The sequence below is a fragment of the Parus major genome, chromosome 9, assembly GCF_001522545.3.
Source record: "Parus major isolate Abel chromosome 9, Parus_major1.1, whole genome shotgun sequence".
Classification (NCBI taxonomy): domain Eukaryota; kingdom Metazoa; phylum Chordata; class Aves; order Passeriformes; family Paridae; genus Parus; species Parus major.
Genome location: NC_031778.1, coordinates 4,288,654 through 4,418,469, shown reverse-complemented (window position 1 = coordinate 4,418,469; position 129,816 = coordinate 4,288,654). Strand labels below are relative to the sequence as shown.

The 129,816-nt window shown below is 50.4% G+C and overlaps 6 protein-coding genes across 12 annotated transcripts; 2 read left to right on the top strand and 4 right to left on the bottom strand.

Annotated features, from left to right (window-relative positions):
* Positions 1 to 20,554: 20,554 nt before the first annotated feature.
* SLCO2A1 (solute carrier organic anion transporter family member 2A1) lies at positions 20,555 to 42,903 on the top strand. Of its 4 annotated transcripts, none has more exons than XM_015637987.3 (14): positions 20,557 to 21,039; positions 31,579 to 31,716; positions 33,631 to 33,793; positions 34,433 to 34,648; positions 35,685 to 35,783; positions 37,379 to 37,506; positions 38,500 to 38,581; positions 39,472 to 39,636; positions 39,920 to 40,109; positions 41,125 to 41,284; positions 41,621 to 41,784; positions 41,925 to 41,989; positions 42,092 to 42,212; positions 42,288 to 42,903. In XM_015637987.3, exons 1-14 carry the CDS (start codon positions 20,950 to 20,952, stop codon positions 42,451 to 42,453), a joined length of 1,947 nt encoding a protein of 648 aa, XP_015493473.1. In that variant the 5' UTR covers positions 20,557 to 20,949; the 3' UTR covers positions 42,454 to 42,903. The 4 variants fall into 4 exon arrangements, with proteins under 4 accessions (XP_015493475.1, XP_015493473.1, XP_015493472.1 ...); XM_015637988.3 differs by having other exon boundaries at positions 20,950 to 21,039; positions 42,319 to 42,903; XM_015637989.3 differs by lacking the exon at positions 42,092 to 42,212 and having other exon boundaries at positions 20,555 to 21,039; positions 42,213 to 42,903.
* SRPRB (SRP receptor subunit beta) lies at positions 37,725 to 51,826 on the bottom strand. 2 transcript variants are annotated; one of them, XR_004498643.1, is made up of 8 exons: positions 51,689 to 51,826; positions 51,503 to 51,597; positions 50,537 to 50,614; positions 49,319 to 49,401; positions 48,645 to 48,781; positions 47,747 to 47,801; positions 45,044 to 47,008; positions 37,725 to 40,842 (listed from the first exon to the last, which is right to left on the bottom strand). XR_004498643.1 is itself a non-coding variant. In XM_015637990.3 (7 exons), the coding sequence occupies exons 1-7, from the start codon at positions 51,792 to 51,794 to the stop codon at positions 46,792 to 46,794; spliced, it is 771 nt and encodes a 256-aa protein (XP_015493476.1). In that variant the 5' UTR covers positions 51,795 to 51,826; the 3' UTR covers positions 44,947 to 46,791. The 2 variants fall into 2 exon arrangements, 1 of the variants encoding a protein (XP_015493476.1); XM_015637990.3 differs by lacking the exon at positions 37,725 to 40,842 and having other exon boundaries at positions 44,947 to 47,008.
* A 2,051-nt stretch (positions 51,827 to 53,877) lies between these two features.
* TF (transferrin) lies at positions 53,878 to 66,914 on the bottom strand. The gene is made up of 17 exons (XM_015638207.1): positions 66,576 to 66,914; positions 64,313 to 64,476; positions 64,027 to 64,135; positions 62,585 to 62,776; positions 62,254 to 62,389; positions 61,925 to 61,980; positions 60,694 to 60,863; positions 60,387 to 60,573; positions 59,274 to 59,428; positions 59,055 to 59,148; positions 58,388 to 58,417; positions 57,531 to 57,689; positions 56,216 to 56,360; positions 55,653 to 55,717; positions 55,361 to 55,545; positions 54,477 to 54,663; positions 53,878 to 54,116 (listed from the first exon to the last, which is right to left on the bottom strand). The coding sequence occupies exons 1-17, from the start codon at positions 66,616 to 66,618 to the stop codon at positions 54,079 to 54,081; spliced, it is 2,115 nt and encodes a 704-aa protein (XP_015493693.1). The 5' UTR covers positions 66,619 to 66,914; the 3' UTR covers positions 53,878 to 54,078.
* Positions 66,915 to 96,252: 29,338 nt separating this feature from the next.
* LOC107208578 (galactose-3-O-sulfotransferase 2-like) lies at positions 96,253 to 98,377 on the top strand. The gene is made up of 2 exons (XM_015637075.2): positions 96,253 to 96,870; positions 97,509 to 98,377. Exons 1-2 carry the CDS (start codon positions 96,373 to 96,375, stop codon positions 98,349 to 98,351), a joined length of 1,341 nt encoding a protein of 446 aa, XP_015492561.1. The 5' UTR covers positions 96,253 to 96,372; the 3' UTR covers positions 98,352 to 98,377.
* A 1,915-nt stretch (positions 98,378 to 100,292) lies between these two features.
* LOC107208570 (aquaporin-12-like) lies at positions 100,293 to 103,336 on the bottom strand. 2 transcript variants are annotated; one of them, XM_015637065.1, is made up of 4 exons: positions 102,936 to 103,336; positions 102,686 to 102,860; positions 102,140 to 102,256; positions 100,293 to 101,253 (listed from the first exon to the last, which is right to left on the bottom strand). In XM_015637065.1, the coding sequence occupies exons 1-4, from the start codon at positions 103,290 to 103,292 to the stop codon at positions 101,072 to 101,074; spliced, it is 831 nt and encodes a 276-aa protein (XP_015492551.1). In that variant the 5' UTR covers positions 103,293 to 103,336; the 3' UTR covers positions 100,293 to 101,071. The 2 variants fall into 2 exon arrangements, with proteins under 2 accessions (XP_015492551.1, XP_015492550.1); XM_015637064.1 differs by having other exon boundaries at positions 102,686 to 103,336.
* Positions 103,337 to 107,946: 4,610 nt separating this feature from the next.
* PAK2 (p21 (RAC1) activated kinase 2) lies at positions 107,947 to 129,545 on the bottom strand. Of its 2 annotated transcripts, XR_004498691.1 has the most exons (15): positions 129,322 to 129,545; positions 124,126 to 124,226; positions 123,474 to 123,624; positions 122,860 to 122,891; positions 122,392 to 122,499; positions 121,027 to 121,159; positions 120,505 to 120,568; positions 120,020 to 120,068; positions 118,026 to 118,138; positions 117,744 to 117,861; positions 115,767 to 115,866; positions 113,076 to 113,272; positions 112,443 to 112,580; positions 110,936 to 111,522; positions 107,947 to 110,321 (listed from the first exon to the last, which is right to left on the bottom strand). XR_004498691.1 is itself a non-coding variant. In XM_015638135.2 (14 exons), the coding sequence occupies exons 1-14, from the start codon at positions 129,506 to 129,508 to the stop codon at positions 111,436 to 111,438; spliced, it is 1,578 nt and encodes a 525-aa protein (XP_015493621.1). In that variant the 5' UTR covers positions 129,509 to 129,545; the 3' UTR covers positions 107,947 to 111,435. The 2 variants fall into 2 exon arrangements, 1 of the variants encoding a protein (XP_015493621.1); XM_015638135.2 differs by having other exon boundaries at positions 107,947 to 111,522.
* Between the last annotated feature and the right edge of the window lie 271 nt (positions 129,546 to 129,816).

The following is a 129,816-nucleotide window of genomic DNA, read 5'->3' as shown; positions in this document are numbered from 1 at the left end:
TTTGGATGCTTCCAGGGATGGGGCAGCCACAGCTGCTCTGGACAATGTGTGCCAGGGCCTCACCTCACTCACAGGAAACAATTTTTTTCCCACTATCCAATCTAAATCTCTCCTCTTTTAGTTTAAAACCCTTTCACCTTATCCTATGACTATTTTCTTGTGTAAAAATACATTCTCTCTCTTTTGTAAACCCCTGTAAGAACCAAAAGGCTGCAAAAAGGTCTCCCCAAACATTTTCTTCTCCAGGTGAACACCCCCAGCTCTCTCAGACTGTTGGTGGCAGCTGCTTCCCAGTGCTCTGTTCCTCTGCTCTTGTCCCCTCCAGGAATGGGTGTCCAGCAGCCTTGGTGATGTCCCTGCAGTGAGGAAAAGGCCTGGCTCATGTTGGCTCATCTTTAGTCATGGCACTGTTCATCCCTCTTGCCATCCCAGCTCCTGGAGGGAACCTTCTTTGTGGGGGTGAGGTGAACTGTTTAAAGTGTCTTGTCAGCCCTGGGCAGGTGCTCCAGGAAGGTGGGCACGTTGTGGTTGTCTGGGCCTCGTGTTGGAGGTTCCCCCTGGGCCCCTCTGGTCGGAACCTTCTCCCAGGGCCGTTTCCTCCAGCACAGCCCCTCCTGACATGAGCCATGCTGGATGCCCTCACTGGACCAAAATAGAACAATGACTTCCAGGGTTTTCCTTTGAGGGTGTCTTGAGGGAGAACAAATGGGAAGGACTCAAACAGGCCGTGTGCTCCCCTCCCATCCGGCCACGCTGGGCCAGGCCCTTGATAAGGGCAGGTGAAAGGCGAGGTTTGCCTGGGAGGGCTGGTGTGAAGGGGCGTGAGAGGAGGCAGCACAGAGGGGCCCCTTGAATCCCACCACACCAGGGACCACTTGGGAGGAGTTAACAGAGCCCATGAAAAAGTGCTGTCCCTGCCAGCCTGCTGCACCTCCTGCCCTGGGCACCTCTGTCTTCTGCTCTGAGCCCTGGCTGGGCTGTAGAGCAGGGACTCCAGCAAACACAGCTTGGGCTGGGCCTGGACCAGTCCTTGGACCTGGAGAAAGGAAGCCTGGGAGAGGGAACATCTCCTGGTGTCTTGGTTAGAGGCAGGACCTCACCAACAGGTATTCCCATGGGGAGGGTGAGTTACAGGAGCCCTGGTGCAAGGAGATGCCAGGGCCTGGCTCTCCTGTTGGTGCCTGGGGTCTGGTGTGGAGGGAGTGGGCAGGACCTGGACACTGTGTGCTGTGCCCTTGTCCCCTGTCTGTCCCACCTGGGTGAGCCACGTGCTTCCCTCCTGCACCGTGCAAGACCCAGTTTGCTGCTGGGATCCTGCAGCTGGAGGGGGAGGCACACCAAGCTGGGAGACCTTCCCAGAAAGCAGGGCACGAGCCCCACAGGGTTTGTAGCTTGTGCTGGAGCTGTCACACCCTTGTGGGTTCCTATCTCTGGGTGCTGTAGGTCATGTTTCTCTGACCTCAGGTGCCCTCCTGGCTCTGCTTTTCTGGTGAGGAGTGAAGGTTGGGAGGGAGGCTGGTGTCCTGCTGATGGCTCAAGTTCTGCTCTGCTGAAACAAGGAATGTTTGTGTCTCTGCTCTGGCCCCGAGGGCCCCCAGCTCCCTGTTGAGCCCAGCCTGGGAGCTGAGTTACATTGGCAGTGCTGGGTGACCTTGATGTTCGCAGTTCTCCCACCTTTATTTTGGCAAAAGACAGGTCCTGGCATCCCTGCTGGCAGCGGGGTACCTTGTGCCTGCAGCAGGAATGGGAAGGTTGGCATGCAAAGCCAGGACAATGGGATGGTCAAGCATGATGACCGGAAGCAGCTCCCTTCCTGTTTTCCAGGAGTCTTTCCGGCTGCTCCTTCAAGTCAGTGCCAGCCTGGCCATGACCCAGACATTCTGTGTTGCCCAGGCTCTTGCTGTGGGTTGGGACTGAGTGTCCTGAAGATGTTTGTCTGCTCCAGGAAAAACCCCAGGGCTGAGCCTCCCGAGCAGGGAGCGAGGCCTTGGCTGTTCCACTCCTCTGCAAGAGGCAGCACGTCGTGGCTCTCTGTCCCTGTGCTGGGCAGAACAGGGAGGGAGGGCCTGTTCCCGGCACTGCACATCTCCTGGCATGTAGGATAACCCTCCCATGGGCTGGAGCCATGAGCAGCCCCTGCCAGGCCTGTGCCTTCTCCAGCCCTGTGCCCTGGCCATGGTGGGTCCTGCTGGGTGAGCACAGGGACCAGCGAGCCCTGGGGGCTCATGGGCAGGACCCAGCCCCGCGAGGGATCAGGCTGGGGATCAGGCTGGGTCAGGTGTCCAGGTGCAGCAGGTGAGTTGATGCAATGTGCCTGTTCCTGCTCAGCAGGGAATGTTGCTCACCTGCCCGGGGAGGCACACACGCTCCATGGCTTGGCACCGCCTGCCAAGCCTTAATCTCCATTGTTTGACAGCTGGAGCGCTGCTGACGTCAATGCCATGGCTCAGGGGGCTTTGGGGGAAGAATGGGCAAGTCTCCACACACGTGGGCTTAGCAGGAAAATATCACACTGAAACCACAGCGGGAGAGTGAGGAGATGGAGAAGGAGGAGCTGGAGAAAGGACATGGGGTGCAGTGCCAAGGGACGCCGCTCCTCTGCTGACTCACAGCTGGCTCTGCCTGGCTGGGCACCATCACTGATGCAGGAAAACGCTACCCTGTGTGTCCAGCTTGCTAGGAACCACTGCTAGATTCCCTTCCCCACCCATGCTGAGGGTCTGTATGTGCCCTGGAAGCCTCTGGCCTGCCCTCCTGATCCCACAGGGCCAGCTGGGACCACTGCCATAGGAAGCTGGATGTTGTCTGTACTACTGGGTGACAGCTGCTCTCCTCTCATCCTTGTCTCAAGGCTTAGGGAACAGGTGTGGATCTATCTCTCCCTTCACACTATGTCATCAAAGAAGCTGCTCTGGATTGCACCTGCTTTGGGCATTACTGTCCTGCCTCAAGGGAACATTTCAGGATACTCCTTGCAAGCCATGCCCACATCACTTTTGGCTTTGGTCAACTCAGCTCTGCTGCTCTCCTCATGAAGGAAAAGTGTCCTGTGAATAGCTTATGGAAACAAGACCCTGTGTCTCCTATGGGCTGATCCTTCCTCCACTAATCCACGGGTATCCAGGGTGATCCATGTGGTACTCACTGGTCTGGGGAATGCTGAGCATCCATTGTTTCTCCTGGCAGGAACAGTCTAGGTCCAGCTTCCTTGTGTCAGTCTTGCAGAGCCCCACTTATCTTTGGAGCCTGGAAAAAGCTCTCTGGAGAGTCTTGGCATGGAAATCATTGCTGCTTCCACTTGTGACCTTAGCAACACATCCTGATGGCAATTGTTCTCCAAGCTGGAAATCCTGTCTGCTCTGCCACAAGACTCGTGCTCCCCGAGCAGTTCGAGGTCTTTGGCCAAGGCAGTCAACCCTTCCTGCAGGGAAACCACTCTTGTCCTTCTGGCACGGGGCAGCCACCCCTGGCACGGGCTGCTCCACTCCCTGGGCTGGGCTGCTCTGCTTTAACATCCTTAAAAGTATTTTATCTTAATAAATAAAAAAAAAAAAAAAAAAGGCAGCAGCAACTCGGGGAGTGAGGAGACAAAAGAAGAGGAAGTCAGGAGTTACCACAAGTACCTCCAAAGGGATTTTGTTTTTTCCTGGTTTAGAAAGCTACTTGGTGGCAACTCTGCTGAAGCTCAACCTGGGTCATACCTGGGAAGTGGAAAACCCTGGAAGCCATTGCAGGTCCTGAGCTGGAAGCCAGGAGGGTCAAAGAACCCTGTAAATAATCCACTTCTTGAATGTAAGTTGTTTTCTTCTGCCCCACACCCCTGTCAGCACAAAAGAACCTGAGTAACCCTGGAGTAAATTACTCTACATCTTGCCTTAGGGTGCCTTTGGTTATGTTTGCACCACTGGCATGGGGCTGTGCTGCTTCGTGAGCACATATTTTTGAGGCCTTGGAAACTGAAAGTTGGATGATATCCACCAGGCAAGGGTTTTAGCAAAGTGTCTCAGTTTTCAGATCTCTGGGAAAACATCAGCTGTGGCTGGGTCCAGAGAGGGGAAGTAGCCCAAGTTGTGCCTCGGTAAGTTTTTCTGGAGAAAGCTGGATTCCTCGCTGATTAGTCAAATACTGTGATTCAGCCCTCTCTCAGTAAATGAGACATCCAAAAGTATGCAGAGAGTTTCTCTTCCTTGAAATTCTGCTCCAGAGGGTACATTTGGCCTGTATAACTCAAGTTTTCCTTCATAGAGATAAAAATAGCACCTGATTACCCAAAAAGCCTCCTTTGATCACTTTTCTTAAACGAGCACCCTCTGTGTATGACCATGTCTTCTTGTCCACCTTTCCCCAGGGTGCAGTGGCAAATCCCACTATTTTCCAGCTGATATCCCAACAGATATTTTCTGTCTAATATTCCAGCCAAGACTTCACGTGTGCATGTTTCTGTAGCTGGGGGTGTAGGACATGCTCTGCAGCCCAGCCCAAGCTTTGGAAACCCATCATCAGTTCTGACCATGCCAAAGGCAGTTTGAATATCAAAATAATGGATAAATCAGAATAAATTACCAGAAGCTTCCCTAGAAACTCAGCTGGGAAGACTTAGGAGAAGTTTTGTGCATACCTTTAGCAAGATGAGGTTGAGGAGGAGACGTGATGTTTTGGTTAAAGTACCAATAAAAGGTGCTGCTTTCTCCTACAGACCCAACGTACTGCTCCAATGACCACAGCCTTGGCACATACTGTGACTTCAGCCATGACTTACAAAATTTGTGTTCACCTGAAGCATCAGGGAAGCTGAGACAGGGAACTGAACAATTGCATGGAAAAGATGCAGCCTAGTGGCACAAGGGTGAGGGGTCAGAGTGGAGCATGGTCTTCTCTGGAATCCCTGAACCCCTTTGTCCATTAAAAAGTGGGATCTGTGCTTCAGCTTTTCCTTTGGGCTCATCTTTGTAACCCCTGTGAGTGGTGTGGGGGTCAGGTTGCTGCTGGTACAGCTGGGTTTGCAGAGGTTGAGGGGATCCTGGACTGTTCCTCCTCCAAAACACCCCCAGCCGGGGTTTGGGCTGAGCCTACACCTTCCCCAGGAGGGGCTGCCAGCCTTGGCTGTATCATTGTATGGGAGGGAGAGTCACCTAATCACTTCCACGGCTGAATAGCACCATCAGCATCTGGCTTTCTCTCTGAGCCACAGGGGCAGATGCCACCTCCCTGGTGGTCAAGGACCAGGGGTCCTAAACCCCTCTTTGAATCACTGACAGCCCAAAACATTGGCACAGGCTTGGCTCTGCTTCCTAAAGAGCTCCCATTGTTTCACTGGCCCCAGGAGCCAGGGATTGTCTGCCTGAGAGCTGGCTCCTTTGGGCTCTTTCCATTCAAAAATCAAATGTTTTCCTTGGAGGAAAGGTTCTGAAAAACTGAGAATCCAGGAGCTGTGGTTCTGCTGCCTCCCACCTTGGTCACAGGGATCCCTCTGAGCAAAGCCTGGGTCAGGCTGGGTCAGTCTTGGCCATGTCCTTGCAAACTCCAATTGTTTTGCAACAGACAATTCCTTTTTCTTGTTCTTTCAGCTCTGGGAAGAGCACAGCTGATGCTGAGAACTCAGCCCAGCCTTTCTGCTCATGGCTTCCTCCATTTCAGACAGCTCCAGGGCAGGCAGTGTCCCCTCCTGTGCCTGAGCCACCAGCACTGACCCCACCTTGCCACATTTGCCTGTGTGTTGGTAAGGTTCCAGAGGTGGAACACTGAATCCCAGAGGTGGAACAGAATCCCAGACTGGTTTAGCTTGGACAGAACCTTCAAGTTCATCACATTCCACCCCCTGCCACGGGCAGAGGCACCTCGCCCAGGTTGCACCAAGCTCCATCCAACCTGGCCTTAGACATTCCAGGGATGGGGCAGCCACAGCTTCTCTGGGCAGCCCGGGATATGTTTATGGAGAGATCCCCTTGAGTGAATTGCAAAGGGCTCTGGGATAATTCAACTCCCAAGAAATGGAGGGAAGAGACGAAGAAACATCCCAAGGAGGGAGAGTCAGAAGGATTTTCCCATCTTTTGCCGCCTGGACCACCAAGTGTTGTGTGTCCTTGGTGCTCAGATGGGAGCCACAGGGAAACAGAGGCAGACCTGTGTGAGGAGAAAAGTAGCATTTATAAACACCAGACTCTTAGAACCTAGACTTCTTATCCTTTCTAGTAACTAAAATTTAGTTTGGTGCTCATCCATTTCTCCAAACCAGAGGCTGACATTCCCTTGACCATTCACTTCTGAGAAATGGCCTTTCCTGTTCACTGACATCATCATGACCTATGGCTAGTTGTGTGGTTTGGGAGTTTTTGCTAGCAGAGAATGTTTTGGGAGGAATTATCTTACTCTATATAACCTCCTCTTCAGCCCCAAATCCAGCAGCTTTCAGAGAAAAATCAGAAGAGGTGGGAAAGGCTTCCCCCTCACTCTACCCACCTCCCTGTAGATTTCCTAAATCCATGAAACTGGGTGGAGGAGGCTGTTCCTTACTCTCAAAAATGCAAGGCTCAGGTTGGTTGTGCCAGACTCTTGGCCAACCTGGTTTCTGTGAGCATGAAAGACCTCAGTGAGAAGCTCTCCCCACCACATCAACCGATATGAAAACCTGCTTCTGGAAAAGTACTTTCTTCCTGCCTTTTAAAAGCCAACTGCAGGGTGTTCCTGGTGGAGCCGGAATATTTTCCAAGGGCTAAACAATTATGTTTAATTAGTTTTCATTAAGATGATGCCAATCCACCCTTCTCTTTGGAAACTCAGCCTCTGAAAGGCCTTGAAAATAATGAAGCAGGGAAAATATTTTATCTGTACCTCGCTCATTTCCATCTGTCATGGAAAAGTAAAGGACCACCACAGTCCCAAACTCCTAGGGGAAAGAGACCAGCAGATTGCACATTAGATGTCCATCCCTCCCCAGTCATGGGAAACCATGGAATGTCCAGCTGGGGGACACAGGGGTTTCCCCTCTGGCACCTGTGTTGCATTGTCTGCACAGCCAGGTTGGCAGGAAGCCAGCTGTGGCAGAAGGTCCTTGGTCCTTGCTTGGCATACATCTGGGTCACTGGTTTCCATTTCATAAACTTGTCATTCCATCTGGAGCATTAACTCCTGGAATCACAGAATGTTTTGGGTGGGAAAGGACCTGTCCGTTCCATTCCATTCACCTGCCATGGGAAGAGATACTTTCCCACTGTCCCAGGTTCTCCAAGACCTGTCCCACTGGGCCTTGGACACTTCCAAGGATCCAGGGGCAGCCACAGTTTCTTTAGAAACCCATTCCACTGCTTGAATCTATGGTATTTGATCAAAAAATGGTTTCCTCAAGTTCTGCCTCTTATTGGTCTCATTTCTGCTGTTCTCTACTGAGCTCAAGTCCAACACATTCCCATTTAATTAAGGAATTGAATTTGGGAGCAAAACCTCTTTGGATCTGCTTTTTCCTGGGTGCACGCTTCCTTTGGGCTTTTCTCTGCTGAAAAAATTTATTTTCTTCCCGAATCCTTCCCGAGAAGAACCTTTCCTACAAGAGTTTCTTGTACCCATGTAATGGGGGGAGAAAACAAAACCCACCACTCAAATGTCTCCACACCTGCAGCTGTGTTACCAACACAGCCACCTCTTCATCTGGTCCCAACCCAGGCCCCAGCAGTGGCAGGGGAAATTCCCAGTCCAGAGGAAGCCATAGCAGAATTCCAGTCACACCCTCTGTTTGAGTCCATCGAGTGACCTGTTTACCTTTCTTCTTGGACGCTGCAGGAGAACGTCCCGGTATCACCTGGCCCAAGAAAAAGGGAATTATCCTCCAAGGATTGAAAAATCCCCGGTCCTGGCACTTTTCTGAGTTGAAGAGGTGCCAGCAGCCAGGTGAGAATTCCTGGGATGGGGATTGCAAAAGAGGCTAAATAACATTTGAGACTTGGCACAGTGTGGTGGGGATGGCTCTGCCCTAAGGAGCTACAGGTCTGCTTTCCCTCTTTGCACCCCACACCTGCTGGGTTTGCTCTGTGCCACAAGATTCTGCTTCTGTGAACTGTGTTGTCATCCTGTGAGTGGAAAGGGACTGGGTACTGCAGAGGGAAATACTGTCCTGGGAACCCATCAGAGACACCTTGTGCTCCTGGACAGGCTGGCAGGAGCAGGAGAGGGGCTGGATTTCCCTTGGTATGTTGTTGTGCAAAGAATGAGAAATTGCTTCTTAAAGAACCTTGCCATATAAACACAGAGTGTGTTAAATCAAACCCCACATCACGCTCTGGGTCCTGTATCCTCACAATCCCTGTGTGGTTCCCAGGAGTGCTTCCAACACCAAGCTGGCAGTCAAAGCACAGCATCCTGCACACTCCATGTGGATGGGGCTTGGAGCAACCTTGTCTAGTGGAAGGTGTCCCTGCCCATGGCAGGGCTTTGGAATGAGATGGTCCCTTCCAACTCAAACCATCCTGGGAGTCAGTGATTCTATGATCTGCCTGCAGCAACCCCAGGGAGCTGCAGCTGTCCCAAACTCTCCTTATGGAGCACCTTTGGATAGTCCCAAAGGTAGCTGGAACACCCCACACTCCAGTGAGACCTCAACCCAGTCCTATGACCCCAATAAAGTTGTCCCTTCCCCGTGAGAGAGCACTGCCATGCCCTGGTGTGCCCAGGAATGTGTCCACAGTCTCTGGGAGGAGAACCACCCCTGTGGGCACTGGTGGGAGACGTGCAGCCCCACTTTGGCACTGGTGCCTTCCTCAAAACGAGGGGCACAACCTGCTGCCCTCCCCCGGGAATCGGGGTGCTGAAGGTGATGTTTCCGAGGCTGGTCCCTCCAGGAACGATGTTGGCTGTCGTTCAGCACTCCGTCAGTGGCTCTGCCTGTTATCTCTGGGGATGGAGGGCTGTGCTGCAGAACAGGGAGTCCCGGGCTGGTGTCCAGCTGGGGATGCCAACAGCTCTGGACAGGCTGTTCACAGAACGATTGATTCCTCCCGGTTCGATGCTGCCGCACTCTTGTGAAACGTCCTGGCTGCATTGAGGATCAGGGCTGGCTCTGGGCACACGGGCTGGAGGAGGCAGGGAAAGGCTGGTTGCCCAGGGAGCAAAGACAGTGCCAAATCCTGCTCTTTGAACCCCTCTGTGCCCATGACCTGTGAGGAGGATGTCCCATGTCTTACATCAATAGTTATTTTCCCAAGGATCTGTCTCTTTTTGCTGTACCATGGTACAGCACTGCTTTGTGAAAACCCAGAAATTTTGTCCATCTGGATGGCACCAACTGCATCCAAGTGCCAGAGACCTGCTGCCTGTACCCACCAATCTGATGGGTTCTGTCCACACCAGGCTGTGATCTTCCCCCCTAGGTTCCACTTAGCCCCAGGTTTGCATCATATCCTTGGCATCTCTTCTGGGAGTTTTCCTGGCTGACAGGACAGGTTGATGTGCCTTGGGTCTTCCCCAGCATTTTGGAGGGGCAGCAGCAGCTGCTGACAGTGCCAGCACCAGCAACCTCTGCAGGAGTTAATTTTCCTTAATTTGGATGAGTTAGGAACCTGCTTCCTGATGCATGGACAGACCAGGCAAGATCTGCACAGCTGTTTGTGGCAGCAGAGGGGAACTGTCTGAGCCTTAATTTCTCATGGCATCTTCCCATCCCCCTGCTGCTGCTCTGTTTGTGCCCCAGCTGGGTTTGAGTTGACATTGTTCATCTGAGAGCAATGGGGCTGGAAAAGGAGTTGAGCCTGCAGGTGTCTCCAGCACCAGGAGCCCACAGAGAGGGTGGCTTGGATCCCTGGAAGACCCCAAATGCCAGGGCCTCTGGGGATGGGAGGAGGTACAGCCTGAGTCATGTGAGAGAGGAATTGTGCTGTGCTCCACCTATTCCAGTTATGTTCCATCCTCTGCCTCGCTCGCTCTAGCAGGGGAGCAGGCAACAAACGATGAGTCAGGCATTGTCCACAGAGTCTCCACAGGACAAACATCATGCTATCATCTTTCCTTGGCTATCTCCTCAACAACTGCATCCTACAGCTGGCCTGGCTTCTCCTCTTGTTTTGTTTGCTTCCTTCTGGCTGCAGACTGCCGTCGCTGGAAGAAGCGTCGACGGTGCCTCTCAGTCTATTCTACCTAAATTTAAACCACTATTTTTGGCTTCCCAGGCTCATTGTGTTTTAAATTTGGAATAAAAAAGTCAGATGAGGAAAGCTGTTTTCTGATGTTTGGTGCCTTGGTGATAAGACCTTGGGCTGGGACAGCCCAGTGTCACCACCGAGTGTCCTGACTGCCAAAGTTGTGTTTCCTACAGACATTTCCAAAAGGTGCAGGGAGGAGGCAGGGGTGGGATGGGATGTCCCATTTCTCTTCCCAGTTGAGTGTTTCCAGTCAAGAGGCTCCTTCAGTAGCGTGTCAACACAGAGATAACAGAGGTGGGCACATTTCAGGGAGCTGTTCCCAGAAGTGGGTTGACATTTCTCACTGGTGTGACCTGGGCTGAGGGGTGCTTGCAAAAGAAGGAAAAGCAAAGCCAGAGGTCAAAGAACAGGAACAGGCATTGAGGAAATGACCCCTTGCTGAAATTATTGAACTTGTGTAGATAACATGTCTTTGGGTGTGAGTCAGAGCTTTTCCCTTCATGGTGCTGAGGGGAGCACCGGGTTGTGGGGTTTGTGATGTCCCTGGGGTGTCACAGATGCTGGAGTCTGGGCTGAATGGGGTGAGGACTTTGGTGGCAGTGCTTGGGATGGGATGGTTGGGCAGCCCTCACTGAAATCACCCTTCAGGCTGTTGGTGAAGACCTCAACTGGCCCCAAAAAGCATGGTGCTGTCCGTGCAGCTTCCCATTGTTCTGGCTAGAAGGTGCCTACCCCTGCCAGCTGAAGCCAATTCTCCTTAACTCCAGCTCACAAGGAGATCTGAAGAAGGGAGGGAGCTGAAGAATGACTGTGCAACTCCAAATGCCGTCCAAACTTCCCCAGTGGCCTCTAGCATCCCACCCCTAGGGCAGCGGTGTGTGGTCCTCCCTTCAGGTGAATAGCTCAGGGGAGTTTCTTCTCTAAAGAACAGCAATTCCTGTCCCTCTCCTTTTGCTCAGGGTGTGGGGAAACTTTAAAATGCCACTTCCAAGGGAAAACAGGCAGTACCTCCATGAACTGGCAGTTCACTCTTGAAATGATTGATTTTGGGAGAGCTTCAGGGGACCACCACTGACCACATACTTTTCACGCTGGAATGTATCTCCCTTATAGCTGGCATGTCAAAGACAGCTGAGTGGTGTCTCTGTGCAGCCAGCCAGTATGGATCCAGCTGGTGGGATCTCAGCCATGCCTTGTGCTCTGGAATTCAAACCTCATGACAGGTCCTTCATCTGACAGTCAGCTGTCAGGTACAGAGGAACACAATGTTCCTGATTCAAAACAGGTAATTGCAAAGGTAAGTCAAGTCAAGCCCATCAGGCAGATGGTTGGTCAGAGGAGTTCTTCTGGGTGGGAGGACTCCATCATGGCTGTCAGAACAGTTTACTGATTTCCCTGTAAAAATAAACATCTGCCTCATTTTTCAGGGTGAGGCTGAGCAGCCATGGCAGAGGTTGAGAAAGTCAGTCAGTCAGTCAGTCAGTCAGTCAGTCAGTCAGTCAGTCACTCTCTCAGTCACCTGGCAGGGTGGCTTTGAAGTGACTCAGGCGGAGTGTGAAGGTAAAATGTGTGTCATGGGATCTCGCAGCTCCTCACCACACCTGCTCCTTGCTCCAAGCCCACTCCCTTCTTGTGCCACTCAGGTCCTTGCTGTGCTCGGAGCAGCCAGGAGCAGCCAGGCTCCCCTGCTGACACCGCAGGGCTGATACCCCAAGGCAGGGACTGTGTGGGCTGGACTTGGCCCAAGGATGTGCTGCTGAATCGCTCCTTCCACCTGCCCATCCCCAGTACACTCAGGGACAAGAGGTGTGGGGTGTTTGGGAGCCGAAGCATCATCTCCATCAGGATGTTCTTGAAGGGTCATGGAATCACAGAATGATTTGGGTTGGAAGGGACATTAAAGCCCATCCAATCCCACTCCCTGCCATGGGCAGGGACACCTTCCACTGTCCCAGGTTGCTCCAAGCCCTGTCCAATCTGGCCTTGGACGCTGCCAGGGATCCAGGAGCAGCCACAGCTCCTCTGGGCACCCTGTGCCAGGGCCTCAGCACCCTCACAGGGAAGAATTTCTCCCCAGTATCTCATCTAGCCTTGCCCTCTCTCAGTTTCAAGCTGTTCCCCCTTGTTCTGTCCCCTAAAGGAGAAGAGGAAACAAAGGATCCTCTTTCCAACATGTTTGACTGGAATACTCTGATTTTTTTTTCCATTTGTGTCAAAAAGAGGAAGGAACCTCTGTTTCAAGCCCAGAGCTTTTCACAGTCATTTTGAATGGGGGGGGAGGGGGTGAGGGGAGGAAGATGTTTCAGACTTCTCAGCCCATTTTTGAAAGGAAACAGTGGCAGATTATTTTGCTCAGAAATGATTGTTTAGGAATGTGAAGTAATCACCTAGTGCTAAAAAAGCCATGATCTAAAGGAAATGCTTTGAAATTGTGAAAGGGTAACGCTGCAGCCAACCTGAGACTGCAACTTTCTTCTCCTGATGAAGCTTTTCAAGAACAGAGTTTTTGTCTGGGTTGGAGATGGGGAGGGTTGGAAGTTCCTTGAGTTCTCCAGGTACAAGAAACCCAAGACTACAACAAAGCAGGGCTCAGATTTCTCAGTTGTTACCTGTTTTCCTTCGATTTCTTTATGGAAAACTGACAGGGACTTTGGCTTCTCTCCAGTGCTCCTCCAGTGCCCTGGGCATGGGTCCTCAGGGACTTGCTCCCACCCAGTCCATGGAGGAGATGCAGGTAGAAACCAAGAGCTTTAAAAACCATCCCCAGGTTTCCTGTTGACCTCTTCTGTGATATGTTACATTTCAGTACTGCTTTTCTCCTGATTTGTTGGCCTTCCCCCAAGGTCTTAATGGCTCCTCAGTCCAAAACACATCCCACTGGATGACTTGCCCCCTGTTTTCCACATTAAAATAGGTGTTTCCATGAGCTGTGCCTATGGTGAGGGCTTGCATGGCTCTCCATCCCCCTGGATGTGATGGTTGGGTGGCTCTGCACTGCTCTTGCATGTGGCTCCATGGATCCCTCCTGCTGAAGTGGGAAGGGCCAGAGAAGGATGGAAACTGTGATGGGAAAACTCCTGTGTGTATCAGCAAAAATAAATGTCATTTCCACTGGAAAATATTTCAAGGTGTTGCAGCCTTTCAAGGTGACACAAAATCTTCCCTTGCAAAATGTTGATTCCAGCCATTGTTCCAGTTGGACTTGCCTGGTCCAAGGAAAACAAATTTGACTTGCAATGGCCCATGCTGATAGCAGCTCAAAATCAGTTCTTCCCTGCCCACACTCAGAGTTTGGAGAGACTCTTGTGATCCAAAACCTATTCACTATTTTGATTGCAGCTTCTCCAAAGAGAAAGTTTCCAACACTTTTTGTCCGATGGACATTGCAGTTTTCCGTCCTGCTCTGGGCAGCTCCTGCGTTCTCCTCTTGGGATGACAGCCAGGATGGAGCCAGAGCTGCCAGTGCCAAGGTATGGCAAAGCCTCCGCCTGGATTTTGGGGTTTGAGCTGCTAAATCTCAGAGCTGGAGGGAACCCCATGGGAACAAACACCCTCCAAAGGTGTTTTTCGTGTGGGCAAGTAGGGAGTTTGTAGCAGTGTTGTCTCCTAGGAAAACCTCAGAGGAGGTATGAAGAGATGCTTTGAGCATTCAGAAATGGGTCTGTCAAACTTGATTCCCAGCTGAGGAGTTTGCTGAGGAGTTTGCTGGCAAAATCCAGGCTGGCTTATGGAGGGGCTGGACCTTCCTCGGTCACAACCAAACCAAACGGTGATACCCCACAGCATCGCCAAGATCTGCAAGATTTCAAACCAAACAAGGAGTTTTCATGAAACTTCTGAGCAGTTGAAAAACAAAATGGGGGAAAAAAAAGAAAAAAGAGATGATTACACAACTTTGTTGGCACTGCTGTTGCCATCATTGTTAAATAAGTCAATATATAGTATAATAAAAATATTTTGCTGCCTATTAGTGGAGACTGAAACATTTTCCTTGCAAACACATAACTCTCATTCCATATTTAACAATGCCCAGAGCTTCAGGACTTAGAGCAGTGTGAGTGCAGTTAGAGCCAGAGATATTAAGAATGAGATATGCTGAATTCACTCTCACTTATCCTCTTTTTATTGAATTTGACCTTTTTTCCTGAGGGAAGCCTAAAAGCATCCAAAGTTTGTGGTTTTACTGTCCTCAGAATGGTTTCAGGGGGAATCAGATCAGAGCTCAGATCTTTGCACAGTGCTTGGACCAGCTCCTGTCATGTAATGGGGTAAGAGCCATTAAAGCTTTTGGATATTTTGCTTTTTTAAGTTTTATTTCCATTCAGTAGTGGCTGCCAGAGAGACCTGAGGTCTTTTAAAGGAGGCAAAACAGCTAGAGAAAACAATTTCCAAATTTAAAGGTCATAGAAGCTGTGGCTGCCCCATCCCTGCAAGGCCAGGTTGAACGGACCTTGGAGCAACCTGGTGGAGTGAGAGGTGTCCCTGCCCATGGCAGGGGTGGAACTGAATGGGCTTTAAGGTCCCTCCCAACCCATTCTGTGGTTCCATGAGATACCCAACAGGGATCAGGTATTGGAGGAAGTGAAAGTTTCCAGTGGGATGCGACCAGTGTGGGCTGGATTTGGGTGTCCCATGTCCAAAGCCACAGGGACCATCCCACCCCTCCTGGCACTCCCTGGAGTGTCACTGTGCTCAGTCAGGTCCCCGGTGTGTCAGAGAGCAGAGACTCCTCACCCTCTGTGAATTAGAGGGTGTCACATGCCAGGCCTTCCCAAGGGAAGCAGGAGGCTGACACCTGAGCTCTCCATCTTTTCCTGGGATGGCCAGTGCAGCTGGGAGCTGCTGCTGGGACAGGTGATGCTGAGATGTCACCACCTTCTTCCCTGGGCTGGGATGAGGCCTTTGCCAGACCATCCTCGAGCTGCTCAGGGTCTGACGCAGTCCCACACTTCACCCCTCACAGCTCCGTGGGCCTGCAGGGATTTAGGACATTCCTGCAAGCTACAGCAGGTTTTGGTGCTGCTGGATGCACCAGCTTTGTCCTGCAACCCATTTTGAGGCAGAGGAGAGCCTGGAGAAGTCTGTCTCTCCAGGGTGTAAGTGCCTGGAGCTGTGGAGATTAGGGAATTTTACATAAATAGTTGACTCTATCTTTTCAGGCAGCAGAATCCTCGCTTAGGGGCACCGTTCCTGAAATATTTACTAACTGTGCAGTTTATTGGCAGTGGGAAGAAGTAATTTAGATTGTCTCATCGTGATCACTTGAAGCAATTTCAAGAAAATGCAATCCTCCTTTGAATGGCTCTGTCAGATCCTTGTCTGCCTCCTTTAATTGCTTTTCTTACAGGATACTGATGCTTTAGATTGCAAATCCTCCGAGGCAAAGACTCTCTTTGTTCTGGTGTGCAGAACACATCCTGCAGTGAAGGCTGGGGCTCTGGCTTTGCTACAAACATCTGGCTGTTTGAAATACTGTGCTCAGAGAGCTCCAGGAGGGTGTGAGGGCTGGGAGGCTCCTCTGGGTGCTGGGTGACCCCTGGCATTCACAGCACCTGCATTCCATCGAGGGATGTGCGTCATTGTCCGTCCTTCCAGCTGCCCCTGGGTATGGCACAACACAGATGGGCAGGACATGGAATAAATAATCTTAATTCCAATCTGCCACCTCCTCTTCTAACCAGCCAGAAGAGTTTCTCCTCTGGAATGTCCTGAGCTAAAGGCCCCACTCGTGACACCTTGGGGCTGGCATCTCCAAACGCTCTTGGGGAGAAAGGAGAGGTGGGAAAGGTGTCAGTGAGAATGGAGAGCTGGTTCTCCCACCAACATAATCCACCCCTCAGGCCATCTCAAATTTAACTGGAGAGCCTCTGGTGTACCATGGCATTGATTTACCTGAAGATGAAACTCAAGTGTTCTCAGAATAAAGAGTGGCTTGAAACAGAAAAGGCAGAGGAAAAGAAAGTGGCTGTTTGGAGAGATACAAAGCACCACCAGGGCTCATTTAAAAGCATTTCTTCCATTCCCCTGTCAGCTCTTTAAAGTGGAGGAACTCCTGCTTTCCTCTCTGCTCTTCCTAAAGTCTCAGCCTCCCAAAATCAGGGCCTCCCAGTTTCCAGGTTCCACAGGCATCCTGCAGTGACAGCCTGGGAAAACCTGCCTTCCCATTTATTCCTCTAGAATGCAGCTTGCTTCTGCTGCTGCTCTGCAAGAGGTTTGATTGCCTGGGTTTGGATATGGAATGGAGTTGCTTGACATATTTATTAGTCAGCATCATGGGAGAGAAGGTTTAACCCTGACATGCAGCTCTGCCGTCACCTCCCGGAGGAGCTCCCTGCCCTCCATCCCACCTAGACTTCACTCCTAATCCTGGGTGTAGCTCTGGCTGCCCTGCAGGGCTGGCAGTGGCCTCATATGGAGAACAGGCACTGTCACCTCCTGCTCTGGGGCTCTGTTGCTTGTCCCAAAAGCAAATCCCCTGTGGGTCTCTCCACCGAGGGGACAGCAGTGTCCCCTCCCCCGGGGGTGCTGGTGAATCACCTGCCCAGGACAGGCTGTGAGCCAGCCAAGCCTGTTCCTCAGGCTGTGTGCTTCCCCTGAGCAGTATTCCTGCTCCAAATCCGCAGTGCTGGCAGATCAAACCCAGCTCTGTAACTCCCAACCACAGGCACTGGCAGGAACCACTGATGCCACTCCGGTCCTTGTTCCCCTTCCTGTGCCACACCACTAGCCCTGGAGAATAAATGGGGGCTCCAGGTGTGGGGTTGGTGTGCTGCTCTGCACCCCAGGGACCGGCTCTGGTAACACAGAGGGGGTTCTGAATCCACATTCCCAGCACAATGTTTGTACTTGCAATTCTGAGACCCACTGGGAGCCCACAGGCTTCACATTTCCTTCCCCAGCAAATCAGCTTCCATTCAGTGGTGGCTGTCAGAGCACTCTGAGGTCTTCTAGAGGCAGCAGAACAGCTAAAGAAAATAATTTCCAAGTTAAATGTTCAGAGAAGCTGTGGCTGCCCCTGGATCCCTGGAAGTGTCCAAGTCCAGGTTGGATGGGGCTTGGAGCAACCTGGGACAGTGGGAGGTGCCCTTGCCCATGGCAGGAGGTGGAAAAGGATGAGTTTTAAGGTCCTTCCTACCCAAACCTTTCCATGATTTCTCTGCTTTTAAAGCCCAGTTGGAAACAAATAATTGAGCAGGACAGGTTGGAGATACCATGGAGCAAAAGTGAGGTGCTTCAGTCCCTGCCAGGCTGGGGGTGGGTGGAGAAGCAGAGTGAGCCTTGTGCTCAGCCCAGGAAAGCATCAGCCCAGCACTCAGTGGAAAGAATTGAGGAGGAGGATGTGGGAAAAGAGTCTTCTCTTTTCTCGTGGTCATGTTGAAGCTGTTTGACCCAATCACCTCCCCAGCAGAAAGAAAGTGGCTTCTGAGGGTTCTGATGCTCTGTGAGTAAGGTGAGCACCCCAGAGAGAGACTTGTCTCAATTCCTGCACTGCTGCACCACTGAAAGTTTGCTCTGGCCATTGGAAAGGTGCAAGGTGGGCATGTTTCATATGGAGACAAACCATTCCACCATGGTGGCTTGTTCTGGATGGGGGAGAGGACTGGCTTAGAGGGTGAGCTGCTGGAGAGCCTTGCTGACTGAAGTGGCTGATTCCCTCTCACCAGTGGCAGAGGGATTCTCCTTCCCGCTGATTCCTTGGCCAGGGGAGTGTGACCGCTGGAGGAGGAGCTCATTTCAAGGGCTGAGGACGAAGCACAGCCTGAGAACTCTGTAAAAAGAACCAAACCCTGACGATGTGGGATCTCTCCTGCCAGGCACTTTAACATCAACCCTACTGCCCTGACCAAACATGATGAGAAGAATGTGAAACCCAACTCTCCTCCCCTTGTCAGCACCACCCTAAATCATTTCCCTCCTGTGCACTTGTCTTCAGGATGAGCTGCTCCTTGCCGAGAAATGCAGTAGAGGGTCCTCAAAAAGAGGCAAGAGACACTAATTTTCTCATGTGCAGCTCATTCTGTTAACTCCTGTTGCACAATCTGAAACCCAGGATTTAAAAGCAGTGTTGGTGTAAGAAAGCTGGAGATGAATGTGTGTCCAAGGGCTGGAGTTTCTCTTCCAGCAGGATAAGAGCTTGGGAGATGTCAGCAGTGCTCCCCGATGGTCAGAGATTACTGAGCTTTAAATTCAGATTGTCAGCTTTTAGTGTGTTTCTGTGGCTATTTAAGCTGACAAGGCAGCTTAAACAGATGCCATGGACTCCATGGACAAACCCATGGAGGGCCATGCTCCCTGCTCTGGAAAAAGGTTCACTGGGAGCTCTCCCAGGATGTGGTGTGCAGCCCCTGAGGTGTCCCAGTGCAGTCCCTGGCTCATGGCTGGGCATGAACCAGCTGTTTTCTTGCCTTGCCTATTGCAAGAGCTGCACATTGAGAAATACAACGGCAGCGTGGTTTACCAGCATCACTTCTCCCTGCCCTCCAGCAAATCGGCCCTGCTGGGGCAACTCTCCATGTCTGAGACCCAGCAGGGGCTGGCTGGGGGTGGCCAGAGCTGGGGAGGACACTGGTGCCTGGGGGAACAGCTCCTGTGCTGCCAAACACATCTGAGGCTGCTTCAGCCACAGAGTGCAGTGTGGTCAGCTCCCACCGAGGACCTGCATCCATGGAGAGTCTGGAGCACCAGGAGAGGATGAGGGAGCTGGGAAAGGGGCTGAGCCTGGAGAAAAGGAGTCTCAGGGTGGGGGGCTTCTGGCTCTGCACAACTCCCTGACAGGAGGGGACAGCCAGGTGAGGGTTGGGCTCTGCTCCCAGGGAACAGGGACAGCATGAGAGGGAACAGCCTCGAGTTGTTCATGTTGGATATTGGGAAAATTCCTTCCCAGAAGGGATGGTCAGGTTTTGGAAGGGGCTGCTAAGACCACAGCCCCATTCCTGCAGGGATTTACCAGAGGTGTGAATGTGGCACTTGGAGACATGGGCTAGAGCTGAACTTGGCAGTGCTGGGGGAACAGCTGGTCTTAGAGAGCTTTTCCAATCTAAACAATTCCAGTGGGGTAATGACATCCAGCCCCCAGAGGTGTTCACCAGAGGCAGACACAGAGGGTCCCGATTCCCTTTTGGACCACCAGAGCCTTTTGCCTTCCCTTGTGGGGGTGCCCAACCCCTTTCACGGCACGGGGCATCAGAGCAGGGGTGTGTTTCCCTTCTGCCAAGCCGGGCTCAGACTCACCAGGCACCTTCCCTCCTATGTTTTGCTGTATGGAGACAAATCTGTGATGACAAGCTGGAGTCAGTGGCCAGAACAGCTGCTACATGAAAAGGTTGTTATGACAAAGTGAGTGTCACAGCTGCTGCAAAGTGAATGGAGCAGGGAGCACGTCAGGAACGGCCTGAACAATTAGGTCAGTGGCACGCTGGGCTCCTGGGGAGGAGCAGATGTGTTAATTTGCTTCAGCTTTTCTCTTGGTAAGGTTGAAACTTCCACGTCTCGCCATAGAATGCTGGGTAAAAGAGCTTGGCTAACTCTGATGAGGAATAAAGGGTCCCTTCACGCCATGTCCTGGCCCCAGATCTGGCAAATCTGAGGATGGGAGTGAGAAAAGAAAGCTGGCAAACAAAGATGCTTCTTTTGCCACCCCAGAGCCAGTGATACCCACCCGTCCTGGGGTTCAGAAACTGGGAAGCTGACAGCCAAAACGAGCTCTTTTTGTCTTAGCAGCGGTGACTGCCGCACTGCCCAGGGCAGGGTGAGATGCCCAGGGTCCCCAGCTGGTGTCGGGAGGATGGCAGTGCCCGGGCAGCCGCTTCGCACGGGTTCCTGGCACCCTCTCGTGGTGAGCGCCCACGGCCGGGCCCCGGCGGGACCTGGGTGCCTCTGGGAGAGCCTCGGTCCTTGGCACCACCCCAGGGACCCGCCAGCCCCCACAGGGAAAACCATCCCGGGAGCTGGGATTTATTTCTGCAGCCCCAGGAGCGCCCAGGGCGCGCCCCACTGTTTCACGTGGGATCCTTCCGCTCTCCCCACTGCTCCCAGCAGGGAAAGCGATAATGTGCACCGAACACTTGAAGCTGGTTTCTCCTCCGGCTGGATCGACCTGCCCTTCTCCTTCTGACGCGTTTCCCGCTTGCAAAATAAATCAGTGCTTTGCATAAACAAAGCCCCGAGAGGTGCTGGTAAAAAAAAAAAACAAAAACAAAACAGTGCTCAGGAGCTTCACAAATGCAGCTTTTTCTAAACACCGAAGTTTTTCTTCCCTTCAAAACCCCTCAGCCCAGGGAAGGATTTCTCCACCTGGCCACCCAGTTTCCCCCTCCCACCTCCTGGAAGCCGAACCTCAGTTGCTGAATGGTGCCTCCCCTTCCTCTCGCCCCCTCAGGGGACCTTCGAATTAAAATCCCGGTGGTTTTCCCTGCGGGAAAGCTCTGCTGCCAGCTCCGTTTCCTTGTCCTGCAGCCTGGCACACGAGCACAGAGGCGCTGGCTGTCCCCACGGCTGGCTTTAGCATTGTCCCATCACCACAGCCCCGAAAGCCCGGGCTGGCCGAGGCCTCGCCCCCACCTGCTCCAGGCGCGCTGCCTTCGCTTCCTGCGACTTTAAAGTTCCCTCGGTGCACAAAGCAAAAGAGGGAGGAGAAAGCGTTTCATCATCGCTCTCGGGAGCCGACTTATAAGAACTTGACGCTCCCGCTGCCTGGCTCACTCGCAGTCTTGGAAGGATTTCGGCACAGCCCGTGCGCACGGCGGGGCTGCGGGCCGGGCCGGGCAGCGGAGGAAACCCACGAGTAATCCGACAATTCCGGGCTCCCCGGGAAGCCGTGGCGATGGGAGTCCACCCCGAGGTTGGCAAATCCCCCGTTGACATCCCCAAGAGCTCCAGCACCTGCTCCAGGAGTATCTTCTGCAACATCAAAGTAAGGATGGGGCAGGGATGCTGGCGGGGAAGGAGGGGGATTCCTGCCTGGAGAGGGACCCCAGCTCTGCCCGCGCATCCCCGCGTCCCTCGTGCGCACCGCGGGTGAAACGAAGGGTGTTCGATGCTGCAGAACCCGAACATCAGCTCCTGGGGCAGCCCAGGGGAGTCCTGGCCTGCTCGGTGGCAGGGCCGGGGGGCTCTGTGGGTTCCAAGTGATGCCCTGCACGGCACCGTGGGGGTTTCACCCCATGGAGCAGCTCTCCGTGAGCTTCCCCACGGCGTCTGGTACACGGTGTGCTGCTGCCTGGGGAATGATTAACCACATCCTGGTGTGAAAAGAAAACACTGCCCTAGAGTAACACGGGCTTGCTTTAAAAATTTGGGTGAGCAGAGTTTTTTGAGTGACAGAAACAATAGTTCTGTTGACTGAGGTGGGTTTTCCAATGCTGGCTGCCCAGCTCCTCACCTGCTGTCACCTGAGAGCCGGCCCCTGCCTGAGCTCCAGCCTCCTAGATCGCTGCCCGCGTGTGAACACACGGCTCACCCCGGCTGTGTGTCACGTTTCACACCCTGCCAACCATCCCGGCTTTACACCACCCCTCACCTGCCTTTTTCCCCCCGCTCTTTGGCCAGTTTTGGGATGTGCACCGGAGCTGCTCCACGTGCTGGTTCCTGTCCTCGAGACATCCAGCCGGGTGTCCCTGGAAAGGAGGGATTTCCATGCCGCACTCGGCAGCACCTCCACACATCGGCACCTGGAGCGGCCAAGTGCAGATTTTGGGAACAGCAGCTCCGGGGATGAGCCAGGAGCCACCGCGGGCAGGACCCCCCCGTGCCGCTCCTGCCTTTTCCCACCGCTGTTCCTGAATCCCAGCGTGTGTGCTGAGCTGTGTCAGCGCTTCCCAGCCCAGGCTTTTCAGGATGTGCGGCCGTGGATACGGTGTCGTGCTCGGGATGGGATTGGGGTTTGTTTGCCATCGAGCTTCCCTCACCCTGCGTGAAGGACAGCGCTCCCGCTCCTGCCTGGGCTGTGCTGGAGTTCCGTGGGGATGCTGTAGGGTGCCACGGGGCTGTTCCCAAGCGGCTGCTCCTCCGGAGAGCTCCCAGGGCTGGAGGCATCATCCCAGACGATATCTCCCAGTGCCACACCCACGAAGGTCCCCACTGCCCCAGCTGGGCTGTTCCAGCAGGTGATTGATGGCACTTTTTGGCTGTGGGCTCCAGGAGAAAGAGTTTGAGATTACCCTGGGTGATTTGGGGCTGCCTCTGGGCTGCACTGATGTTCCTCTGGACGGGACTGCTAACCTGTCCCCTGTTCTGCTGGAGGTGCAAGATGTGCCCCCAGACCCCTTCAGGCTGCTGCAGTAGCGAGCCTGACTTGGGGTGAGTAAAATCACGCAAAGCCAGAGCCCTTTTTGCAGTTCATGCCCTTTCCTGGAAACTGGAAGCAAGCAAAAACAGCCTGGAGTGAAAAAACATTGCCAAAGCCTCTTGCAAGATGTGAAACTTTCAGATTAAAAACCAAAAGCCCCAACAAATAAATGCTACTCCATTTGTGCACCCCATAGGCAGCCACACGGTGTGGGATGTGGGTGACCCAGAGTCAGGCTGGGTGCTCAGCACCCCACATGCCACAGGGCACTTGGATGGGACCTTTCAGGGGCATCTGGCCAAGGGAAGATCAGTCAGGGGTGTCACTTTACTAGTGGCAGGAAAACCATTGCCTGAAGAAATGTTTTTTAAACTTTTTCTCTTAAAACTTGTAGTTTAAAAATTGTTTCTGGTTCAAAAAGTCGACAGTCTGGCAGTGGCAGTGTGCAAGCACATGAAAGAACAGTTTGAGCTCTATCCAAACATGCTCAGTTTGAGCTCTTCCCAAACATATTGGCATCAGAGGGATGATGTGCCCCATCTGGGATGGAGGGCAGGCAGGACACCCATCCCTCAGAGAAATGTTCTTGCTTTTAAGAGCAAATGTATAAATTGACAGGCAACAGGATCCCCCATCGTTTCCTGACCTATTGAGTCTTCCTGTACTGTGACATTTACACTAAAACCATATAAATTAACAAAATAACAGTATCAGAATCAGACAGCATTAGCCTGTGTGCAGTGGCAGTCTCCTCTGCCCCTAAAAATGAGGAGGATGTCAAAGTGTCACACGGTGGAATTTCCAGGTTTGGGGAATTTTGGAGGGAATGGTCATCTGAGGGCAAGGTGTGGTCAACATCTGGGTTTGAAAGGGTCTGTAGCTCTTATTTGTACAAGAGGCCTCTGGTGCTATGAATGATGGTTTATAAAAATGCCTCATCCAGCCCCAAAGTTTATGGGAATCTGCAGGCATCCCCTTCCCCAAAGCCATCAGACACAGCATCCTTATACAGGCAATGGCAGTTCCTGATGGGTATTTCCAGCACATAAAATTTCCCTACTTTTAACAGGCCTGGAAGGACATGGTTGACACTTGGAAGACTTCATCACAAAGCTCATATTTAATCCCCAAAGCCCATGTGATGGGATCATATGCAGGGTGTCTTTTGCAGGGCTGGGGCCAAAATAACAAATCATTTTTCCATGTAAACCATTTTTCCCTCCTGTGATCCCTGTGACAGGGAGCACCAGCCCCTGCACCAGGCCCCATCTCTCTCAGGGTGTTTTCCAGACCTGGACCCATTGCCTCTGACATTTGGAGGTGTGGGAACACAACGGTGCCAGGGATGTGCATCAGGCAGGGAGAGGTGCTGCTGGAAAGAGGCAGTTTGAGGGATTCTACGGGAGTCTGAAGAGTGGGACGGGGTTGGAGTCATGGGGACGCTGCTCGGGATGCAGAAACAGAGCAGCTGCACTTCAGGAATCAATTCCCTGTGGATGTGGCCGTGGCCTTGGATCCATGCGGTTCCAGCTGCTCCCTCTGGAGCCCGGCTGTGACAGTTCCATGAGGTGCTGTGGGGTCACTCCCAGTCACACGTGGGTATTTAGTGGCTGTGGCAGTAGCACCAAACGGGCTGGCTCTGCACTGATACTGCCGGGCTCCGCCTGGCCCGGCCGCAACCGCGATTGCTGCCGGCCGTGCCTCACACCTGGAATGAGCCCAGCCACGGCTTTCGCTTCCAGTGCAGGGCTGCCGAGCCCTCTGCCCACTGCCTCCACCCTGATCCCCCTGGAAGAGACAAAGCAGAACGCAAAAGGCCTTCAGGTTCTGGGACTGGGAGGTTTTGGGGCTGCTGAGCTCTGAAACCCGGAGCATCCCGATAACCCCATAGCATTGGTGGAGATGGGGGTGATGGTGAGATATTTGGATGGGATACTGAGGAGAAATTCTTCCCTGGGAGGGTTCTGAAGCCCTGGCATAGGGTGCCCAGAGAAGCTGTGGCTGCACCACCCCTGGAAGTGTCTAAGGCCAGGTTGGACAGGGCTTGGAGCACCCTGGGACAGTGGAAGATGTCCCTGGCCATGGCAAGGGGCTTTAAGGGAACAGGATGGACTTTAAGCTCCCTTCCCACACAAAACATTCTGCGGTTCTGTGATTTCTCTGATGAGCAGTGTCATCCCCCCTGCTTGGATGTTCACAGAGCTCCCAGGGTTGTGCTGACTGACACAGGGGTCTGGGGGGCTTGCAGCTGTGCTGCTCAGCAAATGCAGGATGAACCCAACCTTCAGGTGGATGCCAGCACCTGGTGGCCCTGGGGACACCAAGAACCTCGCAGCCTAAAGGACTAAAACAGGTTTAAAAGGTGGAGAAGGTGGTTGGTCCTTTAGATACCCACACATGGCCAAGGACCCTATCAGTGTCCCCCAGTCCAGAGCCCCAACTATGTGATTTAAGCTCATGTTGGGCTTGATGATCTTGGAGGTCTTTTCCAACCTTAATGATGCTATGATTCTATGTCCATTTTCTGCTCCCAGACAAGCACTGGAAAAGGATTGTTTCACAAGAATTCTCTGTTTACAGAGCCTGAGATATTTTGGCTTCTTTGCCTTTACTGTCTCATTCGTGGTTTTGAACTATTTTAATTGATTTTGGGATCCCCAGAAAGATGACAAGGAGAAGAGCTTTATAAATATCTTTTGATTTAGAGGAGCTGGACTGGTTTCAGCTGGAAGCTGGAGAGCACAGAGGAGCAGTGTGAAAGTGTTGCGAGTGCAGGCAGGGGGAGGATTTTTTTTCCATGCTTGCAGACTGCCTGGCATGGAAAAGGAAACAGGAGGACAACAGAGAATTATTCGCACTTATGTCAGCCAGAGGTGATCCAGAGAGAGATTTAAAAGCCCTGGGAAAGGTTTAAATGGGGTGTTGTACTGGGGCAGGGAGAAGGAGGGAATGGAAGAGGGTAGGAGAGGGGACAACAAGGTCAGGAGGAGACTGTGGGCTCTCACAGTGTGAGAAGGCTCGAAAGCATCCCGGGGTAAAGGTGTTGGGAGCACACAGGGAGCAGTGAACAGGAGCAGGGAGCTCTGGCCTCCCTGGGGAGGCTGGATGTCTCCTGCAGAGGAAACAGAGCCTGGCCATAGGGTCTGAGGTCTCAACAGCAGCAGGGCAAGTTTTTGTCCCTTCCTTCCAAGGGACTAAAGGAATTTGCTGAGGAGAGTATTCCAGAAGCCTGGAGATGTACCAGTTGTGCTCTCATATCCTGTTGGAAAAGATTATGAATTGCTTTGTTTAGCCAGAACAGGAGATTCATCAAGTCACAGATCTGGAGGCAGCATGGCTGTAGGTTTGGAGAGGGAAACACAGAAGAGAGAAAGTAGTGGCTGATTAGAGCCATTGATTTAAGCAAGAAAATCAAAGCAATATTGCAATTGCGCAGGCAGGCACGGCGGGTTGGATGAGTGTTTGTGGCAAAGACACAAGGAAGATCCTCAGTGACATGAGAAGGAGCTGCAGGGTCTTCCAGCATTTGTGGTGATGGTGCTGGCACCAGATAGCACAGATTGGGTTTGGATGGTCCAGCACTGGGGTCTTGTGGTGGGATTGAGCTCCAGAAGGGAAGAACCACCTGGTCTTCACCATCAACACCAGCAGTGGAATAAGGAAAAAGATGGGTTGGAAAGTTTAGTGGGATCAAGGTCTGGGAGACCTGAGACAAGGTGATTTTATGAGGGGCGAGGTGGTTGGGTGCCCAAACGCAAGCAAGGAGTGGTCAGCGTAGATAAGATTATCGGGAGCAGGACAGGAGAGGAGTGACGCTGATAGGGAGCACGAGGCACGGCCGGCCGGGCGGGAGGAGTGTTTGCACACACTTCTGGGTCAGGCAAAACCAAGCCAGCCTGGACCTGCCCTCAAGGAAACCCTGACTGGATCCTGATGCCCTGGAACAAAAAGAGGAAAGAATGAAGACCAACCACCCAAACTACCAGAGGGAGAAAAGGCTGAGGGATGCCCAGCATCCTATTTTGAGGGCAGTATTTTCTTGGGAAGCATCCCCCACTGAGGGTCTGTCTCAGCAATCCTCCACAACCAAAAACCTCCATCCTGGGCAAAGCTGGGCTCACATGTGCCTTGCAAAGTCACCGGGATACAGTGCCAGGAAATGCTATGTCTGTGTTTGTTGCAAAAAGAGCAAATATTGTCTTTGCACGTGACAGTTGTGGGGTGTTGTCATGTAAAACATGCATAGCTTGGCAGTAGACAGTCTTCATTCCAGCATGCTTCAGGCAATCCCTGACCAGGTTAATTTTTATATTATTTTATTATTTGCAACAGAAATCCCACTTAAAAGCCAACTTCTGTCATCGGACCAGACTCAGAGGTTCTGTGCTGAAGGATGGGCTCTGTGCAGGGTATTTGGTTTTCCGTCTGTGGAAATGATGTGCTTTTTTCATCTCTCATGGTACCTTTTAATCTACAAATCCAGGCAGCTGCCCATAAGAAAGTGATGCCAAGGAGGGATGTACTTCCCCACGCATCCCTGCACTATCCATATCCAGCTGATATATTTCTTTTGGACTGAGCGACCTCAGCTGTCCTACTGCAGGAGGATCTCCCAGTGTAGTAAGAGTTGATCATACACAAACTATAAAACAAACACTCTGTCTTCTCCCTATCCAAATTTTGGGAATATTCTTCTTATTAATTCCTACAGTTCCCCCCTCCCTTTCCTTTATTTTTTTGGTGTTGCAAGCTCAGGAGATTAAAGAGGAGGGAGTCTCCAGAGGGAGTAATCTTGGAGTCTCCTTCTTTGGGAGGAATGTCCCCTGATTTTGGGAGGAAAGTCTTTTGACTTTCCACTCAGGCCGAACAATTTTGCTTTGGACTCAACTCCAATTATACCCTGCATAGGGAAAGAACTAATGGAGCATCCTTACTCCTAGTCCTTTCCAAAGGTTTACTCCAGCCAGATTAATTTTGCTCTTGGTCACAACCTACTTCGGTGTCATCAGTCATCTGGAAGCACTTGGATATGTTCTGTGTCGGTCTCCAGCCCTCTAAGCAGTCCTTGTGCCCGTCTAATGAACAAAGCTCTGGCTCTGTCCATCCCCACTGCTGTGGGAAGGATGCCAGGCACGGAGATTAGCACAAGTGCCATCAACATTTCCACCCTCTTTATCTCCAGCCAGGGCTGCCAAGGGGAAGACACTGAAAAATGAGGTAAGGGATGACTTTGGACATGAGCTGTGGAAGCAAAGGAAGGAATTAACCCTTAACTCACTCCTCCAGGTGGAGCCATGGCCATGCTGCACATAGCAGGGTCCTCCCAAACCTGCAGGTCCCTGCAGAGCAGAATTAGGCTCCTGCCTGGAAGAGTCTTATCCTGACTCCTGGAGATCCATGGAGGCTCCATAGAAATGGTTCACTCCTATGAAATGCAACCTGAGTATTGGACACATCTCAGAAAGAAGTTTTGGCTTGGATTGACTGAATCCTTGCCAGCTCCCGTTGTCTAGAGCATGGGAGGACCAGTCCTCCCTCTTCCCTGCAATGGGGTGGGCTTCTCTTCCTTTGGAAAAAGCACTGCCCTGGGAGGTGCTGGTCTCCACGAGCTGAGTGGGGGCAGCAGCCTGTCTCCCCCAGGAGTTTGCTTCCCTTCTAAATGCAGCTCTTTTGGAAAGGAGTCAAGTGCCTTGTATAAACAGCCTGGAGTCGGGATTGCTCCGAAAGAAGCGCAGGGATGATTATGAGGGGATTCTGGCAGGGGGAGTCCATGAGGGTGCACACCTTTGTCCTTCCCTTGCCTCTGCCTGTCTGCAATCACTCCTTGTCTGCAGCTCCAAAAATACGCCAGGCTCCCACGGGAGCCTCTGCTCCAGAGGGTCAGTGCTTGGGAGTGCCCCCGGCTCCTCCACCTCCCACCATGCCTTCGCCCTTTGCGTCAGCAAAACCTCCCTGCAAGTCAGCTTGGCTCTTCCTCCAGAACCCCTTCTTGTCGTTGGGGAAGATGGATTACGGCTGCTCCCTCCCCTCCTGGGGCTGCTGGCAGGAGTGTGGGGCAGCACGGCACATCTGGAGTGGCAGGAAGGGCCAGGCCAGGGCTGGGTTCCATGCACCAGCAGGTTGTGGGTGGTCAGCATGAACATATGGGGATGGGAACGCGTGGGAAGAGAGACATGGATGGCAGAGACCCGTGAGGACCTGTGAGGGGACACAGGACAGCGGTGCCTGTCATGTCCTCCAGCCTCAGGGGGTGCATGGACTCCTTTTGGGAGTCCAAGTAAGGCTCTCTCCCAGTTTTCTGCACTCAGAGCCTTCAAGGTTTGGGATGTCTTTATTTTAATTAAAACTGAGTCTGCTGAATGCAGGGAAAGTCTTGAATCAGGCCTCATCTCACCTCCAGACACCTGGAGTGTGTCTGGAAAAGCCACGCTCCAGCTGCACAAGTCCTGGAGCAAAGGCTGTTTTGCCTTTCTCTGGCTGTTTTGGGTGGCAGTTTCTTTCCAGGGAAAAAAAATCACCCCTGCCCTTCCCCTCCCATTCTCTGGGCTCTGCACATCTGAGGGCTGAGGCTGCTGTGTGGTCTCAGGGTGGGATCACATCCCTGGAGAATCTGTCCTGCTCTGCTGCCTTTCCAGTTAATCCTGCAGACGAGAGCTGGATTAGAAGGACCCATGAGCAGGGGGAAGCAGTCACACCCCAAGGTTTTCCTCTCCCTTGGCTGGTGCTCTCCAGCTGCATTTCTCCCGCCTCATCTTCCCTCCTGGCAGGCAGCCCCAGCTTGTTCACAGGCATCTCTGGATCCAGGGCTCCATTTTGGCCATCCCAGGTTATCACCAAGGCATGAACACATCTTGGGCCATCTCCTGGCAGTTCTGCCTTTACCTCCCTGCCCTCTCTACTCATGGCTTGTCCCTCTCCTCTCCTGCTGTGGTTCCTATGGTCCTCCCATGCTTCCAACCCATCTCCTGACAGCCCTAGCATTCTGGAGATCCAGGCTGCCTCTCCTCCTCATCTTCCCTCCGTGCCAGCATCCTCGACACTCCGTCTCCCCATCTGCCCTGGGATCCGGCTGACATTTGCTGCGCTAATTTCGGCCTCAGTGATCCACCCTCTTCCCTCCCTGTTGGTAAACAGCTTTGCTTCTCCGGCTGACGCCTGGCTCTGGGAGAGCTCTGTGTCCAGCTGCTCTGCAGTTTGGGTGTTCCCAGACCGCTGTTGTTCAGCTGCCTCTTCCTTGCTCCAGGGGCTTCAGTAGAGTCTGGCCAGAGCCACACGAGCGAAAATTGATGTTCTCTGACAACAAGATCCCCTCTGCAGTTCCCATCCTCACAGGAGTCACTCCTCTGCTCCAGATCAGCTCACGGTGATTCCAGCTCAGGCCTGGGGAAGGTGGTGGATCCAGCTTCCACCCGCAGGATTTTGTCCTGGGATGGGATTTAGAGTGTGGGAGCTGATAGTGGGAGGGTGGAGAGGTCATTCAGCTTCAAGAGTTTACTGGCAGACATTTCACTTCCACTTTGGCCCTGTCTGGGAGGATTTCCCACATTACACCCCAAATTCCTGTTCTGCAGCTTTTTGTCAGGGCAAAGTCCCAGCGCAGGACTTTGTCCTTTCCTGGTTATTGCAATGGCACTGCCACCTGATGCCAGCCTGTCTGCTCTCAGCTGTCAGATGTGGCTGGGAACTCTGTGATGGCAGCTTGTGCCTGTGATCCTTCTTTCCTCATTTTTTGGGTGTTTGCCTTTCTCCTTTGTTTTCCCTGTGGTCTCCAGGTTTTTCCAAGCCTGCTCTCACATTGCCGTTTTCTCCTTCATCTCCATCCTCCTCTCTTCTGCTGTCTGTCAGCGTCTATCCCACCCCTTATGCTTTTAGATTCCCAGACAGGTCTTTTGGCTGGATCTCTCCTCCCTCGCAGGAGAAGATTCCCAAGAAACCATTTCCCTGCCCATCTTCTACCCAAATTCTGCTACAATTGCTGAGCCTGGCCCTGCACCATCCTCTGCTCCCAAAACACAACTCCACCCACTAATGGAACTTGCATCATCCAAGCTGGATGGACAATTTTGGTCTTTTGTGATTTTTTTAAAAAATCATTTAGTGGGTCAGGGCTACTGGGTGCTACCACCCTTCCAAATAAATACTCATAAGGACTATTGCTGCTCTCCTGGCCAAGGACATCAGGAATTTGTCAGTCCTACAGAACCTTTGATCCCCCATCCATCATCCCACACTTCCTGACGTTATCATTGAGGGACACTCTTCCGGTATTCAGCAAATATTTGATTTCCTGTGAATCTAAATAAAAAGACCTTCCCCCATTTGTTTGGGGTTTTTTTGGTTTTGGGTTGTTTTTTTTGGTTTTTTTTGTGGTTTCTTTAATTGATTTTAAAATACTTTTGGCACCGTGTGGCTGCATGCCATTCCAAGAAAAATAAAGGAAAATTGTTTTGACTAAATATAGATCAAAAGACATTTGTGAGCTGCCTCTTGCATCCCTGGCTGAGAGCGCTGTCCTGTCACAGCCCACCCAGGCTCTTTCAACCAGATTTCTCCCTAAACTCTCTGTATTCCCTCCTCTGCCTCCGCTCATCTTGGCTCCTGGCTCAGCTCACTGCTCGGCTCAAGGGAAGATGCTGGGTTTGGAATCCTATTTCGGAGTCTTCCAGTAGTGAGACCACGCTGTGCTTATTTCATCCTCTCCCTCTGGGGCTTTTAACGCCCTTTTTCGACTTTTTCTAGCAACACCCCTTGGAGCAGGTTCAGTTAATTGACTTTCCAGCTGAGTGGATCCCAGGATGCTCCATGCCAGAGGTGCAGCCATTGGCCAAACCCAGCTGGAATACACTCATGCAGGATGTGGTCGCCAGCAGCTATGCAGCAGCAGGGCACTGAGGTCCCATAAGGCCTCAAAGGGTGCATGGAGAGGCTCACATGGGCTATCAGGAAAATTCTCCACTGAAAGAGTGGATAATCGTTGGAGCAGGCTGCCCAGGGGAGTGGTGGGGTCACCATCTCTGGAAGTTTCAAACAGCAAGTAGATGTGACACTACTCAATATTTAGTGGGCATGGGCGGTACTCAGTCAAAGGTTGGACCTTGGAGGTCTTTTCCAACCTCAATGAGTCTGTGATTCCAACTGGGTCCTCACCTCTTTGTTTGCCCACAGGTGTTTGTGCTGTGCCATGGGCTCCTCCAGCTCTCCCAGCTCCTCTACAGCGCCAACTTCAAGAGCAGCCTCACCACCATTGAGAAGCGCTTTGGGCTCTCCAGCCTCTCCTCGGGTTTCATCTCCAGCTTGCACGAGGTAACTGGGAGAGGAACACCCAAAGGGTGGCCAGGACCTGGAAGGCACCTTCCCAACAGGATCTCAGGCCTGTGCACACTCAGGGCTTCCTCAGCCTCCGTGTGCTGGGAGGAGCAGCTGTGCTGTGTTCTGGGAGACCTCGTCACACCTCATTTGCTCTGCCATGTCCGGGGGGAATGGAGGGTGATCTGTGGTGATGGCCCTTGGACAAGAGAAGACTTCCACTGGATGGAATTCCAGAATGGCTTGGGTTGAAAGGGACTTTAAAGTTCATCCCAACTCATCCCACCCCCTGCCATGGGCAGGGACATGTTCCACTGGCCAGGGTTGCTCCAAGCCCTGTCCATCCTGGCCTTGGACACTTCCAGGGATCCAGGGGCAGCCACAGCTTCTCTGGGGACCCTGTGCCAGGGCCTCACCTCCCTCACAGGGAAGGATTCCTGCCCTATATCCCATCTAACCCTGCCCTCTGGCAGTTTAAGGCATATTGCTGAGCTGGCTGAGGATTTTCTTGCAAACACTTTCTTATCAAGAAATCCCTTGGAATAAGTTTTCTCATTTTCAGGAATTCACATTTTCAGGAATTGTGTCCTTAGTAGCTGTTCAAGGCCTGGAAAAGGACAGGAAAAGATCTGCTGGCTGGCCTTTTACTGGCACTGGATTGCAGCACACTTGTTTGTGAGCTGCCTGGTGAGCACATGGGATGCTCCAACAAGAAGCTGAACACTGAGAATCTTCCTGGACCTTTGGGGAAGTGGCTGCCCCAATTTTACCTCACCCAGCATGAACATTTGGGATTAAGATGTCTCAGAGCCCACTGAGACTTCCTGCTGTCTGTGATTGTCCAGGACAATAATCTCATTGCGTTGGTGCCTACAGCAATTCCAAGAACAAAACCCACAAAGAGACAAACAAGGGAGCCCACGCAAACATAAATACAAAATTTTCTTAGCCATACATAGAATCACAGAATGGTTTGGGCTGGAAGGGACCTTTAAAGGCCATCTTGCCCAAACCTCTGCAATGAGCAGGGACAGCTTCAACATGCCAAAGTTAAATGATGTTTAGCTTGTCCTGAGCTGTCAAAGCCCATGTAATGGGAATTTTGTGGTGTTCCCCCAGTCTCCTGAGTGAGCTGCATGGCTTCATGGCTTTCTAGCTGATGCTATCTGCAGTTGCAAATGTCCAGGGTCATAAATATTTGCAGTGGGCTGGACTTTGTAGCAGGGCTCATGTCTATCTGAGTCACAGGAATGGAGGCAATATGTTTTATTCCTTGCTGGTTTTGGAGGAATTGTCCATTTATGCCACATCAATTGATCTCTTCTCCCAGGGAACAAGGGACAGAACAAGAGGAAATGGCCTCAAGTTGTGCCAGGGGAGGTTTAGTTTGCGTATGAAAGAAAATTTCTTCACTGAAAGGGTCGTCCAGACAAGGCAGTGGTGGAGTCCTCATCTTTGGAGGGGTTTAAGAGATGTGTGGATGTGGCACTTGGGGATGTGGGTCAGTGGTGGCCTTGTCAGTGCTGGGGGAACACTTGGACTTGCTGGTCTTGGAGGGTTTTTCCAACCTAAATGATTCTGTGATGCCTGTGGGGTGAGGGACAGGTGTGGGTGCTGGAGAAGCCCCAGCCAGATCACAGAACACAGGGAGGCTGTGATGTCTTTCTTGCCAACAAGGGATGCCCGGAAGTGGCCGAGGCCATGGAGTGACCTTCTGGCTGGAGATGAGAAGGGAGCACTGACGTGCTGTGAACACGCAGGGCAAGGGGATGCTCCTGCTCCTGTGAGGGTGAAACACCTCCTGATGAGAGAGAGACCTGTCCACACACCCCAACACAGCTGTAGGGTCTGGATGTCCTCTGTGACGTTTTCTCACATTTCTCCCTCCACATTTCTCTGTGCCTTTTCCAGATCGGCAACGTGGTGCTCATCATCTTCGTCAGCTACTTCGGCAGCCGAGTGCACCGCCCGCGCGTGATCGGTGCTGGGGGGCTGCTGCTGGCACTGGGGGCCTTCCTGGTGACCCTGCCCCACTTCCTGTCAGGCCCCTACGAGTACACTGCACTCAGCACTGGTGAGTGCCACCAGCTGTGCCCCCACGGAGCCAGCTGCTCTGGGATGGGCTGCCCAAAAAATGGGGGTGTTTCCAGGGCAGACATGATTTAAACAGTGGTTGAAGGCAGAGCCTTAAGGTGGGCAGTTGCTGATTAAACCTGACGTCATTATGGCTTTGGAACCTCTGCTGAATGCAAAAATTACATGTGGGATTTCTTCTGCCTCTCCTGTACGTTATTCCAGCTGTTGTCACGGAATCATGGAATGGTTTGAGTGTGAAGGGACCTTAAAGAACATCTCATTCCACCCCTTCCATGGGCAGGGACACCTTCCACCCTCCCAGGTTGCTCCAAAGTCTGTCCTTGAACACTTCCAGGGATGGGGTAGCCACAGTTTCTCTGAGAGAGAGACAGTAGCATGAACTCTCTAAAAGTTTGATTAAAATCACAGCCTGTTTGTTTGCTACTCCAACCTCGCTGTTATACTCCAGAGGAAGGGCAGGGCAATGAGAACTGCTGAATAAAATGAGCAATCCATCCAAAATCCAGGTGTTTGTGCCTACTCAGTGAGTCTGGGAGATTCCTGCTACTGGGGGATTTAGCGTGGGAGGAGGCAGGGGATGTACCCAGTGTTGAAATGTTCATTTCTTCCCTTACAGGTAACAAAAGCCAGGGGCAGGTTGAGCTGTGCTATGCAGAGAGTAGATTTGTGTGCCCAAACACCACCCAGGACCCCCAGAAGGAGGCCAGAAGCATGTGGGCCATGATGGTCATCGCCCAGCTGCTGGCTGGGATCGGGACCGTGCCCATCCAGCCCTTCGGGATATCCTATGTGGACGACTTTGCAGATGCCAACAATTCCCCGCTGTATGTTGGTAAGTGGGACCATTGCTGTACATTGGTTTTTTTCCACAGAATTCCAGGATGGTTTGGGTTGGAAGGGACCTTAAAGCTCATCGTGTTCCACCCCCTGCCATGGGCAGGGACACCTTCCACTAGACCAAGCTCCAGCATCCTTGTCTTCCCTCTGCAGTGAGGGATCATTGTTCCAATGACTTGTCCCACTGATCCCTTTGAGTTCCCAAATCTGCAAGGAAAATGAAGGAAAGGTTCTGAAGAGGAAGGAAAGTGGGACCGGTGTGTTGTTTATAATACAGGCGCTCCCTCTAGGGCTGTGGGAATGTCTGTCGGGATGAATAGTTCCAGGGTTGCCTCAGTATAGCAGAAATTCCATCTCCCCAGGTTCTGTTTCATTTTATGTCTCATGCAGCTCAAGCTCACTGGCTCCTTTTACACATCTTGAGAAGATTGTGTAAAGAGTTTCTCTCAAGGAGGGAACTTGGATCCTGCAATTGCAAACAAGTCAAAAGAAAATGTTCTGACCTTACAGGTTATCTGTTTTAGAATGGGAGGGCTCAGCTGCACCCAGGGTAGTCTGGTGGCCTTTTTGCCCTCAGAATCTTTCACCTCTCCTGATGTTTGCACCAAATGTTTTTCCTTGGATCTGAGGATTACAATGTGTTTGTTTCCTTGGCATTATGGAGGGAATGAAGGTCTCCATCACCTGTGTGAGCCTGGGACGTCACTGCCCTGCTGCTTTCTGGGGTTCATGAATATCATGGATATTTATGGTGTAGCTGACAACTTGTGTCAGCAAAGCCTTGATGGCAGCAGAGCAGAGGGACTTTTTCCACAGGCAGCTGCCCTCCCCCTCCTGTTCTTGCCAGATAAAAACCACCTTCAGTGTCAGGCCAGTGGGGACCTTCTCACCATCTGAAGGTCATGAAGGGTGGTATCTCCCCTTTGTGTTTTGTGCCACCATTCCTGCGTCTCCTGGGAAGACAGAAGCCATATCTGCATGGAAACTACCATTCCCTTCTCTCAGGGGCTTTCTCTGCTCACTTTTCCCAGCCATCCTCTTTGCTATTGCTGTGTTCGGCCCTGCCTTTGGATACCTGCTGGGGTCCGTGGTGCTGCGGCTCTTCGTGGATATCGGAAGGGTTGACACTGGTGAGTATTGCTCAGGTAGCAGTGGTGCTAAAGACCCTCTGTGGATCAGAAGGTGACTCTGAGATGAAAGGTGACAGAAGCCACCAGTCCTGTGACCCATAAACCCACTGCCCAACCTGGAAAAGCACCATCAGCATAGTCCTCCACTCTGTCACCCCACAAGGACAGTCCTCCACTCTGTCTGTCCCACAAGGACAGACACGGGTGGTTCTGACACCACCACTGAAGGAGAGCCCTGGGGTAGGGACATTCCAATGCCCAACCCATGGTGCTGCACTGGAGGTCATGGCTGGGGTCTGCCCACAGCCACCACACCGAGGAGGTATCCCAAAACCCCAGCATGGTAGTGGAGAGGAGCAGGGAAAGATGAGGAATCCAGGGATGGGGAAGACAACCACAGAGCAACCACTGCCCTATGGATACACAGAGAACTTGAGTCCACCCATCCTCCTCCCCAGTGCTAGCCACCAGCACCTGCAGAGAGCAGGGCTGAGCTGCCGCCACGGAAGGGATAATTTGCTTTATTCATGGTGTGTGCTTATTATTTCTGGTAACTTAATCACTAAAGAATTCTCCCCAGCTCCATCATTAACGTGGCTTTTCCTGTGTTTCCTTTAGAGAGATCAGAGCCTGCCTGACATTTTTGTCCGGTGCCTGATAAGAATAATAAATTAATGTGGGCAGGAAACGCTAAAAAGCCTTCGCCCACTCCCCATGGCAGCAGACGGATTTAGCAGCCTCTGCCTGGTCGCTCCATGATGACATCCAAACTCCAGAGTGGAGTGGTCCTGTTTGGGGAAGTGGGGTGATTGTTTCAGTGGGGTGTGGGCTCCTCTCCTGTCACACCCTTGCACAGAGCTCCCACCCGGAGCTGGCCGCTGGTCCCTTCCCAGCTGCCACATCCCGGCCACAGGCAGCCGGGTCCCCATGCCAAGCCAGGCAATCTGTCAAACCTGTGAGCATCACTTGGCCCAGCCAAAGGATGTGAGTGCTGGAGACAGAGCGGCTCTCACCTTCTCCTCCTTTTTCCGGAGAAAGCGCCTGGAGTTTGGTCCACTCGGAAACCAGGAGTTTCTGCCAGCACAGGACCTTCCCTCGGTCCCTGTGAGCAGAAAGTGACCAAGCCTGGAACAATGGGAGAGCAACTTTTTCCAGGAAAGCAGTGTGTCCTTTCCCAGTCCTTGTCTTGGCTCAGCATCCCTGGTCCAACCCACTGTGCTCTCCAGGCAGAGGATGGAGTCAGGCCCCCATAATCTCTGCCTGACTGGTTGGCTCAGGGATTAGAGTTGAACCTGTGCCACCAGCGTGCTTCCATGCTGACCAAATCCATCCTGGGAGGCTCGGTACAGCTGGGATGAGTGGTGGTACAGGGCCCTAGCCAGGGAAATCACAGGCCAAACACAACCAGGGCCAGTCTTGCTGCCAACACTGGTAGAAGATCCCACTTCATCCATTTGCTCTTACATGGCAGTGGAGAGACCCTTGGGCTGTGCCCACAGGGACTCTTCATACTCCAGTAGTCTGTATTTTCATGGAGGTTTGTCCCTTTCACCCCTGGAGCTCTTACAGAGTATCTTTGTGTCTTGTAATGCCAGTGGACCTGACACCAGGTGACCAGCGGTGGATCGGAGCATGGTGGCTGGGGCTGCTCATCTCCTCAGGCTGCTTGGTGCTCACTTCCATCCCTTACTTCTTCTTCCCTCGGTACATGGTGAAAGGACAGGTGAGAGCTCATCTCCAGAGGCTGGAGAACGTCCTGGAGTCAGGGATGTGCTCAGGGAGGGAATACCTGTCCCCAGAAGGGAGGGGTGGGAGGGAGGAAGGCAGTCCAGCAACTCTTTCCCATTAAAACAAAATTTAAAATATGGAAAATAATTAACTTGTATCATTTTGGTGTTTTCAAAGCCAAACCCCACTGGTTTTGTTACAAAAATACTTCAGTTCTGTTTTGAAATTGTTTATTCATTGAAATCAAACCCAAAATATTTCACAGTTATGGTTAAAGGACTCCCCAGACTTGTGCTGAACTATCTCTAACTTTAATTTTCAGACTTTTTGAAAAGTTAAGAGAGGTGTTTTGTCAGGATTCAGGGGAGAAAAGAATTACAAGTTCCTAAAAGCTCCCAACAACAAGCTGCTGTCCTGCTGCTCTGCTCAGGGGCTGCAGTGATATTTGAGATAACTCACCCCTTTAATCACAGAATCCTGGAATGGTTTGGGTTGGAAGGACCTTAAAGCTCATCCTGTTCCATCCCTGCCATGGCAGGGACACCTTCCACTAGTCCAGACCACTGCTCCAAGACCCGTCCAACCTTCAGGGTTGGAGCAGCCAAAGCTTCTCTGAGCAGCCTACGCCAGGGCCTCACCTCCTCCAGAATTTGTCCCCAAGATCCCATCTAACCATAGTGGCAGTGGGAAGCCATTCCCCCATGTCCTGGTGCTCCAGGCCCTTGTCCCAAGTCCCTCTCCAGTTCTCTTGGAGCTCCTTTAGGCCCTGGAAGGGGCTCTCCCCAGAGCCTTCTCTTCTCTAGGTGAACACTCCCAGCTCTCCCAGCCTGGAGAGGTGATCAGTGCATGTGGGATGGGGCTTAGCTGTAATTGTCAGGCTTGGCTCGGGGTGAAAGGCCCCTGAGACAGGCCCTGTCCCTCCTGAGCCTCCCTGCACCAGGACAGTGCCACCCCCCTCACCACAGGCTGCTCCTCTCTCCCCTCCCAGGAGCGGAACACGGAGGCCGGCATGCTCAGGAAGATGGAGACAGGGGCTGCTGAAGAGACCTCCCTGCTACAGTTTATAAAAAGTAAACTCCTGGCAGGTCCAGCCGAGGGTGGATGGGGATGCCTGGCCGTACCAGGCCATGCTGGGTGGGTGGGTGGGGGCCATCCCACCAGCAGATTCGCACCAAGGGGTTTACTGGGAGTCCTTGGGAGCCCAGCAGTGTGTGCAGACCAGCTCTGGCACCACAAGGGCATAAGGACCATGGGAAGGTGGGCACAGCCTCCCTCTGGCTACATACCCCTTGAGGCCCCTCTTCTGTGGGGCCTGAACTGTTTCCAAATTTTGCTTTGAGGACCTTGAAATGGTGTGAGTGTGCCGGAAAAGTGTCGCTGGGAGGAGTGGGCATGGGGCCGCTGGCGCCACCAGCTCCTCGACAAGGTCACCCCACTGCAGTTGACACTGTTTATGTGGAGCCAAAACAGGCTTGAGAGGGATGTCACTGCTGAGGGACCAGATTAATGAGTCTTTTAGCTCCAGGAGGATTTCTGCCCATTTAAGGTCCCTCCCTCCTTGCCTCTTCCTGCACTGCAGTCATATCCTGGAGCTGCCAGTTCCCTCTTCTCCTCTCTTTAGGCTTTAATGGATGCTGGCTCTCCATCACTCTCTGCTAATTAGAAAACTCATAAGAGAAGAAATAAACAGAGTTTCTCCCAGGGTCCATCTGCCTCTGTTGATGGGGCCAGAGGACACAGTGTCTCACCAGGAAAACACATCCAGGGTCCTGCCAGCTGCTGGGACACATTAAGGTGTCTCCCCTCCCACTTTCCCATGTCTGCAGACATCCCCAGTAGATCATCAAACCACAGACATCCTTCCTGGGAACAGGCTAAGGGTGGGGGTTTCTTCCCAGTACAAATTACTGGTGTGAGGATCACACAGCTAAAAGATATTTTTCCTATGGTTTCCCTGTAGGATTCCCAAAGATCTTCCTCAGGCTGCTGCTCAACCCCCTCTTCATCCTCCTGGTGCTGGCTCAGTGCAGCTTCTCCTCCGTCATTGCGGGTCTGGCCACCTTCCTCAACAAATTCCTGGAGAAGCAGTACGGTGCTTCCCCCTCACAGGCCAACTTCCTCATAGGTGAGCATGGATGGAGGCAAAAAATACCCATCAGCAGGGAGCCAACTGCCCATATTCCACAGGCTGTTTAAATCACAGAGGAGTCACTGAAAGCTCATTTTTGGATGAGACCTGGGGTTCGCCTTGGGGTAGTTGGTGACTTTCCTGACCTGTGGTCCCCCAGCTGCCTTGGGTTTGGGCTGTCTTGGACAACAGTTGGATCTGTAAGGTCCAGAGAACTGCCCCCTGCCCATGGAGGGGTTCTGGGCAGGCAGGACCCCCTGATGGCTCCATTCCTCTGCAGGAGCTGTCAACCTGCCAGCAGCGGCACTCGGGATGCTGCTGGGAGGGATCATCATGAAGCGCTTCTCCTTCTCCCTGCGTGCCATCCCGCGCTTCGCCGTGGTCGTGCTCGTCTTCTCCATCCTCCTCTGCCTGCCCCTTTTCTTCATGGGCTGCTCCACAGGGCACATCGAGGGCATCTACCACCCCAGGTAATGCAGGTGCTGATCCCAGCTCCTTGTTTCTCCAGCTCTTACCCCTGGGGAGGGATACACGCTGGTGGAGGGGCAGAAGATATCACCATGCTGCTTCTTGCTCCTTGATCCCCAGTGCATGGAGGAGATCCGGATGCTTCACAGCCCAGAGAGCTCAGGAGGACTTTTATCCATGGTCTTCTGGGCCAAACAAGCAGGGTGTAATTTTTCACTCTGGATTTTTAGGGGAAAATTAGGAATATTGTGTCCACATTACTTCATATGCTCCCAGTGTTCTAGCTGGACATCATCTTTCTCCTCACCTCAGTGGATATTTTTGGCTTTTACCACGACTCCTTAGGATAAAAATGACTTTTATATGTGGCCAAGGCTTGATGTCAAGTGCATTGAGCTCATTTCCCAGGGCACTACCAGCAAGAGATTTCTGATGGCATCTTCCCACAGGAGGTGGAGCAGCCCCATCCCACCCTGCCCAAGGGCACCTCCTCAGGGCCACATTCCTGCAGGATTCAGGCTGTGTGACACCAGCAGATGCGCTCCTTTGGGGAGTGAGGGAAGAGAGGGCAGATTTGGGGTTGTCCTCTGAACTTCCACAGTTGTTTGGGAACATGCCCACTTTCAGTTTGTGTCTGTGTGGTGTTTCCAGCTGTGGCTGTTCACACATCTGTTTGTGTAGCTCTGGACAGAGCCCAGATCCATTTCCCCACGCTTTTGGCTGATTAATTTTCAGCTGGGAAAAAAAAAAAAAAAAAAAAAAAAGAAAAAAGAAAAAAATAAGTGTGTGAGTACTTGTTTGTAGACAATAACAAAATTCCTGTGACATTCACTGCACACTTCCAGAGGTACCTGCAGGGATCAGGGGCTGGCAGAAGGCCAGGCTGCTGCTGGCAATGTCCCAGCCCAAACAGGAACAGGAAAACTGCTCAACTAGTAAAAAGGATTTTTTTTTTTTAATTCCTCCTGTCCTATTTCTTAATGTTTTACCAATTTATCCCCCACTCCTTTCTGGCAGTACACCCAATTCCCAGCAGCAGCTCAAGGCACGGGTTGGGTGCCAATGCTCTAAGCAGATCTTCCACCCTGTGTGCCGGAAAAACACCACGGAATACATCTCACCCTGCTTCGCTGGCTGCACCAACAGCACCACCAACCCCTCCAATCCCAAACAGCTGGTGAGTAAAGCAGGTGGTTAGCAAAGCAGCCTTCCTGGGAATAGTGCAGTGATGCTGCAGGAACCCAATAAATGCAATAAGGGGGTGGAACCTTTTCCACACGGTGTGCTGAGCCCTGGGAAGGTACCATGGAGAATTGCTGCAATGCCCTGGGAGCCTGCTTGGAGGAACAGGGATGGTGGCAAATCCCATTACAGGTTGCCATGGCTGTGCTTTAAAACTGGAGCTGGAGCTGTTGTGGGTGTCCTGCGCAGGGATGTGGGATGAGGGGTCACGAGAAGCTTGCTCCTGGCGCTGGGAGTCTGACATCTGTTTTGTTCCAAACATTTCCAACAGATCTACCACAACTGTTCCCTGAATTTGAATGAGCTGTTCTCCACCTACACAGGCTCTTGTCCAGTCAGCTGCTCCCATATACTCCTTCCTGCCATATTCCTCATCTCCTTTGCTGCCCTGGTCGCCTGCCTGTCCCACAACCCCCTGTACATGATGGTGTTACGGTGAGCAGGGGTGGGTGGTCCTGAGTCCCAGAGGGGAGCCAATATGATGGTTGGGATCAAGTCATAAACATGTAGCCAGCCCAAGTCTTGGCCAAATCCAGTGCCAGCAGCTCTGACCTCCCGTGGCTTCTCCCCACCAGGGTGGTGAACCAGGATGAGAAGTCATTCGCCATCGGAGTCCAGTTCTTACTAATGAGACTGCTGGGTAAGTGTTCATCTCTGAATGAGGCTGGGGGTTTGCTGGAGCCAGAGGAGGCACTGAACCTCCTCAGGATCAGCCCCTGACTCCATCCTCTCCTCCCACCAGCCTGGCTGCCAGCCCCGGCCATGTTTGGAGCTCTCATTGACTCCTCCTGCATCTACTGGCAGCAGCAGTGCAGCCAGCGCCGCTTCTGCGCCTACTACAACAACGATTTCCTCCGAAACAGGTACCCTGGGCCCCATCTCCGGGCAGGGGAGGGATCCCAGCCCAGCCTGGGACCAGCTGGAAGCGCCAGCTCCAGATGTGGCATGTCCCTGCTCTTCTCCTGGCAGATACCTGGGGCTGCAGGTGGGCTACAAGGTGGTGGGCACCGTGCTGCTTGCCTTCATCAGCTGGAAGGTGAAGAGGAGCAAGGAGTACAACGTGCAGGAGAAGGCAGCGGGGCTAGTGTAGCCCCCGAGGACTGACTCGTACCCCCACCACCCACCGCCACTACTTTGTCTTGTTTGGGTTTGTTTTACTCCCCACGGGAGCGCCTCTCCCACAGCTCGGAGGGATGCTCCGGGCCAGCCCCATCCTGGGAATAGCAGCTCCCAGGGGCTCCAGCTGCACTTGCCATCACCCTGGGGAGGAGCAGCCCCCGGCCAGCTGGAGCAGGAGGCAGAGGGGGCTGGAACACAGGGACGCTGAGAAGTGCCTGCTGTGCGCCATGGTCCCGCTCCACTGTGACATTCCCGGCTGCGACAGGAGCAGGAGAGGTGGCTGCCAGCCCGGTGTCCCCCACCCACAGCCCCCGCAGAGGGCAGCAGGGAAACCACACAAGTGTTGGGACAAGTCAGCACAAAGGGTTTATTGCAGAATATCTGGGGCTTGTTGCTCTTTTTATTTTTTAAATAAAGGTCACTTTTCCAACTGCTGCACTTTCTTGGTCTCCTCTCCTCCCCACCAACAAGGCCTGGGGAGGCTGCAAGTCACAGCCTGGCCCATGCTGAGCACATTCCAGCTGGGAATGGGGAAGAAATGGTGGCAGAGGGGGACATTCTTCTGCAGCTCCAGCGGTGATGGGAGAGGGCTGGTAGGGGCTACAAAGAACTTGGGGCCCAGCCTGCAGCCCCATGGAGCCCAGCTAGCCCTGCCCTCCATCTCCCTGATGGGCAGGGGCTGCAGGCAGAGAAGGTTCTGACCTGAGCTTCTCATCCTGAATAGGTTTATTGGCACAGATCTGGTATTTGGTTGCTTGAGCAAGTGCCTCAGAGGGAGGGACCATGAACAAAGAAATGCCTGGCAATTAAAAAGTTTCATTCCCCCTCCCTCACACCACAGTCCTGAGCAAGAGCCACAACAGGGCCTGGGGTCCTTCTCACCCTTCACTTGCTGTTTTGGTTGTTTCACACCCCTCAGGTGGGTTTTGGTGGGTTCTGTCAGTCCACACTCTGATGGAACACAGACCACAATCTGTTCCAGCATTTTAAAGTAATATTTTAACTGCAGCTCTACCTATTCTAATTATTATTAATGATCTCCACTATTATTATTATTGATCAGATTGTCAGTTCCAGGTTTCCTTCTGATCCATCCCTGCCTGACACAGCACAGCCTTAGGGTTCACACCAAGTTCAACCCATGGCCTAACAAGTCCAGCTAGTTTTGTCAAGCATTGAGCTACTTTAAAATCTTGTCATTTTTTAATGCAGTGGGCTCTGGGCAGGATACAGTGGATCTGGGGCTTTCTTTCAGGGGTTTTATGGGTTGAATGTATTCAGGCCCTGCTGTCCCTACCCCATGGCTTTTCCCTGTACTCTTGGCCCTGCTGCATCCATGGGAGTGGAGGGAAAGGACAGGAGGGGACTTGCTCTGGATCACCAAAGTCTTACAAAAAAAGAGCTCTCTCCATGTTATCCCTACTCCTGTTCCACCTCCACCTGGCAGATTTTCCCTGAACACCCACCTGACCTTCTGTAAGTTTCTCCACTTCTCTTGCACCAGGGGTAACACCCAAGCAGGACAAGAGTCCCAGGAGGGGCCGGTACAGAGTGCATGAGGTGGCCCAAACGGGGCCAACAGAAGCTCCAGGCCCCAGAGGTGTCAGGGTGGTGGCACAAGGAAGGTCACAGCTGGAACACCTGCTTCAGGGAGCCTTGGAAACCACCCCTTTGGATGCTGATGCCCAGGCACTGCTATCTTGGCTCTTCTTTGCCTTTCAGCAATTTCTCCTTCTCTTTCAGGTTTTCTGCTATCCCAGTTATCACTGTGCTCATCCTTCTCCTCCAAAAACATCTGCCTTTTCCAGGGGAACCATTTGGAGTACAATCCATAGGAAACATATTGACCAAAAGAGCTTTAGCACAGTGAGGGCCTCAGTGCCTGGGAATGTGTGAATGCAGCGAGTTCCCAACTCAGGGTAAGGCAGCTGGAGCAAGAAGGGGCTGAGTTTATCACATCCCACTGTCCTGCCAAAGCCATCCCAACACAGCCCTGCCAAGCTGCAGCCTCAAGAGCAGCACTCCTGGCCAGCAGAGCCACGGGCTGGGAACAAGGTCAGAAGAGCAAAGAACAAAGCACAGAGCTGACTGGGGACTAAAGAAAAACAAGAAAACCACACTCAGAGTTTCCAGTTCTGCTGTTTTCCCTCAGCCACTGAGGAAAAATAGCCCTGAATATTCAAATATTTAAAAAATCATGGAGTGAAGGCTAAAAAATTCCTGGAGTTCTGCTCTGTGCTCCGGCACAAGCGGCTCTGGGCACAGCCCCAGCTCGGCCGTGGCTGTGCAGCCACTCCCCAGCCCAGGAAAGCTGAGGCACCTCATCTTCATCTAGCAAAGCCACAGGGTACCACAGCCACCTCCAGGGCAGAGCAGCACTGCTCTGCCACCACAGCCACCACAGCTGGCTGGAGCTTTCCTGTGCGCATCACCAAAGTACCTTGCAATTATGATTTGTGGGCGGTTTTTCGCTATGTGATTATCAAGTTCTCAATTAGTCAGACCAAGGAGTAAATACAAAACCAAAAAAAAAAAAAAAATAAAAGCAACTACAATATTTTTTGACAACAAACACCTGGCCACAGAGCAGGAAGGTTGATCCCCAGCGCTGTGCTGAGCAGGAGCAGAGCCCCATCCACGTGGATCTGATACTGCTGGGAAGAGCCACGGCAAACACACAGACTGAAGCAAGACTTGAGAACATTTAAGCAAAAAAGAATTTACTTAAGAAGTATTTTTTAAAAGAATAACTTAAAACCCACCATGGCTTCATGGTACTTTCCTCCCCTTAAGCTGAGGCTGGTGCTTGGCCTCTGTGTCTTTGCATGAGCAATCACCCAAAGAAACAACAGTCTTTTTGCCCAAAATCACTTCAGCATTATGGTTTTGAAGCAGGCAGCCCAACACCTCCAACTAAAGGAGTTCAAAGCATGCTAAACATGTTCCAACAGAACTCTGCCTGGAGGAAACAGAATATGCCATGTTTGGTAAATATAACCCTCCCACCTCTGTTATGGATGACTCTCGAGGCTGGAAATGCAAGGACCAGCTTCATCACAGGCATGGGGCTTTGCTGAAGGCTGTTCCTGCTCTTCCCAACACTTGGCAATGGTGCAGGGAGGCAGGAAAAGCCCCAGAGAAGCAAAAGAACACAACAGATGAGTTATGAAAGAAGCATCAAACCACAGGGGAGAGGGGGCTACAAACTACAAAAATGGTCTGCCAGAAGCTAGCCAACCCTAAAACACCAGGTGAAGCCACAAACAAAGGGAAAATGTCACTGCACAAGGGCTCTGCAATGTGCAGTGAGACACAAACTGGGAAAATCTCCCATTTGTTTCCCCTCTTCCTTCAGCATCTCTGCCAGAAGGAGGAATCATACCCACGTGCTGGCAGCTCCTTGACTTTCCCCCTCACTTTGCCACAAGTGCTGTCTAATGACACACAAAGGAAATCCTTCTGCAGCCACTGGAGCAGGAGGCAGCAGGAGACTGACAGCAAATGCCTGGCACAGCAGGACCCAGGTGCAGGTATGGATCTAAAACTCTGCCCATCTCAGTTTGACGCCATGACCCCCTGTAGCTCTGCCACTCTTAGTTTGTTCCTGGCTGTGGGAGGAGCCTGGAAGGAGAAGCAGAATGAAGCTTTCAGGACACAGCCCTCAGCTGAAAAAAAACCTCCCAGGAGCTGATCAAGAGAGGAAATCACTAGATGTGTGCAGAGAGCTGAGCCCAGGGAGTAAGGCTGGGCAGGCAGTCTGGTTTGGGCATTTCACACCCCTCCAGCCCCACAGAAATGGGGCTGCACCAGTTTGGAACGATGGAAAGGCAGACACAAAGAGGAAACCAGCATTTTATACTCTCTCAATGCCTGCCCAACACAGGGACCCTGTGTAGTGCTCCCCACAGCCCCCCACCACAAGGTGGTCAGTGGCTTTGAGAGGGAAGGATCTAAACCATGGCAGGAAGAAATGAGAGGCACACTCCAGTCTCTAAACCTCACCTGCCAGCACATTCCTTCCTAATTTGCTTTGCAACTACCAAATGAAAAGCCTAAAGATTAAGGAAAAAGAAAAGCTCAGAGGTTCAGCAGCAAAGAAGAGGGCAAGGGAAGAGGGGAGAGAATAAAAACATTGCAGCATGAAGGGACAGTCAGAGGGAATCACACCAGCAATTGTCACGTCGCTCCCAAGCCCACGAGCAGCAGAGGAAGACAACACAGTGCTGACTTCCAGCTGAAGTTCCTTCTTTTTACATCAAGATGAGATTTGAGTGCTCCACACCATCTTTTTCCCTTCAGCCCCCCAGCCCTGTTCATCTCTGTTCAGGCCACCTTCACCAGCCACTTCTCAAGGCCCTCCAAGTCAGCTTCTCCCTCCTCTCCCTTGCTGCCTCGAGCACTGCACTCCACAAACTCCACCTTCATGGGCAGCTGGGAGAAGTCAAAGTCTTTGCCCTTCTTTCCCAGCTGGGCAGGGCCCCCTGTGGCTGAGCCATCCAGGCTGGTGGGGGCTGCAGAGCACGTCACCCGCAGGGTATTGCTGCAGGGAGAGAAGAGAAAGGGTCAGGAACTGAGGACCAGGAGAATATCACCTGCAGCACAGCTCTGGGATGTTTGGGATCCAGCTCTGCCAGCAGCATGCCAGCTACACCAAGGACACAAGGCCCAGCACTGCCTGTGAGGCTCAGCCAGGGCCTTAGGCCACTAATAGAAGGCACAAGTGCAGAGGTTCAAAGGAGTGGGAGAGCACCCAAGGAGAGGTGCTCAAACAGGTTTAGTTTTGTAATAAAGGGCAGAAGAAGTTAGATGATGATGATGTCCTTATCCCAATTTGCCCATGGTAAACACTGGAATAACGCTGCCTAACAGGGCACAGTAATTACCTAAAAATCCAACACCTACACACAGGTATTTGGCAAATGCTCACCATAAGAACAAGCAATCCTTATTTTCCTGGAGAATGTGAACATGTGGCAACCAACTCCTCTGCTAAAAACCAGAAGGTTGGGTATTCAGCCTGGAAGAGGCATGGCACGAACATCCCTGCTGCCGTCTGCTGGCCAAAGGGATTATAGATCCAGGGAATCATTTAGCTTGGAAAAGCCCTCTAAGAACATAGAGTCCAACTGTAAACCCTGCACTGCCCCAGACAGAACAGACTGCTCCCAGTTCCACAGGGAACTCAGACACGACTCAAGGGAGCTCACTGAGCACTGAGGTAAGAGTGAAAGGACAAGAGGAAAAGCTCAGAGGGATTGAGATCCCGTTCCATACTTACAGCTCTTTCTCCAACTGTTGCTGGATGAGTTTTGCCGATTTTGCCATTGTGACATCTGGAGAGAAAATAAGGAAATCAGCTCTTTGGTTGTCAGAGTTCAGAACCTGATTCCTCCCCCTAAAGTAAGGCCAGCTCATACTGTGCAGTCACTGGAGTTACCAGGACAAGGACAGCCGTGCCTGCAATAGGATGAAGGATGCTGGAGCTTTGGGATCACAGACATGAATGGGAACAACCCAACAGTCTGATACAATGCAGGGAATTAATTTCTTCTTGCTGGGCAGGAAGATATTTCAGATGATGGGTTTGATGCACCAGCACTCCCTCCTGTCCTGTGCTTTCCACCCGTCGCACATAGAGCCGTGAAGGCCTCAGGCAGCTCCTGAGTTACTGCAGGAAATAACTACAAAAACCAGATCTGGTTTGGTACAGCCCCAAAACATCCAACTGCTACAGAGGGACACAGACTTTCACTGTAGAATTTGTAGGGATCTAAAAATTGATTATTTTCCTGCAGCTGCATGTTCCCATTGCTCCAAACCAGAGAAAATATGGCACCCTGGCAGCTGAAAAACTTGTTTTAACTTTGAAGCTGCAGAGTGTGTAGGGATAGTTCATTATGCTCCAGCTGATCCTATTTCCTGCTGCCTGGAGACACAGCTCTGCACAAAGCAAGCAGAAACAGAAAGCCACACAAAAGCCACCTGCCTTACTTTACACCCACCCAAAGTGCAAATCTCCCAAGCGGTCCTCCAAACACTCCTGCTGAGTAGTCAAAGTTTGAACCTAAATTCCAGCCTTCCTTTTGCTGAAATCCCACCTCCCAAGCTCAGCAGCCATGGCACGAAGCCCTGGCCTGCAGGGCTGGCCAGGCCCAGCCCCAGGGCAGCCAGGGTACCTTGCTTGTTGCATGCGATGAGCAGCGCAGGCGCGTTCCTGAGCACGGTGCTGTCCACCAGCACCTGGTACAGGAACTCTGCCACATCCTTCACCTCCCGCTGGAAGGCCACGCTGTCCACCACAAACACGATGGCTCTGGGACAAGAGGGAAGAACAGGTGCTGGGGATGAAGTTCTGCACTCACCCTCCCCTACAAGTATTCCAGCCTGGGTTGAGATTTCCACACCTGGTCTCACTCAGCCCAAGCACAGGTTCATAGCATGTGCTGGCTGATACCACGAGCATGCTGAAACCGTGGCCAGCTGCAGCAGGAATTCTTCCTCTGTCTACCTGCCCCAGGATGTCCCACACCCCCTAGACCTCCCTGCTGCAGTGGCTTTGCCTCCTGCTGCACTACAAGCACAGGTAAGTAGGAAACTCATCATGTGATTTTGGGATTGTTCTGTGCAGGGTCAGGAGCTGGACTCCATGATCCTTGTGGGTCCCTTCCCACTCAAGGATAGTCTATGAAGGCAAGCAAAAAATTAACCAGCACCACCCCACAGCAGAGCTCTGACTCTTGGGCTTGGGGCACCACCAGCCCAGCTCACAGTACCCCAGTATCATCACTTGGTTTATCCCTTTCCAAAGGACCACCTGCCCCTCCTCCCCTGCTGATCCCCTCCACGTTACCTGGCTGCGGCCTTGAACCTCTCCAAGAACTGCAGCCTCAGACTTTCATGGCCTGGAAGGTCGATCAAGGTCACATTTGTGCTCTGGAACAAAGGCAAGAAGGAATCAACAACATCTGATCCAGGGGTTCCTGTGATCACCGACTGGGGAAAACCAGTCTGACCCTGGATTTGTATCCTGAAGGCACAAACCCCCTGCCCCTGACACAGCATATAAACCTACAGCCTCACCTGTTCACACACACCTCCCTAAAAGGCTCCCTAAATACACCAAAGCTTGCTGGGAATCACACAAAAATGCCTTTGCAAGAGCCTTTTTTAACTGAAAGCTGCAAAGGATTCCCTTCCCAGGAAAGGGAACAGCCAAAGCCAGAACGTGGGAGAGAACAAAGGGCCGAGCAGGGCCACATCACCACTCTCAAGATAAGGCTGCAGGAGCCCCTTCCTGCCCACTGCTCCTGGGTTTTATTGGAAACCTTGGTTATGATTAAAAAAGGGATCAAAAAGCAGCAATCTGGCTTGCAGCCTCCACCCCTTTCCAAATATCTGTCTGCTCAATTAGAGAAACACAAAAATGGGGAAAAAAAATAAATTAAAAACCATGCACATCCTTTTACCAAGTTTGTAACCTTATTAACACTGCTGTTAATAATGACTGGGAAGGCGAAGCCACAAAACCACTCTCTACTTTCACAATTCACCAGCAATTAAAGTGCCAGCATTCTGTTCTCCCTGCCACGTGCATCCAGTGAAAGAAAGAGATTTCCAGAATGAAAGAACTGCCAAAAACTGAAAATAAGCAGGTTTGTGGCAGCCGAAAATATGAAAATAACAAAACCCTTTCTGAGACCATATAAAGTGCAGCTGGAGCCTCTGCTTAAACCTGATAAAGCTTTTAATTTCAGGTTTTCTTGAGAGAAAATTGCCAAGGAAATAAACCAATGCAACAGAACAGTGAAACCCCCCAAATCTCCCTCCTGCTCCAAGCCACAGGTATTGTTTCCAGTCAGAAAAGTTTCATTATTTTACAAGCAAAGAAAAAAAGAACCTGTGGAGCCCAGCAGGCTCTAACACATCCCAGTATTTCCCTGCTTTCTCAGCCTGGAAAAATCCTCAGCTGCACTCAGACCATACTGGGGCCTGAGCAGCAGAAAAACCTCACAGGTTTAGCACAGGGAGGAGGCAAAAGCTGCAGGTAGAGCTGAGGCTGTGCACTCACCTTGTCTGGGCTGACCCTGTAGACGGCAGAGCTGTCAGTGATGGAGGTCTGGGTGTCGCGGTACCGCCCCGACAGCAGCTAGGGGAACAGGCAGAGCTTCAGAACAAATAGCCCCAGAGGCTCCACAGCCTCCCACCAGCACCAGCATCACCTTTCATCTGCTCAGAAACTGAAATGGTCTGACAGGGGTAATGGGCATCCGAGAGCTAATCTGAGTTTCCTGCAGGAAACCAGTGCTGGGGTTACTTTCCCCAATTAATTAAAAAATTAGTCATTAGGAAAATAACTATATACTTGTATTGTGATAATAACAATGATTAATAATAATAATTAACAGTTATTCTCTGCTAAAACAAGAAGGAAAAAAGTGTGTCTGCAAATCCTTCAGTTTTCCAGCTGGGACCACACACGGTCAGCATGGCTGTGCCCCGTTCATTTTCAGACTAAACAGTAACAGAATATCCACGGTTGGAACAGGATCATCAGCCCAACTCCCGGCCCGGCACGGACACCCCAACAATCCCACCCTCTGCATGCCTGAGAGCGTTGTCCAAACCCTCCTGGAGCTCTGGCAGCCCTGGGACTGTGACATTCCCTGGGGATCCTGTTCAGTGCCCCAGCACCCTCCGGGGAAGAACCTTTCCCTGATTTCCAACCTAAACTCCCCTGGCAGAGCTCCAGGCACTCCCTCGGGTGCTGTCCGTGGTCCCACAGAGCAGAGACTGGAGCTGCCCTCGGGAGGAGCTGCAGACTGCGGTGAGGTCAAGTATCCCTAAGCCTTTTACTATGACAAATTCAAACCAAAACGCAATTTCTTTTGACGTGCCGTGGTAGACGAAAATGGGTCTCCATCCCTCCTTACACCTATAGACCCAAACTTTCACGTTTCATTAAAAGTTTAAAAACCGAACTAAAGGGAACTCCTCCACCTCCGTACACGAGGCCCCCGCGCCGCTCCACGCTCACCCGCGCGAAAAGCAGCGTCTTCCCCGCATCGCAGAGCCCCAGCAGCAGCACGGCCTTGCGGCTGCTCCGCCTGCCCTGCACGAACCGCCAGATCACTGCGGGAGAGAACAGGATCAGGAGAAAGGGACGGTGAGCGCTGGCAGCCAGCAGGCCGCGGAGCGGGGGGAGGAGATTCCCGCAACTCACGGAAGGTGACGGTGACGACGATGAGCGCGACGAGCACGGAGAGCACGGCAGGACCGTGCAGCTCCCGCCGCAGCGCCTCCAGGTGCGGCTCCAGCCCGCCCGCCATGGCCCGCACACGTGGCCACGCCACACTTCCGCTTCCGGCCGCGCGGCACGCCGGGAAGGGCGGGGCGCGAGGGCTCATGGGAGCTGTAGTTCTCAGTGAGAGGCTGGGACTCGTTGGGGGAGCCTGGAGAAACATGGAATGGTTGAGGCTGGAAAAGCTGTCTGACCCCAGCGCTGTCAAGGCCACCACTAAGCCATGTCCCGAACTTCCATACACACAGGGCTTTAAAGTCCCAGGCAGATGTGCCAGGGCTGAACAGCTTATTCTGGAAAGAAATTTTCCCAAAAATTTCCAACCTGTCCAAACCTGAACCCTGCCTGGCACAGCTTGAGGTCCTTTCCCTTTGTCCTGTTCCTGTTCCCTGGGAACAGAGCCTGACCCCATCCCAGCTGTCCCCTCCTGTCAGGGAGTTGTGCACACCCAGAAGGGCCCCCTGAGCCTCCTTTTCTCCAGGCTGAGCTCCCCCAGCTCCCTCAGCTGTTCCAGCCCCTTCCCCAGCTGGACACGCTCCAGCCCCTCAATCTTCTGAACTGATGGGCCCAGAACTGTCCTCAGGACTGGAGGTGCCTCACAGGTGCCAGCACAGAGGGACAGTCACTGCCCTGGGCCTGCTGGACACACCATGGCTGGGGCAGCCCAGGGGCCAGTGGCCTCCTGCCCACCTGGGCACACCTGGGCTCATGTCCAGCCGCTGTCACCAACACCTCTATGGCCTTCCCCAGCTCTCCAGCCACTCTTGCCCCACACCCTGAGCATTCCATTGAGCTGTTTTGTCCCAGGAAGATAAGGCTGTTTGTACCAGGCCTCAGGAAGCAGAGCCAGGCTTCCCACAGTGGTGCAGGGTGAGGAGTAACAGGAACATATTGTAACTACACAAGTTCTGAGTGGATATGAGAGAAATGTTCTCCTTTGGGGGCTGCCAGGAGCAGGACAGCCTCAGGGAGGTTGTGGAGTTGTCATCATTGAAGTCAAGCCCTGAGCACCCTGGTTGATCCCTTTCCTTGAGGAGATCGGTCCTTTCCAGCTTGAGTGATCCTCTAGTGAGGTTCCTTTTATCCATGCCTTCTACTTATGGGACAAGGGCTTACACCTGGCATGAAATGCAGATGGTGCAGCTTTCTGGGGGGAAAGTTTTCGAACTGTAGCCATACTGAGTTGTAGAAACAGCCTGTTAGAGGCACTGGTTCTTTCTTTGCTAGTTTTGAAGATTGGGTTTAAAAAACTCCCAGTGTATTCATCCTACATAAATTGAGGAATTACATTTCATCCTTTCCTGTCACACTCTGCATTTCTGCCATCCAGGGGGATTTTCAGCCAGGCTGGTGGACTTCTCACCACACTTACCACATGCATCCAAAAATCATGAAAATATTCAAAGCCAGGCACTTTGTTCTCTCAGCAGCTCCTCCACGCCTGCCTTGACAGCAGGACTGGGACACCCTGGATGAGCCCAGGCTGTTCCTCTGGAGCAGAGAGCTTCAGCAGCCCTTTTTGCCTCACCTTTTTATTTTCACTGTGGCTCAGAATTGGGCAAAACAAACTACATGTTTGTTTTCAGGTCAGCAGCACAAAATCAGACAGACTACCGAAACAAACACAAATCCTATATTTTTCCAGAAAGGAAACCTAAGCCTGAACTCTCCCCATCAATACATGTATGTGCTCAGTGAGTCCTGCCTGGTGGAAGGGACTTGGACCCAGCCAGCTGAGATCTGAGCCACAGCAGTTTCTGTTCACACCTCCCACTGTATTATTTTGGAGTGGTTTTTATTCCTTTTTCGGCCTTCAGCTTCCCTGACACAAACACTCTTCCTGTGTCCCAACCACACTGGGAAACCATCACCTGCCAGAAGGCAATGGGATTATCGGGGCAAAGCAAAATCACAGAGAGTACAGAGCATCTATTAATTAGGCTCCAGGGTATATTCAATCCATTTTGCTTCAGCAAATGGTGCAAGAAATTTCCCTAAGAGGCAGCAGGAAGTGACATCAGCCCTCCTGATATCTGTCACTGTCCTGTGGTGAGAGGCACTGAGGAAGGAATGGGCTTAAGGACCACTTGGAAAAATCTCAGGACACCCACTTGGATTTGAGATTTTATTTTTTGCTGTGCTAGCAGCAGAGAATTGTAAAGTGTCAAAGAGCTACTTTTAGAGTGATGAGGGAGGGCAGAGAAAACGGTGAAGGCAGAGGGCCCTCCGCGGGTCAGTGTTCGGTGCTGAGGGCACGAGAGGAGTCATGGCTTGAGGCTTTCTCCCCCACTTCGAGGATCTTTCCCGTCTCACTACTTGTCCTCAAGGAAGGTGCACACCTGGAGAAGATCTGGAAAGAGAAAGGACGGGGAGAAGTTCAGATCCTGCTTTTAAACCACCAGCACACACCCAGCCATGCCAACAATGTCACAACAATGTTAAAAGAGCTTTAACCACAAATCCCACACTGATGGGTCCAGGGGGGTTCTCTGTGCCATTTCTCAAAGTCCATATTTTCTAAAGGGGAGGAAAAGTCTTTTATTCACTTTGCTGCCAAAGCAGCAGATTTTAAGTCTGTTCTCAGTTCCCCCAAGGAACTTTGAGAAAAGAGTATTGGCATCTTCTTCCTTTAAAGGCATTGAATGGACAGTTCCAGGATAAACTGCTCATGCCTGCAATTCAGGACTTCCTCTGGGGCTGTTCCAGTTACCTGATGGGTTGCAGGTGTTGAGGCTGGCAAGTGAAGCATAGTATTTATCTCCAAGGAATTCCTTGTACGATATTCCATCGCGGAGCTTGATCAGGCACTTTGTCCGGTCTTTAAACAGAAGATCCTTGGATTCATATGCAAACATATTGAAATCCTTATTCCTGGATCCTTTTGCTCCAAACAGCCTCTGAAATAAAGGCATGAAGAGGAGAGAAGTAGAAAGCTGGCCTGCTTCTTGTTCCTGGTTCTTCACCACCAAGCCAGGCTCCAGAAATTTAGGACAGAACCTTCTGTCCGTATGCTTAGAGGAGGGATCACTCACTAACAGGCACATTTTTCCCCCATTTTAACACGTCCCTGATGCTGCCAGCAGGTTCTGTAACTTAACCATGAGCAGAAGCAAAAGGCCCCAAGCACCTCTCACCAGACCCTGATGGTGGAGCTGACATTAATGTTTGCAGGGAGAAACAGAGATGCTTTAGCCTGGCTCTGGTCAGTCCAGTAGCTGTAGGACTGTGTGTGTGCAGGGAGGCTGCTGTTCGGGCTGAGCCTGACCCAGCTGTGGCACAGATCAGGCACCACAAAGGAGTTTCTGAAACACCCCAGCAAGAGCAGAGGCTGGAAAGGAAGTGATAAACTCATGTCACACAAGTATAGTGTGACAGCAGCAACAACTGCAATCCCACTGCTACCTAAAGGTGTGTTTGCAAAGGTGACAGAGGAGAAAGAACACTTGGCAAGGGATGGAGAAAGGAGGATGGAGGAAGGGGAAGGCCAAGGGACAAGGCTGTCACCCCACAGTGAAGTAAAAGCTTCCCCTTATGCTGACTTGGGGAAAATCAGAGCAACCCCACACATTTTCTTCTGCTCTCAGCACTACAAACCTCCTGGTTCTCCAGCATCTCACGGACTTGTTGTGCTTTCTCAGGACGTGTCATCACAGCATGGGTAGGGACTTTGGCCAGGTTGCATCTCCTGTAATCCATTACATTTGCCCGCTGCCCGTCAGTGCACAACAACTCAAATTGGTCCATTTTCAGGTCTTTGGCCCAGCTTTCTGTGTTTCTGCCTTTAAAGAGAATGGGTTTGGAGATTCAGAGATCTTGTGTAGCAGAACATCAGCCTCAATACCACCTACACAATCATGAGATGGGGAAGGCAGCCCTGACCACGTACCATCAGTGTTCTCCTCAACGATGGAATGCTTGATAAAGGCCACATCCCCCTGCTCGACCAGACACCTGGAAAGTAGAAAAAGAGGACAGTGATGTAAGTGTTTGAATCCTGTCCTTTTCTCACAGATTTGATTTAGACTTGAGTCATATTCTGCACAATTAATCTCCAAGGACCTCCAGGTCTAGCAGCCCTGCCACAAACATTTAAATTATATCTGAAACACTTTAGTGTCTTTACACTTATTTATGTTAAGAGGAGCCCTTCTGCCACTGTGGGAGGGCTTGTGCCCCTCTGGGTTTGCCTGGAGGCACCACGACATGAGTTTTACAGAACGTGGATATTTTCCCCAATTATCATTTTTCAGAAATTCACCCATTTTCAGAAAGCAAGGAAAAAGCATGTGGTATATGTACAGTATTACAGAGATACATACTATCTGTGGTGAAATGGAGAAAAAGGATAAGTCAGCAAATCAGTGTTGGCATGAGTCTGTCCTTCACCTGTGCCCTACCCCCTGAGAGCAGCCCCAGGACACTGAGGCACTGGGTGTCCCCAGCACGTACCGTAAAGCTCCGGTGTATCCGTAGTACTGCTCGTGGCTGCTGGCAACGCACTTCTCCGGAGGGACCCCCCCTGAGCCCTTGCACAGCTTGCAGAGGCGGGAGGTGGGAGGAGACCCAGGAGCACAGCCCTGGCTGAAGTATTCATCTGGAGGCAGGAATAGGAGAAATTCACTTTGCCTGCCCTGAGAAGTTAGGGTTTATTTTAATAACATGTTCTCGCCCTGAGTTTGCGTTAGTGCTCACTGGGGAGCTGGAAACGGGCTGGGAGGAGGAGCATGACTTAGGGGGCAGCAGATCATATGCATCCAGCTTTGATCATGGAACGTGGCTCCTGTTATTATTGATAATTATTGTTATTGTGGCCCAGAGAAGCTGTGGCTTCCCCTGGATCCCTGGAAGTGTCCAAGGCCAGGTTGGAGGGGGCCTGGAGCAACCTGGGATAGTGGAAAGTGTCCTGCCATGGCAGGGGCTGGAATGGGATGGGCTTTAAGGTCCCTTTCTACTCAAACCATTCCATGATTCTGTGATGAAACAGGGCCTAAGGCTCAAGTGCAGTTGGCACTATCTTGGTATAAAAAGAAGAATGTTTTCCCTGCAAACCATTTCCAGCTCACACAGAGAGCCCGAGCCTCCACAGCCTTTATGGGTCAGCAGAGGTGCATTTGGCAGCCATGTCAGAGCTCTTGGGGGAGAAACGAGAGTGGGAAGAGAAGGCAGGAGGATAGAGAAGCCAAAAATATAACTTACTAACACTAGTGTCTTCATGTGGTTAGGCATTTCTTTTTAATAATTATATGCTTACTTTGTCTTGGCTGATTACACTGATAACATTGATAACATTTCCAAATTATTTTTGTCGGGCCATAATTCAGTGAATTCTCAGGCAGTCAGATCAGATCCTTTAAGTTTCTTAAAGATCAGCCTCTGTCCCCTGTTCTCAGCCCTTCCCCTCTCTTTGAGTTCCATCCTTTATCCCCAGTCCACACCCTGCACAAGCACCAGGCCCATGTGGGGCAGCCCATATTAGCTTTTTGGGAATACCTCTTGGGCTGCTGCAAAAGGAAGGGGAGAGATGTGAAAAGAAAGCAAAGACCCACAAAGTAGCTGATGTACCGTATCTTTCTATGAAGTAGACACCAAAAGGCTAAATTTTTGCTCAGTGAAACCTTAAATAACAGAGTCTGCTCTGTTATTTATTCTTCCCTCCAGGAGGGAATCTCTGAGGCACAAGAAACTTTGAAAACCTGATGAAGGATGGCAAAACATTTTTTTGTTTTTTCCCAGCTCAAAGAAATGGATGCCAGACTGGACTCACCAAAGTTGCAGTTGCCTGTCCTGTTGTGAATCAGGCCCATGGGGATGTTCCAGCCAGCAGTTCTCCCCACGGCGGTGTGGCATGACTTCTTGCCCTGCAGGTTGTTCCAGTTGATATCCTTGTCAGACTTCTTCACAACAGCCACAGCAAAGTAGGTTGCTTTCAGAAGATAAAATAAAGAATTGAGGCCTGACCCAAGGATCCCACTGTCATCCCGTAGGAGAGAGCACTGGTTTCACTTGAGAAAGGGAACCTATGAACAGCACAGAATTATTTTGTGCTTATAAATAATGGGCCAGGCAGCAACAGTGGAAGAGTTTGTAGATGTGATGCATCTATTTCCACCACACTCCTGGGAAATTATTATCCCTGACATTTCCCTGCCCTCCAAAGCTCTGACATCTGGGTATATGAGAAAGGAAGACACACAAGGATTTTGTATCCACTCCTGATTTCTTATTCTCTCCTTAGTAAAGGAGAGAATTTCTTATTCTCTCCTTAGTAAAGGACAAAACCCTCCCCTCCTCTCCCCCTTTCCATTTCTAGAAAGAATAATTTCCTATTAATTATTATTTAAATTATAATGCTGCAGTCCAGACACTCTTTCTCTGTTCATAGCCCCCCTGACACTGTTATGGTGTGACCACATCAATCTCTGCCACTACCAAATGCTTCACCTCAATCTTATTGCAGGCCCTAACTTTCCCTCTGACTGCTAAACCTATCTCCCAAAATTCTAATATCTACACTGGACACTCTTTGGGTGGAGACTGGCCATTTATTCTCCACTCATGACTCATACCTACTTTTCTACTTATACCTCCCTAGATCCCTGTCCCCCTGTTGGCAGTAATTACCTGGTTCTTCTTCTGAATCACAGTGATTGTCTGTGTGAGGGGAAAAGAAAAAGAAGATGTTAAGTTAAAAACATCTCAAATCCAAAAGAATCGAGCTCACTAATTTCTGGAGAAACTCTGTTGTAGAAGTGACCATTTCAAGTAACACTTTGTGCATCAGCAGAACAAAGCACAGCCTCCAGCTGCTCCTCTGAGCTAAAACAAGCAGTTTTACCAAGACTGGTGCTAAAGGACCAGAACATCCTAATTAAAACAAAGAATAGCTCCTGACTATCCATGCCTGCTCCACCAGGCTGTTCTGCTTTCATGGAAAGACAAGGTGTGTAATGGTGAGCAGAATTGCCTCAGAGCACCGTGTGTTAGGTTGGGTATCAGGAAAAGGTTCCTCCCCGAAAAGGTGGTCAAGCACTGCCCAGGCTCCCCAGGACTGCCAGAGCTCCAGAAGCCTTTGGACAATGTTCCCAGGCACAGGCTGGGATTGTTGGGGTGTCTATGCAGGGCCAGGAATTGGAATGATGATCCTGGTGGGTCCTTTCCAAACCAGGATATTCTGTGATTTCTGCAGGATGCAGAACTGCAGCTGCTTTGTAAGATTCCAGTATAAAACTGGCACTTTGGCACCAGCCTATTCCCCACCACCTGGAGCCTGAGACAGAGCTGTACTTACCCTCATAGCTCTCTGCCATCACTGGCACCAAGCCACACATACCAGCAGTGTAGACAAAGCCTCCATCTAAGCTGATGGCATCTGCTTCACCTTTCTGCAAGGGAAAGGTGCAGAAATGAAACGCTGCTTATCCCCAGGCCAGCACTTTCCAGAGCTCAGATGGTAAAAGAAGCACCTAAGAAATTCACAGTGAGAAGAAAAGGGGGGAAAAAACTGTACCATGATCTTTGTGATGCATTCCTTGGTGTCCTCTGCCACAACACACTCCACATCCCCATTGCTCATCACACTCCAGACATCACACTTCTTCTTCTCATCCCTGCCAATTGCACACCACTGGACCTTGCTGCCTCTGCGGCTGGGGGTCAGGCGATCTGCAAAGGCAGCACAGGGAAAACAGGGATGAACCGTGTGGAGCCACATCCTGGGTACGAGGGACTTGGTCACAAACCACCTGTACACACCAACCTGCTGCTGCTCAGGGCAAGGAGTTCTGATTAATTAAGCCCTGGGCTGGCAAGAATAGAAAAGATGATTCTTGAGCTGAAGTAGACTCAAAAATCAACTTACAGCTCAGAAAGGTGAATTGCTGCATAACACAAGCCATTCAGGCAAATTTCTGTTAGCTAAAACAACACAACCACTGAACACTCCAGTGGTAACAGTACTTGCACTTGCTGCCTGTAATATGTCCCACATTTCTGCACTCCTCATAGCCCAGACAGCCATGAGATTAAGATCAGACTGAGCTCAAAAATTACAACCCAGTTATGTTTCTGTGAAACAGCACTTGAATTATCTGGTTTGATGCTATGTGAAGTCCATTTACCCCCTTCCATAAATGCCACTTAACAGAAGTGAAGTACTTTAAATTGTACTGAATTCATTCTAAGCGGGTTTTAGAGATCATTTGTGGGGTGTTTGACTCTCAGAAAGCTATCAGAAAATGCTTGATGAGTCAAGATGGAAATCAAGGACATTGTCTGAACCTGGTGTCCTGGGATGTTCCTTCTTTTAACATCCTAGGAATGGCTTTTCTAAGAAGCAGTTTTGACCGTTCCCAATCCCTACCACCAGCTGAACAACTGGTGTGGAGTTTGTGTAGATTTTCCATATTTATCAGTGTGATAAATATGGTGATCTGGGTTTGGATACAACAAATTCCTTTAAGTGAAGTTTGTGAAAGTTCTGTGATTTCACAGGAAATATTTTGCAGGTGATACAGTCTATGTCTGAAAAAATCATGTTCCTTTCTCCTGGCTGTATTTGCCAATGCTAACTCTTCCACTCAGCCCATGCTGACATGACATTGGTGTTTAATGTCCTCCCTACCTTTCTGGAGGCTCTGGACAGCACTGTAATACTCAAAGCCCAGGTAGAGCTGGGCATCCATCAGTGACGGGATTTGCTTCAGTTGTACTGCAGAGTCTTTGAAAAGTAAGTCTTTGAGGCCTGGGTCCTTCTTGCCAGGTGGCCCAAAGAGGTGGAAGGAGCTGGTTGTGCCCACGCCAAATCTTTCCTGCCACAAGGGAAAATTAACCAGTAAATAACCACACCAAAACTTTTGGAAAGCTGGAGAAAGCAATCAAAACTAGAGGACAGGGGATGTTAGAGGAAGGAAAGGAGAGCTTGGCGATACCTGTGCTTTGGAGAGGAAGTTCCAGATGTCATTGACCTTGCTGTCATCTCGAGCCACAACGGCGTGAGCAGGAACCCTGGCCCAGTGGCAGGCCTTGTAGTTGTCCACGGGCTGGCGGGTGCCATCCAGACACAGGAGCTCATAGTCATCCTTCTCAGCTGGGGCGTTTTCTGAAGGGAAGGAGGAACCATGAGTTGCATCACCATGAAAATAGACAGAAAGGCCAGTTTGGGAAGCTTTGTAATTAATTTATTTCTGCTGAAGCTCTGGGGGTAATTCTTTGCAGAAGACAGGTTGCAGGCACCCCCCTTGCAGAAGACAGGTTGCAGGCACCCCCCTTGCAATGGGGTCACCTTGGGCATATGAAGGCCTTTGGAAGAGAGATCACCTCAGCTTCTGCCGTAACCAACCCAACAGTACAAGGATTTATGCACAAAGTGATGCCAACAGGTTTACAAATCTCAGACAAATGGATTGAGCACATCAGGAGCTGCACATGGCCTTTGAAGGCCAGTAGGTGACTAATGTCAAGGCTGAAGACAAAGTCCAGGACTGAGATCACAAGGTTACAGGAGAATTCAAGTGTGAAGGGACTTTTGAAGATCTCTGGTCAAGGCAAGGACAGACCAGGATGTTCCAGATAAATCTTGAAACTTTTCAAGGATGGAGAGTGCACAGCTGTCCTGGAAAATCTGTCCCAGTAACTCCTCACTGTCCTCAAGGGGACAAAAATTCCCCTTATATCCTGTCCCCAGGCTGACCAAGCCCATCCCACAAAGCACCTCCTTGTAGGACAGTTATCCCTGCCCCATGACCACCTTGGTGACCCTCCACTGAGCTCGCTGCAGCTCCTGGGTGTGCCAGGCCATCCTTGGTCTCCACAGAGTTAGTGAACTCTTGTTGTGGGCTGAATTCCCTCCAAAATCCCTTCCAGAGGGATGGGTGACCTGCTCAACTGCTCACATTACAGCTGGCTCTGAGATATGGCACCAAGCAGGTTTTCCAATTACAAAGAAGAACCTCAGAGAAGATAAAGTGGATCCACCATAATCCCATTTCTCAATAACAAGGATGAGTCAGTTCAAAATGTGCAAAACTTTTTTCAAGAGATGAAAGAAGCGTTTGGGCCTAGAGAGGAATGAAAGCTGCACAGTATAGACAAATTGCACGATGGTGTGGCAGCAAGAGGTGGGACCAGAAAGAGGAGAAATGAGAGATCTTGCAGGTGTACCTTGAACAGTTGTGTGTTTCACAAAAGCCACCTCTCCTTTCCCATCTTTTAGACAGCTGCAAGTGGGAGCAACAGAAGAGAAGTTAGAAAAAAAGACATTGTGACTCCCTATCTCCCACTTCAACAAATTATTTTTGGCATAAACTGCAGCCACAGAGCAATGGTCTTCCCCAAAAAAGCTATGCTGTAAGGGAAGGAATTGTAACGGCAGAGAAGTAATTCAGTCTCCTCAGGACCCCTGATTCCAACACAGCACTCCTTGGTATAACAAGAACTTGCATGTGTCAGGGCTAGAATGTTTCCCCAAAGGAAAAATAACCCTCACTCACTGAAAAGCTCCAGAATATCCAGAATAAGGTCCTGTGCGGGACATTTTGGTCTTGGCATCCCCCTTGCACTGACGGTACAGTTTGGGTTCAGTGGTCGCACCAGGAACACAGCTGGCAGAGAAGAAATTGGCCACGGCTGTGGATGAGAAGGAAGCAATAGTTGGTCAAAAATTCACTTTTAGGAGGACTGGGAAGGGAGGGGATCCACAAGAAATGTCGGTGCTCTGCAAACTACCTCTGGAGACCCACAGAAGATTGAGCAACACCCCTTTCACCATGACACTAGCCCTGGCTTAACTGCCACCACCAATCTCACCACGCCCCACCTCACCTTGCTCAATGGAGCCCGAGTCTTTGCCGTCCCACTCAATGTCCCCGCGGTGGGTGAGTATCCCGATGGGAATGACCCAGCCAGCCGACCTGCCCAGCCCCGTGTGGCAGGAGGTCTTGCCCTGCAACTCATTTATAGAGAAGCCTGTTCCTTTCTTCACAACGGCCACGGCATAGTAGCTGGTAGTGGAGCCTGCAGTGCAGGAAAAAAGGAGTAAAGCAATGAGAAGAGAGGACTTAGGAACATTTCAAACCCTGCAATATGCCCAGTTTCAGGGAATAAAGTGCTGCGCTTCCAAACAATCAGCGAATTTGGTGGAACACTTGTGGTTTTCTCATTTTCTTGGGGGTGAGCTAATGCTGCCCATATTGAACTAATGCTGCACATTACAACTTACTGTAAGTGACCTGAAAATGCTATCACATTCAAGGTGCCATAGTTTTTGTAAGGAACTTCAATGAATCTTTTTGCAAGTCTCCACTGGCAAGTCTCTTCTCAAATGCCATTGCCCACGGATGCCTTGTGAGACTGAAACTCCACATTTAGTCTTTAGAATTTTACCCCATCTGTTACATGCTATATATGGATATAATGACTGAGTTGTGGGGGTGGTAGAGACCTCAGCCTTTAAGGTTCAAGATCTTTTTCTTAGCTACCACGTTAGGAATGACTGTGCTGCATTGCTTTGATCCTGAATTCTGCATATAAACTGACTGAACTCCAGGGAAGAGGTCAAAAGAGATTGGGACCTTTGGATGTGGCAGGGAAATAGCATCTCCCCCGGTAGATTTCCATTCCATTTCTATTTCCTGGGAGTTTGGCTTCCAGGAAAAAGATGGGAGAGATGAAGGATGGTACAATGAGTGAATAGGGGTGGAGCCATGGATCTCATTCTGATCAGAAGGGATTGCTGCAGAGAACTTTTTATGCTTCTTCTTTTTTTCCTGGGGATTGTCTGCATTTCTCACCTCAGTGAACAAAACTGGATGTCCCTCCCAACCACTAGTAATGCTGTTGCCTCTCCAATATTTTTTTTTTTTTTTCTGTCCTGATAACTGCACAGAAAATCACAGAACTTATCTGTGCTTCCCAACTCTGTGTTTTACCCACAGAGTTCAAGGCCACTGCAGGGAGAAGATCTCTGAGGCCAGCACAATTTTTATGCCATGTTTTTCAGGAGGACCACTAGTTCTGCTCATGGGATCAGGGACCTTCACTGTAGCAAATGACAAGAAATGGGGCACTGGATTCTGTGACCATGGGTGACGACTCTCATTTTGTTGATCTTCCCCACATGCCCCTTCCCTTCTGGGAGCTGGAAACCAGGGGAAATATCTTCGACCCCCAACCAAAATATGTGGGAACTCTTCATGGAAAGGATGGCCTTTGCACTCTCAGTTTGTTACCACCACTTGGCTCAAAAATAGTGCACAGAAATGTACCTTCACTGTGTTCATAGACCTCAGCAGCAATGGGCTTCAGCTTGTAGGGAGCAAGGCCTGCCTCAAAAATTTGACCTCCATCCAAGCTAATGGCATCTGCTTCATTATTCTAAACAACAAAGAGATTTCATCAATTAATAAAGAGCAGGAAAAGCGCTTCCTAGAGTCTCTCCTGAATCTTATAACAGGGGATCACAAGTAACAACCAGTGACTGAAAGGAAACTCCATCTCCAGGTGTAACAGGCTGCTGAAACATCCCAGCAGAGGAATTTGCTGCCCACTCACCGAAATGGCTTTTATGCAGTCGAGGTATGATGATTTTTGCAGGCAACTGAAAGCAAAGTTCTCCTGCTGCATCTGGTCCCTCAGACTATTGCATTTTTTCTCTTCTGCTGAGGATATTGCGCACCACCTAATGCTTGGCTTTTGGGGAGCAGCAAAACACAGAGCTGTAGAAAGAACCAGAAATAAATAGTCTCAGAGGGGGAGAAAGGCATTGATTGGAGAGAAACAGCATCTCTGTGAGCACAAGGTCACTGCTTCCCTGTGGTCACAGCCCTGGGTGACGGCCACATGCAGGATCTCCCAAGCTGTGCAGGATGGTCCTTTCTTTCTTGCCTGACATGTGCACCATCAGGAACATTTGGGACAATCATTCTTGTCCCTGGACTACTGTGATTCAAGCAGCCTGGACTCACAGCAACATCCACAGGATTAGAAGAACAAATCCACACACTTCAATAGAAATAAAGCTCAAGCCTTTGCAAAAAACAGAGAAAAGTTGGAGCACTGAAGCAGTGCCTGTGCCAATAACCCCAGAGGGGGAGCAGCTCTGACCTGGCCAGGTTGTGTGCAGTGCACTGCCACTTTCACCTCCTTGGCAGCTGAATGATCTGATATATTGAACTGTCTCTATGTCTCACCTGCTCCACTGAACCCCATGAGAGATGCCATAGCACCACCACAGTCCTTCCATGAATCCCCCAACCAGTAAAAGCAGCTGAATGGTTGCTCTGGGGGGGACCAGAACAAAGCAAAAGCCTCAGGTGGGTGCAGATTCATGTCTCCTCCAAAAACCTGAACCCAGAAATGCTGGAAAATTGCAAACAAGGATGTGGCCAGTCTGTGGTGACACTTCTCCTTCACTCTGCCCCTTCCAGGCAGGGCTGTGCTGACCAAGAGGCTGTCTGCACTCCTTCTCCCTCCAAACTATCGATGGCACATTTCATCCAAACACCTCCAGATTAAACTGTGTCATCTCCATGTTCTCTTTCATCTCAGAAATAGCCTCTCTTTACTTGATTTCTGAGCCTCCCAGTGGAGGTGCTGAATTTGGCCACAGGGAGAATCTTTAGCCTCAATTCCTATGGCCACCACCTTTTTTTCCATACGTTTTTCAAGTTCACCATACATTTTTCAAGTCCTGGCTGCACAAAACCATGGTCACCGTAACCTAATGCTGGCAAGCATCCTGCCTGGGACACAGGCTGGGTGGGGACCTCCTGAGGGAGTCAGCCCAGCTGCACTGGTGACACTGGGAAGGTAATGGCAGCCTGAGTGCCCCAGCCACTGTCACAGACTTTTTAGGTGACCTCTTGTCTCTTTCTGTGCAGGGGAGGAAGCGGAGGAACCATTAAATAAACATCTTTACATGCTAATATTCAGCAGAGGTGCTGAAGGACTTCCTGATGCCAGAGGCACAGGGAGCACTTCCTACCAGAGGACATTAATCACCACCACATTTTATGGGGGATAAGAAGAGACCTGCTGCCTACTCCAGAAGGAAAATCCCTCTTTCCTTGTCCAGGCATCAGTCCCCAGCCAGCACCTGGCTCCAGTCTCCTTGCCATGACTACGTGCCTGTTGCCTGCCAGAGCTGTGAGCAGAGAAAGAGGAAAGAACTGCTCCAAGCAGAGCCAGACCTGCAGCAGCACAAATTTGGCATTAAATAGGCAGGAGCCTGAGCAAAGTACAGCTGAAGCAGTAGGACAGCAGCACAGGAGCAGAGTGCGAAGCACACTGCATCTTTAATTATTTAAGCTCTATTTTATTGTCACTGCCCTGAGGTTTAACCAAACACAAGTACAAGCTTGGCAGGCAGGTTTTGCAATAATTTCTCCCCCCTGGCTGAGTCTGTGCTCCTCTCCCAGCACAGCAGCTGGCCAAAGGATGATTTTTCCCTTCACCCCGGGACAGCAAGAGGTCGGAGCCTGTCCCAAGCATTCTCCTCCGTGGTGGTGGGAGCAGAGCATCCCTCCTCCCTACAGGGTGGCCATCGGCAGTGTGGGGACCTGACCCTCCCTCCACCCCACGGGCTGGCCAAAGCTGCTGTCAGTAACACTCAAAACACCGTAACACTCAGAACACCGTCCTCCTTGGCAGATCCACGGCTGCCAAAGCAAGCACCGCTTCACCTTTGGCTTTTCCTTAGCAGCCGCTTGGCTCTGGCGTGTGCAGCAGCTCCCAAACAGCCTGGCCTGGGGGAAGCCTGGGGTCCACGGAGGTTTTGACTTCCTTCCCCCAAAGGCTGCTTTCAGGAGATACTTACCCACTATCCCGAGGGACAGCACAGTGAGAAGTGCGAGTTTCATGCTTGAGCAGGGTGTCGGGTGCCGAGGGAGGGGTGCCGCAGCCTTGGTCACAGACCGTCCCCTCCAAGTCTGTGATGGCTCTGGAACCGCTTTCTGCCCCTTTTATAGAGGAACAGCCTTGGCTGTGTTTGCAGAAGCAATGACCTAACACTGTTTGTCCTTCCTTGTTTCTCAATAGCTCTTAAATCGCCCCCCTCCTCGGATCAGCCCATTTTTAGGAAGCCTTTCACTTTGGCACTGAACCCTTCCGCAGGCAGGAGTCAGAACAGGGCACAGCGCTTTGCATTTTACAAGGGGCTTCAGATGGAAAATTCCCAAGTTGTGACATTAGAATTCTCCTGCGGGCTGAAACGCCGCAGGAGGGACGATTTCCTTTGTGCTGCCCAACCCCTGCCTTGCTCAGAATTAATCTCAGAAAGTCCCTGCTGGACCCAGAGCCGAGTTTTGTGTGTTTGCCAGTAGCTGCTGCTGAGGTGCCCATCGCCCCTTGGCTCGCAGCACCGAGTGCCTGCCCGCTCCCTTGCGCGCTCCTGGCAATGGCAGCGGGCTTGAAAGGCAGTAAATGATTCTTAGACATATCTGGCAAAACAAATCCAACAGCAGTGACCAGACAGCTCGATAAGTGCCCTGCAGACAGAAGGAAGCATCACGCTGCACTTTTGGTGCATTTTTGGAATGAACCTGGGAAGAAATGCTGAGATTAGCAGTCAGCCTGCTCCCACTTCCTCTGCAAACCTTCTCCATCCGATTGTGCTACTCCTGGCCTGTCCCCCTGGGGGTTTATGAGGGCACCCTCTGTGATGCTGTCCCAGCCTTCATGTCTCCATCTTTGCTGCCAGGTACAGGGCCAGCTGCAGCCTTTGGCACACACACACAAACTGAGAATTCCCTGGACCACATCAGCCAGCCCTTGAGCCCGAACAGCATCCTTAGACCACTGCTAGGGCTGCTCCACTCACCGTGTCCACCCCACAGAAGCTACAGGTTTGCTGTTGGAAGCCCAGCCAGGAGGTCCAGTTCCCAGGCTTGCTTTCAAGAGCATGAGGCTGCCCTGGAGGGAGGATCTCCTAGATCCTCTGCACAGGTCCTTCCTCTCCTACAGCCTTCACAGTCTACACAGCTGGAGGTTGACTGGAAGCACCTGGGTTGGCTCTTGTCCCTTCTCCCTTCTGAGCAGGCTCAGGGCAGTGACCTGCTGCTCCTGGTGGTGGTGGTGCCCAGAGTGGCTTCAGTACAGGTGGGAGCCCAGTGCCAGGCCAAGGATTTGGCTCTACAGAGTGACTCAGGGAGGGTGGAGGCCCTCAGGCAATAACAACCTTCACCATGGTGCTGGGAGCCCACCCTGCCAGTGACTGAGAGGCACTTCTGGCCACGCAGGTTATTTCAGCATCATCTGCAGCACTTCATTCAGCATTGCTGGTTCCTATTTCTCATCCCTTCATCCCCTGCTTTCCCAGAAGAGCAAAATTTCTTGTGTCCAAAGTGTCTCCAAACACACTGCAGCTGGAAGGGGACTGACCTTCCCCCACCTCAAGCCTCTCCTTTTAAAAGATCTCCCATCCATATTTAGTCCAGCAAGCTGTGGCCTTCCAAGGTCTTTTTCTACCAAGACAGGTAGACGCCACTGAAATCCATCCCCAGCTTCCTGCAGGTCTCGCTGATCCTGCCTCACTCATGCAGCCTTAGCATCATCCCCATCCTTGGGAAGAAGAGGCACAAGGGCTTGCAGGAGACTGTCTCATATGGTTCCTCCAGAGCCTTTTGCTGATTTGTTCCAAAATTCCTCTTCTAATAGACATATTGAGAAACTGTAGTTGCAGCTGAAACAACAAAGACACCTGAGCACATAAATATTGATGGAAATGCTTGGACATACGGACTCCACAAGTAGTTACAGCGCTATCCAGATAAATATACTTTTACCACATGATAGATTGAGGGGAAAGAAGCAAAAAAGAGCTGGGAGAACATTAAGGATCCACTCAAATAACAGAAGAGCAGTTGCTAGAGGAGCTCAAACTATCTGTGCCTTCTGCACATGGTTCCCAGACCTTTTTCCATGGACAAGTCACCGCTCCTCTCTCCGTTCTCACATTATGCTTGCCTCTCAATGCCTTCTCTACCTGCCGAGGGGATGGCTGTGATGTGCTGATGGGATGAGTGCTGTTCACATCTCTTTCCCTTGCTTTCCCAGATGGCATCAGGGCAAATCCAGGGGTGAAGGAAGAGGCTTGGATTGCAATACCTCTTGTACTCCAGCAACCTCCTGCATTTCCAGATGTCCAGCCACAAGTCATCTGGAACATCATCAGTCACATGCAGAGGTGCTTCTGCACCTCCTTTTGTTGCTAGCAAATCGTACTTTTCTCCATGATGGATTCTACTCTCCTCCTGGCGTGCATCTTTCCTGTGGATGCTCCCTTCAACAGCTTTTGACTCCTGTGGCCAAGCCTGTGGAGAAGAAACTCTTCCAACACACAGCTTCCCTTGGAGGTGGACAGACACAGAGCAGGCCAGGGCTGTGTCCTCTAGGCCACTAGGGCTGGGGATTCAGGCCTCGATCTTCAAAGGACCCAACAGGGTTCCAAGGTGGTTCTTTCTGAGGAGTACAGCCCACCATGGGAAGCCTTGGAAGGAAAAGGAAAACTGTCCTGGGTGGCTTCCAGCTGCAAAATCCAATTATTTTTGGAGTATGGGATACAGTCAGTTTTCTCCCCTGAACATCCATCAGACACCTGCTTTGCCAAATTTTGTGTTAGAAAACACACAGTGACTCCTGCCTCTCACTAAATACATGCACCTCCCTCTGCAGGTTCTGGTTAGATCTTGCTGCCTGGGTGCATGGTTGGTCTCATTCCCAAGTGCCTGTGTCTGGCTGACTAAGCTGAGGTTCAACAGCAAAGGCCAATTTTTAGTAACGCTGGAAATTCTTGTTGCCATTCAAGACAAGAGCTCTATGCTCTGGCTCATGTGAGCAAGAGCAGCTTTACCAGAAAGGACAGAGCTAAGTCTTTGTCACAGTTATCCAGAAATATGAGCCCTTCTACAGTGCACATCTTCATGTAACGACCTGAATTATTGTCACACATCCCAAGTTCGTTACATTGCAACACTGCACATCCCGGCCATTGCGTTTTCCAAAAGAGGATACTGCTAAAAATTACATGAATGATGAAGAAATACAAATGAACACACCCCCTGCCCAACCATGGGTCATTGGTGCTGCATAAACACAGCTGAACCCTGGGGAAAGAACAATGCCAAGTGAAAGAGAAGGTAAAATAATACTGTTTATTTCCACATCTCCCTCATTACCGCGAGGCCGTGTGTGTGTCCTGGGGTTTGTGGTTGAGATGAGGCTGTGCTGGAGTTTTGGTTGTGTCCCAAGGAAAGGATGTTTGTTGCAGCTGTGATAAAGTTAGAGCTGGCATGGCTGTGTGGGAGAAGGCTTGACTTTACCACAGAGCTGGCTGCTGCCCACGGCACAGCTCATCCTGGAGCAAATGCAGCTGAATGGGGCTGTAGCCAAGCTCTGGTTGTGTGGGGGACTGTGAAAAACAGAAAAAGAGAGAAATAGGGAAAGCTGCAAGGCTTTTCAAGGCACCACACCATCACAGGTATCTCACCCAACTCTTTGGAGCAGTTATTTCCATAGAGGTGCTCCTAGGCACCTGTGGAAACCTTTGGAGCTAATGTTGGTGTTCCCAGGGGTCACGAGGCTGGCGGTTGTGATGAAAACCCACCTCAAATTGAGTGACTAAGGAGAAAATGCCCTGAAAATTGAAGAAAAATCCAAAAGGGGAATCTACTGAACCTCGAGGTGGGGTGGGCTGAAGGAAGAGGGAAAATTAGACACCCACCAGGAGTCTCAGCTTTTCCAGAGTTAACTTGTTTCCCTCTAGAAAAAGGGATTCCCAGGTTGTGGCTAGGAGAAGGCTGGAGTGTTCCCACGACAAGGTGTTCAGCATGGTCAACCACAAAAGCTGGGCTCAAGTTCTTGTCCTGTCCTGGGCCTGCATATGAAGGCAGGTGAGGCAGGAAGAGCAGACTGATGGGAACACATCTTCCCAGATCATCTTCTGTCAATCGCCAGGGTGAGACAGAAGCTGAGACTGGCACTCAAGTGGCAATGGTGCCGATCTCAAGAGATGGGAGATGGTGATCCTGAGTCATGAATGGATGAGGAGCATCCCTCTGGAGGAGGATTTGGGGAACTGATGAGTGATAAATTGGACATGAGCTGGCACTGTGCAATTGCAACCAAGTGTCTGCTGGGCCACATCCAAAGCAGTGTGAGCAGCAGGACTAGAGAAGGCTCTGGGGAGACCTTAGAGCCCCTTCCAGTGTCTTAAGGGGCTCCAAACAAACTGGAGAGGGACTTTGGACGGGGGCATGAAGTGACAAGGCAAGGGGGAGTGTCTTCCCACTGCCAGGCAGCAGGGTTAGATGGGATACTGGGAAGGAATTGTTCTCTGTGAAGGTGGTTAGCCCTGGCACAGGTTGTCCAGAGAAGCTGTGGCTGCCCCATCCCTGGGAATGTTCCAGGCCAGGCTGGACGGGGCTTGGAGCAACCTGGTGTAGTGAAAGGTGTCCCTGCCTGTGGCAGGTGGTGGAATGGGATGGTCTTCAACAGTCATTTCAAAGCCAAACCATTCTGGGATTCAATGGTCAGGCACCCAGGAGGGGCAGGGAGATGTCAGGGGGCTTCTGCAGAACTGGTTTATCTCACCTCTTTAATAACCTGGGGGAAATCCCAGCCTTCCTGCCTGATGCCAAGCCTCTCCTGGAAGAGGGAGTCACTCATGCCCTGGAGCCCAGGTCAGCATGGGGCTTGCAGCAGCTGTAAGCCACTGTGGGAGTGCCAGCTCTGAGAGCATGGCCTTGGCTGATGATGGACTGCAACCAGCTTGGTATTCCCTGTGGCTCCCAAGGCCTGACAGATACCTGGAGAGCTGTGGCTGGCTTTCCAGAAACAGGCTTGCAGACCATGTTTGGACCGATGTGTCAATTTTGGGGCCATGCTCCAACTGCAGAGTCACTGTGCTTAGTTTATTTTTCAGGAAATGCCACAAACTTATTTCCCCGCTTGTTAGGAGAAATATTTGATATCAGGTTTTGACTGTATTGCAAAATGCTGTTTTCTACCTGGGATGAGCCAAACTGGCCTCTGAAGAGTTGGAGCTGATGTTGTTTGAACCAATATTTGCTTCTAAGTATTGCTTCTAAGTATTGCATAATTTCAAAACTGTGCATGGCAAACAAAGAGCTCTCTGTCGATTTTAAGCTCCTTTTCCCAGCTTGGAGTGCTAAACCCAGCTGCAGACGGAGGCCTCTTGTCCAGAGCTGCTTACCAGGTCATACCATTGCAGATTTGCTTTTTTAAGTTGAAAACTAATGGCAGCTCGACAGCCAGGTGCCAGCAGCTCGACCCTCTGTGCCTTGCATGGCAGCTCTGCAGGACAGTGCCACTGCCCCACATCCTCCTCGTGCACATCCCCCACTCCAGCAAACACCAGCTGGCCCAGCAGCTCTGAGGAAACAGGTTTTCTTGACCTCCTTTCCCAAGCAGGCCCCCATTAACTCCCCAGCCCCCTTGCTGAAGTCAGCAGTGGCTTCTGCTCCACCAGCCAGCAGTCCCTGCAAAATTCACCCTCTTAGACATGCAATTAGTGCCATTCCTCCAAATGAAGGATCTCTGCTTAATTAACCCAAAGGTTAACAGGATTACCAGCAGCTCTGTGCAACACCAGGAGTTGTGATATTCCTGAAAGGATTTTGGAAGGGAAGGTGGTGAATTCCTGCTGAAGACACTCTGGCAAAGAGAGTGGCTGGAGCCTGTTAACACTCAGCCCTGCCTCCTGTATATTTTCCAAAGATCTGTGGGAACGAACAGGTAAATACTGCTATATGGGAAAGAAATGGCAGGAGTGCCAGCTGCTCTGTGTGGCTACAGCACCTTCTGCTCCTCTCCTGCAGGACCCCAGGTCCCATGCCAGGGCATGCACGAGGCAGCTGCACAACTCTTCAGCCACAAAGTGGCCGTTCCAGTTTCCCGGGACATACCAGACAGTTTTTACAGGGACATGTCCCCACAACGAGATGCTGGACCATCCCAGATGTGTGTCTGGCTGAGAACAGGAGAAAAAGAGGCTTATTTCCAGGAGGAGGGAGCTGTGACTCTCGTGTGATACCATGCACACATCCAGGGATGTTCTCCTGCAGTGGCAGAGCCCAGGACACTGGGATGGGGACAGAGGCAGAGACAACTGTGGCAGAGATGGTCAAGAAGACCTTGTAGTGAGAGGGGAGGAAGAGTGGAGGAGCACAAGATGAACCTGGGGCTGAGCCACTGCTACTCCACCACCATAAGGGAGCACATAAGGACATTACTGAAGCAGGTCCTGGCAGATGCAGCCAGGGGAGCAGCTCTGAGCCTGTTGCAGAGTGATGCTGGGAATTTTGCTGCACCAAGGGTCACTTTGCAATTGACTTTGCTGTGGGCATGCAGCAGAGGCCAGCAGCCAGAAGGACACAAAGGACAAGGCAAGGGGAGACACCAAGAAGAATGTGGGAACCAGCTTCCCAGAGCAGTGCCAGCAGTACCAGCCCTGGGGCTGGTGCACTGTCCATCTGCTGGAGCAGCTCTCTCTGCCAGATCTAACCCAGGGAGCAGGGACTGAACCTCTTCTTGTCCTTCACAGCCCCCAGGCAGCCCAGCTGGGCTGGCACAGTCACCCAGCGCTGAGCCCAGGCATTGGAGCTGCTGGAGAGCTGCTCTGGCCAGAAATGAGACTTGGGCATTAAATGAATGGGAAAAGGGTCAATTCACCAGTGGGTCAGGCTGAACTCTACCACTTGCTGTTCAACCCCTTTCCAGTTAGTTGATTTATGGTAATCATTAATTCCAAGCCCCTGTCCATGCGGGAAGGTTCACAATAGCTAATTTTTAATCTGTCACCATAACTACACACTGCTACATGTGTCCTGGTTGAAGCTACCTTCCCATTTAAACATTCTTACAGCCAATATAATTCCCTGCTGATTAACTGTGGTTGTTTTGAAACCACCAAAAAAATCTGTTGGCCAACATTCCCTTCCACTCTGTAATTTTAAATCAGCATTAAAAGGGAATTAATGGAAATAACACTTAAGAATAACAGCAAGGCTTAGTCTTTATTGGAGACCCTTTGAACTCTAGTTAAATTAATTTCCCTTCTGCTCTTGAGATTTTTTCAAAGGCAGATCTGTCACAAGCCATGCAAACATCTCACCCTTCAGAGGTCAAGAGCTGAGTATGACACCAGTGAGCAAATACTGGCCCCAGGACCTGGGAGGGCATCTCCTCCCTGCCAGGACTGGTGACCACCACACCACCTGTGAAACAGCTGCCCTGCCCAGGGATCGCTGAGGAGCTCACGGGCAGGCTTGACCTTCTGGTGCCTCCTCTCACTCCTAAGTGACAGAGGAATTTGTTTCCTGCTCGCTGATCAAGATGTTCTCATCAAGATAAAATCCGAGGAGAATGGCTCCTCCCGTCCTCACTCCCGGGCCACCCGGGCTGGCACAGCCTTGAGGCACCACTGGACCCTGGCTCTCAAACAACCTCATCCTTTCCAGTAATTACTGTTTTGCAATGTTGAAAATAATAAAAGTCTTGGGACTGTTAAGAGCTCTGGGAGGAGAAGAGGGGGGGGAGCAAAAGACCCAGCTGAGCAGATTTCACACCCCCTCCTGAGGGCTTTTAGACTCCTGTGGCATTTTAATCCTCATTGCATTTCCAGCTGCAGGGATAAAGAAGCAGAGAACATAGGCAGAGATGTCTGGGTGGGGCTGGTCTCAGTGAGGGAACTCTGGGCTGGGGTGGACACCAGGATGCAGCACCACCCTCCCAGAACCCCCCAGCATCATCCACTGGGTCCTTGTCCTCACACTCTGCTCATGTGGGTGCTGTGGCACTGGGGAATGTGATGGCAAAACCCAGCTACAGTGTGACATGGCTCTAACAGCCCCAGAAAGCTGTTGCAAGAATAAAGAAGGAACCAGAAAAAAATCTTGCTTCAGATGCTTTGTTAAGTGTTGCATAAGATGGAGGGACGTGGCTGCACTTTGTAGGTGTAATCATAAAATCCCAGAATGGCTGGGGTTGGAAGGGACCTCAAAGCTCATGTAATCCAGCCTTCCTGCCACTGACAGGGACTGCTTCCAGTATCCCAGGTTGCTCCAAGCCCTGTCCAACCTGGCCTTGGACACTTCCAGGGATGGGGAGTCCAGAACTTCTCTGAGCAATGACAATTGTTGTACAATGATTGATCAGTAAAGACCAGTTATGTTACAGGCAAGGTATGGTGAGAAATTACCTTGTTCCACTGCAATTCCCTTTTAATTGCAGTGGGAAAGGAAAATTAACTCCTTTTGGGGAGTCTGCTCACTGCCAGGGACTGAGGGTCTCAGCATGGTTGTGTGCACAGCCTTGCAGGACTTGATCTGATGTCTGCTGTTCCCCCCTTTACCACAGGTTCTGCCCTTCCTCCTGCACACCTCTGACCACCAACATCCTCCTCCTGTCATCCACTGCAGGCAGCAGGTCCTGCCACACCTCTGCCAGGTAGAACCTGGATAGACAACACAGCCAGAGAGGGAACAAGCACTGGTCAGCTGTGAAAGAGACATCCCTTACCAAAAGGCATCACCTTCTCCAACAACCCCATCCTCTCTCATTTCCATCCTCACTGGGGACCTCCACTAAAATCTTGCAGGAGCCTGTTCATGCTCAGCTGATCATTCCCTGCCTGAGCAATGCAGGAGAAGCACTTGTCCCCAGCTCCATCTCAGCTCTGCCCCTTCCTGGCAGACCCCTTGACCCCAAGCCACAGACAAACTCCTCAGCCAGACCTTGGACCTCCCTGCTGGTCCCCAGGATGTCTCCAATGCTGCTTCTGTCCCCAGATCTGATCCCAGCCTCAGACCTTCCTTGTCACAAACAGATCCCAGGAGATCTGGACTCTGGGCTGAATCCAGCTGTTATCCAGAGCCCATCCTGATCGCTTTGGATGGAGACTGTGGGGGACAAGGATCACACTGGGGTCCCCATTCCTCTGGGTGCAATCAGCCCTTGTGGTACCCTGGCATGCAGGAAAGAATGCAAAGCTCGCCCCTGGTTAGATCAAGGAATGGGAAACAAGACCCCAGTTCTTTGTATGGCTTTGATCCCATACCTCGATCCATTTCCATCCCACTTTATCCTGGGCAATGATTTCTTGTATGCAGCAGTAGGATTTTTCCATCAAACCAAACATTTCTACTGAGTCCTGGCTCTCACAGGAGTCCCACAGCCCCGTGCTGACATCAACACCATCCTCATAAACGTGCCGTGGAGACATAACATGAACAAACAGCAGGAAAAGCTTTGTGGAGATCCTGTTACAAACAAGATTTTTGTTCCTTTTACACATTCTCTGAGGTGGGAAATCCCCCAAAAAAGACAGGGCCTTTAATCAAGGTCATGAGACTTGTGTAATGACTGCAGGCTCACAGGAAGTTGGAGCCACCAACCTGTCTCTCCTTCCTTGTCTACCACGAGGGATGCCAACACAAATTTTCAGAGCACAGCAGTAAACAGCTTGCCAGGGGAGACCTTTACACCAAATGAGCCATCAGCTTTTTTCTCATTAGCATAATATTTCCATTAGCAATTCTTGCAGGCTCTGGCTGTGACAGAGGACTTGCTAAACTAGAGAAGATGAAAGAAGGGAGCAGGTTGTGCTGGCTTAGCCCCTAAAAGATAAATCTGAGCTGTCACTCTCATTGCAGGGTGTTGACACATTCAGAGGGTAGTCAGAGTAGAGGCAGCATGGAGTATCTCATGTTAAAGGGCACAGGTGGTGGCTCAGAGGTTATTCCCACCTTCAGCAACCCAAGCTGAATTAAAGAGTTAACTGCAAGTCAAGCTGTCCTGGTTTTAAGGAGAGACACGGGCACCCGGAGAAGTTCAGGGTTACATCTGCTGTGCTCACAAATGCCAAAGTACAGGCTGCTCAATTGTCCAGCAGCCACGGTGCAGTTTCTCCTGGTCACAGGTGACTGACCAAAAATAAAAGACGTGCAAGCAGAAAGGGCACTGGGAGAACACAGAGGATGTGCCATGGCCAGAGTCCTGTGGCAGGGACATTGCCCCCAGCTGGGGCACCTGGAGTTTGGGACTGTGGCCAGCTCCCATTCCAGCTCCTGGCAGCACTCAGAGCCTTGGCTTGAGGGGACAAACCAGGGAACAGTATCCCAACGCAAACCTTGGACATCATCATCATCTCCTGAAGGATTTCAGCGGGGTGCTGGGTCTGCTCAAGTAATTTTCCTGCATCTGTAATCTTCTTGGATGAGCCAAGAAGGGAACTCCAGCTCTCAGGCACAAGACACAGCCCTGCCCCAGGAATAGCACATACAGCTGGACCTGGGGCTGCTCTTTGAGCTCCAACACACTGCAGGATTCCCAGTTTGGGTTCTCTGTTTGAATAAATATCCCCTTTTCTTTCTTTTTTCTTTAACTCATCCCTTAATCAGTTCACAGTTGTCAAACTCTCATGTTCATGCACCTCCTACTCAGAGATTTTGATGGTGAAAGGGAAGGCAGGAGACATCTAGAAAGTTATGATCCGTAAGATTAGCTAAGGTTAAGGAGCAATGTAAAGGTGAAGAATGGTTTTATGCACTGTCTCCTGGTGTTGGTTGTTCAAAAGAACATAATTCTCCCAGACAGGCTGAGGAACACTTGTAAAGAGACACCTCCTGCACCAACAGAAGGACAGTGGTCTGAAGGTCTCTGAGCAGTGATATCCACTCCCTGGGGTGCAGGGCATCATGCCCAACCCTCCCTGGAGCTACCATGCATGGGAGCACATAGACCAACCCTGCAGAGATGGTCTGCAGACTCTCCGAGGCTGGTGGAAACCACTGCAGCTACACAGACACCCAGACCTGCCCTCATAGCTGGCATTCATCCTAAGACACTTTAAACCACTTGGGTGCCTACGGCTTCCCCTTTCTGCCCTTTCAATGCCAAACAGCCCAGAGTGCTCCAGTCTCTCTCTCGGGGAGCTCAGTTCCTCATCTCCTCACTTCTCCCCAGCCTGGAGCTGCATTCTCCTCACTCAGAAATTGCCTTTTTGAAGATGGAATCAACCAATGGGAAGAGGAGATAGCTCCTTTTGGGATGTGGCATCCCAGCTGACTGCAACAGTTTGTATTCCATTCTTCCCTTCTCCCCAGCCAAGCTTTGCTGGGTGAGTATTGTCAGCATGGATCTGACAGGGGAAAGATGTCTCATGACCAGTGTCAGTAGTGGTAATGTGCCCCCCATGCCTGCACATACCTTTTGCTTTGAGCTACATTATGTGCCATCTGCATTCCCCCAGTCTGGTTTTGCAGGGAATTAGATGTTTTCCTAAATACAACTTCTTTCCTCTTTACAGCATCCCAGGGACAGGCACCAAAAAATGCATTAATGCTACCCAATTCCATGTCTGGTGGGACAGAAGCCCCTCTGAGCAGTCTGGCCAGCTGTCCCAGATCAGGGTATTGCAGAAGATACAGAAGATAACTGTGAGGAAGAACCACGAGGCAGAAAAGACAGAAATAAAACTTATCCCAGGGAAGATGTGGCTTTCCCATCCCTAGAAGTGTCCAAGGCCAGCTGGACAGAGCTTGGAGCAACCTGGGCTAGTGCAAGGTGCTCCTGCCCATGGCAGGGGTGGAATGAGATGAGCTTTAAGGTCTCTTCCAACCCAAAACATTCTGTGATTCCATGATAAATGGCCCAGAGGAAGATCATTCCCCTGGCCCATGGCAGAGAAAAGAATCCAAAACCAAGGCAGTGGAGGTGAGTGGAGCACAAGTTGTAATAAGTGCTTCCTGGAACAAAGTTCAACCCACCTAGAGCCTAATGAGTCCCATCTGTGCAATCATCAGCTGCTTGCTCAGCAAACACTCCTACCCCAGCCTTGCTGCTGCTGCCACAGCCTCAACAGCATTTTCAGAGAAGGGGATGTCTGAACATCTGCAAAGAACTGGTATTTGGACCACTTATGCAACTGTGTGTGCAGGGTGGGGGTGTACCTTCACACACAGCCCCAGTGCACCCCGTGCCCCTCACTAACCCACAGCATATCAGGGATTCCACCCCCACCTTCTTCAGCTCTTTGACTTTCTGTAGGACTCCATCCATTTCCTGTGGGACAAACATGCCCTCAGACCACATAGAAAGAGAGAGATCTCTCCAGCCAAAGAGCCAGGTGAGAAGGGACATTAGAGGAGACAGGGCGGAGGAAGGAATGTAGGCAGCCACAGACCTGGTGCAGAGGCAGACATGGGCAAACATACAGGAGGGAAACGTGCAGATTGTGCTCCTCTTCCTCACAACATCCACCTCAATCTGCTCTTCCCCTTCTGCCCCAGAGCCCTATGTGGTGTGCCCACTCTGTTCCTGAGGCCACCCCTCTCAGTCCCCAGCACCTGTCATGACTCTGATGAGTCACAGCTCTCCTCACACATAGACTCTGGACCCAAATCTGTCCCTCTGAACTGCCGACCTTCTGCTGCCAACAAGAAATGGCAGCAGCAGCTTTGGCCCGGCACGTAGTGCTGTTTGCACAGCCCTTGCTCAAACACAATGGCCAGAGCAGGCTCTGCAGCACCCCCAGCAGTGCCACGACCTCCTTCCACCCATGGCAGGATCACAGTGGAGCATTGTGCACCTCCATCTCAGCTTAGGCACCTGTGGGAGCTCACTGTGGCCACGGGGGCCAGGCTCTCTTTCTTCACTCCTCAGCTAACCCACACTGTCTCACAGGGCACTGACACCCCAGTAAGGGACAATTACTGCAGGTAGATATGGTAATCAACCATAAAAAATGGTTTATAGTTAATTAATTAACCATATGGCTAATGGTTTAATTAACCATAAACAATGACAATATCGCACAGTGGGGCTGAGTTGGTCTTGGAGAAGATGACAGTGACTTGGCCAGTGTCCAGGGCCTGGATACCCTCTGTGTCATTGTCCTGAAGGCAAGAAGGGATGGGAATGTAGTTTATTGACAGCCTCGATGCCAGGAGAACCAAACAGGGAGCTTGGGAGCCTCAGCAGGAGCCTGACCTGCAGCTCCTTCTTGAGCAAACGCTCCCCATTGACACCTTGAGCCATGAATTCCCCTAAAGCATCACCATTGCATGAAAAAGCCTCAAAAATCAATAACTAACTAAACAGATAAATAAATTGATCCATCAGCAGGTCAACAAAGGACCAACTCCCATTGTAGGAGAGCTTCAAGTCCAGTGCTGCTGGAAAAAGGACTGGCCACCCTTTACTTTTGGGTTCATTATGTGTGCAATGGAGCATTTGTAGGAACAGAGCATCAGCTTTTCATTCATAGTTGAGAGTGTCCCACACTCACTTGTGGGAGCTCCGGGGACCACACCTTGAAGCTGGTGGGACCAGCACTACTCAAACTCACTTTCTGTGAGGATTTGACTTAAAATTCCTTCTTTCTTGGGATGAAGATGGTGGTGAAGAAGCCAGGCCACAAAAGACCTGGAAAAGCAATGTAAAGTGAGGCTGTGAACTTTATCCCCTTTGCAGGTTTCCAAGGCCCAAAGATTTAAAATGTCAAGGTTCCTCCATTGCAACTGAGGATAGAAAACACAAATCTCGGGGGCTTTTTCTCCTACAAGAAGTAACTAAGCAGGAAATACTTTATTGTGCCTGTTCCCTGGGCAGATACCTGAATTTCCACGCTGCTTTGATGACCCCTGCAGGGACAAGCAGTATAGGTCTTGAGTTTTAATTCCTTCCTTATCTAGAAGTGTGTGTTGTGGTCACGGGCACTGCCTCAGGCTCTTGCTGGGCTTGAAAGGAGTCATCTGTTCCCAGAGATGTTCAGGTGTTAGGAGGAGCTTGGGAAGTAAGGCTGCTCTCTAAGCGACGAGCTGGGTGTTCTGGCAAGAGTTTGGCCTTTTGCCCCCTGGCAGCTCCAGGAGAGAACCCTTTGGGGCTTGGCTGCAGCCCGAGCTGTGTAAGGGAGCTGGGGTGGGCAGGAGGCCGGAGACTGCCCAGGGCTGCCCACGCCGCACCCACAGAGTTTGGGCTGAGGAAAGCTGCCTGTGGCCTCCTGCCTGCCGGGAGGGCTCCCCGGGCTGCAGTGGGCTCGGAGGAAACGCTGCCTCTGCACGGCCGAGCCTGTGGAACTCAGCGCAAGCTGCTGCAGCTGAGGCCGAGGAGCCGAAGCGGCCGGGAGGCCTCGCTGCTGCCGCTGCCCGGGCTGTGCCGGCTGCCGGGCCCCGGCTGCTGCCAGCCCGCTGCGAGGGCAGGACTCGCAGGTGACTGTCCCTGCCCGAAGAGACTCGGGTGCGAGAACAAAGGGACTGACCCTGCTGAGCTCTCGGGGTGGCTGCTCTCCACCTTCTGTCCGAGGCAGCTGCACCGGCCGGGCCCGGGCTGCGGGCAGTGCTGACAGCGCCGTGTCCGCCTATGCGAGGCAGGGAGGTGATGATTCAAAGATATCCCCGTGTGGCTGGAATCTCCTTGTGCATGGATGATGAACTGCGGAGCCCAGTAGCGAGAACGGAAAGTGCCGATAGGGGTCCTGCTTGTGCCCTGGGCTTCCCTGTGAGCGCTGGCCTGAAGGGGGCCAGCCAAAGGCACAGGGAAAGCTGTGGGAAGCTTTGAGAGCCAGCAACGTCCAGGGCCAGCTGGTGCTAAAGCCTTCTGAGCTTCTTTTCCCCTGCTGGGCTGCACCAGGCTCCAGTGTCCCTCCTGCCCTGGGACTGGGACCAGTAAATTCATTTGGGCTTCCCTGAGCACCTCCACTGGCCCCACCCAGCACTAAGGCCTGGTGCCTCCAAAGCCATCAGGGATGGGGACCCCTGCAAGCAAGTTCCTCTTCCTGAGCCCCCACTTGTGACCAGCTCTGTCCTTCTCTGCTGAGCCAGGGCAGCAGAGACCTGCTGGGAGCCAGGCCCTGCCCGGGTGGAACGTGGCCGTGCCCTGGGGACAAGCAGAGGCCATGCCATGCTGCCAGGGCAGCACCCAGTGTCCCTGACACAGGCACTGTATCCTCTGCTCTCATCCTGAGATCCTCCTGGCCTTCAGCATCCTCATCCCAGGGGCTGCCTCCCATAGCCTGGGATGGAGCTACTCCTGATGTTTCTAATTCCTCCTGTGAAGGTTGCTGTGTGCAGGGATCATGCGGGTGATGCACTGGAGATTGGCAGCAGATCAAGGAGGGGATCAGCACTGAGGAGGCCACACCCGGAATGTTGTCAATCCAGTGCTGGGCTCCCCAGGACAAGAGAGCCCCAACTGGGATGTGCCTCATATTCAGCAGGTCTCCTCTGAAGAAGCCCAGAGCTCTTTCCCATTCTGGGGCACTCCCAGGAGCTCTGTGGTGGCTGTGCATCCCAAAGGGTACCAGACCCTCGCTGCCACCCTGCTCCACCCCTTCCATGGGTGGCTTCAGAGCTCCTGGAATTGGGACTGAGCTTCTGCCCACCCCTCCCTGCTGCCTTGGCATACCTTGTTTCCCAGGAATAGCTCTCAAACATTGGTGTCGAGTGCTGGGGGCTGTGTCTGACCCAACCAGGGCAGCCAAGCACGGGGTGAGGCTTCTCAGGGCGACCACAGCCTCACGGTGCCTTCTGCCCTGGAGACAGAGGGAAATCTCATGGAGGTGTAGGTGGGAAAACCCTGGCAAGCAGGAGGTGGCTCTCTGGTACTTCCCAGCAGCAGCACCCTCCAGTTGGAGGCCCCGGGCCATGCCAGGAATGAAGGTGGCCCTTTCTGCCCTTCCCGCCTCTCCAGAGGAGCGGGAGGCAGGAGGTTTGTGAGCAGTTTTCTGGTACCCAGAGGCAGATCCAGCCCTGGCAGGGCTTTCAGCAGAAGCCCTGCCTTGGACCTACACTTGGTGCTGTGTCTGTATCACTGGGTGGCATCGGCTCTCACACATCCCTTGTGAGAGCTGGGAGTCAGCCGGGATAGATCAAGAGGCTGAATCTGTAATGGATCCTCATCGGGATGTTGGTGTTTGCAGGTTTCATGTGCACCTTCAGGTTCCTCAGATGGCCTCAGACCTGACCTTCCCTTATACAGGGCGGATCTTCATTCTCCCAGGCCTTGCCACTGCCTCCCCTGACCCAAGCACTTTGGCTGGAGCACTTGTCAGTGAAAATTGAGGTGAAAAAGTCATTGAGTACCTCAGCCTTCTCTATGTCCCAGGACACCAGCTCTCCCATTTCCTTCCAGAGAGGCCCATAACTTGTCTAATCTTACTTTTATCTCCAGCTTACCTGTAGAAGCTTTTCTTCTTGCCTTTGATGTCCCTGCTCAGGTTTAATTCTATCAGTGCTTTACCTTCCCTACCCTGGCCTCTACCTGCTCAGACAATCTCTTTGTATTCCTCCCAAGTTATTGGTCTTTGCTTCCCTCCTCTTTAGGCTTCCTTTTTGTGTTTGAAATTCTCCAGCACCTCCTTGTTCATCCACAGAGACCTCCTGGATTTGTTGCCTGGAAGCAAGCTGGTCTTGTGGAAGATGTCCCTGTCCATGACAGGGGGTGAAACAAGATGAGCTTTAAGGTCCCTTCCCACCCAAACCATTCTGGGATTCTTCTTTCTTGGGATTCATCACTTCTGAGCTTGGAGGAAGTGATCCTGGAATATCAATCAGCTTTCTTGGGCCCCTCTTACCTACAGGGTAAGAACCCCATGGTTCTTTAACAAGCACTTCCCTGAAGAGACCAAAATCTGCTCTCCTGAAGCCCAAGACTGGGAGTTTGCTCAGTGCCCTCCTTGTTGCCCTAAGGATTTTGAACCTTTCATGGTCATGGCACCCGAGCTGCCCTGGAGCTTCACATTCCCAATCAAGCCCTCCTTGTTGATGAGAACAAAATCCAGCACAGCACCTCTGTGTTCCTTGGAGAAAAACATTTTCATCAACACAGTAAGGAACATCCTGAATTGCTTATGCCCTGCTGGTTTGTCCTGATGTTTTCCATCTTTCCTTTCACATACACAGGTTTTCCAGCCCACCCAAGAGTCCCAGATCTCTGGATAATAGTTTGTCATGCACTGGTTTTCCATTTCCTTGGTGGGTGTTCTTCCATCTCCAAGTCCTTCACGGACACTAGCACTACTCCATTTGTTGATGGGACTCCATGGACAAATTCCCAGGAGTTCTGACACAGCCCCATGGGAGCTCTAAGGCTCTTGGTATATGAGGAGGAGGCTCCAGTGTCCTTCCTCTGACTGAACAGGGCCTCGCTTGTGCAGAGATGGAGCTCAGAGACAGGCGAGCAAACTGTTTGTGTCATGACCCTGCAAAGCCATCTCAGTCAGCAGGGCAGGTGTGCAGGGATGCTCCCCTTGGAGATGCTGAAGAGCAGCCCATGTTGGCCATCCTCTTCAGGTGAGGACCCTCAGCTTCCCTCCATAGCCCTGGAACACCCCGCAGTGTGAGATGAGGCTGGGGTAACTCACACATAGATTCAAGGAATCAGTAAGGCTGGAAAAACCCTCCAGGATTGAGTCCACCCATTCCCCCAGCACTGTCAAAGCCACCACTAACCCATATCCCCAGGTGCCACATCCACATGACTCTTAAATTCCTCCAGGAATGGGAACTCCACCACTGCCTTGGGCAGGCTGTGGCAATGCTAGACAACCTTTTCTGTGAAGAATTTTTCCCTGATATCCAACCTGAACCTCCCCTGGCACAACTTGAAGCTGTTTCTTCTCATTCTGTCCCTTCTTCCTCGAGAGCAGAGCCTGACCCCCACCTGGCTGCACCCTCCTGTCAGGGAGTTGTGAAGAGAGAGGTCTCCCCTTAGCCTCCTTTTCTCCAGGCTGAGCTCCACCAGCTCCTCCTGGTGCTTCAGACCCTTCTGCAACTCCATTCCCTTCCCTGGACACGCTCCAGCCCCTCACTGCCTATCTTGTAGTGACAGGAGCAACTGTTCAGTACACACATGGAGATGCTGAACTTTCCTAGAAACCATAAAATCTCTCCTAGATTTCACTGTTTTGTTGTTTTTTCTGACAGATGAGGCATCACATTTATCTGGACATCCTGTCATGCTTTCCATAAATAGGAGATGACATCAGACTGTGAAGTCCCCGCCCTGTTTGCCTGCTGATATGTTTCAAAAGGCATTTGCTCTGTAAACACCTGCTCCACCCAGTTTCCCTCGATCAATACAGCTTTTCTCTCCAGGCTTCCCCTGAAAACCATTTCCACTGTTTTGCTGGGGGCACCAAGCACTGGCTGAGGCAAAGGTGGGGCTGGACCCAGCACGTACACTTCCCACTCATCCCAGTCACATGCAGCACATGGCTCCCAATGGTCATGGAGAGTCCTAAAGACATCCTTGGCCATCCCTAGGTCAAACACAGCTTCCCTGGCTCCAGCAGCCTCCTTTCCCACTCTGCTCAGTACTTATAAGACTGCACCTGCACTGCTGGGTCCATCTCTGGGCTCCCCAGTACGAGAGAGATGCAGTGACTGCAGCCAGTCCAGTGCAAGGCTGTGAAGGTGGTGAGGGTCTGAAGCATTCTTCACATGAGGAGCAGCTGAGAAAGCTGGAGCTGCTTATCCCAGAGCAGAGTACTCTTGGAGGGACTTTGTAGATGTGTATAAACATCTAATGGGAGGAAACAAAGGCAGGAAACCAGGCTGTTTGTTCTCAACAGTGCCCTGTGACAGGATAGGAGGCAGTGGGAGCAAACTAAGCTGCATGAAATTCACCCATGGCAGCTGCCCCACAGAGTCCCAGAATGGGTCAGGCTGGAAGGGACCACAGTGGGTCCATGTGCACCAGCAGGGTCAGCTCAGAGTTCATGGCACACAGTGTGTCCAGACAGCTCTGGAATATCTCCAGTGAGGCGGACTCCACACCCTCTCTGGGATCTGTCCAGGGCTTAGGCACTACCCAGAAAGTTCTTCCTCATGTCCAGGTGGAACTTCCTGGGGTCAGTTCCTGCCCGTTCCTCCTGGTCCCTGCTCGGAGCCCTCCCTGCTCACACGGACACCCAGGGCTGAGGGCCCCTCTCAGCTGGGCCTCCTCTCAAGGCTGAGCAGCCCGAGCTCCCTCAGCCTTTCCTGGGCATGGAGATGCTCTAGGCCCTTCAGCATTTTTGTCATCCTCCATTGGACCCATTTTGGGTGCTTCAGGTCTCTGCTGTTCTGAACAGCCCAAAACTAGACAAGGGGAGGCTAATCCCTCCTCTGCTGAGGAGAGCTCATGGCACCCTGTGGTTGGGATGCCCACTTTGATTTCTTCTTCTGCAAACAGACCAGCAAGTCCTCCCAGTAACATGTTACCTGATGTATTTGATGAAGACAGCATGGATCGTCTCAGGAATGGTTCAGATCCTGCATCCTACAAGGCCCTGAGGGATCTGGTCCAATGTCAGTCACCCTAAAATATAGATGTCTTTCAGCACCCAAGTGCTGCAGCTTCCAGAGGCTTCAGCTTTGTGAGGTATCACTTAATGTCCTGGAGGTCTCTGGCAAGCAAACAAAATCAACCAAAAAGAAACAGCAAAGCCTGTTCTCTTAGGTGAGCAGAGATGTGTTTGGTTGTTCAAAGGCTTCTGATAAGGTGACTGAGATTAAAGAACAAACAAAAGTACGATTAGGGCCAAAGTCCCCAGCTCCAGCCAAAACCATACAGCCAGAGCAACAGCACACTCCTTGCCTAAAGCCATGCTTATCCAGCTGCTCCTCAGCCTTCCCAGCCAAGAGGAGCTCTGCCCAGTGCTGGCACAGCCTCTGCCTTGTCTCTGGGAGAAGGTACCCAGGACAGTGAGATCCCACACAGCCCAGCAGCCACAGAACCGATCCTGCACTCAGCTCCCACCACGCTTTGCTCCCAAATTCCCACCTGGATGAATTTTCTCCCTGAGCATCCTTTCAGAGAGCTGGGCATGGCCACTGCAGGGCAGGTTCAGTGTCAGGAGAGCTGCTGGAATGAATGGGAAATGGGCATGCCTTGCTCTCCCTGCTAAGTGTAAAATTAACTTGAGATCAATTTAGGTGGGTACTGATGGAGCGCGGCTGCCCAGCGGCGGAAGGGGAGGCCCACGGGCTGATAGATTGGAGAACGACTCGGAGAACAAACTTGTACATTGCTGATATGGCAGTGCTGGATACCCCAGAGAGAGTCATCCAGAAATTATCATGGGTCAGTCAAGGAACAGGTCTGTCTGGAAACTGGTCAGAAAAGCAAACAGAAAAAGCTGCACAAAGGGTTTGCTGGCAGCGAGGGGACAGCTCGTCCCTCTCTTAAGATTCTCTCCTTTGGAAGTTCTGTGGGAATAACTTCAGACCCAAGAAACTGGAATGTCCCAGACCTCAGCTTCCCTATCTGTCCCTGCATCTGGGGCTGCCAGCTGACTCCTACTGGGAGGGCACACACAGTCCTCATGTCTTTTCATCCCCCCTTTAAGATCCAGCAAGCTCCAGGCTGCCAGGGCACAAATGACAAAGTGACCACGTGTTGGCAGAAAATGATGGAGATAAATCCTTGTTTAAGCAAAGTGCACATGCAAACACACAAACACAACATAAGTAGAAAAATTAAAGAATTAAATATGGGGGAAAAATATGCCTAAGCAGTGTGAGCAGGGTCCTTGTGGTCATCCGCTGGGAGGAATGGAACCCAGCCCCACATCAGGCATTAATTCCCTGTCTTATCCCTGTGGCAACAACCTCCTTCCAGGTCCTCAGACTTTGGCTACCTGCAGGAGGCAAAGGGACAAGTGTGGAGCCAGGAGACTCTGGGCTTGGGCACTGGGACTCCCACTGGATGCAGCCAGTGCCACCCTGGTGCTGCCCTGTGGAAGGGCTCCTCATCTCCTTGTACCAACCAGGGTTCTTTGGAGTCTGCCCCACCATCACAGCACTGCCAAGAAATCTTCCAGGCCCCTCTAACACGAGCTCATGAGTAGCACTTTGACTCCTGGACCTTCCCAGGATAATTTTAACCCTGAATATAACTTTTCTACATCATTCCAGTTTACCTGCTCCAGCTAATGGGTTCACTTAAGCAGCATTGACTCCTTCTTTCTGAGATTTTTTTTTTATTTTGCAGATGTTCTGCTTTGACTTCAGAAGCAAGGAGCCATTTCCAGCAGGAGCTCCATCACTCTCCACACCCTGCTAAAGAAACTTCTGCCACTCCAGACCCAGGAAATACCCAGATACTGCCCCAGTTGGCAAAGCCCTGCAGCAGTTTCATCTTCCCCATGATCCCAGACTCTGCTCCTAACAAAGACACCTCCCTGGCTGCCTGCACCCTCCGGGCTGCAGCTGCCTCCCTTTGCCAACACACACAAGGATGATCAGGCTCCTCCTTAGCCAAGAAATTGTCCCAGGGAGCAGCAGTGGCTTTTCTCCTGCTCCTCACTTCTGCAGCACTTTCCTTGCATCCAAGCTCTCTCAGGAGAACAAAGCTCCCCTGCTCCTGCCCAGAAGGTCCTTGCTGGCTCTTCACACCTCGGGGCACATCAGGGAGCGTTGTTGATGGCAAACAGAATCTGCCTTCAGCAAGCCCAAACAAAAACCCCCACACAGCTCTCTGCTGGGCTGTTCTCCTGCTGGAGTGATCCACATCCAGTAGAAAAGGAATAAGCTGAGGATGAGGGGAGGCAGATGGCTGGCTGAGGTTACTCAAGCCCTCGCAAATCCCAGGGCTCTTCTTTGCACCAGCCATTTCTCTGGCAATTGGTCCAGCCCAGGTTTGGAAATCTGGCTCACAGGTCTGCTCTCCTCCTCACTGGGGGGGCAACCACATTAACAGGTCTCCTTTACTCTTTGCCAGAGAGGCACCTTCCCATGTGCTCCTCTTCACCTCCACCCCAGGCACAACTGCACCAGAGATTGCTGCTCTCCAGGAGCAGCATGCCCAGCAATCCTGGGAAAAACCCACCAGCAGCTCCTCTAGGCCATGGACAGGCCAAGCAGGAAATCCATTGCATGAGAGTGGCAAGGTCCTGAGGGTCTTGAGGCCATGTCCTTGCTCTTCATCCTGCACAGGGACAGGGGGCAGGAAGGGACTGGAGCCTTTGGGGCCCCTCAGCTGCCTTTTGCTGAGATCAGCAGTGAAAGAGCTGCCACCTAAGGATGTGCCCAATCCCTCCTACTAGAGCACCTTTGCTTCTCAGGAGACACAACTACAGAAGGTGCATTTACCTGACCCCAACCCCAGCCTCTGTGGGAGGGAAGAGACCACCAGGTGTAGTCTCAGAGGAGTGACATCTGCACCAAAGCCCCCGAGCACTTTTCCTGCCCAAGTCACAGTCCAGCACAGCCTCTTGTAGGATGCAGATGTGAGGTTGCACAAGGATCCCAAGAGAGTTACTGAGGTCCCTCAGATGCTGCCTCTGGCACAGGAAACACACAGGCAGTGGAGAGCACATGCCTTGCTTCCCATCACCACATTCCTGCAGGAACTTTGCCTTTTGAGTTTTGCCTCAATTTGTGCCCAAGAAGAGGCTGCAGACAGGAATAGAGGATATCTTGAGCAGGATTACATATGGAAACTAGACCTCCATGAGGTCACCATGGATGAATAGGTTTGTCCTTAAGGAAACAAGTGAGCTGAGCAGTGGCAAATCCCACCAGTGACCATCAGGCAAGAGGAAACAACCAAAGAGGTGCAAGGTCAAGCCTGTCTGGACACCCTCATGTTGATGAGCCTCTGGATGCTCCCAAGCAAAGGTGCCCCATGCCCTGCAGCAATATGATGTTCCCTGGAGATCCTGCAAAGGGGATGCTCACAGACCCCTCAGCCATCCACCCCAAGCAGGCTTATCCAGCTTGGATTGCACAGAGCATGGCTGTGCAGAGGGAAGCAGAGGGGAGAAGCCTTGACCCTCATCCCCTGCACCAGAGAGGATTTGATCCCTGCAAGCTTTTTCACGGCTCTCAGGCAGCCCCAGACTCCCAGGGTTCCTGCCAGCCCAGGCAGAGAGCTGGAGCCCAGGATGGGTGGAGAACATGAGAGCCCCACAGCAAACTTGTGGTTTTGATGAGGTGGATGGGGAGAGGCAGCGCCTGCCTGTGCCAGGGTGAGGGGAATGGCTGCCTCCCTGCTGGCAACAGGGAAGGAGGGAGCTGGGCCCCTCTGTCCCTCCAGAGAGCCAAGACCCAGGCTGGAAGTGACTTATCCACCCCTTATGCCCTTCCTGAGCCCCATGGGTTAAGGGAAAGCACGCATGGCCACGGTCCTCTCCTCTAGGGCCAGCAGGCACATGGGACACCTGGTCCTGCAGACTGCTTGTGACACAGCTTGAGCCACTGGCCCTCGTGTCCCACTTCCCAGACACCCTCTCCACCTCCACACCACCCTGGGAGTCTGTGCCCAAAGAGGAGAAGCACACAGTCCCTGCCAGACTGCCTGGGACCTGTCACACGAGGGCATGGCTGATGCTGTGCGGGATGCTGGGGTGAGCCTTGAAGGGGAAGGATGTGGCCAAAGGACCTCCATTGTGGAGAGCAGCCTCCCTGTCCTCCTTTGAGCTGTCTTACGTTGTCTACCAGCCAGCAAGAAGCAGACCCAGTGCCCACTTTCCCACTGGTACTGGAAGCCAGCTGACTTCCTGGCAGGGCTGTCCTGTTGCTGTTCATCCTGGCAGAGCACACTCCCAGCACAGGGGGTTAATGACTTTGCTTCCCCTCATCACATTTGCTGCTCCAGACACCACTTAACACATCGATGTCTGTCATGTGCCATCTTCAGACTGGCCCCCTGTGCCCCACAAGCCAGCAAAGGAGGGAGCTGGGGACTGCCATAGCCCCAGCCCAGCATGGATGGAGCCATGGTGCATTGGAGAGGACAAGGTCTCTGCCATGCAGGAGTGATCCAGCCATCACAGAGTCTCAGCAGCGCTGACCTGGAGACATCGGGATCACCAAGAGCTCAGCAATCACAACCATCTCTGCCCTCAGCTTTGTCAAGAGGCAAAATCAGGACATGAGAAAGGAAAAAAAAGGGTCAAAACAGAACACCAACAGCCAAGGGTGAAACCAAGGAGTGAGGCAGGGACACTGGCATGGGTGGACAGCCCGCCCAAGGCTCTGTGTGATGTGGCAGGGGTGACGGTGCCACTCACCCTCTCAGAGGCTGGGCACTCCCTGGGGCAGGCACAGGGCACCGGTGGGAAGGTCTGACGGGATCTCCATCCCAGTGCCCCCGCCAGGGAGGGGCCTGTGGCCACAGCACACAATCCAGGCTCTGGGTGTTTGCTTTCCAGTCTTCCGGGCGGATGATAACCACCCGCTCCCCAGCCAAGGCTCCAGCTCACCATGCTGAAATTCAGAAGGTATTTGATCATGTAAGTGGAATATTTTTATGTATTTATTTAAGTGAAATACTATTTCCCTAAGTAAAATACTTTTTCCATCCTACCCAGAGGTGATGTCCTGATGCCCTTGCCGATCCCTCCGTGTTGGGAAACAGTTGAGGTGGTGATAGGAATGGGCAGGGCTGGTGTTTCTGCTCCACATCAGTTCAGGGCAGTCTGGGGTGATGAGGATTTTTTCCTTCTGGTGATGCTCCAAGGGTATCTGGAAAACAGCATCTTTTGTGAAGCTGTTGCCACAAAGGAAGGAGAATGGCACAGACCTTGGCAGGGCAATGAGGTGCTGGTCCTTCCTGCAGCGTCCCAGGTGAGGGATCACCAAAGGAGTAGATGTGAGGCAGAAATGTGTCTCTGTGCAAGTTTTTCACATCCTAGGGTGAGGGCCCTCTTCCACAGCCTCTGGTTGGGACAGGATGGATGAGGTAAGGGCAAGGCTTGACTCTGCAGCAGAGTTCTTTGGCTGTGGGAGAGCTGCAGGGTGAGAGGGATCAGAGTTATTCCCAGCCCAGCTGTCAAGTGTAGTGTGGGCACCAACACAGGCAGGCAGTGCCATTGTGCCCTTGCTGTGCTACCTGAGCATCCTGCTGGCCATTTTGCCCAATTTCTCATTTACTGCCAAAAAAATGGCTCCAGTGGCTGGTCAGAGGGAGCAGGCTGTGGCTGTACTGTGTATGTACTGTGTACATTAATTCCTTGTGCAACATCGCTCACTGCCTGGAGGATATCTGGGCACAGAAAAACAGGAAAATATTTTTTTGCCATTCACCTGCCTGGTGAGCTCAGCCTCAGCACCTCCTGCAGCACTTGCAGCTGGCTGGGACCCTAAGGGCCCCGAAACTTCCAGGCACAGACCCATCCTGGCTGGGGCTTTTGTTTCTGTGTTGGACGGGGAAGGGACATGGGTCAGAGGGAAGCTCTGCTTGGAGCAGGAGGGGATAACAGAGGGGAACTCTGCAGTCCTGCTGAGAACAAGTGGCACCTTCTTCCCTGCTGGGGCTGGCACTGAGGCAGCTGAAGCACCACCCCTTGCAAAGATTCTACCAGCAGTTCAGGTTTGGATTAAAATCCATGAGCCAGCATAGGGGTATCCAGCTGCTCCGGCCCTTCCACTGAGCCCTTGCAGCCAAAGGCATCTTTGGGGTGCTGCATCCAGCTCTGCACCCTGTTTGTCACTTCTGGAGGTGACAGCACATGGGCTCTGGTCTGAGGGGGCTCCTCAGCTGTAGCCTGCCTGCAGATGGAGGCATCTCCAAAGACTCTGCAGGAGTTGGGCTCTTGCAGCCCAATCCACCCTGCAGGGCTCCAAGTGCAGCCTGGACACCTTCCTGGTGCTCAGGTGTTTAACTCTGCCCCAAGACACGCATCCCTGATCCCATCCCGGTGTGTAAATGGACAGGAGGCCGTGCAGGGGTTACCCACAGAGGGCAGTGGAGCCTTTTAAAGGTTTCTTGTTCAGTTACGTCTTGCCAGCTTGCCCCAGCCTCCAAGAGTAGGGCTGCTCATGAACCATGTGCCATTTAATCAGTGTTTTGCTGCCTTCAATGCAACTTCTTGGCATCTCCAATACAAATTTGAGCACTGCCACTTTCTCAGCACACCCTCCTTGATGTCCATGTATCCCAGGAGAGCCAGGCCTGAGGAGGGAAGGAAAGGCTCTGGCTTTGTGCCAGCCTGGCCAGCCCCAACACACATCAGCCCAACAGATGCTGTGTGTTCTCAGTTGGGTGTTCCACCAACACAACAGCCACCTCAAAAGAGCCAGAGGACCTGAATCTTTCACAGATTCTCATTGGTTGAAAGTTAGGACCTCTATGGAAGCAAGCTCAGAATTATACCTGCACCAAATACAGATGTGGAATGGTAGAGGGTGCTGCCCCAGCTCTGCCTGGGGGGACATGTTCCATCATTCTGCCTCCATTACTGTGTGCTCCTGCAGATCCCCCAAGAGTCTGTGTGTATCACTAAATATCAGTGCAGCTCTTCATTCCATTCTTGCTGCTTGTCTTACCATGATCAGCCAGACAAAATTATGACCAGCTTTGCCTGGAGTGATGGGAGAGCTGGATTGAGTCTCCAACCAGATCCAGAGGAATCACTTCACTCTGGAGCAGCTCTCCCTCACTGCCTTCTCCCTCTGTCTTTCTGATCTTCCACATGGAGTTATTTCAACAAACCTTTCCTCTCACCAGCTCTGGGGCAGCCTCGGGTCTCTGCTCCAACCCTCCCACTTTAAAATCTTAAAATGCCTCTAGGTATTTTAAGCTCTGTTTAACCATTTGGCATTTTTCTGCTCCGGTTTTTGTCACATCTGTTTATTTCTGACCGCACAAGAGTCTCTTTGTGCTACTGGCATGGCCAGGCAGTGACCCACACGTGCATTTGCCACCTCCTGTCTCATCTGAGCTTGGCAGTCTGCTCCTCAAGTGGCAGAGAGCATGGATACTGCCGGGTTGCCATTGGGACTGGGGATGCTGTGATGCTGATGGACAGTAATTACATGCAGTAATGACACCTTTTGAATCCTTAGTAGCACTGCTGTGGCTTTAGACCTCCCAGCCTTTCCAGTCTTTTACTTCAGACACTAAAATCCTCCTGGGAAGAGCTGAGAGTTTCAGCTCAGTGAAGGGACATTAGTGGGAGCAGGGCAGAACCGTGTTCATGAGTGTCTGACCATTGCAAGCAGTGCTGTCATTATCAAACTGCTACTTAATCATGACAGTTGATTTTACTGGAACAAATCCAGTTTCTCAATAGCAAACATAAATTCCTGACCTGCCCTGGTGGGATGCACGTGACCCCTTCGGACAGCCCACATTTGTGTCACTGCTGTCTCACCAAGTGAGCTCTGCTCCCACATGTCACAGGACTGCCCAGAGCAGGACATAGAGCACCACGGAGATGAAGAAGCTCTGGAACAAGCGAGTCTGTGCAGTCAAGTCTCACTGTCTTGGTCCAAAGCTGACCACTGCAGGAAGCCAGAAACACCAATGAAGCCAGGTTGGCAGATGGAATGCAGCTTCCAAGCAGGCTCTGTCCAGATTTCTGCTGTCATTAGTTCCTCCCATTTAGATCCTCACTGCCTGTGGCCTCCCTCCCTCAGAGGGGAGAGCAGCCATGGGACTGGCAGGCTGGACTTCCCCCACAGCAGAGCCCGGTCCCAGAGGCTTTAAGCAGATCCTCAGTACAAATCATCTCCTGTTATGCAACAATGAGCTCCCTGGGGAAAAACCAGCAGAATAATGGGATCATTCAGGTTGCAAAAGCCCTCTAAGATCATTGAGTACAATCTTTACCCCAACACTGCCAAGGCCACCACTAACTAACCCATGATTCCAAGTGTCACATCTGCTGGGACTGGACAACCTTTCTGTGAAAAAAAATAAAATACAAAGAAATCCTTTTTTTTCCAGGAAATTCAGCCCCTCAACCATTCCACTGAAGGTTAAAGCTACTATCAGGCTCCACCAGGGTTTGCGTCAAGCCCTACAAACAGAAGGAGCCCTGTGGCAGCATTTCCATGGCCTTAACGTCACCATACACAACCCAAACCCTGACAACATGATTCTGATGGCCTGAAGAAATCACACTGCTGTTGTAGGCATGGCTAAAATCAGACTAAAATCCAGGCACTGCTGGGGCCCTCATGGGGGCATCACATCTTCAGCCACAGCTGGAGCCTGTGCAGATGGCAGTCCAAGAGCAGAGAGTGGGGAGAGCAGGGAAAAAAGGAGATTTATTGTCCATGTTGATAAAGACAGGATCCTGATCCTTCTTGGCCAGGCAGGGCAGGGAACACACAGGCAGTGCCCTGTTCCTGCTGTCTGGGGGAAGCTCAGGCTGCTCCAGCAAGGCGTCCCTGAGCTGCCAAGGGACTCAATGGTTATCACTGTTTGCTTTTCAGCACAATATCTGTGGCTCATCTGGAAATTTCCATGAGGCTGCACGGCTGGGGCATAGCCTCGGAGGTTCCTCAGTTGTCGCTGCCTCTGCAGCATTTCCGCCCCTGAAAATGTGACCTCACCTTAAAAAAGATAAAATATTAAAAAGCCTCAAGGCTCCTTTCCCGCCTTCCTCACATACATCACTGGTCTTGGATTTTTCTCCCCACAAATGGTCTCAAATGTCTGTTTCCTTACAGGAAGCTGAGCGCAATCTATAGGTGCCAGCCAGGTCGGCTCTGGATCTCCTTCAGCCTCCTCATCCTCCTCCTGGTCACACTTCAGGTTGTGGAGAAGCTGCAGCCTCCTGGGTAGGTCCTGAGCAGAATTATAAACCTGCACCTTGTCCTCCAGCCTTTCTCTGGCCACTGAGGTGGGCTCAGAGCCACCCTCCCAAAAACCACCCAGCAGGGTCTTCCTTAGACAGGGAGGAAAACCCAGGTGAGAGAGGACTCTCTGGGGGTTCTACATCTCACCCCTGTGCCCAGAACTGAGCCCAACCTGGAGTCAGACAAGGCTGCTTTGGGCTTTGTCCTGGCTCACCACAAAACCCTACTGCCCTTGAGCCCAGTCCTCCCATTCTGGGGTTATCTGCAATCGTTCCTGCAGTTTCTCCAGACCAAAAGCTCTTCTTTCTCCTTGCCTCCTCTTGCTCTGCCCCATCCACCACCCTGTCATGCTACAGCAAGACAGAGACACTGCCATCTCACTGCTGACCTGTCCTTCTCTTCTTCTTAGTATCATTAAGGTTGTAAAGGACCTCCAAAATGATTAAGCCCAAGTTCTTGCACCTACTCCCACCCTCCAGGGCAGCAGCAAAGCCCCTACATCCATCTGCAATGCCACCCCCCCCCCCCCCCCCAAGAAAAGAGGAAAACACATTTTAGGGTGACTTTGGGGGCTTTGGGGGTTGGGGTTCATTGGGTTGCAGAGAAGCTGCCTCTGCACTGTCCTCCCATCTCCAGCAGCTGAGCATTGTGTTCTCCTGTCACAGGAGCTGCCAGTGTGAGCTGGAGCGTGGCCTGCAGCAGACCACGGGCCACGGGCTTGGCTCTGCCCTCCACAGCCCCCACCTGCTGTGGGAGGATGACTCCCCTCAGGGGCAGAGGGAAGCCAAGCCAGCCCCTGCTTTGACTGAGGATGCTTTCAGGACGCATCTGTACTTCAGACCGGAGACCCCTTTGGAAAGCAGCCCAGAGGAGTACTGGATGCAGCAGCCTGAAGAGAGCAGCGGGAAGGTGAAAGCCCATCTGGCACCCACGGTGCTGAAACCCCAGCTTCCTGGCCTGGAAAAAGCAGCCAGAGAAAGTCCTTCTCCAAGCCTTCCCGGGAGGGTCACCACAGTTTTGGCAGAAGCTGTCACCAGCAAGTTAATCATCTTTGCAAACAGGCTGAGCACAGAGAAGCAGAGGGAAATGTCCCCACGTGGAATGGTGCAGGTGGAGGTACAGAGCCAGACTCGGCCTCGAGCTGTGGGTTCTCCCCACCCTGAGTGGGGCACCTCATTTACACAGCCCGTCCCAAACTCAGTTCAACATCTGCAGGCAGGGGATTCTTACAAAACAGACCTGGAGACAGGATTTTTCCCAAGCTGGACAGAAGCCTTTAAGGGCAAGGAGGTAACAGCTGGAGAAGGTCAGCAGGCCAGAGGGGTCACCTCTCAAGGGAAGACGTGCAAGCCCAAGACTGACATAGTTTTCCTGAAAGTCCACAAGAGCGCCAGCAGCACTGTCATGAACATTCTGTTCCGCTTTGGGGAGACGCACAATCTCACCTTCGCCTTCCCCCAAGGCGGGGGCTTCCAGCTCTACTACCCACACCACTTCCTAGCCAGGTTCGTGCAGGGCTTCTCCCCACTCAGCCCCCGGCGCTTCAACATCCTCTGCCACCACATGCGATTCCTGCTGCCAGAGGTATGGGCACGTGGGCGGGGAACGGGGAGAGGGGCTCATGTGGCACAAGGGGGCACCTGTCGAGTACATAAACTCTGCAGGGATGAGCTACAGAGAGCCAGGATTGCCCATGGATACCTGGCACGTTGTTGGCATCTCTTGAGGGCTTCCGTGAGCAGATTTGATGAAGCCCTGCGCTGTGAGCCATGGCAAAGTGGGAGACAGCATCTGTAGCAGTCACCAGCTTTCATCTCTTTCTTGTCTGGTGGGCTCTGGGACATGTCATGCTCCCTGGACAGGCCCAGAGGGGACCAGCTGCAAGAGAAGAACATCCGAAGTGCATCAGCTCAGGTCAGCTGTGCCCAGCATCCACTCCTCTGGATGCTACCTGAGGACAGCTGGACATGGGGAAAGGGAAGGAGACAGGCAGTATCTCCATCCCAGCCCAGCCACGCAGCTGTGGCAGCCCACTGTGAGGAGCTTTGCTCACTGCTCTCCCTTCTGGAGCTCCCCACAGCTCCTCTGATGAGCTGCAGCCTCAAATCTTCCCCAGCACCCCCACCTCCAGCCCCAGCAGGTGCCTCTGCTCCCCAGCAGAGCAAGCGAGTGGGTCCCTTCTTCCTACCCCACCTTTAAACCCTCCTTTCTCTCCTCCACAGGTGCAGAAAGTGGTGTCCAGCTCTGCTGTCTACTTCTCCATCCTGAGGAACCCCGTGCAGCTGATGGAGTCCTCCTTCGTGTACTACAAGGGAGCGTCGGCCTTCTCGCGCGTCCGCAGCCTGGAGGAGTTCCTCAGCCAGCCCTACCGCTACTACGACCCCACCAGCGGCGACCGCCACTACTCCAGGAACCTCATGACCTTCGATTTCGGCTTCAACCCCGATGGAGAGGTGTCCCCTGAGCGAGTGCAGCTCATGCTGAAGGCCATCGAGGCGTCCTTCAACTTTCTGCTCATCTCCGAGTACTTTGACGAGTCCATGGTGCTGCTGAAGGAGATGCTGTGCTGGGACCTGGACAGTGTCGTCTCCTTCCCGCTCAACACCAGGGACAGCAGCACCAAGTCCCCCCTTTCGGACTCCGTCGTGGAGAAGCTAAAGGCCTGGAACAGGCTGGACTGGGAAATCTACACCCACTTTAACAGGACCTTCTGGGAGAGGATCGACCGGGACATCGGCCGGGAGCGCCTGCGGCGGGAGGTGAGGGCGCTGCGGGAGCGGCAGGCGGAGCTGGCCCGGACCTGTCTGCAGGGCACGGGCAGCGTGGCCCCCAAGGACATCAAGGACTCTTCCCTGCGGCCGCTGCAGCACGGCGGGGCCAGGATCCTGGGCTATAACCTCAAGCAGGGCTTGGATTGGGAGCTGGAGCGGACCTGCCGACGGCTGGTGACGCCGGAGCTGCAGTACAGCAGCCTCCTCTACAAGAAGCAGTTCCCCCCGCCGCCCCCCGAGACCGCCCTGTCCGCCTCCTCCCGACAGCACCGGCTGGAGCCCACCCCAAACTGAGCCCCCCTGGCCCTGCGGACACCCTTCTCCAGCCGCCCTGGCTGGAGCCCACCCCAAACTGAGCTCCCCTGGCCCTGCGGACACCCTTCTCCAGCCGTCCTTGCTGGCACAGCGAGGCTCAGCCCTCCCGGCCGGGCTGCTCTGCCCCGGGCACCGGGGGTGCTGCCCCGGCCGCCTCTCCCTGCACCTCCGAGCGCAGCTCTGGGCGCTGCAGCGGGGTCCCAGGGGCTCCACAGCGCTTTTCCACAGGGAAATCACCCCCAGTGAGCAGGTGAAGCCTCAGCACAGCCCGGGCTTTGGGCAGCCCAAATCCCGAGCCCCGCACCAGAGACTGCGGCAGAAGAGCGCCGAGCTGTAAATCAGAGCTGTGGAGTTTGATTTACAGCTTGGGAACGAGTCTGTCTGTCTGTCTGTGCAGCTCAGCTCTCCCCTGCTCCATTAACCTTACCGTGCTGGAAAAACAGCCTCTTAATTAAAAATACCAACAGTCACTGTCGCTCCTTAAATTCGCCTTAATTATATCAGTCTGCCCAGTAGGTGACATCCCCAAAAGCCCCAGAAGCACACCCCAAACATTTGAATATGTCTTAATATGTCCTGAAAAGCAAAAAAAAAAAACAAAAAAAAACCACAAAAAACCAAACCCACAAGCAGTGAACCCACCAAAAAAAAACAAAACAACAAACCAAAAAACCCAAAAAGACCCCAGCAACAAACCCATGGTAAAAAGGGAACCCCAGCATGATTTTGTGCTGACTCTGTGGTTAGAGGTTGCCTTTAGGTGCTGCATTTATAGGATCAGCATCCTCCTCTGCTGTGTCAGACTCAAGTTCCATCCCTGTGTGACAGGGAGAGATCTCATGAGCCTCTCTGCAGCCAGACATCCCACCACTCTGAGCTGCCACAGGAATATCCTCTGCCCGGGACAGGTCTCGCAGCAATGGCTTGTGGAGGGCAACTCAGCCTGACTTTTCTCATCCTGCACTTCTCCTTGACTCAAAAGCAAAGCCAGCAAATCAGCTGGGATAAACCGAAGCCCCACCTTTGGCTTTTTAGCATGATTTCCAAACCAAAAGGTGTTCTGAAAAAATTGCCCAGAGGGATTTGAGCACCCAGGCTCTCCCTGGGGCAGCCACAAAGAACCTTAAAAGTTTCCATTTCCACCCAGAGGTCTCCTGCTCAGTTTAAGTAGGAAAAAAACAGACTGTGCTCCCAGTGCCCTTCCTGGGGCAGTGCCAAGCACCCAGCCAGGCACAAGGAGAGGGCACCATTTGGGGATTTTGCTCCATGGCTTTGGGGTGCTGTGTGTTCCATAAACTTTTGTCTCTGAGGCACATCCATGTACAGCTGTGTTGGTCCCTTCCCTCATTTGTCCCATCAGGATGTGGGGTGAGCTCATGGTTTCAGAGGTCTGGGGCTCCTGGGGGGCCTGCAGGCTGCAGAGGGCAATCCCAGAGGAAATCAAGTGGGATGGGCAGCCCAGAGGCCATACAGCACCCTGGGGTTGTCTCCCCATGGACATGGACTCACTCCCAGAGTGGAGGGAGGAGCAGGGCTGGACACTGGATACCAAACCATTCCTCCACTCCAGGTTTTAATTGGGTCCCACTTGCTTATTCCCTGTTTGCACCTCAGGAAACAGGAGCAGGTCATTCCTGTCAAGAGCTCTGATCCAGGGCAGAGGTCCTGGAACAGCCAGAGCATCACAATCTCCCTGTGCTGTTCCATGGGGAGAGCGTCCAGGGTGCAGCTCCCATGGGGTGCCCTGGCCCCAGCACAGCCTGAGGTGATCCCCATTTCCCAGTGGGTGTTTCCGCCCACACTCCCCCTTTTTCCAGAGCAAGCAGCAGGCAGGGAAGAGGTGGTTTGGGCATCACAGTGACTCCCATTTTCAGGGATGTCTCCCAGCAGGGCTCCCAGGAATGACATCACTCACCCAAATGCCAACCACAGCATATTTTTTTATTACCTTTTTTTTTCCACAAACTGTAATTTTATAGTTAGGAGTATTTCACATAGACATGGAGCAGAGCCCAGGGATGCACTTGCTCAACCACAGCAGCTGCCTGGGTCTCTTTTTTTTTATCCACATACCCTTTGTGCACCATTTCTTGATGCTTTACAGCACCAAAACCCAGGCTAAGCACATCCCCAGAGGAGCAGGGTCTCCCATGGCCAGTGAACTCTCTTGCCTTGGAGCATTTTTAATTCCTCTCCAAGACTTGCCAGGTTCAGCCTGTGCGATTCAAGGACTTCAGGTCAATCTTAACTCAAAGCTCACCAATTTTTAACCAGTATCCATTAATAACTCAAAAGATCAAAGCCTGTTTCCTCCCCATCCCAAGTGTCCAAGGCTTATACTTTGTTTTTATGGCTGCAAGAGACCCGGTGGGGTTACTTCAGGCATTGCACATTGCAGTAACCCCGAGTTGCTCAAGCCTGCCCATGGAATGGTCCCAAACTTTCTGTGAGATTCCTGCCAGTACAAGACAACCAGCAATTTATGCAAAATAAATTCAGTGTTTTCTCTCTGAGGCAACAGTGTAGGATTGAAACATTTCAGGCTTTCCAGGGAGGTTTTCAAAGCAATTCCCAAAGGAGCTCAAGGACTCGGGATCCTGCAGGGATTCCTTTGTGATGCCTTAAGGACAGAAGGAGCAGCAAAATCCTCCACACCGGGAAACCCTTTCCCAGGAAAAGGGCTGCCAGGACCCCTGGGCTCAGGCACAGGGCTCCAAGTTGCTTTTCTCCACTTTCCTCTTCCTCTGTGGTTTGTCACCCTCTACCTGCACTGTCACCTTTGCCTTGGGCACCTTGTATTTGCTCTTCTGGCTGTAGAGGAGGTTTTTCTGGAAGAGGCGTGGGATGTTGCCCTGGAACAGCAGGAGGGCAGCGAGCATCCCTGGAATGAGAGCACAGACCCCTTCCAAGTGCTGTGCCGAGCAGCTCCACCCTCCCCACAGCTCAGCAGCAGCTTGGGATCCTTGTCACAACCTTCACCATGACCAAAAGGCAGCTCAGCACCACAAAATCCCCACTGAGAGCTGAGGGACCCTTGCTGTACTGTTTTAAGGAGGATTTAACCACTGTGTCATTAACATAATAAAAAAGGCTCATTTTGACCCAAAAGGGCCACACACCAGTGGTTTTCTGGAAGGGAATCACTAAGGTTGGAAAAGTCCTCTAAGCCCATCTAGCCCAACCATCCCCTCAGTGCTGCCAGGGTCACCATTAGTCATGACCCAAATGCCACATCCACATGGCTTTTAAATCCCTGCAGGGTTGGTGCCTCCACCACTGCCTTCAGCAGTGCCTGACCACCCTTTAAGGAAGAAATTTCCTCAATACCCAACCTAAACTTCCCCTGGGGCAACTTGAGGCTGTTTCCTCTTGTCCCATCACTCTTATCTGGGAGCAGATAAGCTCAGATAAGCCCAACCTCATGTGGCTCCAGCCTCTGGTCAGGGAGTTGGCTCCACTCTCAGCACACATCCAGCTCCCCATGACCATTCTGGAGCTGAGGACAACCTCAAAGCATAGCTCAACCTGCCATTGCCCTAAAACACCTTTCCTAAACATCCCCCAGACTTTGGCCCTTGTACCGTGCAGAAGTTGGATTTTAAAAAATTGGACAGCCAAAGAGATGACCCCAGAGATGATGAGGCAGGGTGAAAAATGACACTTGCCACTGTCAGACCCAAGTTCAGCCCTTTGCCAGAACAGTCCATGTTACACTGAGCACATCTGCCTTGCCCCAAGCCAGCTCCTGCCCCCTGGGAAGATCTCACCTGCAAGGGGCCCCAGCCAGTAAACCTGGAGGTAGTCCCAGAAGCTGCTCCCCGAGCAGTGGAAGGTGGTGGCTGTGGCCAGGGCAGGGTTGAAGAAGGCCCCTGTGTACGGTCCGGCTGTGTGGGAAGAGAAGTGTGGCAAACAGTCCCACTGCATCCTTCGAAACACTGACAAAGGGCTGGGACCCCTCCTGCCTGTCTTCTTGGACTGGGGAAATCCCACCCTTGTCACCCTCAGCTTTGTGGGCAGGAGAAAAGCTCAGTGCAGGACTGAGGGATCACAGGGAACATTCCAGGGAAGAGAGGCCAGTCTTCAGCTATGGCTGTGAGCCGACATTGACTCGCAGCCCAGATACCCCAAACTGCCATCTTCATCCCAAAATGAATATTCGCCAAAATAACAGAAAACAAACACCTTGGTAGTCGTTACCTTGTTAATTCCTACCTCTCCAGTCCTAGAAGATGAGAAACAGGGGGGCTGTTCCTCCCCCACAAATGAGGCACCTTTCCAAACAACTCAGAAAAGGAAACACCAGCGCTGCTCACCTGTGTAGGTCAGGAAGGTGACGGCCGCTGCCAGCGCGGGGACCCGGTACAGGGGGTGGCTCTGTCGCACCTTGAGGAAGACGAGGTGGAACAGGAAGGAGCAGGAGCCTTCCACGAAGGCAGCGTGGGGCAGGGAGGCGTGGATGGAGGAGCTGCACTCCGGCCCGATCAGGTTCTGGATGAAGTGGAGCTGTGTCAACTCCCAGGACCAGTAGAGCCGGGTGACGGCCCAGCCCATCCCTGTACCCACCCCCTGGGCCAGCAGCTTGGCCACCATTGCTGCCAGGCTGGACTCCAGGAGCAGGAACTCCTGGACAGACACGGTCGGGTTGGCGGATGCTCCCTCAAAAGAGGCGCCATGGACAGCGGAGAGGAGGAAGAGCAGGGTCAGGACCAGGTCCAGGCTGAAGCCACCACCCCAGGGGCCGATCTCCATCAGCATCCTCAGCTCGAGGCAGCTCATGCACAACTGGAACGAGCCAGCAAATTCCCTGGCAAGGCAGCCATGTGTTCCAGGGGACAGAAGCCTCTTGGAAAGCCACCTGAGCACCTGGCACACCCCAACAACCAGGAAAAAAAAACCAATGGAGACATTCAAGCCATCCATAGTGAAGGCTGTGCTGGGGGCAGAGTCTGGGAAGGAGCAGAGGAAGGTCCTACACCTCCTCTTTATAAAGCCAAGCAAAAGCAAACGTGGCACAGCCTGACAGGCCTGGGAAAGGCCACACATGTGTCCCCCATGGGGCAATGCCAGTGCCCAGGGAGCTGCCAGACTCACAGCAGCTGGAGCAGCCACCAGGTTGTTTGTTCCAGAAAATCCCAGCATTATCTCCACCAGGAACTGAGCCCCCAGCCCCAGCACTCACACCTGAGAGCCCACAGCAGCTCCCCAGAGCTGGCAGCTTTTGCAGATGGAGCAAAATCTTAATTTTCTTTCTGCTTGGCTCCAATGCCTATGGTTGTCCCTGGATCCCTGGAAGTGTCCAAGGCCAGGTTGGATAGGGCTTGGAGCAATGTGGGATAGTATAAGGCCCATGGAAGGGGTGTAAAGAAATGAGTTTAAGGCCCCTTCCAACCCAAACCATTCTGGGATTCCATGGTAAATAATACATGATGTGTCTTCTGGGTCATTTCCCTGATCTGCAGCAGGAGTGCACCCTCAGCCCACATTTGCATCCCTACAGGCTCTCCAGCATCCCCAGGGCAGGCAGTGCTGGCAGGTAACCCAGCTCCTCTTGCTGCCCTGTAACACACAAACAGCAAACAGCTTTGATTTTGGCCATTTTATTTCCCCTCGTGTCATTTATAAGAGAAATTCCCAGGAAACCCAGGTTTGAAGCACACTTGAGCAGGGATGAGGCTCTTCATACAGTTCAAGGTGGCTCCAGTAGTGCAGCCCAAGCCACGAAAAGCAGGAGCAGATGCTTCAAATGCATTGGAGCCTCTTCCTCAAGAGCCTTTGACAGTGGAGAAGAAAAACGACATCGTGGGGATGCTTATGGGAGCCACAGCTCAGCATCTCCCCTGCACCACCCTTGCTCCTTTCATCTTCCTCTCCCACTCCTTTCTGTCCCCAAGTGGCTGTGGGAAGGATCCCTGCTCACAGCCCTTGCTTTGGAAACCCTGGGGAGTCTGGGCAAGGAGATGGAGCATGCTGCCAACCACCCTTCATCCACCTCTCCTCCCTCTCAAAACTGCCCTGCTTGTGGTCAGCCTGCCTCAGAACTTTCCCCAGTTTGACTCTTTTTACCCCAATTCACCCTCCAGATGACAGGACAAGCACTCATCTTTCACCTCAAATGAACAAATGACTTTGCTCGTATAACAGAAGATGAAATATTCTTTAAGAGTCTCACAAATTAGTAATTTTGTCCTCAAGAAAACTGACCTCTGGCAGCCAAAAAAGCGCTGGTCAAAGCTACTCATCACTAGAGAACCAACTCTAAAATACTTAACATTACAATTCAACTCAATACTTTCCACCTCCACTTCTGTGTTTCTCAGGAGGAAAGAAACCAGTTGAATTTTCTCTTCAGAAAAAATGAAACCTCATGAGGACCCAGCGACACAGCCTAAATCCAACCCCTGGAGGAGAACCACTGGATTATGGAACACAGACTGGGAAAATTGGGAAAGAAATTCCAGCATCTTTTCCTTCCCCAAGAAATGGATTTTCGCCTCCTTCTCAATCACTGTAAGAGTTGGGCCTTAGGAAATAAACATTCCAAGGTTTAAAAACTATTTCCCACACATTGTGCCCATGGCACATCCTGCAGTTGTGGGACATTTAAGCCAGGCTGGAGAGAGGAGCTGGGAGCTGTTGTTTCCAAGGATAACTATTGGATTAAACAAGGCCAGGGCTCATTCCCTCATCTCTGTTAGTGCTGACTCCATGCAGCTTTGCAGGGCTGCTCTTCTAGGAAAAAAACATCTAAAAATTCCAATATTCCCACCAGAAACCTCTTTTCTGTACCTGGAACATCAGTGTCCTCCCAAGACTCCCAAGCCCTGAAAGCAAAATAAACACTCCCAAAAAACAGTGAAGGGTCACAAGAGCTGAGCAGAGTCACCCTGGATCCCTCATTATTTTCACCCTCAAAGAGGCAACAGCTACAGAAAATAATAAAAAAAAAAAGTTTTAAGGTTATTTAAGGGAAGTTTCACTGGGCAGGGAGTGGATTAGAGCTTTCCAGGAGCAACCACACGTTCCCAGCTGCTGTGAGAAGGCAGCAGGAACTTCAGGCAGGTTTCCCTCCATGGTCAGGCAGGGAAAAAGGCTCCGGGGATCCAAGAGTTAATTGTGCTTTGTGAAAAATCCCAAATCCTTAGAGTAAGCATTCACTGAGAGCTAAAAATAAAAAAGATGGGTCATCCTTGGCTCTAGAAACCTCAAGGAATTCCAGAAGACATCTGTCCTGAGGAAGGTGTGGGCATGTCTCCCCTCCAGACCATTCCCAGGGGCTGCCCTGAGTCCCAGCAGTGATCCACAGCTGTACCAAGCTGAATTCACTGTTCAGGAGCCCTGCAGGAAACACCAGGACGTGGAGCCTGTGCACAGAGATGTATCTGTGCCTTGACACAGCCTGGCTGCTCCTCCCTCCTCTGCACAGACTCAACACAGCTCCAAAGCACAAGTCTGGGTTAAGTGCTGAAAGAGAATGAGCAACTCCTAACTTCCCACTGGGAAAATCTCATTAAAAAAAACCCAAACCAGATCCCTACAGGCTGTTTCAACACTCAGGTCAATGGGGATTTGAAATCTTGATGGATTTGACTTGATGATCTTAAAGGTCTTTTCCAACTTGCCTGATTCTGTGATTTTAAATGATGATGTGCTGGAGGACATTCCCACTGCAGACACCAGCTGGGAAAAGCACGATGAGCTGTGTCAGTGCTGCCCTGCTCCTTCCTAACAGGCTGCAGGCAGAGAAGTCACAGAAAGTCATCCTTCTCACTTGGTGGCATTTCCCTCCCTCAAGGAAAAGAAATCCTTCCTTAGGCTGGATTCAAAGCAGGGAAAACAGCTCTTAAAAGATCCTGCTTCCACCACACATCTGGAGAGCAATAACCAGAGCTTGGCTGAGCTCAGCAAACTTTCATGCTGCTTTCTCACATGACTGAGGATGGCTGTTTTTATTAAAAATAATCTTGAGAGCAAAATGCAAGTTACATTAAAAAAGGGGGGGAAATGCAGCTGTACAAATCCCTGAGAGCAGGGATCTATGGACAGCACTGTGCTCCAGCACTGGAGCCATGGAAACTGCACTGAAACCCAACAATGCTCTTCAGGCCCCGCTGTGAAAATGTTGCTAATGAGGGTCCTCGCTTTTCCCCCACCCTGGTTTTAACCAGCATGCTCCTAGTGCAGTCCAAACAGTTGTGCTCAGCTTTGTAGTAAAACAGCAGCCCCAAAAGGGAGAAATTACTGCTCCCAAATTTACTGCCTTCAAGAATTATGTTTTAAATACCCAATCTTGAATAAGCTGACCTCAAAAGATGGGGCTGCTCTTGGGTTTAGTCTCAGGCAGGTACGTGCAAGGGACGAGCAAGTTCACACAAGACTTAGGATTTACCAAGGACTTGCAACTTGCAGCCGTGAAGGCACAATCAGCCAAAGCCCTGCTCTCCTGTGAGTATCAAAATCCTGAGAGTCCTCAGTTCCACTAGGCACCTTCTCCTCCTGTCCACTTTTCCCCCAGAAATTAAATGCCAAATCACTTAAATGCAGCATTAGAGACCACCAGTTTAAACACACAAAGACAGAAAGACAAAGATACTACAACAAATTGACAACCCTGAACAGGCTGTGAGCAAACCAACATTCTCCTGTCTGGGTGAAGCAGCTGCTGGAGATGAGTGGTTTCTTCATTTCCCTTTGTCAGTGTACAGCAAAGCTTGTGTGACATGCAGGGAAGGGGAAGAGCCCATTTCCCAGTAACACACAGCAAACACAGGACATGCCAAGTCTTCGCCATTCACAGCTGAGGCAGGAACTTTACCCACAGCCAACTGACCCAGACTCAACCCCAAAGTAAATCCCTCCTTGTCCTTGGCTTTGGCTGGACTGGCAGGCCAACACCCCACAGCCTTTTTGTAGGTCCAGTGGAAAACAAAAGTGTCTCTCTGCAGCCTTGGAGGCCAAGAGGCACCATGGATCTCATCCCAAGTGCTCCAAGAGCTGTCGGAACCTGGTGCCATCGCTCCCGTGGTCCGACGCTGATCAGCGGCAACGGAGCAAAGGCAGCAGACAGCAGGACAGCTCAATTCCCATGGATCCTGTGCCACAACATTTACAGGCAGGATACTGAATGGCAGCCATGGTGCAACAAAGCAGAACTGCTGGGAACAGCTCCTCCATCATCACCACATGGCCAGAGGTTACTGGGCCCATCAGTCCCACCCCAGCACTGGTGAACGGAGAGGGGAAGAAGAGGATGGGCCAGGCTGGTGTTTGCTTTGCTCCCTTCGCATGGAGGGCGAGGGATCTCTTCCACAGTGGGTGAAAAGGGTGTTTGGGAGCTCCTCTCCTCCCATCAGCTATCCAGAGCTTTTCTGGGAGGCACAGACATCCGCCAGCAGTGGATGTCAGCAAGGAAAGCGTGTGGTGATCCCAAGGCTGGTACTGACAATGATGAAAAATAAAATTTTAAAAGAAACAGGCTGGTATAGCATAAGATTATATCCACTGTCATTAAAGCATTCATAAGAAGCTTAGTTCCAAATACATTCTGTTAATCTCAATAAAACACCGACACATGAACTCTTTCAGATACTCTTGTCTTCAAAGGTATAAACTCATGACAGGGAAAAGGGGGGAAAAAACCCCAAAGGTTTTTTAAAAGTTTATTTCTAGCCCTGAAAGAACAGTTATTAAACAAAGTCAACAAATACAGTAGTTAATATTGCAGTAACAATTAAATAACATAATGGGATTAAATTACACAAAAGGCAACATTAACATCTATAGACAGTTAAAAAAATAAAAAGAAAGCTTGCACCTACTTCCATTCCCATCAACAGCGTAAGGAACAGAGGGAAAAACAGACCAGAGAGATTGATTGACTCAATTCCAGCTGGAGAGACCCATAATCACATTTATGCTCCCTCCCCAGCCCCTCTGACAACAGGACCCATCTGCTGTAGCCAAACTTTTGTACCTCCCTGCACAGAGAGACAGGGAATCTCATTAACAATTAGTCTCATTAACACTTAAGGCAGGGCAAAGTGCTCATTTCCACGCTTGTTTTTAATAAGAACTCTGGTTTGTTCTATAACAACATCCTAGGAATGTCACACTGCCTGCACAGCCACACCTCAGCCACAAGCTGCCCAACAGGCATTTCCCAGGGATCACATGCACGGCTGATCCCCTCAGGATCTTGGGTGGACACCCGAGAGGGATGCACAGGAATCCCCACATCTGGATGCAGTTTGTCCCTTCCCATCATCTCCAGTGCCACAGCAGAGCTGACAGCCCTGCACCCACTCAAGGGCTCTGCTCTGCTCCCACCAGGGAGAACCCACGCCTTGGAGCTTCTCACCTTGCAGACACCCTCAGAAAAGCGATGCCCGACCCTCCAGACACAAAAGCACAGCCCAAAAATCTTCTCCTGGCTCTCCTCTCCTGCCAGCCCCACTTCTGATCCCCATGGAAACCTCACCACAGAGCAGCTGCTTCGTGGGGCCAGGGAGATGCTGGCATTTCCCAGCCTCGGAGCTGAACACTGTCCCAGGTCACACACACAATTTAGGAACTTGGGATTGGGCCAAGTTTTGTGCATTAGGATAGCTGAATCTTTGGAAATCGTCTCCTAAGCAAGGCTAAATTGGACAAATTTTGCAATATATGTTTTAAACCATTGTCATTCACCAATAAAAGTGAACAAATAAGTTAAAATTACTTATGATTTCTTGTTTTCTATTTTAAAAAAGCTAAATTTATCTAGATTGTGCCATTAAAAAAATTAAACAAAACAAAAAGATGAAAGAAAGAAAAGCTCCCAGTTTAACTCTGGCACAAGGAGTTTCACCAAGTCCATTGCCAGCAATGGACAAAGAGGGAAGCACTGGTACAACAGGTTTTTTCCTCAGCCAAGCCTCCTCAGTGCTCCATTTGACCCAGGAGCTGGGAAACACTCAAACCAGGGTGGCTACAGTGTCCATGGCTCATAATAAACTTTTTTTTCCAGACAAATGCACTTGGATTTCCTTACCTGGCATGAGACACCTCCTTGAATTTAAAATTTAAAGCCATAACTGTTCTCAGACTTACAGCTAGAGAGATTTATCTTAAGATAATTAACCCAACACAGATTTTAACTACCACACAGGAACAGAACACAAGCTGAACCTGCCCAACAAGGCACCCTGCTGGCTCCACACAACCCCCAGGAGCTGTGAGACCCCAGCCCTGCTCCCCTCCACCATCCCCCCAAACAGCCCCTGCTGTCCTGCCCAGCCACTCTCACCTGGAAGCTTTGTCACACCTTGGCTACCAGTCCCCAAAATGTCATTCTCTCTATATAGATACTGAAATTCTCTGAAAATTACTTCTATCCCCTGCCAGCAAAGCTTGGAAAAGTGTGCAAAATTTTTATTCAGGGTCCTCTGTCCACACCCAACCACAGCTCTGTCTGTCCCAGGCCCTGCCCCACTGGGAATACAATACAATCCCACTAAAGTCATGGTTGTTCTTCCACAGACTCATTTGGCACATTGGTACTACTTGGCTCCTCCTAAAACACTTGGGGAGGCTGAAATGCAAAGACTGTAGCATTAGAAGGGGCACAGGCTCTGCTAAAGTCACCCCTGGCAAAACTCCAAGAACTCAACTGCTCAGGTTGCTGCTGTCCTTCAGAAGGAGGCACTTTTTGTTGTGTTGAAGGGATGACTGCAGCCATCCTGGCTAGCCCAACGTCCTTGGTGACAAGGATCAGAGTGACACCAGCCAGTCAAACAGGCCCCATGATGGTCTGACAGCACTGCTTCCCCTCTGCTTCATCTCACAACTCTGGCATCTCCAGGCGTTCAACATCATCTGTTCAGGTCATGTTTCCAAAATCCTGTATTGTCAGTGTCCTCAGATCTGGTTATTTGTTCTTCTGGTTTCATTAGTACAAATGGAGCACATACAGAACTGGAAAAAAAATAGCTCTAATACTTTAAACTCTGACAATTCCATAGGTTGATGCATTATTTGCTTGGTGGGGGAACGAGGGGGGGAATTACAACATATACAAAAATGTATTTGATACAAAGAAGGGAAATGTAAAATAAAAATGTCAAAGGCACCAGCGTAACTTCCAAAGCCCAAGTCAGAGCACAGATACATGTTTGTGACCACCCACTGCACCAAGCACCTTGTCCCTCAAGCTTCTGGCCAGCAAGTCTAACAGGGGAAAAAGAGCAAACAGGAAGACGGCTGGAATTTTTTTTCTTGCCCTGACTAGAACTGATCATTTGATCATAAATAAAGTATCTGACCCCAACCTACACATCCATAACCCACATCCAAAGACTTGACCGATCATTACGGTTCTACAAAGAGGCCACATTTTTGATTAAAAAAATGTCCACAGAGCACAGGCATGAGAAACAGCTGAATACTTCTCTTCCCCCCCTCTCTCTCTCCTTATTCATCTTAAAAAGTGAAAACCATCTCCATACATTATGATTCCTTAAGTAACCAAGCTGTTGATTCTACAGTGCAGCGACAGCTAATCCGAAAAAGAAATGAGGGGCAAGATGTACCTTCACATTCGCCACACCTGCTGTGAATCTGGTCATTGGGAGCTTCCCACAGGGATTGCAGGTAGAGGGGAGGAAGAGGAGAGGCAAAGAGATCAGCAGGTAAAATTAGTACTGCTCTCTGAAAGCTTGAATCTGTCATTCAAGTATTGAAAGTACCCAGAGGGTACAACAGGAGCTGTTACAGCGAAGTCATTAAAACCCCTTAAAGCCCCAGGCACAGCAAGTGGTATTTCTGGGCTGTCTGGGAAACAAAAATAAGAATTAAAAAAACCCACATAGGCCAGTAATTCAATTCCTTCTGGACCCCGGACAGGGATCTCTAGAGTTGCCACAATGTATTCTGGGTGTCTTCTGGATGAGAGTTTCTTCCCTTTTGCAGACATTTCCCACCCCCACAAAAATCCCTTCCCTCCCCCCTCCCCGAAGTGTAACAATTTCATATATTATAAAGATTTGTAAAATACAAACAAACAAAAAAGGAAGAAGGCTGTGGCAGGATGTTAGCGGTTACTCTTCATTGCTTCTTTGGCTGCCAGGATCAGTGGCGTCAAGCTGGACAGAGGTTTGGCCAGTTTCAAGAAGGGATGCTGCCAGGAAGACAGAAACATGAGGAATCAGTGAAAGACAAGCTTTTTGAATATTTGATTTCCAGCAGGATTCATGTTTCCATGGAGCTAGGCAGTAATGACTCTGCATTTTAACTGCTGACTTGTTTCATGTGTTTGTCCTCATGGTTACAAGGACAAAACGATCCCAAGCTGGCTGGGATCACACTACCTTGCCCAGTACAGCTTCTCCTGGAATACCTCACTTTTTCTGGAAAAGATGAGTACTGAAGCTGCACTTGCAATAAGCAAAACAAAGATCTAAACAAGAAATAATCAGAGGAAGATAAGCAGCAGCTGGCTTTACTGGGAAAGCCTCTACACTATCTGCCTCAGAGCTACTCCTTGCTCTCCCCAGGAATGGCATCAGTGATTCTCTCACTCCTTCACACAATGCTGCCTACAAGCAGATCTCATTTAACAAAACAGCTTTTTTTTCAGTGCACAGAAAGTATTTAAACTGAAAACTAAAAGGAGAAATGGTGGCACAATGGCAAGGACACTGCTCCAGTGCTCAGCTCACAGTGCAGAACCCTGGGGGGAGAAAGGAAACTTTTCTTTTCAAGGCTTGAACACTGATGTCAGACCAGCAGATTATTTTATTAGGAGTTCTGAGGAGGACATTTGCAAGTGGAAGTATGAAAAGCAATGCAAATGCTATCAATGGCCTCCTTCTGGAGGGAGTTCCTAAACTGCTGGATGCTTTGGCAGTGGCAGGGTGAAATCACAGATTCTGATGGATTAACTTTGGGGTATATTATAAACCTTTCCCACCAACTGCTCTCACTACAGTTCCCACAAGAAAACACAAAAAAAGGAAGGGTGCCAGTCTGGTGTGGCTCATCACAGGCTGACCTGACTCTGCCTTCTGAACCTCCCACTGTGAGAAGAAGCAGTCTCACCTGTAGCAATTCTTTGGCTGATCCTCTTTTCTCCACATCCATCTCCAAACATCGGTTCAAGAAATCCCGGAATATTGGGGACAGTTTCTCGGGGTTCTGGAGTTCTGGTGTGCCATTAGTTGCTATCAAATATAAAGCCTGTAAAATGAAAAATAAGGTATAACTAAAACCAAGCTTTAAAAGATGCCAAACTGACCTGCCTCGTGGCAGCCTACTTCTCCTCGACTTCAGAGATTAGAACTGTAAAAATGCACTCATAACCTATTTTTGCTAGTAGCAAAATAACATTCAAAATCTTTTGGCAATAGATACTGACCTTAACAAAGAAAATCTCAGGTTTTGACACAGCAGCACTTTCCATAATATCACAGATTTATTTTCCTTAAACTATCACAGATGCCTGAGGTCAAAGTCTTGTGTTTTATTTACAGGCAGGCAAATCTAAATACAATCACAGCGTCCCAGACTGATTTAGGTTGAAAGGTACCTTAAAAGCCCAACTTGATGGGACACCTTCAACTAGACCAGGTTGCTCCAAGCCCCGTTTCATTTTCTTTTTAAAGCAGATGCAATTAATGAACAATTACTGACAGTGGTAAACACCCCAGTTCCAGCAACACCAGGGTTTCTTACCCTCAGGGGGTTCTCGTTGAGGTACGGGGGCTCTCCTTCCACCATCTCAATAGCCATGATGCCCAGGGACCAGATGTCCACTTTGGGGCCGTAGGCTTTCCGTGTGACCACCTCGGGTGCCATCCAGTACGGTGTTCCCACCATGGTGCTGCGCTTGCTCTGCTCAGGGGTGATCTGAGCACAGAACCCAAAGTCAGCTGCAGGACAACACAAGTTTAAGAGGTTAAACTGGTGTACACCAAGAAGTGGCTTTCCTAGAAGCCTTCTTACTGCTACACATACATTTCATTGAGAGGGGTTTTTGGGGGCAGTTTCTTCTTTCCTCCCCCAGTACATATTCCATATTAAAAAAGCCAACGTGCAATGAAAATACAAAACCTGAAGGTGCTTTTAAGCAGGGCAGAATTCCATGGAGTGAAGACAAGGCTTTTGTCTTCTGGAAACAAGAATTACCCTGTAGAAGAATGGTGTTTTACCCAGTCCTTCCTTCAAGAGTTCTAGAACAGTAACAGCCAAAATAAGCAATCAGGCAGAACACAGGTGGAGAGTGTTCTGCATGTGGTGTGTTACACAGCCTGAATTAGAAGAAATCCATCCACAATCCATGGCTTCTGCCCTGCTAAACAGACTGTATTTGTGCAGCTATTGAGGTCAACATTTCACAGCACTCTGGCTATCAATACAGGTACTACAGCCGACAGACACGGAAACAAGGCTCCAGGGAAGTGCAGTGCTACCTCACTCAGCAGCAGGAACCTGGACAAACAAACCTTTCCACAAGGTAACTACCAAAGAGAACAACCACACTCAAGAAAACGAGAAAAGTCACCTATTCCTATAGCCTTCAGGTGCAGCAGCAATGCATGTCCCATCATGTTACTTTATCCAGCTGCAGCACTCCCACTTCCCAGGCATGTAAAGCATCAATAAGAACACAGTTAAGGCAGCAGACAGATATTACTTTAGCATTGACACTAAGTTAGAGAAAGAGAGAGAGAGAGGGAGAAAAGAGAGAGAGAAATTTAAATTCCAGGGTGATTTTGGAAGTGTTATGCCAAGCAGTGCTAAGAGAAGAGCCAAGTCATGGAAATGCCAAGTTGTACCAAGACCATTTAACACAGAACTACCCCACCTTGACAGCCAAAATGCTGCCTTAAAAAAAAACGAAAAAACAAAAAAAACAAACTAAACTAAAACCAAACTTATAGGAGTCACCAAGTTCCTCCTGCACTTTTTTGCCTTATCAAGGTGTCACAGTCACCTCCCAGCACAGCCCATTTCCATGACAGCTCAGGAAAGCAGCTGCAGTGTGTTTTCCTGACCTCCAGCCAGGCCTCCGGTACCAGCCACCAGCACAGAGGAAGAAAACAGGCAAGAATCCAGTTTCACCCACCAGCAGCATGTGTAGCTGCAATGGTGACACCCATCCTGTCACCAGATTCCCTCAGAGAAGGGGAAGAGTTCAAAAACAAGGTGCAGCTTCTCCCACCCTAAACTTTTGCTAAAGCAATATAATCCCACAGCCCCAGAAGAGCTTGTTCAGCATGCTTACACCACCTCCCCTTCATACAGGGAATTTCTGCAGCTGACTCCTGTCTTCTCCTGTGTCTCCTTCCACCTCATCCTCCCCCGATCTGCCGGGGTGATGATTTTGACTCAGCTGCTAACTCTGTCCTTTGGCCATTTTGCTTTGACATCTCTTTTGCAATTTTGATCCTTCTCCAGCTAACTCTTCTCAGCCACATCCTCTGCTGTAACTGTTCACTTCTCTTCAGCCTCTGAATCCACAGTTTGTGCACAGACACATCACATCCCTAAAAAAAAAACCTCCCTGCAAGCAAGCAGTGCATCCAACAATGCTGGTATGCAAATCAGGTTGCTCATAATCTTTCTTCACACTCCATCTTATAAATAAAATGAGACTGCAAACCATCTAGAATAGGAATATTACTAAGAAACATGTTCATGGCACTTCAAATTCCTACTAAAAACACTTTTTGCTTCACACCATTTTGCCTTAACTCTTTGATTGTTATATGTGCTTTGTCAATTCCTATATACAAGAAAGGCAGATAATGCACCTCTTTCTCAACAGCCATGACAGCTACCAATGCTTTCACATTATTTTTATTTACACACACATGTACAAGCCCATGCATGCATAACCATTACCTGAAAAGTAAGTAGTTTGGTTTGTCATGATTAGATTAATAAAATTGTTACACTTCCAGTCCAAGAAAAGGTACAGGATAAGACTAGACTGCAATACATGACCAATAATGCCCAATTTTTTTGTTAATGGCCTTTTAATGAAGCAAAAGCATTAATATCAAGTCCCAGAATCCTTACAAAGCCACTGCAGTTTGCTGCAACTCTGCTCTTGCAACCGTTCTCATTTTGCTTCACTGGCTGTGCCAGTTACTTCCTATTTACCAACGTGTTCATGGGGCCACAGGTTTGCTTCAACATCCTTCTGGGCCACATGTTCACAGCCCCAGTCTGAGGGTCCCCAGAGTATCAGCACCTGCTGTCTGATACATATTTTATACCAGGATTGATTTCTATTATTCACAGTCAATAGAAAGCACCACAAATTTCCCTGCCAATTCTCCTTCCACCGATTTATGCGCTACGAGCCAGAGATTGCTGGAAAGGGGAAAACAGAACATGAAACAATCGTCTGCTACTCACTTAATTTAACTGATCCATCCATTCCTAACAGCACATTGTCACTCTTTATGTCCCTGTGGATGACCTGGTTGGCATGAAGGAACTCCAGAGCTTGCAAGCACTGGATAGGAGAGAAAAAAAAGAACATTCAGCATCCAGAAACAGAAGTGCTGTACATGAACACAAATTCAAAGCCATGTTCATACCCTCAGCCAGCTCTGAGAGCAAGAATAGAAAAGTATTATTGAAAATAACCAGCAGAGGAAGCTCTTGGGCTAAAAAAATACACTCTGGATTTCAGGAGGTCAAAAATCATTTCACTGTGGAGCTTCCCTATCTTAACAAATGCATCCTTTAAACTCCTCATCACCCAAGATGTGCTCAGAAATCCCTGATGTTAATTTTGGTACATCCCACAGATTCTGCAGTGGAACCATAAAGGATTAAATGAGAGCTTTTCAGGCTGAGGTATCACCAAGAGGAATTGGTGAGGCTTCATGTGCAACATCCACAGAACTTCTACAGTGAAGGCTGTAAAACATCTTCATTCTGAAAGGCACCAATACTGGTTTGCATTGTTTTCAGATGAAAACCTTTCACACTAAGTTTCTGCCCAGAACCATAATGAAATTTACTTTTTTATTTGAGAAAAAACGGCAAAAGAACAAAAGCCAGACTTTTCTCTTTCCATCTAAGCAGAACATTTGCCATTTGCAGCTTGGCACAGATGTCCCCACTGAGTTTTGTTTCTTTAATCTTGGTTTGCTTTAGAAAAAATTTACAAAACTAAATGTATCTAAACACTGGGCAGCATAGTTTTGATGAAGTACAAAAAGTTCAGTATTTGATTTCTTCCTCAGAAAAGCTCATTACTGTCACAGTAAATAGTTACTCTTTTGGTTCTCTGCTTCCAGCTCTGGTTTCTCTGGAAACCATTCCCTGTCCATACACGTTACCATGCAAGTTTGCTTTCCCTCCCCTCCCTTGGGGTGAGTCACAAAAACACTCATCATACTGATGGAGTCAGATGGGCTTTTCAAAAGCCTCATTTCTCCTGCACAGCAGATAACACAATTCTCCTTCTGCCATGATAAAATCAAGCCTGAGCTGGATGCTGGCACTTCCTCAGGGGAGAAACCACTGATAAGCTGTGATATCAGCTTCTTTTAACACTTTCATTTGAAATCCTACTGCAGCCTCGAAGTTATTCCAACTACAGCCTTCTGGAGCATTATTTTCCTGAGAAATCCATAAAGAAAGCTTAACAGGCACAGAACTACAGATGCCACACACTATGGGAACAACTAAAGTGGGACAGGGGACAGTCTGCATTCAGTTCATCTTTATTTTAGTATATGTTTCTTAACATGCTCCTGTTTCAGCAGATCTACTTCCAAACTGTGAGCAAGCACCATTCCCTTCTTCCTCCTGGAAAACACTTCAAAGCTTTCAAGAGTTTTTATTTTTATTGTTTCTCCTTTCTACATTATGAATTAATGTAGATGAATACATGAATATGTAGATTATTTTTTTTCTTAGTGGCTCTGAATGTTCTTTAGTCCAGGTTAAAAAAGTGACAGAAGTTCCTTTCAGCTTCTAAACTTCTCTATTGCTCCTCCTTGAACTTTATCCATATTATTCTGGTAATAATAGTCCACATTATTCATATCTTTCTGTTAACACTGTCAGGAGGACAAGGAACCCCAGGTACCAAACCCACAGACTTTGTTTGGTGATGGAACAAACATTCTCAAACACCCACCTCAAAAACCACTGCAGCTCTTTTCGTGTTACAACTTGCAAAGCCCCAGTTTCCTGAGTTAACCTAATTTTGTTATTTTCTGCAATTTTAATATTGATTTCTGCTCATGGTACCATTCATTCTTTATTCAACGGCTTCAGCAGCAATTGTGGCAATTAGTGCTAACCTGGGCATGCCATAAAAATCAGGGATAGAGGGAGCACCTTCCTTCCTCAGTCCAGCCCCTCCTCACTCACCTCTCTGCAGACAGCAGCGATCTGTGCTTCATCCATACACGTCTCTGTGACCACATCTGTGAGAGAGCCTCCAGCCAGATACTCCATCACCACAAACAATTCATCCCCTACGAGGTAACTGCAAAGAGAAAACCAAAAGCATGTCCCTCTGCCAGCTGGGTGACAATCTACAGACAGCCTCATCTGCTTCCAAGACCCTTAGGTAGAGGAAGAGTGGGTTTGTGTGAAGGGTAACCTCCTGAAACCCTTGGGATGAAGAATCAGCCAGCTGGCTGCATTTACCTGTCCAGGAAGTTGACTATGTTGGGGTTCTTCAGCTCCTTCATAACCAAGATCTCATTAATTATCAGCTCCTTCTTGGGCTGTTTCTGCAAATTGATCTGTTTAATAGCCACCTGAATAGGGCAAAATAAAACAGCAATCTCAAACCTCAGTCCCCAGACCTTTCAGTCAGTCACTCTTAATACAGTGAAAAGGCAGAAGGAATTCTGTAACAGGATGAAAGGAGTTTAGGACAGTTTGTGGTTGGCAAGTTGTTTATTTATCAGCATACAACTTAAAGGAATCCAGCTGGATCAGCACACAACTTGCACCCACAGCCAACATCATCCTCTTGCATCCTCTGCAGTAAGATCCACAAATGGTAAGAGAGGCCAGTCCAGACAGCAAAGGGCATTCAGGAGATAGAAAGATATTCACTCAATTCCACACCAACAGGCCTGAAGCAGAAGAGAATCCTGTAGCAACTCAGAAAATCTAAGCCTTCCAATGCAAGGTGAGACATTTTTTTGTTCTTTATTCTGACCAAACTGGTGTTTGGGTTTAAGGAATGCTGGAAGAGAGAAGGAATTCCTCTCAAAGCCATTAACTCAATAAACTATCCAAGAGAGAAAAGGGAAGATAAAGGCTGACTTCATCCAGGAAATAAACTAACAAGGACAAGTACTACAGAGTTTACAATGGAGAAGAATCATCCCAACCCTATTAACTCCAATACTCTGAGGACGCAGTTTGGAGTTCTGCAAGACAACCTGGGTTGAGTCCAAAACCCAACACAAGAACCAACATCATCCTGTAGAAATGATTGTTTTTATATTGCCAAGGACATTAAAGGAAGAAATTCTCATCATTCTGCAGCACAGAGTGACAAAGTAACTATCACTGGAGGTGGAGCAGATTGCTGAGGGTCTTGTGAGAGTTTGGAATGGAGGTCTCAATGAGTAGATATTCCACAACCCCTCTTGAGCTCCTGTGCCATGCTTAATCATCCTGCCTGAGAGGAAAAAAACTTTCTAATATCTAACTCAAATTTCCCTTATGGCAATTTTTGTCTGTTCCCTCTCTTTCTGTCACTGTGTAGCTCTAAGAGGAACGCTCCTCTCACTGATGAACAAACCTAACACTGTGCTCAGGCATTAAGCAGAGGAAAGCTGAGAACTGCATGAAGGCTGCAGGCCATCAACTGCCTGGCAAAGTGCAAAGCAGCACAAAGAAAGGCCCCCAAAATTCACTTTGCAATCAGTAAGAGGACATGAAATATTGCAGTGTGGAGAGAGCAAAGTAAGAGACAATGAGGTGATGGCAAGGCTCATGTTTTATGAAGATGTAGTGCTCCACTGCAGAACTGCTGAATGTGGTTATTGCTGAAAGAGTATTTACTTATCAGTGACCTAAAGAATGCCTAATCTAAAGGAAAATTCAGGAAATAAATAAAAAACATTAAAAAATATTAAGGAAATCTGAAGTTAAACAGCGACAAATAATTCCTAAAATCCAAGTCCCAGAAGCCCTCTGGGTTGATATGGCCACTGGATGACAAACATGCAGGGTATTGCTAAAGCCACTGATTTCACTGGAGAAACCAAGGGATAAAAGCAAAGAGTAGGATATGGAAAAGACATTCTGACTGCAACAGGGCATCTCATGAGACAAGCTGCTTCCCTAGAGACAGACACAGCCAAGTGTGCAAAGACTAAACAAAATTTTATTTCTGAAGACATAAGACAACAATGCCTGCAATTCTTGAAGGATAAACCATTTTCCAAACTCACTTTTGCAACACCTCACTCCCTCTACTTTTCACTGGAAAGACAAATCTCTGTTTTTAGCTTTCATCATCTGATTACTATAGAACAAGGCACACTGTCACAACTGAGTATGACAAACAGATCTGAGAGGTGATAGCAGCAATGGGAGACACTGAAGGAAATCACTCAAATCCATTCTAGCCACCTACAGAAGAACATTTAAACAAAAAATGGACACAGGAATCTTACCTCCTGTCCTGTTGCCACATCAATAGCTGTGAAAACTGTACCTGAAGCTCTGTGAAGAGAAAGAAAAATGTTACAGCAAATTACATCTCCCTCCATAATAAACACACATGAACAGCCAAATCACAAACACAGAATTGTTTCAGTTTTCAATTCAAAATTTCCACCAGTGTGTGATGCCTTCACTGTTTATTTACTTTACTGTTTGCTGCCCAGAGGGGTCATGGCTGCCTCATCCCTGGAAGCATCCAAGGCCAGGCTGGATGGGGTTTGGAATAACCTGGGATAGTGGAAGGTAGCCCTGCCCATGGCAGGGAGTGGAACTTTAAGGGATGGACTCATTCCCACTCTAACGAGGAGGGATTCTTTGATTTACCACTGCTGAATGCAGGCAACATCTCTGCCTGCACAGTAAGTGGTGTGAGGCAGAGACCACCACCCTAGTGGTGCTAACACTGGCCCACTGGGAATAAAAGCTCAATACTTACCCCTGCCCGATTTTTTCGTATCTGGTGTATTTTTTCTTCGGATCTCCTATGCTTACAATAGTGCCTGAAAGAAAGAAAACAATCAAAAAGTCAGTCCAATCCCACTGCCCCGCAATAGCAGGGCTGGCCTGGCCATGATAGGCCCAAGAATGGGTCAACTCAAGTAGCAAAGCTGGTGTCCCAACAGCCAAAACTCCAGGGGAACATTATCACAGTGAAAAAATCATCATCAAGATGGTTACGGAACAAGCAATAGCAGAAACTATTTTGTGCTACTATTGTTTGATGGAAGCTCATTTGTGACACTGTGATATGCATGTGATATAAACCCAAATCTGTGCTATCCTTGTTTTCCACCCCACAGAGGTCCGAGCACTCCAGACCCGAGCCAGTGCAGTGCTCTCAGCTGCTGCTGGACATAAAGCTATCCAAGCACTGCACACAAAGCAAGGGTGAGGGCAAAACTGTAACATTTCTCCCCCAGCCCTAAAGCCTTTGTTTATCTGAAATGAAGGCACCTACGTAGTTTTTCCATGATGTCTTCATCTGACATCTTGGTTTTCTTTTTCTGCTTATCCCCCGCTTTGGAGGCGCTGTCACCACAGGTGTCACCAGCTGGGGCAGGGATGGGGTCAATGACAGAGCGGGTGTAAATCTGTAAGCAAGATCAGAGACCTGAGTGCCTGCTCTGCCATCACTGACCTTCAGCTGGAACCCCCCACAGCCCTGCAAAGATCCCCAAGCAACATTTTGTAACAGGAGTGAGGCAGAAATTAGACCTGAGACACTTCAAAGCTCCATGAAACAAGGTGCTGGCAACATTACTGACCTCTGAAAGAGATCCAGGCACCTCCTGAACTGAGAGGATGCTAGGAGATTCCACAGCAGGTTTTTCAGTTTTTTATCAGCTTATTCTTTATAACCCATACCAGTTAGCAGAACAGAAACCAGTATTTAATAGTGAGATCAACTTCTATTAAGATCTAAAGGAAAAAGATGCTTGATTGCCATGAAAAGAAGGATGAGATTCTCAAATATTTCCCAGTTGTCCCCAGCTTAAGGTTTTTTTTTAAGGGATTTAATTTCTTGGAGCTTTACTTAATTTCTTCCTGAGCTGTTCATAGATACACACAGCTACTCCAGAAATATCCAGCTGTGGACCTCTCACCTTTTGTATGTCTAAATCCAAAGAGTGGGAAATTATAAAGCAATAACCCTAGAAAAATAAACATAATTCACGTTTGCACTCCTGGAAAAAGTGGGCAACAGAGTGGCAAAAAGAAGGAGCTGGAGTAAGTGGGATCCCTGGGACAGTATTACCAAGGTGTGTAGATGAGGGCTACCCTAAAATTCAATGAACAACTTCTCAAGCATTTCACAGATCCTGTAGTGCTGATGACTTTGTGGTGAAATAAGCTTCCAAATCTAAAATTTCCATTGGTTGGGGTTTAGATAGTGTACATGGAAAGGCTGCCACACTGCGATCCAATCAAATAAAAGAAAGCAAATATATTACACCTGTATCACCGTGTTGTGCAAAGTTGCACAAACAGCCTACAGGTTTTATTTAGGAATAAAATCCTCCTCACATGTTGGTTTGAAGGAAAAGCATAATTGGATGTCTTCAGCATAAACTGACAAAGAAATTGACAAATTTCAATTATCTGAGAGGTCTGTTCCAAGCTAAATGATCCTATGATTCTCTTAACTACAGAACTTCTAATCCAACTGATATTGAGAAATTAATTGTTTTCTTAACAAGTTCAAAAAACAGAAGTTTTCTCTAAAAAGTTACAGCAGCTTATTGCCCAAACAGAACACTTCCCCAAAAAGCAGAAGTTCTGCAATGCTGAGAAATGCAGGTCTGTCAGTTTTACAGCTGCTCACCGATTTTGTGTGATCTGGCCTTGGAGCAATCACGGGAGGAGGAGCCTCTTCATCATCCTCATCATCATCTGCCACAGCTGTTGATGGTTCTGAACCTTTGGCATTGGTCTACATTTTTGCCAAAGTTTAAAAAGGACAGATAAACAAATTGTCTCTCCCACAATATTAAAGATTTCACGTTTTTTTCTTCACAAAAAGAGAAAGTAATTCTTACAAATGTAAAATGAAAATAACCAATCAGTCTATCCTTCAGTTATTACATTTTATTATGAGACTCAAGCACTGTTGCTGCAGTGAAATATGCGACTGACAACCCAAATTTATGTTTCTATTCCACAAAAAAAATCCTGATTTTTATACTTTTAATCTTCATACAACTTAATACTTTAAGATTCAGGATATAACAAGTCCAGAAGACCTGAACTTGTACGCATCACACAATATCCAAATAACAGTAAACACACTCACCATTGGTGTTCCTGAAGGGAAACCATCTTTTTCTAAACCAGACAAATAACAGAATACATAAAATCATCAGAGGAAAAGCAATAAAAAGTGAACTTTGTCGAGTACAGGGTAAGAATATTACAAAGCCTTATTACTAAGCTACTTTCATAAAGAATTTGGAAGAAAAGCAGGTAAAACTGCACCTGTTTGTGGGACAGTCCTTCTCTCAGCCCCCCAACACAGGTCCCCCCATCTATGAATCACAAATTATTCTACATCACTGATGTCACCAGCTAGTGACATCAAGTTCAGAGACAGAGATGGGAGGAGCAAGGCCTTCAGCACAAAACCAGTTCATCCCAGTCCCAGAGTCCCAGCTTGATAAACACAGCCTATTCAAGCTCATTTTGGCTGCTGTTCTCAATGATCCAGTTCCCTTTCTTCCCCTCTCCACTTAAAACAGGAAATTAACTGGACAACGCCAGCTTCCAGTCAGTTTTAAATCCATCTTTGGATATTTGTGCCTCATTGAAATGCACCTTGATTTTAGCACTTGAACCTGATTTATCATTCTGACAGATAGAAGACTGTGGTCCAAATTCCCAACCTCAGTGTCTTGCACACTTGGCTCTCACCTGGAGCAGAAAAACTCAGATATTTCTGTTTTGCTGTGTCTTTTGAGTCGTAGAATTTCAGCACATCTAGTACCGCCTGGGGGTTTTTCTTCTGTTCTAGCTTGGTGATATTTGAGGTCTGAAGCAACCGAGCCCACTGTTCTGGCATTCCCTGAAAAAAAATGGGGGATTTTAAGCATCCTTTTTGTATTTTAAAGGTTTTTGAAAAGCAGAATAAAGTTCTTCCTTCTATAAAAGCATAACACGCACAGCCTTTAGCACATGAGCGAGTAGGATGGGGAGCCAAAGGTGAAAATACAGATCACAGGACACAACTCCTCCAGGCATGCTGGGCCAGATGTGAGAAGTGGGAACACAAAAACACTCAACAGATCAGTAAGTAAAACAGATCAGCAAAGATCAGTAGTAAACAGATTCCAGTAAAGAAAGCAACCTGAAGAGGGTTTGTCAAGGAGGGCTCTCCCAGGTGACACAAAGCATCAGATGTGACACTGGCATTGCAGAAGCACTAACACATCATAGTGTGCTGTAGAAACACACAGGAAAGAGTTCTTTGGCAGAAACAAAGACTAACTCGCACTTTATTCTAAAGCTCTGCCTTGGCTTCACTGCAGCACTGACCCGTGGTGTTTCCTGAGGCAGGAATACTCACAGTGAACTCTCCAGTAACAGCATCAAAGCCAACATGGATGGTATGTTCAAAATCTGACGGTGGGGAGATTTCTGGCCTTTCCTTTTCCTTCTTCTTGCTTCCTGAAAAAGAGATTCAAAGATCTCAATGTTAGAAAGAAATACTTCCCTGTGAGGGTCCTGAGGCCCTGGCCCAGAGACTGCCCAGAGAAGCTGTGGCTGTCCTTGGATCCCTGGAAGTGTCCAAGGCCAGGTTGGACGGGGCTTGGAGCAACCTGGGACAGTGGAAGGTGTCCCTGCCTGTCAGAGGTGGAACTAGATGGGCTTTAAAGTCCCTTCCAACCCAAACCATGCTGGGATTCTGTGATTCCAAGAACCTTGTTCCATTCAAATAATTTATACTGTGGCAGCAAGACAACAAGAGATTAAGATCAAGAGCTCTGTTGAGTACACAAAATCTAAACATATTAAATGTTTAAAATGTTAAAAAGAACATTTTAATATAGATTAAGAACAGCAGAAAAGACATCTTCAGTTCAACCTCAAGTTCACCCTAAAAACACTTAAAAAGTGAGTTGCCTCACTGCTTCAATTCAAGGTAATTAATGCAAACTAAGACTTCCTGTGATGAAGATAAGATTTTACAGCCTTAGAGCAATTACCTAATTTAAATTAGAAGAGGGGAAAATATAGTAAGTACCAGAAGCAAGAACAAATAATTAGAAGGCCCACGTACACAATCCAACCTAGATTCAACTGAATTTATAAGATATTTTCTAGCACCTGGGGCTTTGGATTTTTGTTTGTTTGTTTTGGGAGTTTTCAGAGGTTGTTTTTTTTTATTTTATTTTTCTGCTTCATTTTTAAATTCACTTTAAAATTCCTCTTGTTTCAGTATGGAAAAAGCAGGTACACCAGCACTCTCTTCATTACTGCACAGCAAGCAAAGATGGTGCTGCTGAGAGCCAGGAATCCGTCTGAAATCCCCTCATGCTGGCGGGAAGGGAAGGCCGGGGAGCGAGGACAATACCCCCGAATGAAAAGCCATGTGGGCTGCCTCCAGCTGAACAATGCCACGGAAAGACACGGCTGTTATAAACAGGATATCTTTAATATGGCTGCACAGGGCAGAGCCAAAAAGCAAACAGGCTGTCAGATGTTTCATTAACAATGCTTGGCCACAGCATGCTCGCTGCTGTGAAAATCAAGGAAAGCACCGTTTCTGCCCTATTTCTTACATGTTTTTTATGTGGAAATCAAGGGGGAACACATATATAGATATATATCTAAAAAGTTGTATTCCTCAGGAAGGCTCCTGCCTGGGAGGACTTGACATGCAGTGAACAGGAGCTGGTGCTCAAGCCCTCCAGCACGTGCTGGATAAATCAACCCACTCCTTCCAAAAATACACAGATCCCACGAGCGGGCAAGGCAAGGAGACTAAAAGCCATTGGTCTGCCCACAGGAACAGCAGAGCAGCACTTCAAACAAACAGCCCCAGCCAGAGGCAAGCCCGGTGAGTCATGTGCTGGCAGGACATCCTCGAGCTCCGAGAACAAGGCCACGGCAAGGCCATGCTGCCTCCAGGCCCCTGGCTCCAGATTGAAACAGGAATCCCTTCAGTGCAGAGCAAGGCTCCTTTCAAATTGCACATGGGGGTCTTTCTACTGACATGGGTGAGCCCTAAAAGACCAAAGTCTGTAAGGAGAACATGAGAAGCTACTACAGGTTGGTGGCAGCACACCAAGAGAGACTCCAGCCCTCTGAGGATGCTGAATTTGGGTGCTGAAGGTGGCAGACCTGGGTGCTGTTGGCCCAGTGCAGTGCTCTGTGTCTGGAGCAGGTTCTGCCTTAGCCCTTAAATCCTGCAGAAATGGGTGTTTTACCATTCTATTATTGGTCATGGGATCTTATTTTGGCCCTGCAGAGACAGCAGTAGTCTCCCTGGTCCCAAGAGGGGAAGAACACAGGTTGTATGGAAGGATTTGGTGAGCTGGAGAAAGGCTCTGTCTGATTAAGAACGTGCCTCAAATGCAACCAGACTCTTCCCTGCATGAAGCCACAGGCACCCAGAAAGGTGTCAGCCTCAGTAATTCCCAGGGCAAACCCATCCTCAGGCTGCCCTTGCTTCCCACCAACCAAATTCCATACACAAGGCAAGAAAGAAGCTGTTTCCCAACAGCTGGAGGTAGCAGGCAGACTCCAGATGTGCACCTGGAGTTGCTGAGCTCCAGCTGAAACCGAATGTGCCCCCGAGCATGTGATGTGCAGGATCTGGGTGATGCCCTCAACACCTCCCTCAATACTTTATTCTCAAAGACAAACATTTCTGGTTTTAGGGGACTATTTTAAAGCTTTCCAAAACCACACAGAGGTTCCTTTGACTTCAGAAGTCAGGCCAAGAATTCATGGCAATAAAGTACTCTAGTAAGAAGATGACTATCACTTCATTTATGTTAAACAATGGAAAGGGGGGGGAACTGTCGATGAGTGGTGATTAAATAATCCCTTCAAACCCTTAGGATTATTTCAGCAGAGAACTAGCTCAGACTTGGGACAGAAACTGTGTAATTGCTAAACCTCTTCATCTGCAAGTCCCCCAAAGCACAAGAACCTCCCAAGAGAGGATCCAGGAGCAGATGAGGCTGACCAGGAGGGACCTTGCAAAATCATATGGATAGAGATGTGCAGACAAAGCCAAACAATATTCCTGGATAATGGCAAGGATTTTTTCATTTTCTGAAAAAGAAAACTGAACATTTTTGTAGTGATTTGTTAACTTACACACTGCCTGGAGACATTGTTCCCATGACAAAATTTCTACCCCAGTTTGACAGATTATTTTGTATCTAGTCCAATATATTTTTTAAAGCTGAGCAGGAAGTTAGTATTTCTGTCAAGCTTCCCAGCAGAATTTAAAGAAAAGAAGGATTTAAATGGGCATTTCTGGGGAGGGTGCATCCCAGCCATGCTAATGAACAAAACAACTAACATCTGACTATTGTGTGAGTGCCAGAAAACACTGTGCCCACTTCTGTTCTGCTTACATCCAACAGCCAGTTTTGCAGACTTGAGGGCCAAAAATCCCTTCTTTGGGTATTTATATTAGCCTTGCTGCAGGTCATGCAATTGATGAGTTTCTTCCAAATTAAAAAAAAAACAACACAACTTTCAGATAGTTTCTCTAAGTTGGGTAATTCAATTTCCATTTTTCCTAATATCTTGCCATGCAGGAAAATCTGCTTTTTTTTCAGGAAGACATTACTTGAATTACTTTTTAACATCTAGAAAACACAAACTGACACTCATTTCCTCTAAAATGTAGTTTTCTCAGCAGAAATTCTTTCTCCTATTTTCAGTTCACAACACAAAGTATTGGTAGGTAGATGCTAAATAAATAGGCAGATTAATTTCCTTACATTTGGTACTTTTCAATACCTATCGTCAAAAGACTCCAAAGCAACTTGAGATGAGCCAATACAACTTTAATTCTTCAAACACCTCCCCATTCCAGCAACAAATAAACCCACCATCAAAATGAAAAGAGAAAATGTCCATGGAGAAAAAAGGTGTCATGGAATGTCACAAAGCTCTCCAGCTGTACTTGTACCCACTTGCATTCTTAATTAATTTGTTACTAATTCAGAGCAAGGAAAACCTTCCTTCATTTGGGGTTTAAGTTCTACTTCATCCCTGTCTGTAAAAAGGCCCAAATGCTCTGATGAACCACCAATGCAACAGCATAAAGACAAGTGCCATCCCAGCTCCTAAACTGTTCTCCTCACCTGAAGATGGACAGATTTGATCCTTCCTCAAGATTTCCTTGCAGAATTTACCATGACAAATTCTGGATTATTTCCTTGTGGGACCAACATGGTAAAACACCCATTTCTGCAGGATTTAAGGGCTAAGGCAGAACCTGCTCCAGACACAGAGCACTGCACTGAGCTGACAGCACCCAGGTCTGCCACCTTCAGCACCCAAATTCAGCACCCTCAGAGGGCTGGAGTCTCTCTTGGTGTGCTGCCACCAACCTGTAGTAGCTTCTCATGTTCTCCTTACAGACTTTGGTCTTTAGGCTCACCCATGTCAGTAGAAAGACCACCACTGCTACTGCTGCAGCCCAGCCACAGGCAGGCTATTTCACAATAAATGACCTTGTGAAATAACTATTCTGCCTCCAAAGGCTACACTGGCCAAATCTTTCCATCCTCCTAAAAAGGAAACACACCTACTGCTGAGAGCAGAAAGCCAGATCCTGGGAGCAGAGGGAAACCTGTCTCCCTGGGTTTGGTATCCAGGGAGAGGAGAGGCTGCAGAGCTGCTCACACAGCTGAGAGTAAAAACCAGCCCTGGGGAAAACACTCAACCAAGAGAATAATCAACCAGAGGAGCAGAATCTCTTCAAACAACCAAACTTGTGTCAGCTTGACTGAACCAGTTCTGCCCAGGAGCACACCAGCAGCGGGGCACAGGGAGCCAAGAGCACACAAGACATCGAGAGCAGCAGGGTTCTCTCCAAGTTGCATATTAAAAGTAGTGTCAACCAGTAGATTAATAAAATGCTTAGCAGATTCAGGTCAGGCGTAAGTCCCTGTGCAGTTTTACCATCTCAGATGTTAGAAGGTGTTTCTATCTGCACTGTTTTGTTGTACATGGATACAGGTTCAGGAGAGCCAGGATAAAGGGCTCCACTGCTGTATGTGCACTCCCCATACAGAAAACAGGACAAACAACACACAAACACACTGTAGTATTCATTATAGCAATTTTTTTTTCTCAGAAATCATCTTTTTTACAGCAATCTAGGTTTATCTCCACTAATAATCAATCCTAAGAGTGCAGTTCCGCAGATAACAATATGTAATTTGCATGAGTTTTCCTTCATGCAACAGCAGCTTTATCACTACTTCTTTACTGACTTTTTTTTTCTCCTCAAGGTGCTACATAAACCATCACCAACATGAAGTAACTTCTAAACCAACTGGGTGTTCAATTTGAACCAGAAATCTGCATCTAAGTAACATGATCCCCAGGAATGCCAAACATCGATTAGGGTTGTTTGGAAATGCAATTACTTGAAGCTGGGCAGCAAATAAGGGGTGCTTTTCCAATCCCCTATGCTTGGACAGGATGGACTCTGACATCTAAAGCACCGCTACAACTTACAAGGAGAGTAAAGGAATACAAGTTGGAGTGGAAAAAAGAGGCATCTTACCTTTTTCATTGCTATAGAATATGGAGATGATTTTATGCCTGGGTTTCCTCTCTTCTGGGACAGAGGGCAGGGGTTTAAAGCTGTTGTTGGTTGCCAACTGGTCTTTGCCCCCTGCACTGAAGATAGCGCTGCTCATCCGGACGGGAGGGGCAGGGGGCTTGTCTTCCAGTTCTCCGTTGTCAGACATGGCTCTCAATAGGTAGGGGAAGCCCTGGAAGAGAAAAAATGGGATTTGAATACAGGAAAAGAGCATGGAATACATGAACGTACCATTCCTTCTGCTGGCAGAGGGGAAGGAGGTGTGAATTCAACTCTGAGGAACACAGACACTGATGCCTCCACCAAAGGAAGCAAATCCTCATTCCCACTTCTGGGACATCCATTCATTTGTGCCAGCAGCAGTATTTGTGGGATAGAGTGACAAACATTTCCAGTGATAAAATAATCCAGACCAAATGAACAATTCCCAGATTTGGTTTTCTGTTCACACAAAGG

Excerpts from the sequence above, each read along its gene's own strand:
- PAK2 (XM_015638135.2), bottom strand. The coding sequence starts at position 129,508 with ATGTCTGACAACGGAGAACTGGAAGACAAGCCCCCTGCCCCTCCCGTC. Across the intron at positions 120,569-121,026 it reads AGACATCATGGAAAAACTAC|GCACTATTGTAAGCATAGGA; the intron begins GTAGGTGCCTTC and ends TCTTTCTTTCAG. Across the intron at positions 115,867-117,743 it reads TCGCTGCTGTCTGCAGAGAG|TGCTTGCAAGCTCTGGAGTT; the intron begins GTGAGTGAGGAG and ends TCTCCTATCCAG.
- LOC107208578 (XM_015637075.2), top strand. The coding sequence starts at position 96,373 with ATGTCCCCACGTGGAATGGTGCAGGTGGAGGTACAGAGCCAGACTCGG. Across the intron at positions 96,871-97,508 it reads TGCGATTCCTGCTGCCAGAG|GTGCAGAAAGTGGTGTCCAG; the intron begins GTATGGGCACGT and ends TCTCCTCCACAG.
- LOC107208570 (XM_015637064.1), bottom strand. The coding sequence starts at position 103,292 with ATGGATGGCTTGAATGTCTCCATTGGTTTTTTTTTCCTGGTTGTTGGG. Across the intron at positions 102,257-102,685 it reads CACCTTCCTGACCTACACAG|CCGGACCGTACACAGGGGCC; the intron begins GTGAGCAGCGCT and ends CTTCCCACACAG. Across the intron at positions 101,254-102,139 it reads CTGGCTGGGGCCCCTTGCAG|GGATGCTCGCTGCCCTCCTG; the intron begins GTGAGATCTTCC and ends CTCTCATTCCAG.
- TF (XM_015638207.1), bottom strand. The coding sequence starts at position 66,618 with ATGAAACTCGCACTTCTCACTGTGCTGTCCCTCGGGATAGTGG. Across the intron at positions 61,981-62,253 it reads GGATATTCTGGAGCTTTTCA|CTGTCTAAAAGATGGGAAAG; the intron begins GTGAGTGAGGGT and ends TCCCACTTGCAG. Across the intron at positions 55,546-55,652 it reads CGTTGAGGAGAACACTGATG|GCAGAAACACAGAAAGCTGG; the intron begins GTACGTGGTCAG and ends TTCTCTTTAAAG.
- SLCO2A1 (XM_015637986.3), top strand. The coding sequence starts at position 20,950 with ATGGGAGTCCACCCCGAGGTTGGCAAATCCCCCGTTGACATCCCCAAG. Across the intron at positions 39,637-39,919 it reads ACAGGCCAACTTCCTCATAG|GAGCTGTCAACCTGCCAGCA; the intron begins GTGAGCATGGAT and ends ATTCCTCTGCAG. Across the intron at positions 41,990-42,091 it reads CTTACTAATGAGACTGCTGG|CCTGGCTGCCAGCCCCGGCC; the intron begins GTAAGTGTTCAT and ends TCCTCCCACCAG.
- SRPRB (XM_015637990.3), bottom strand. The coding sequence starts at position 51,794 with ATGGCGGGCGGGCTGGAGCCGCACCTGGAGGCGCTGCGGCGGGAGCTG. Across the intron at positions 51,598-51,688 it reads CGTCGTCACCGTCACCTTCC|TGATCTGGCGGTTCGTGCAG; the intron begins GTGAGTTGCGGG and ends TCTCTCCCGCAG. Across the intron at positions 48,782-49,318 it reads AGGTTCAAGGCCGCAGCCAG|AGCCATCGTGTTTGTGGTGG; the intron begins GTAACGTGGAGG and ends CTCTTGTCCCAG.